This window comes from Thunnus thynnus, chromosome 1, assembly GCF_963924715.1.
Source record: "Thunnus thynnus chromosome 1, fThuThy2.1, whole genome shotgun sequence".
Lineage (NCBI taxonomy): Eukaryota > Metazoa > Chordata > Actinopteri > Scombriformes > Scombridae > Thunnus > Thunnus thynnus.
The window spans coordinates 4,890,346-5,033,791 of NC_089517.1; the positions used below are offsets into that span (position 1 = coordinate 4,890,346).

Here is a 143,446-nt window from a genome sequence, read left to right on the forward strand (position 1 = left end):
GTGGGATTGAGTCAAAATAAACTACAGTGTTTGTTTTCATGGTGATGAAGGAACACGTCACCCAGCGGCTCATTGACGTGTTTCTAATAGTTTTTGGACAACAACGGTGCACACAGGAACAAGATATATCAGGCGTTGGATATAAAAATAATGGGCAACCAGCAGGTTTGAGTCTGACAGGGCAGGAATGTCAGAAAGTGTTGAGAGACACATTTAACACATTGTTGATTTTGGTCTTCACTGACAATACAAAAAATAGAGAAAGAAGGATCACAGGCTTATTGTTACAGCTGATGTCTTTGCTAAATGGTTTTGTTATGGATACAGATGACTGGCTGTGGTCTTTACACACTTTAAACACATTTTTACATTATCTATCAAGACACTTCCCGCTAACAGATGTGATTTGGATTATTTTTCATAGTTACACATACTGGTTTACATGGAAATCAATAGATTGTTTTTGAATGACTGAAAACAATTATTTTTTTCCCTATCACTTTTATTTATTGTTTTACAATTAATATTTACAGCAACAAGATGGTTGTCACAATCAATATACTGTCTTGAGTTAATTAGAAAACAGAATAATAGATAGAATAGAATATTCTAGAAAAGAATATCTGTAATCCAACAAAAGTGAGTATCAGTTGTCTTGCCAGCAGGGTTACAAAAGCTACAGTGTGTTTCTCAGATGCTGACAGAGAGCGAGAGATCCTGAACAAAGCTGCAAACTCTTTCTCCAATAATGTCTGAAACAGTGTTAAAAATCTCTGTCCAGAAGTTATTTAACAACATATTTATTATGAATCTTTCACAAAAAATAAATAAAGTTTGTGGTACCACCAAATTATTGGAGAATGTTGTCAACAATTGATATTTAGATTTGTGTTTAGTGTATTTTATGTAATTCTAATTAAAATTCAAAGTGCTTTACTGGCATGAATGTATTCAGATACAATATTATTAATGCACTGTATGAATAATGACAACAACTTAAAATAAATTCAGAATATTTTTGAGGGGAAAGAAGAGGAAAAACAACAACACATGTACTGTATGTCTTATCTAAACATTCAGAAAATTGAGCCCAAAGTCACAACAAATGTCTTGTTTTGTCCAATGAAGATATTGAATTTACTATAATGTTACTCAAGGAAACGCAGCACAGTCTCAAAAAAAATGACAACCTAAACCCCCCAAATATAATATATTCAAAAAAATCAGAAAAATGAACAGTGCTTTAAAAAACCTAATTGCAACAGCAGATTTAACATATTTAAATATATATACATATATACCTGTTTTGAGATCTAAAAACCTAGTAATCTAATTATGTAAGCGTTGTTTTATTCATATTTGTCAAGTTGTTTATTTTATTTAACTTTTTAATTTCATGAACATACAGACATTCAGCAATGAAATCGAAATATAAATTCTTGTGCAATTTGTTGTGCAAAACATAAATTATATGTCAAGTAAATACAATTAAAGAAATATATAAAATGGAATACTATTCAACCCCAATAAGATCCTTACAATATAATCAAATAATATCCCAAACCCAATAGGTAAACCATAATAACAATAAAGGACGACATAAAATTATTTTATTTATTTTTTATTTTCCTCTTTCTCTGTATTGATCACATGAATGAACATGAGGTGCATACTTGGGAACAAAACAACACATAAGAAACAGAAAGATTCTTTATGAAAATAATAATAATATGAGAAGAGAGGTTTTTGGTGTCAAACCTACACTTATGAATATAAAATTTATAAGCTAAGCTAAGATAAGATTAATGACGTATGCTTCTCTCTCATTCAACCCAAATAGTACAATTTTATAAATAAAGCAGTCAGCCATATTTTAAATTGATAATTAATAAACTTAGCAACCTCGTGTCAGTCTTGAAGTAAAGAGCAAAATTAACACGATAATTAATATTCTTAAATCTTTTAAAAAAATGTTTATTCAATCATTTAAATTAATTTATTTAGCTCGTGTTTTTTCTTCTTCTTCTTCTTTTATGTTAATTACGTAACGGTCGACGTACGTCACGCACGCGTCAGAGGTCGAAGTTGAGAGGTGACGGAGGAGGGCTCGTGGTTGGAAGGTTCGCGGGAAACGTCTCAAAACAAACCGATTCTGATGGACACGCGAGCAGCTTCTCACCGAGTCATAAAGAGTTAATAAAACGTTAACGTCTTCTTTATAACGTACGTCTAATAACTCAACATTCCGGTGAAACGGAAAGAGCCGGTAACGTTAGCTAGCTACTTTACGGAGCTCAGGTTAGCGCTGGTCGGTTAGCAGCTCACTCGGGCTTCACACGAGAGGCAACGGACGTAACGGCTGACCGGTAACCGTTAACCGTGACGGACGGTGAAGCTAACGGACAGCAGGGTTGAAGACTCGGTGAGTGAAATGGCAGAAAGACCAGAAGACCTGAACCTTCCCAACGCGGTCATCACCCGCATCATCAAGGAGGCGGTGAGTGAGCGCTGAGAGCCTCGTTTTAATCATCTTATCTGTGTCTGAACAATCTATAAACTAACTGTAGATTTAAATAAATATAACAGCACTACTGAATGTACTGCGTTACTTTCTACCATTGGCAACGACGAGCAAATACTTGATATTTGAGCTTAAATGTTTGGATTATTTTTCAGATAATTATTAATTAGTCTATTAAAGATAGCGCTGGAGCAACAAGTTAACATGCAGAGTAAAGGACACACAGTTATTCAAGTTTAAAGCTACTTGAGGGGACATTTTAGGGATAAATATGTGCTATGTGATTGCTCTTTGTGTTAAAGGGCAGGTTCACAATTTCTAAGTCTCTTTCAAAGGACCAGTGTGTAGGATTTAGTGGCATCTAGCGGTGAGGTTGCAGATTGCAACCAACTAAATAACCTACGGTGGCCGCGAAACTCACCAAAAACAAGAAGGCCCCCTCTAGAAGCAGTGTTTGGTTTGTCCATTCTGGGCTTCTGTAGAAACACGACAGGCTCCATGGAAGAGGACCCAATGTAGGTTGGATATAAAGGGCTCATTCTAAGGTAACAAAAACTCAATGATTCTTATTTTCAGGTGATTATGCATTAATTAAAACATACTTATGAATATTATATTCCATTTCTGCAAAGTCTGGTCCGCTAGATGCCACTAAATTCTACACACTGCACCTTTAAAACAACAGTCAGGAGCCCAAATGAACAGTGAAACATGTTTTTCTTGCTGTAATCATTCGTCCTGTTCATACTGACCACTAGCAGATCCCTTCATAATGCACTTACAAAGGAAGTGATGGGGGACAAAAATGTATTTAAAAGTTTATCTGAAGCTAATATGAAGCTTCAGCGTCCAAATGAGTCAAATCAAGTAGATATCTTTCAACGTTACAGTCTTTTTTGCGCCAAAGTCCCTCTTTTTGTCACTATACTTCCACCACAGCTCAACAGGGAAACACTGTCTGAGGAAACACAAAGAGGGAATTTGATGCTAAAAATCCACTTGATATGACTAACTCAGACTGCTGAATCCTCATATAAGCTTCACATCAACTTTTAAATGACTGTGTGGACACACTGTGGATTTTGGCCTCCATCACTTACATTGAAAGCACATTTGAAGGGGATCTTTTAGCCAGTATGAACAGGAGGACTGATTATAGCGAGGGAAACCTCTTTCAATGTCCATATGGACACCTGACTGCTGTTTTAAGACACACTTGAAACATTGTGATTCTGTCCTTTTTAAGAGAAAATACAAGTGCTATAAGTATTTTCTTCTCTATGGCAAGACCTGCTTTTTAACCTTTATATAACCAGGGAAGCCTCCTTGAGATAAAAAATCTCTTAAGAAAGAACACAGAAATACCACAAAATAAGAATTAAACATAAGTGGAATTATAAAATACTTTATAAAAAAAAAAAAAAACTAAACTAAAAATACAAGCTGCAGACATCTATAATTGTATTTTGAGAAAAGGATTACTGTATATGTATCTCCCATAATCTAATATTATTTTCAGTAATTATCATCTGTGGTTTATAAGCAAACCAAAGTTCCATGTTTTTGTAATAGAAGAAAAAAGAACAGTTTGCTGTGTTTTACTCATTTATTGCTCACTGCTCTTTTTGCATTGAGTAGTTAACGTCCTTGAGGAAATAAATACTTTTTCTCAGCCTGCTTGTGTTGTGTGATGTGTGAATGTAGCTTTGAGCTAACTCCTCCGCACCGTTTGTTTTCAACAGCTCCCAGATGGGGTGAATGTGTCAAAAGAGGCAAGGAGAGCCATATCCCAAGCTGCCAGCGTGTTTGTGTTGTATGCAACGTCCTGGTAAGAATTCAAATAAAACATTTAGAAAGTCTGACAGAGACTAGAGTACCGATTCACAAAATTCTGTTCGATCCAGGACAATAAAAAGGAGTTTTCCATCAAACAATAAGGAGCATCTCAGTCATTATCAAGCTGAACCACTGAATATGATTTGTAAAACTTTCCATTATACCACATTGTTAAAAAGATGTTTTTTTCTCTCTTTGTATTTTGTCTCAGTGCAAACAACTTTGCCATGAAAGCCAAAAGAAAAACTCTGAACGCAGGAGACGTCTTGGCTGCGATGGAGGAAATGGAGTTTGAACGATTCCTGGAGCCTCTGAGAGAAGCTTTAGAAGGTCAGTTCATCAGTGAGTCTTCTCAGGCTTTAATGGGAAAGATTCACTATTTTAAAGTCTGCCCTAAATGAATAATGAGGAGCCCAAATGAATATTGAAAGAGGTTTTGCTTAATGTAATTATTCCTCTTGTTCATGCTGGCCATTAAAAGGTCCCTTTATAATGTGCTTTCAATTAAAGTAATGGAGGACAAAATCGTTTATCTGAACCTTAAACGAGGCTTCAGTTGTCCAGCTACCTAAAGATGTTCAGTTCACTATCATGTACGACAAAGAAAAGCAGCAAGTTACCCAAATTTGACAACCTAAAACCACCAGATGACTTGCATTTTTGTCGTCTTCGTCTTTGGGAAACAGTGATCGACATGTTTTACTGTTTTCTGACATTTTATTAACCAGACAACTAATCGATTAATCAAGACAATAATCAGCAGATTAATGGATAATGAAAGTAATAGTTGCAGCACTATTAACGTCTAATGTTCTCAGCTTACATTCGAGATGATAAACGTGCAGTTTAATCTGTTTCTTACACTTTTTCTCTTGATTTTTCTTGATTTTTTTTTTTTTTTTTTTTTTAAATGTTGAGGCTCTCTTACTGCAACCCCATGCAAACCACTGCCTTCCTTAGTTACGGTTGCTAAGCTCTGACTGGAGGAGCAAACGATCAAAACACAGATACTAATGTGAAATATAACGACTCTATTAAGCTTCTAATGATGCATGTTTCCTGTTAACGGTGGGCGTTTGTTTTCCTCTACAGTGTACAAGAAGGGCCAGAAGGGAAAGAAGGAGGTGTCGGAGCAGAAGCGCAAAGATAAAGAGAAGAAGACCGACTCTGAGAACGATAAGAGCAGGGAGGAGGAAGAGGAGGAGGAGGAACGCATGGAGGAGGAGCCCGAAGCGGAGAACGAAGCGGAGGAGGAGGAGGTGGAGAACTGAGGACGTTCAAACCACTGAACGACGAGATGCACTCCCGACACCTCCTCTGAGGTTATCACCGTCTGGACCAGAAGAGTCAACACGAATCGACGCTTCACGGTTTCAAAGCAGCAAACCTGTGATGAGCTCATAGGAGGTCAGGGTACGTTTTTGTAGAGTCCAGTTTTTTGTTTTTCTTTTGTTTTTTTCTGTCTTCCAACCAGACGCCCCACAACACAAAAAGCACAACGAAACCACGACGTCAGACTACATCCCGATCTTTGTCCGTTTTGTATTTTCATCATTTTATACATCCACGTTTTGATACAAACACTGTTTTTGTTTCCTCTGTAACTGGATTTCTTGACAGTAAACAATAGATTCTGTGACAGAAATACAAAGACGCTGAGCGCTGAAAGTGACTGATTCTGGCTCTAATCTGTCCTCAATCAACCAAAAACACTGCTGGTAAATAAACAGTCGACCGGTGTTTTTTTTTTTTAGATCTCTTAGTTTGACAAATATGTTTTTCTACATTGAACAAAAGAAACCAAAGTTCTTAAATGTTAAGCGTTGTCTTAACACATGTAGCCGTAGAAGAACTTTGAACAAAACTGTCTTAAAATTGGCAATACTTTGAAGAAAGATGAAAGAATTTGACCAGATGTTTGATGCCCCAGGTTTGACTTTAAGGTGTTTTGGGTTTTTTTTTATTTCTATGCACTGACACCCAACATGTTTGACAAAATACAAGAAAACCAAACTTGCAAAATGTGAGAAATAATGTTGGAATAAAGGCTGCATTTGTCAGAAGAGATAAAAAAAAAAAAAAGTAGATTACAGCTTTGTTTATAAACTGCATTACTTCATATCCAGTAAAAAGATAGTCGGCCCTTTTGTTCCTTATCTGCTGAGTTTCTGAACCATTTATACTTTTGTAGAATTGTATATGACTGGCTGAGATTTCCAATAAATATTTTGTATAAAAAGCAAAACTGCATTGAGTCATAACTGGCTGACAGCATGCATGAACACACACGAAACTAATTAAGAGCTAAATTAAATAAAACTCATATTTAAAAGAAGACAGCATTGAATAGGAAAGATGTTCCAAACTTTAGCTGCATAAACACTGAACGGTTTTGATTATTCTGTGAATCAACAGCTTGTTACCTTTCCAAACCTCACGTACTATAAAATGATAACAGATGCTATAATAGCAGAAAATTATTTATCAGGGACAAAAGAAAACATTGATCTCACACAAGAGAAAATATGTTTTGTACCAGATTTAAATACAAAGCTTCACTTGTCTTTAATTCAAACTAAAAATGAGCAAATGAAGCTTTGTTCTACACGTCTTATAATAAAGTAACTTCTTGATCTAATATTAGAGTTCAGTGTAGAGCTGCAATGATTAGTTGATTGATTAATGTCTTTGATACTGTATATAACTGAATATCTGGGTTTTGGGCTGTTGGACATGAATACGTCTCTGGCTACAGGAAAAGCATAAAAGGTATTTTTCACTATTTTCTGACGATTCATCAACTTAAAGCTTAACTTTTTAAAAATCAGCTGATTAATTGTGAAAATAATCGTCAGTAGCAGCTAACAAATTTCAAACTTGCTGGTGTAATTAAGATGATAAACGATCACATTAAGCAGCTGTCGTTACTAGATGAGACTGATGGAAGGTAATTATATGCAGTTATAGACTCGTCATAGCAGGAAAACCACAGGTGTTAATTAATCAATTAATCATGGCTGCGTTTAATTCAGGTGAGTCTGTGAATTCACTGAAACACTAAAAATGAACATCGCTGTGATTAATGTGATAACTGAAGTCTTGTTCTTTATTATGTTCAATTCTTTATTATAAATTCTTTTTATGATTCAGATATAATTCTTATCTGACAGATGACAGCAGCAGTTTTTATCTGTTCTTACTACAGTGTAGTTCTGTTTGCTCAGTTTCAGGTTTTTCTGGGAGTTTGTCTAATCTGAATGAAGGATCAAAGGATAGACTGAGTTGTACCAATTATTGACGATTATTTTCATTGTTAATTACTCTACAGACTATTTTGATTAATTGATTCGTCTGTAAAATCGAGGAAAAACATCTGACAGTTTGTCAGAGCCCACAGTGAAGTCTGTAATATCTGTCTGATCAACAATCCAAAACCTGAAGATTTAATTTACCGTCACGAAGAAACCAAATATCTTTAATATTTGTTTTTGCTTGAAAATGATTTAATCAAAATGTTTAATTTAAGTTGTTGCAGCTCTACACAAAATGGAAATATACTTTAAATTGAACTCAAGTAACCTCAAACATTAGTGCACATTAAGGAAATGACTGTTTATAACAAACTATTAGGTTTGATGGAAAAGCTCAGAATCACAGTAGTGTCAAGGAATTCTGATTTTAGTATAACTGTCAGGTTATATTGGTGCTGCACACCTGCATTAATATTATGGGATGTCAGAGCATTTAATGAGCCTGTGATTGAGACAACAGTTGATCAGCCAATACAGCACAAGTGCTCAGGCTCAGAGGATACTTTCATTTATTTCTTAAAAACCAACTGAAGTTCTAAAAACAACCTGCTGCTGAAAATTAGTTCACAGGTTTCTTTTAAATCTCAGCTCGAGATACAAAACCAGAACATCAGAACAGGTGCTCGTCCTTCATTTCAGTGTATTAATAGTTTCTGAGTAAACCAAAGGATAAAAAAAAACAAAAAACAAAGACGTTCAGATTTTTCAACATTTTATTTGCGTCCTCATTTAGTCAGATGGGCACTCGACTTTGCCGCTGTTGATGTCATCGATGACATCGTGGGGAGGACGGCCATCGATGGTGCAGCCGACAGACTGAGCGGTACCCAGAATCTCCTTGATGGTTCCTGAAGAAAAATAAATTATAAAAGTGAGCCAATGGCTGTTATCTACCACAAACAAGTGTTAACAGTCAGACATGTTCATGGGCTCATTTGTTTATTTTTAGAGCAATGTGAGAATATTTAAGGCTGGTTTGTTCCAGACTTTTCGGCACAGAGTTGTCCATTAGTTTGGGCAGCTCTGTTTCCTAAAGCTGGGTCAATCTGAGCCTCCACTGGATTATACTCAGTCACTCGGACAGACAGGCATAGTGGCGGGAGGCTGAATGGTTAATAGGTGGACAAAAGAAAACGCGGGGGGTGGGGGGGGGTAGCGTAGTCCTTGTGTTCTTACCGGACAGCTCCCTGGCGATGGAGCGAGGCCTCATGATGCGGGCGATGCCAACAATCTCGTCGAAGGTCACGCTTCCGCTGTGCTTGACTGGAAAATAAATGAAATACAGTCATTCCATTTTCTTACTTCTTTGTTTAACAAAAAAAAAAAAAAAAAAAGAAGTTTGAAATACTGATTGGTTCAAGAATGCCAAAGTCACTTACTGTTCTTGACCTTCTTCCTGTCACGAGGAGGCTCCTTCAGAGCCTTGATGATCAGAGCAGACGCAGAGGGAACCACCTCAACCTGGAAGAAAACCAAGAGTGTCATTATGAGGGCTGCAACCAGTTATTACTGTTTAACCTGCTGATTATTTTCTCAATCATTTAATCTATGAAGTGTTTTTAAATAATTGTAGGGGGTAAATGGCATTCCACAGTGATGTCTCCAGTTTGCTTGTTTTGTCTGATTAACACCTAAAATGTTAAGATATTCAATTTACTGTCATACAACAAAGAAACAGCAAACTCATTTGAGGATCTGGGCTCAAAAGTTTGGCAAACAATTGATCAATTGTCAAAGTAATTGCCATTAACTTTCTGTCCGACTAATCATTGCAGCTCTAGTAATTAAATCAATGTTCATCATCCTGACTCGACACAGCAGGCTGTGAGGAGTTACTGAAGCTCTGGCAGATGTTCAGTACGTACCGTTGCCTGTCTGTTCTGGATGGTCAGCTTCACAGTGATCCTCAGGCCCTTCCAGTCACCGGTGGCCTTGGCAATGTCGTCACCAACTTTCTTGGGAGACTGACAAGGAAAAAAAACAAGAAGTGATGAGCTTAAATCAGCTGCTACAGAAAACAGATCCCTCAAAACAAGACAACTGAACTCAGACCAAAGCTGAAACTTACAAGGTAACGTAACTTACAATTTTATTAACGCCATAATTATTGTTACATTTTACAGTAACTCAGCAGGATAACAGAGGTTCAGGATTTGTTCCAGACTTTTCGGCACAGAGTTGTCCATTAGTTTGAGCAGCCCTGTTTCCTAAAGCTGGGTCAATCTGAGCCTCCACTGGATTATACTCAGTCACTCGGACAGACAGGCATAGTGGCGGGAGGCTGCTCCGACTACAGAGAAATATATCTGAGTACTCACCAGACCCAGAGGTCCGATTTTGGGGGCCAGAGCTGAGGTGGCGCCAACTTCTCCTCCTGTGCACCTCATGTACACTGCAAGACAAGAACCAAGACTGATTATACTGTAAAACATCCTTAATATACAGGTCTGCTTCATTATGAGCACGGCACTGATGTGAACAGTGTCTACGCTCTTGGAGGAACCTTTACAAAATCCCATGTTTTGAGTTGAGATTATGTTCAAGACTTTATCTGAACAACTTCTCCCTGTAATTAACAGACTGAGTCGATCAGTGTTTCTTTAGACGAGTTTCGGCCCGTAGAGATTAACTGAATCTCTTAATATATGGGACGGGACACCAAACATTTTATGCAAACGCTATTTAATTTGAAACACCTCTATCATTACTTTTAACACTGAAACAAGAAGGTGGGATGAGTGTGAATATTAGTCAAACTATTAACTGTAGGGTGTATTTGGCACATCGCTCAGATTCAGATAAATGTACTTTTGTTTTAAAAGAAAAAAGTGCTTGTTAAAGAGCTGAGAAATGACACATTAAAATATATGCTAATATGAGTAATTTATGGAGCAGTGCTCGTACAGATGTTACGGCAGGATTAATTGTCTCAAAAGGAAGTATCAGTTTGTACGCACTCAGTGGTCATACATTATGTCTGATTTCTGTCATTAAATAATTGTAGAAATGACATTGTCTGCAGATTCATGAAGCCGTTTCCATGTTACACCATTTAAACTAAATTTGCTTTATGTGCAAAAAAGATTTAGAATCATTGACTAAATAATCCATCAATAAGTAGGTCAAATCAAAAGGAGGGCATGCATATAGTAAATCAATACATACACTAATTAAGCTAGAATAAATTAAATATTTAGTATTGGGAACTTTTAGAATACAGATATCTTAATTTAAAAATCCTGTAAATCTTTACAAACTGCTTCAGCCCTCAACAATTAACCTACTCTAATAAAGAACATTTTCTAGTTAACTTACCTTATGTAACAAGCGTTAGTTGCACTGTAGCAATTTAGTATAGTGCAAGAATATTGGCCTATTATACTCTACATTTTAATGCCGTAGGCTACACTAAAGGACGAGTTCACAATTTTTTAAATCTGTCTTAAAACAACCAGGAGCCCAAATGAACATTGAGAAGGTTTTTCATGCTGCAATCACTTACAAGTCATTTGAATGGGATCTTTCAATATCCAGTATTAACAGGAGGAATTACTACAGCAAGTCAAACCTGTGTGTTCATATGGACACCTGACTGTTTTAAGACGCTTGAAAAACTATGAAACTTTCCTTTAACTCGAGCAAGAAGAAACGTCAGCTTTCAGGTTCTGTCAACACCCGTGATGCTAAATTAGCAGCTAGCTGGATAAGCCCACGTGGAATCGACCGTGTTTCGCCCCAGACACCAGATTTCTCATTACACCACCACAAAAGTATCAAATTTCACATGCGAGAAACAAAACATTGCAGGCTAGCGACATGATTTAAGATATTTAAGCTCTCTTCTTCGCGTTTCGTGCCCCTTCTTTAGTTACCGTTTTCTCTCCGGCACGAACGACTCCATCTTGGATGTGAACAAGCTTCTTCAAGCTTTTATTACCCACTTGACAGTGAAAACATACCAACTTTAATCTCGTTGGGGTCGAATTTGGGAGGCATGTTGCTGCTGTGTAGGTTGAGCTCAGTTCAGCTTGGTTGGTGAGGGTGTCGGATGAACCCGGGCTCGGGACGACCGATTACTGTTGCACCTTCACCGCTAACGGGAGAAAGAAAGGCCGAATACCGGCTGCGGAAAGATATATATATGCGCCAAGTATCGCGAGATGTTGCGAGCGTAGAGGTTACGAGTCAGCTCTCGTGACGTAGCTTTTATTTTATTTTATTTTATTTTATTTATTTATTTATTTTTTTTAGATATTTAGATAGATAGATAGAAGAAATTAATTTTGTATTTTATGAACATTTCTAAGGTCCTGCATGGCAAAACAGAGATTGACAAAAACCATAAGGACATAACTGGAGCAGAGCCTACTCCTTCCATTGTAAGTTTTTGCAGTGGCAGTCAAGGTTATCAAACCTACTTTGATAATGTGAAGCACTGGGAATAGCGTGTATTACTTATTTTTCTCATACAAATGTAACTGACACCATTGATATGACATACATAATGGATCTAAATTTGGCATTGTGATAGTTTGGAATCGTAAAACTCAAATGAGGTATTTGTTTATTTCAGCAGGCAGCTGTAGAGAGTCCAGATGAGACTGATGTTGGGGTCACTGTTACACTGTCGCCACTGATTGAGGACAACTCTCAACACAGTGGAGTAAGTTCCTCAACTTCCCAATAAAGTCATTATAATTTGGTTTTCCCCCTCAGTTTTGAATTTCTTGAGTGTTGGTCCTGAAGCCAACAGTCTAAAAGTAACCTTAATGAATTATGTTAATATACAGTTATTGTTGTTATGTGTAGGAATGATATATCGCTTACAGACTGACACACTTTGCCTCACACTAGGATGACAATGGATCCACTAAAGCAGCAATCGATCAGCTGACGGTACCGGAAAGCCACCTGTCAAAAGATGTCATTGTGTGTGTATGTGGAAAGCTGACATAACAGAACTCAAAGTTATGACTGTTGTATCCCATACAGATGAAAAATGTAGCTGACTGAGCAGATGTCACAAATATGTTCCTGTTGTGGATGGTCATGAAAGACAGGTAGTACTTATTCTTTTGTCATTTTTTTTGCCTTCTAAATAACAAAATGACAGATGTAATTTCTAAAACTGTGGGTTCTAAAACTCTAATATGGTATTTAGTGACTTTTGCAGGAGGCTTTAGAGAGTCTGGACAGCAGTGATGTAGAGGCCACCCCTCATCCGTCAACACGGCACGAGGAAGACGTTCCAAACAGTGATGGCGATTCCTCACCCACCTCTGAAAAGGTACAACACTTTGGAATATTTTACAGCACCAAAGAACTGATATGACAGCAGACATGTGGGGTCATTGGGATGAATGCAATGTATGTAGTGGGAGGATGGAGTTAAAACAGAAAAGGTCATGAGGTCACCAAAGTTGACTAGAGTTCTTCCTCTGAGCAGCATGAATGTGCTCTCAAACCTTCATGGCAATCTATCCAATAAATAGTTCAAGACATTAAATTCAAAAGGTGAAGTAATGGGATCAATTTAGGGATTATGATTGCACTCATCAAATATCCATCCACTGTTTAGATTTAGTCATAGATCTCGTGCAAGTGGAGCATTTTGGCCACATGGTGGAGTAAGAGGAGAAGTCATGAGGTCACCCAAAATTAAATGAGTTAATTCTGTTGGCTGCATGAATGTGTTCACTAAGTGTCAGATGAATGTAATCAGATCAGTTATCAAATTAGATTATTTCATTATAGGGTGATGTTAGAGAAAAGCTGATGGTGACAATTGAACTGATGTGTTTCATTCCCTGAGAATCACAAGTAGACTCAGCAAAGTGATCTGGCTGTTACAATAGAGATGTTTGTCCTGGAGGTGGCGCTATGTAAAAGTTAATACGGCCACCACAGTCGAGAGGTGTCTTCCTGTACGGACCGTGAATGCACAAACTAGTGTCATGGCATTCAAATAATTACATTTTGCTGGGCTGTACATTAACTTTTTGTTAAATGTCCATAATAATACTTCAGACACATGTTAATCTGCAGAAATGGAGATTGTGGTGGAAGAAGTATTCAGATCATTTACTTCAGTAAAAGTTCTAATACAACAATGTAAAAATACTCCATTACAAATAAAAGTCCTACATGAAAAATCCTCCTATAGCAAAACTACATAAGTATTATGAGCTTGATGTAGTTAAAGTATTGCAGTAAAAGTACATAAGTATTATGAGCTTGATGTAGTTAAAGTATTGCAGTAAAAGTACATAAGTATTATGAGCTTGATGTAGTTAAAGTATTGCAGTAAAAGTACATAAGTATTATGAGCTTGATGTAGTTAAAGTATTGCAGTAAAAGTACATAAGTATTATGAGCTTGATGTAGTTAAAGTATTGCAGTAAAAGTAGTGGTTTGGTCCCTCTGACTGATATATTATTATATATGACATCATTAGATTATTAATAGTGAAGCATCAGTGTTAGAGCAGCATGTTACTGTTGTAGCTGCTGGAGGTGGAGCTAGTTTACACTACTTTATATACAGTTACCTAGTTTAGTCCAGTGGTTCCCAACCTAGGGCTCGGGCCCCTCCAAAGGGTCAGCAGATAAATCTGAGGGGTCGTGAGATGATTAATGGGAGAGGAAAGAAGAAAAAACAAAGTTCTTTCATGTGAACACACTCATAGCTCAGTCAAAACCCAGAGCTGACTGAGCTGGTTGTGATTCTGTTTATACTGGTTATACTGGGTATCTAGGATGGCCAGTGAAGCCAGACTAAAATGAACTTCCTCTGTGATACAGACCTCAGGGTTTTTAATACCATGGTTGACTTGCCTTGTTGTTTTTTTTAAATGTTGTGTTCAATAAAGCATTAAAAAAATACATTTTAATCTCAAGCAGCAAAATCAAAAAACAACAAAAACCCAAACAATTTTAAAACATATAAAGTTATTGACTAATGTTACTTGATTATTAATCTGTACCCTTTATTTATTTTTTCCTCCTCATATATATATATATATATTTTACTGAATGTAAAAACATTCTTGCACAATCTCCTTTACCAAATGTTTTTTATTTTTATTTTATTATGTCATAATTGAATTCCCCGACACTTTGTTTCCTCTTTTTTGTTCCTCATACTTTTTTTTTTAAATTTCACTGTTTTCAATACAGTTGAGAAAAAATGTTTTAATCTCTGCTGATTTACACATTTCTCATAATGGCAAAACATTATATAGACAAAGCCAGATTTATTAAAACTCTCCACCCATTTTCCATGTTTTTATAATTAGTTTAGATGTAAATCGAAAATCTAAATAAATATACTAACCTTTAATTCGAACACCAATTTATGTTAATTTATCTTTTTAAACTTTATTCATTGTATTATTTATGCTGTATTATTTACTATTTATATATTTTAATTGACTTCATTATTTTTAATAGTTTTATTGTGTAGTTTTGTTTTGTTTTCTCTCACTCAGACACTCATGCCCAGATTGTTAATACCACGGTTGACTTGTCTTGTTGTTTGTTAATTTACTGTTCAATAAAGCATTAAAAAGTAATATTTTAATCTAACATAGATTGGGATAAAAAAAACAAAAAAGCCTGGCTTTTACGTTATAAATACCCTTTCTAATAAGGTCAAGCTCTGTTTTTGTTCTCTACCAACTCCTGAGGGAAATATCTGGCTCTTTAGCTGCTAAATGCTCCACTATGTTCACCAGCTAGTCTACAGCTAACTGTGTCTGTTTGCTGCTGAGCAGGAAGTGTACAGCGGCTTTTTAGAGCTTTTTCACTGATAACAGCTGCCTGCTGCTGCGGCTGGAAACCAGATAGAGTCAGAGTGAAAACAATAAAGCCTCGGCGCCTTAAATAAAACAAAAAAATATCACAGAAAGACACTAAAATGTTCAGTAGAGCTGAGGGTGATAATTCTCTGCAGGTTAATCAAGACTCCCTTCTCACATTACACATAATATTTGCTTTTATCAATATATGAATCAGTGTAGCTTTAAAGATCCCCTCCAGACATTTTAAGATATATATATATATATGTATATATAATAAATATATTCAGCTTTGAATAATAATTGGTGTCTGATTTGTTTTTTTCACATAAAAGTGAGTTTAATAAAATCCTTAGAGATCCCCTCCAGACACGTTTGAGGACATATAACAAGACTCTGCTTTGACTAATAATCTGTGTCTGATATGGTTTTACCTCATAAAATTTGAATTCCTTAAAAATCCTTCAAATGGCATCTCCTCCTTCTGCCTCAATCTGTTAATATGCAAATATATTTTATTTCAGAAGTTTAACTGCTGGACATCAGATGTCTCCTCCTTCACTGTAAAGTCTCAGTGTTTATGCTCTGGAGGCTTCGAGTCTCCACATCTCACTTGTTTAAGCTGCATATTGGACCACGATTGGCTGCAAAATGAGGCATTTGAATAAATAAAAAAAAAAAATAAAATAATAGAATGAGATTTCCTGAATAAACAAAGCTTCATTTTAAGCTCAGAGAAACTTTCCACCTTCAGCAGGCGAATGTGAAAACAGCCTTCTGGTGTCAAACTCTGCACATGAATCATTCTGCACAGCGAAGCTCAAACATCAAAGTGAAGGAACAAGAAGAAAAATAGATTCTTGACTGGAGGGGGGACATTAAAATTACATCCTTCTCCCTCATTGAAAAACCCATGAATATGCAAATATTTAAGTTTGACCGTAAGATTCGAGACGTCTCCTCCTTCGCTTTAAAGTTCATTCACATGGCACTGGTTTAAGGTGCGTACCGGGGCACGATTGGCTCCGAACTAGTCATGATGTCACAAATCCTGCTCATACTGTTGGTACATGGTGCAACTTTCCTCTTTCAGCAGGTGAATGTGAAAACAAACTCTGCACAGACATCATTCTGCACTGAAGTAGACGCACTAAAGCCGGTTTACTGCTCCAGTCTGTTATATGTCGAAGGCTGTTATGAGGGATTTCGCTTGTGTTTTAATGGATTTTGAGATGCTGAGAGTTTTGTCGGTGCAGTGGAAAGTTATTTTCTGAGAGCTGGTTCGTGCACTCAGAGGAGGCCAAAAGTGCTGCATGTGGGTGCTGAGTGGATGAACATCCTCTGTAGGATAATGGGGCCTGTAGCTGCAGGTGTTTTCTGTGTTTCCAGTGTATGTTATCAGGTGAATCATCATGACTGTTGTGTTGCATGTAGAAGCTGTGTTTTTTCCCTGTTTTGATTCCTGAAGGACTTTTTTTTTTTTTTTTGACTCAGAGCTGCTCTACAGGAATAGAAACAGAACACAGTAAGTGGGTGAGAAGCAGAGATCATCACTGTTGTGCTGTTTAATATGCATCATGAAAAATCTGTGAGGATAGTCAGGAATTCACAACTCAAATTATAAAAGGACAGCCTGCTGTTTGTTTTCATTAACACTTAAAGGAAATATCACATTTAAATAATCCTGGCTTTCATGGTGAGAGGGGGTTTTAAGCTTGAATAATAATTATTATTTGTATAGAACTTTTTAAAACACCAAATGTCCTTCACGGGATACAAATAAGAGGAAACAGTAAGACTTAAACAATGAGGAAATTACAATAAGGATAAAAATCAATATAGAGATAAAATATGATTAAAATAGCAAATGGAGGGAAACTAAATAAAAGACATTAACAACAGCAGGACTTAGTTTAAGTATGTTTGATGCTTGTTTTTGCTTTAAATGCTTTTTTAAAGCTGAAATATGTTTTTCTCTGTTGCTGTCTGAGCTGCTGAAAAGCCGAATAAATGGTAAATGGACTGTATAACATTTTTCTAGTCTTTTGACCACTCAAAGCACTTTTACATGTCAACATTCGCCCTTTCACAAACACATTCACACACATTCACACACACATTCACACGCTGATGGAAGTAGCTGCCATGCAAGGTGCCAACCTGCTCATCAGGATCTATTTTAATGCCCATTCACACACCGCTGTCACAGCCATCGGGGGCAATTTGAGGTTCAGTATCTTGCCCAAGGACACATGCGGACTGGAGGAGCCGGGAATCAAACCATCGACCCTCTGATTAGTGGACGACCCGCTCCACCTCCTGAGCCACAGCCGCCTCGTTAAGTAATATTAGTGATATTAAGTTCTTATTTCTTATTTCCGTTTACTATTCCCAGTTCTTATTTCTTATTTCCGTTTACTATTCCCAGAAAATCCCAGAAAAACTTTTGACCTACACTTGTTTTCCAACTTTTACATCATTGCATCACTTTTATATTTCCTTGTTATATAATTATATTTTTATGGTGTTTTATTAAATGTTATTGTCATTTCAATTTTAATTCTGTTTTTATTTCATGTCATTGTTTTAGTATTTTTTATATGCACATCTGTTCATTTTGCACTTTTATCTGTTTTATTTTCAAACTTTGTTCTTATTCTGGCATTTTTATGCTCTTTACATGAACTTATTGATTTTATTAGCATCTTATTTGTTTAATTTTTGTGATCAAATTTTTATTTTATTACACAATAAAGTACAGAAAGGCATATGCACGTTACAGAATAGTAAAAAAAAATATATACATCATATACGTATACATACGGCAATATTCAAATACACATGAGTAATCAACTAAAATAAAGTAAAAATAGATAAATAAAGCATCTTATTTGTTTATGTTTGAACTCGTTTCATCTGTTTTATAACAGTGCTGCTTGATTTCTGTGCTCTCATGTTTCTGTTCTCTTGTACGTCATATGGAGGAGGCTCACATGGGTTTATGATTTTTTTTTTATTCCTTATATCATTTTTAATCTGGAAAACACTTTGTTTATGCTTGAAAAGTGTCATATAAATAATATTATTATCATTTTCATCTGAATGTCTTTATGTTTTTGTTTTCCTTTGTAAAAGTGCAATAACATTAATGGTGAGGATGATGATTAAATAGCTAAAAGAGAAGAAAAAAGGGAGAAAAATATCTTTTTTTTTTATTATAAGCTGCAGCTGAATGTTCTTACATCCAACAGTGGGAACGACTTGAATCAGCGATGGAGGAAACAGATGCTGGACTCACTCTCTGGTGATTTTTAGTGCGTTCGTGTGTGTGAACGACCTGGTTTGTAACATGTAAACTAGTTCAGTACAGTAATGTCATGTTACACCAGCGTGAGACATGAAGGAGTCCGGTTACGTTCCTGATGCAATTACATTTCCCTTCTCTTGTTTTTCTGTTTGTATGTGTGTGTGTGTGTGTGTGTATGAGTACAGGCGTGGAACAGTGTGGAGGGTATGGCAGCTGCTATTTCTGCATAAACAAACTGAGCCTGAAGCAGAACCTGCGAGCCAATGTTGACATAACACACACACACACACACACACGGAGTTCGACAGCTCATTTGTTAAACTCGGGGGAATGATTCGATTTCAGCAGCGTTCCTCTCCTCCCTCTCATCCTCCTGCTTGACCTTTTCCTTGTGTTTTCCAATCAGCAGCTCCTCTCCTCTTTTTCTTTGCTCTAATTTCTCTGCTTTACAATTTCCTCTATTGATTTTTGAACTACAGTCAGGGGGAATCTAGGCTAAGCAAACAGCTTGTTTGGATTCAAACGAGGGGAAGAAATTGTCTTTGGATTGTCAATCTATGAGCGAGCTCATCAATAGTTACAAACCTTCACCACCTGGTTCAGACTCATTTGGCTCTGATTGGGTTTGAGAGAAGAAGGTCGATGCACCAACTTTAATCTTCACTTCATTAAGTGCACAATCAAGCCTTGATTAAAGTCACTTAAAGAGTCTTTGTACAATCAATGAATTAAGGAAGGAAGCAGCAGACAACATGAGTACGTCTCAACCATGGCGCCCAGTGTTCATGTGAAAATGATTAATGTCTGCACTAGTGTTTCCAGGTCGTTTTAATAAGACCTCTGCCCACATTTAAACACTTGAACAACACAAAACAGCAAAATCTTCATCCTCCGTTCAGCTGGCAAACAACAGAGCTGCATCACAGCCAACATCTGGTGAGAAGGACCCAATCAGCAGATCCCTGCAGAGCGTCAGCCTGTTCGACCTCCAGTCTCCTGCTCTGTGATCACTGTGTTGTCACGCAGCCAAAGTGACGATATAGTTCGTCTCTTTTACATATTTTTCTGTTTCTGTTGTCAGACAACGGAACGAGAATGAAATTTAATGGCAGACCATAAACTCTATGAGTGATCACAGAGAAGATTTGCAGCGTTATAAGGCATCGTATATCCTGTACACACTGACACATCAAAAAACATTTTAAGATTTTCAAACTCTGGATTCAGTTTTTGGGAAAAAAAACCCCGTTTTTGGCAAGAAATATGTAATTTCAGTCTGGACAAAGAGCTGAACGTACTACAAAGGCGGCAGCATGATTCATCAGCATTTTTGGTCAGATGGTCGAACGGCTTGGGAATGTACAAGAGAAAGCCTGAGAGAGAAACTCTGCTTACTTTCTCGCCTCCACGCAGCTGCCCAGTCACTGCGTGAGGCGGGTGTGAATGTCGTATTGTTGGTTTCAGAAAGTTACAAAAGTTGTCGGACACAATCCCCCCAACTCCAAAAGGTGTTGGAGGAAGGAGTTTCTGAGGCTATTCAACCCTCCGACAAGCACTTCTGTCTTGTCAGATCATATTTTACTCAGTGATATGTTTTTCTGCACAAAATATCAATTTTAACATTTTCTAAAAGTAAATTTTATTGTGTGCAATCCCTAATCTCTTCAGTAGCAATTAACACATGACAACAATCTAATATATTTATAATGTATGTATATATATTGGTAGGGATGAACTGAAAGGAGATTGGATAAAATGGAGACAAAAAGAAAACCAAACTGGAGCAAGAAAGTAATTCTGCTGCAGACATCAGAGAAATCATACAATAAGAAGGATTTAGTACAAATGACAAGAAGCAAAATGATTGAAAACTAAAATAAATCTGAGGCTTTACTCTTGTTGTTTCAATCCCTGATAAATGCAAAAAAAACAAAAAACAACCCCCTGTGTAAAATCCCATCACATGTTGAGATCCAATATAAATAATAGGTTAAAAAATACCCCATTCTGACAAAGACAAATTGCTTTAATTAACATACAGTCATATTCATCATCATGGTTTTCACCTCTGCTGTTAACCAACCTCACAGCTCTCCTTAATCTGATTATTATTAGATTTAAGAGTTTTTTTTAAGTTGTAAAAAAGTTTGATGAATAGCTTTATTATTTTAGTTACCAGTTGGAGTATTTTTCTCTTTTTCTCTCTCAATTTGATGAATGTGGGCGTCATGAAGGTTGGAAATGTACAAATGAGTTAAAATGCGACGTCATGTAAATAGAACAAAAGATGAGATAAAAGAGAGACAGACTGGACAGACGAAGAGAACATATGAATGTCATGCACATACAAACACCCTCATCGATGTTGATCTGCCTGTTTGTTTGTCGTGCTGAGTTATGTTTACTGTTTCCCTGTTGACATGTGCTTATTCAGGTAGAAAATGCCAACAGGACGTCGCTGCCAAACCATCAGACACAAAACCTCTGTGTGCTGTGAAAACTGGTTGAACTGTCTTTAGTGGAGCTTTATCACTCAGTATGGTGCTTTAAAGATAACAAAACCTTGTACATGTTAAACTACCTGCTGAGAAATAGAAACAGTCATTTAAAAGCAAAATCCAGAAGAGATGCATATTTAGAAACAAGAGATGGTGAATTAAAGAAACAAGGTATTAGACCTGTAAGGGCATCAACAAAGAAACAGATGAGATCATTGTAGCTCCTGGTTTGGCAGCATTCCCAGATATTATCTAACTACAAGTTAGTGAAAACTACGGAGCCCCGCGAGGGTCACAGCGAGATTTTTTTTTTTTTGCATTGCCTCTCAATATTTTGCGTTCTCTTTCTTCTTCCATGCCTTCTGAGCCATATGTCTATTTCTGCTCAGCTGCTCCCAGCGCAACGCCCCAATACGGATCAGCTCATTGAAATTTACTTTGAACCGGGCATTGAGTGTGCTGATACAGTATTACTGCTCAATAGGCATGTTTATGTAATTAGTGAAAGTAAACCTAAACGAATTCTTCGATCAAGAGGTTTCTCCAGAAGGAAGCAGTACGCTAACCTGCAGGATGCTGTCGGTTTCATTCGTTACCAGTTACTATACTCAGTTAAACTGCACAGATAGAGATGGATGTATTCTAAATGTGGAGAGTTCGGCCTACGAGGAAGAAAAGAGGACGTCCGCTTGATTATGAAAGAGCTGGGTCCCAGAGGGCTTTCACTGAGGAGAAGGAGAACGTCTCCAGAGGCCGAATTACTTTTCAAAAGGACCAAATGTCATCTGGCATATTGACTCTTATGATAAACTCAAGCCTTTCTGCCTCAGGAGACGTCTCCTTTTCCTCTGTGAAGACCCTCTGGGATCCAGCTCCTCCATAATCAAGCTGATATGCTTTTTTCTTAATCGCAGAGTGGAAATAGACATATGACTCAGAAGGAATGGACTAGCATAGTAAATATTGTGAGAGAACACGAAATTTATTGCAAGGATGGAGGGTCGGAGGTCGGGCTGTGGAGGAAGACAGATCTGAATCTTTATAAGATTATAACAGGTATCATAACTTGTTTTGCTACTAGAAGCCATTTTTTTCATTTTTGTATGGTGTGAAAACCAATTTGCACAGAGTTAGAAAATTCATCAGTGTGAATATGGAGCCATCATTTAGTTTGGTCAAACTTCACCATTGTTTGATTGTGCAGAGTCGTGTTTTTTCATATCAGTGTTGCAGTACCTAATGCATAATGATTGACAGGAAGCTGGTTGGACTATTTGCTTTTTTTTCCAACTGTGTGTTCAGACAGAAACAGAAGTGAATTTTAAGGGCAGCGCCTTAACATAGAAAGTGGGAAGACGTTTTCACATTTTCAATTTGTGCATCAAAAAACCTTACCGATTAAATCATGATGTATATGAAGCATGTGACTTGCAACCATCCACATAAGATCTGTGTGCAGCGATGAGGAGACTGTAATTAATACATGAAACAAACACAAACTGTCCATATTGTGTCATCTGTCAAATTTGCGCTGATGACACAAGGTGAAAATTCGCAGTTTTCTGTCTGAACACATCTGTAGGGTGAGATGAGAAGATTTATAAAACTCTCATGTTTGTGCGTTCGATGTGGAGCTTGAGCCAGGAGGCAATTAGCTTAGCTTAGCTTAGCTTAGCTTAGCTTAGCATAAAGACTAGAAGCAGGGTGAGACAGCTAGCCTGGCTCTGTCCAAAGTTAAAAAACCTGCCTGCCAACACCTTAAAGCTCACTGCTGAACACCATCTATCTTGTTTGTTTAATCTGAATCCAAACAGAGGTTTGTGAAAACAACAATTTGCATTTTTATGTGGACTCCTGTTTTCACATTTCTGCTCCGCTCCTGCAGTGTTCAGGCTGTAAATGAGAGATGCATCAGTCTTTAAAGCATTCTGTCCTCTTTCTGCTGCATGACTCAGCTCCATTTATCTCTGACAGCTCTGGGAAATTTCAAATCACTGCTGTTCCAGAAGATCACATTTATCCCACCATGCATCTCTTCCCCAAAGATAAAGCAGTGTTGTCCAGCAGAGTAGCTCTTAACAATAAAGCTCTAATGGTCATTTAATGCTTTGAACGAAGCATGTTGCAGATTCTGTTCTGATTTTTATGTACAGAATCTATGGCGTACACTTATTCTTTCAAATAAATGGGAAGGTCTGTCCAAACTTTTGGCTGGTGATGTATGTGCAGCTGAAGAGTGGAAAGCATCCAGATTGGTAGATTGTCAAGATTGTATCTCGGCTTTTTGCCAATGATATAGTTCTGCTGGCTTCAGCAATCTGTAACCATCAGCATGCAGCAGGCGGTTTGAAGCTGAGTGTTAAGTGGTTGGAAAAATAATCTGCACCTCCAAGTCTGAGGACTCTGCTGGAGCAGGCTGCTCCTTCTGGGTTGGAACGAGTTGCTGCCCCAAAGTATCTTGGTATTCTTTGTTTCTGCAAAGTGAGGCCACGTTCAGAGCGACATTAAGCCTTCCATGAGAAAACACAGCCTCCTCATTCAGCGCCAGTAAAACACAAAGCTCGGCCAGTAGCTCTCTTTGGAACTGTCTTATCTACTGAGACAGTCTCCGATGGCAGAAAACATCTGCTGGTATTTGACGGTCAGATGTTCTTCCCTCCAACAACCACAAGGGGCAACAATGAGCCCATCCCGTACTTGAAAACAAATGTGGATGTTGTAGGAAAATAAATTAAAAACACTGACAAGTAACACAAAGGTGAGATTTATGCTTCATCAGAAATGTTTTCAAAAAGTGTTTTTCTTTTTTCACGATAAAAGACCTCAAGGATGTGGACTAACTGGTTGCTTTGGCAAATGTATGTGTGGTTAACTTTTTAATGGGAAGCATCCAAGACACATGATGAATGAGACAGTAATGGGGTCCAACTGTGGTTAGCTTTAGGCGGCAAAATCACTGGTTGGGTTACGGTGAGATTGTGGTTTCTGTTAAATGTAAATTGAAATGAACACGTCCTGTCTCGTTCATCAAGGCACTGCTGACTTATTTGTTTGTTGACATTATTTAACAATGAGACTGAAATCTTTCCCTAACCTTAACTTAGTTCTGCGAGTGCTTAAATATAACGACAAAAAACGTCATTCTTTAGTTGCTATGAGTGATTATTGTAATGGCAGAGCAGATGTTGTAGGACAACAAATTAAATACATTGACTACATCAAATACATACCTCCATCTTGGACATTTACATCACTTGTATTCCTCAAAAAGGACAGAAAATTGTCCAGGATCATGAACATCCAACTCTGTTCAAATTCCCCTTCGCTCTGGTAAAAGACTCCAAAAATCATAACGCTTTCTTAACAGTACTTGCAGTGAAACTATCTTATTATTGTACCAGATGTTCAATAACTATTGAATCTTTAATATGTTTTTTGGGTTTTTGTGTAATCTGGGTGAAGCTCCCTTTAAAGGAGCAGTCTGTAGGATTTAGTGGCATCTAGCATTGAGGTTGCAGTTTGCAACTAACTGAATACCCTTCCTCTCCCCTTCCAAGCATGTAGAAGAACCTATGGTGGCTGCAAAACTCACAAAAAATGTGAAAGGTCCTCTCTAGGGCCAATGTTTGGTTTGTCCATTCTGGGCTACTGTAGAAATATGGCGGTGCAACATGGCGGGCTCCGTGGAAGAGGACCCGCTCCATATGTAGGTATAAAGGGCTCATTCTAAGTTAACAAAAACACAATGATTCTTATTTTCATGGGATTATACGCTAATTAAAACATATTGATGAATATTATATTCCATATCTGCCAAGTCTGTTCTGCTAGAGGCCACTAAACTCTGCAGACTGCACCTTTAAAACACATTTTACAAGCAGACCCTTTGAGTTCACAGTATATATATTTTGTTTTTTTAATTTATAGCACATTGAGCTTCCTTGTAATGAAATGTGCTACATAAATAAAATTTCCATTACCACAGTAAGATGCACTCTGTTTATCCCGGACATGATGTATATCCTGGATCTGTCGAGCAGCTTGTAAGCTGAGTCGGGGGGGGGGGGGCTGAGAGGGCAGCGAGTCAATAATTGTAAAAGGACACCTGGCCTATATAATCCGATTCCTTTCTGAGGGTTTCCTCCATCTACATCCTCTCTTCATTCCATTATGAGAAACAGGAGACTTAGAGGAACGACACAAACAAAGCCTGAATGCTTAATGAAGTAAAGCTCACATCAACATTTCATATTAATGAAATACAGTTCAACAGCATTTTTAAGTGGTGACGGCCTTTGAAAGTAGACTCCCAGAGACCTGATAAGGCTGGGATTTGAGGCAGGAGTTAATTAATGAGTGTTTGAGAGGACTGTTTGTGCTGAATCAAGGGTGAATTATCAGTTGCCCTGCTCCACAGGCTCCCCTGGTGATTTGGCACAAATTGAGAGAGCAGAGCAATTCCCCAGGAGTTTGGTTTAATTTCTTCTGTCGAAGAGATTCCACTGAACCATGTTAACCTCCAGCACCATCAGGAAATTAAGTTGCAAAAGAGGCTTAAGGTTTCCAAACAAAATGAAAGGAAAGGAGGGCTGTAGTCTGCATCAGCCTGCCGTTATGAAATTCTGTGAAGAGAGAAGAATATTTCAAAATGTTAATGAGCTGCTCTGTGAACTTGTTGGGGAGATACAGCTTTAAACAGGAAGTATTTCGTCATTGACACATCTCAGTAGAGAATACGAGAGTCAAGGTCAGAGGAGCGGATAGACAAACATTTGATGTGTCCTAAATTTTGATTATGTAGTGTGTTCACACTTACAAAAGTGACAACATTCAGAATCAATCAATCAAAGCAGACAGTATGCATACTAAATAAATACTGTCAATTATTGAGTGTGCTGTACAAGCAGCAACTACCACGGCTAGATGTTGAAGTCAATGCAGAAGTACCGTAGCCTCTTAACATCCACCCTTCTTTTGGAATTCGCCCATTTGGCACACCCAAATGGAAAACCTGTAAGGCCATAGTGCATGTATTAGGCTTCATTTGAAACATCTTCTAGTTTCTGGAAATGCGCTTGTTTAGCATGTGGCTAAAACACAACCAAAACTACCTCAGTTCAGATTTGGTTCAAGAAAGTGTCAAAAAAGCCTAAACTTATGGGAGCTAGGGAGTTTTTAATTTGTGGTGTCACTGATGTCCCTGAACCTCTCCAAAACGTCTCCAAAACGTCTCCAAATGGCAAAATTGTGCCAATTGCTTTCACTCATTACTGCGTGATGCTAAGCCGCTTACAACTGGCTTAAGCGGGTCGCCAGCGACCCGGTGGATGTTAAGAGGCTAAAGTGCCACCGACAGCTGCTAGAAGCTCCAACTGACTCTCAGTCAAAAAGCCTCAACTTCTCTCTGGAAATAGTAAGTCAATCATTTTTTTCAATGAGTCATTATGGTCTCAATCTCTAATAAGTGTGCTGGTGGTCATTTTGGAAATTATTGCTCCGTTAATAAGATTTGAAGACTTATAGTAGCTTTGATGTCTGCAGTGTGGGTGTTGATTGACAGCTGTGATTGACAGTTGACTCACCTGCGGCTCTCCCCAAAAAGCAGGAAAAAAACAACAGAAGGCAAAATGGCAGCGTCTCCCAGAGGTAACAGATGATAGGTTATCACAGGAGGTTTTATATTGTTTTAGTATTTAGTTCATTTGTTCTACACTAACTGCAAAAACAGTGTACTGTGATGAGTGGTAGGTACAGTAGTATATACTGTATATAATTAGTATGTAGTGTGGATTTGGGACAAAGAAATAAATTATCTGCATGAACTTTGATTTTTTAAACACAGCTGGACTCAACTACATGATCTTTGAATTATCACATAGTATGATATACAGACAGGCGACAAATTAAAGGAAAAACCAGTCCAGGTCTAAATGCTTGACCCCTACAGTGAGGGGGTCTGGTGGCTCTGTTATGCTGTGGGGGGCCATTTTGCTGACACAGTTTGGGTCCACTTGTCCCCTTAGAGGTAAGGGTCACTGCAAATCAATACAAAGTTGTTCTGATTGATCACCTTTGTCCTATGATGAAACATTTCTATCCTGATGGGAGCAGTCTCTTCCAGGATGACAATGCCCCCATCCAGAGGACACGAGGGGTCACTGAACGGTTTAATGAGTATGAAAATGATGTGAATCATATGCTATGACCTTCACGGTCACCAGATCTCAACCCAGCTGAACACTTACGGGAGATTTTGTGTTAGACAGCGCTCTCCACCACCATCATCAAAACACCAAATGAGGGAATATCTTTTGGAAGAATGTTGTTCATCCCTCCAGTAGAGTCCAGAGACTGTAACATCAGTGCCAAGGCACATTGAAGCTGTTCTGGCAGCATGTGGTGGCCCAATACCTTACAGAGACACTTTATGTTGGTTTTTCCTTTAATTTGTCACCTGTCTGTATCTCAAGCCAGATTTCCATCCAAAATTCAAGAATATCTGCAAAAGAAGATTCAAATTAATGCTTGCTTCCATCCACTATCGTTTTGCTAATATTAGGAGTTGGTTCATCAAGATAAACGATCAGTGGGACTAATTCTCCAGTTGGGGCCATTAAACCATTGCAGAAGAAGAGGACACAATGAGATGACGTCATTAAAAGAGCAGCAGTCAAAGCTCAAACGATGTAGAACAATCTGGAAAATGTGATGGAAATATGACATTTCTGTTTGTTTCATGTATTAATTTGAGGAAGGTTACAGTCTCCTCATCACTCCACACAGATCTGATGTTTTCAGCTCTTGAGTGACATTTAAGAGGAAACTTTGGTATTTTTCAACCTGGACCCTATTTTCCATCTTTTTGTGTCTAAGTGACTCATGGGGAGAACAGATTATGAAACTGGTTCAGTATTGACTGAGAGCACTTCAGCCAGCAGATGCAAAACAGGCTGTAAAGTAATCCAATGGGGCAATCTAAATGTACATCCACTTAAAGTGTTTTTGCCACTGACAGGCTCAGATTATTATTATAAGTGTCTGACAACATTATGGAAAGGACCAAACAGAGAAATAAGATGTTTTTCTTTACCTTTGATCCGGTCTGTTTGTTATTGTGTTAGACCAAATCTCTCTCAAGGAGAAGTCTTGTTCCGAAATGTCACGAGAGTTGAATTGTCGGAGGAGTTCGTCGTGTTGGATGACAGAAAACGTAGCTCAGTGTTTATCTAAAAGATTTTCAAAGTCATGGCTGAATATTCCAGCCTGGTCGCCAGAAGAAAATGTCGGCATTGTACGTTTCTGCAAACCACAGAAACATTGAATATCTACGTTTCAACACGTGAAATTCGTAGCATATTAACATTTCAACAATACGTATCATCTCAACATTTCTAAAGTGACGTAGTTCACATGTGATCTATATGAGTTGATCTTTCCTATGCAGGAGGAGGAGGGGCAGTTGGACGGTTAGTAAGTTTGTTGGCAGCAAGTTGGAAATCAGCAGAGAACACGGTTCGAGACCACCTCGAAACCAAAACCAATGTCTGCTTCCCGTTTCAACCGGCAAAAGCGGGTGTTTTTTGCGAGACGTCAGGACATTTGCAGCTGTTTTTCTGGCGAGAAAACTGGCTTTTTTAGTGAGACATCGGCCGTTTTTATTTTATTTTTTATTTTTATTTTAACCCAAACCATGATCTTTCCCTAACCCTAACCAAATGGTCTTTGTGCCTAAACCTAACGAGACCTTAAGCACAGCATTGTCACACCATAAAACATCATTATTCAACAGGTAGAAATGTTAATAGGATACGTATTTCACGTGTTGAAACATATATATTCAATGTTTCTGCGGTTTTCAGAAACGTTCAATGCCAACGTTTTCTTCTGGCGACTGGGTTGAATATTCATCCTTTATACTGATGACATCACTATGACATCACACTCCAGAGAACCATTATGCAGCTGTTTTCACAGGCTGAGTCCTCAACATGTGTAGAATCGGTACTGCCCCTTTAATACTGGATGATATTTATGTATGAAGTCTGGTTTGCACTAGAAACAATTTCTCAGTTTATTTTATTGAGTGATTTTTTTCCCCCATTAAAAACTGAATTTCCTGTCTCATAATAAATCTGGAGACTCATCCGGGTGGCTGTTCAGTATCGTCTGTCGGTGTTTGAATCCTCAGACCTGTTCCAGCAGCGGAGCGGACGCTTACATTCCTGATTGATTGTTTTCAGTAAATTTCCCAGCATGCTCCTGTAGCCCTGTTGCGTCCCAGCATGCTCTCTAGTTTGCCTCCCTCCTGCTTGTGGATTATCATGTAATCCTTGATATTCATCAGCCTAGGAGGTCAGAGGTCGTCTTATCACAATTCCACAACATCACTCTGATCTTGGTGTAGATGAACTAGATTGTTCTGGTTTGTTGGATTTAAAGACGAGACATGAGGATGACGACTCTGATCATCTCCCCTCTCTCAGCGCTGCGGTCTGCCACAGATGTCGTCCACCTCAAAAATGTATTTAAAAGTTTATCTGAAGCTAATATGAAGCTTCAGCCATTAAAATGAGTCAAATCAAGTAGATATCTTTCAATGTTACAGTCTTTTTAGTGCCAAAGTCCCTCTTTTTATTACTATACATCTAGACTCACGACTGCAGACAATCAGAGATCTCACCGCCTACCGATCATCTGGGGATTTCTAAATAAACGGTAGCTGCGAGAACGGCGGCGAGAACGGCAGCTAACGCCCCTTGCATTTAGTCAAGGACACGCCTTACTGGAAATGATGCTCTCGCCCCCATTCTCCTCCGTGGTGAACTGCATGTCACCGCCCCAATATGAAGGGCCGCCCTGAAGACCTTGGATTGGTTCTGGTTCTGCAGGGGTTTTTTTTTTTTTTTTTTAACTCTCTAATTGTTTCCACTCAGTTTTAGCAAGTAAACTGAAAGATTGTCCTCACAAAGAGGAAATATGATGCTAAAAAGACTGTAAATGTGGCAGATATCCACTTGATATGACTAACTCAGACTGATGAAGCCTCATACAAGCACCAGATAATGATGATAACATTTTTAATGCATTTTTGCACAAAATTGTGCTGTGTGGACACACTATGGGTTTTTTCCTCCATCACTCCCATTGTAAATGCATTATGAAGGGATCTTCTAATGAAGGAATAATTACAGCCAGAAAAACATGTTTCAGTGTTCATTTGGGCTCCTGACTGTTGTTTTAAGACAGACTGTGAACCTTCATTCTCAGCATTGGTCTCATATGTTACATCATCATGTCTTGTCGGGTATTATGTCTGACATAATCCATCATAAGTCTTGAAATCAACATCAACATCAAATGTTTCTTCATTTTCAAATAGCCCTGATTATCCTTAAGAACAAAAGCTGCAGCACATCCCTATTTAAAGCCTATAAAAAACTCACTGCATGCTGAATACATGTAAATTGCAGTTGCAAAGTTTACATGCAAAAACACTGACAGGCTCACTTATAAGGCCCAATCAGGTGCACAAATAGCAACACACAACAAAAACCATAATGCATTGAAGAAGTAAAAAATGATTGTGCTGGTGAGTTTTTGAAAAAACCCTAAAAGGGCTTATAAGGACATCTCGCCAAAATGAAAAAACAAAACAACAACATCATAAATTTAAGTAAAAAAGAGAGTACATTAACAAACCATAAAATAAACACAAAATGAATAGATGCTAACTGCTGATAACAAGCATGTACAACTGATAAGATAAAGGAGAAAAAGGCCACAACATACTAAATTCAAGTAGTTTGTCTCACCAAATAAGCCCTTAACCTACATCAGCTTCCATGGTAACTTCTACTTCAGTTAATCAAAGTAAACAAGAAGACACCAAGTTGTGTGTGATTCATCCTCCATGCACGCTACAAAATATAAACAGGACATAAATCCTCAGACGAAACCTCATTTCATAAACATTTATTTCCACAGAAGTCACATTTAAAGAGCAAGGATGTCACCTTCACTGCGACTGATGTTCTGGTTATTAGATCTGAACCAAAACAACCACCTGCTTCTTGTAAAGCAGCGATGCAAATCATGAGTGACATAATAGTGTGTGTGTGTGTGTGTGTGTGTGCGTGACAGGCTGTGTTTTATCTTCTGTCCTTTGTATTAATCCTCTCTGTTTGGATGTCTGCCTGCACAAACTGTCAATCTGGATTTAGCTGCATTCAAACAAAGGCTTCACAGTGGAGTTCAGTTTATACTGAAGAGTCATGATCAAGTAGACTCGCAGCTTTACACTGTAAAAAACACTGTTTATTTATTGTTTATTGTTTGTGTGCATAACTGCAGATGGAAAGTAACTACTGTATATCTGGTACAGAGCTTCTTTTCTCTTGGCTTAAGAAAAGAAAAAAATGTTTAAAAGGTCAAACTGATTCATCCTTAACTCACTGTACAGCTACTTATCTGCCTCACACTGTAACATATGATCACAACTTCAAGATTATGAATTAAAAGAACATTTATGATTATTTAAGATCATATAACAATAGCAACAAGTTCTATAAACCAAATGACAAAATACACTGTTTCATCCAAATGTAACTCAATGGAAAATGTGAATTAATGCACCGGAGATAAACAGCAGGTGACGCTAATTCTCCAGTCGGTGCCATTAAACCGCTGCAGAAGAAGATGACGTCATTAAAAGAGCGGCAATCAAAGCTCAAACGATGGAAAACCATGTGGAAAATGTGATGAAATATGTTTGTTCATGTATTAATTAGAGGAACGTTACAGTCGCCTCATCGCTCCACACAGATCTGATGTTTTCATCTCTTCAGTGGAAACTTCAGTGACGTTTAAATCACATGCATGCTCATGGTTAAAAGAAACCAACGCTGTTAGTCTGTAGGAAACAGTAAAGAAATACAAGTCTTCTGTGACAAATTCATAAATGACAGTCATAATTTCCATGATCACTTGTTCCCTGTCAGATAAACATAAACAAGAGTCCTTTTGGGCATTTGAACAACAAAAAAACACGTCAGCAAAACCTCTAAGGAAGAGTGCAAAGCTGGACGTTTAATGCAATCCAGACAGAACAGGACATGCAGCTCTGATATATTATCATCAGTGAATTGTTATGGTGAATGTGTTAGCAAACAAGTGTCTGTTTATCCAGCTGAGACAGAACAAAGCTAACATCTCACTGGAGCTGAGTTTCTGTCCAGCTGATGAATTGAAGTTCAATATCACTGACTGCGACGTCACTCTCCTTTTAGCTCAGATTTGGTCTCCACCAACTTCTGAGAAAAAACATTCAGATCTTTAGCCGCTAAATTTTCATCTTTCTTCACCAGCGAGTCGCTAACTTTGTCTTGTTGCTGTTTGGTGCTGAGCAGGTGGTTTACAGTGGATTTATCAAGGATTGTTTGCTGAAAACAGGCTTAAATTAATAGTTAGATATTTTGGGAAGTACGTTTATTCACTTTCTTGTCAAGCGTTAGAAGAGAAGTTTGATACCACTCTCATGTTTATGTGTTAAATACAGAGCTGGAGTCAGGAGGCGATTAGCTTAACTTAGCATAAACACTGGAAGCAGTTAGCCTGGATCATCACAGTTCAAAAATGATCGAACAAACATTATATCTTGTTTTAAACCTGCATTTTATGGTTTTTGAACAACAGCCCTGAGCATTTTTGTCAGCATGATGTTGCCAGGCAACCAGTGGTGATTCTGTATGGAAGTACTGGTTATTAATGCTGTGTTTACGTGATATCTGAGTTATTGTAAATACAAGATTCTGACTTGTTAATAGCATTCACATCAATTTATAAGCTGTAAGTACGACTTTTTTGAAAGCTCTGATACATTCGACATGATGTTTCATAATACGGATATGTTCATGTTGATTAAACCCAGATTTAATGGATATAGTGTTTTGTTGTTATGTCAGTTATGCTGACTTGTTTGATGACATCAACGCTCACGTGTTTCTCTAATATCCATCACGTATAACATTAATGTCTCAAACAAGCTGATTGGTTGCCTTTAATATACGAAAACAAAACATAAACATCTTACATACACGTACAAAAGAAAAAAAAGAAAAAGCCATACCGTGCATGATTTGGGGAGGCCTAATTCCAGCTTTAAGAAATAGTTACACAATAGAAATGTGCCACTGAACTAAAACTACGAGCTAAAAGAAACTCAAAAGCTGTGTGGGTTCATCATATGACACATAGTTGATGTAAAAACTGATTACAGGAAGTTTAAACTTCTTGGACCAGTTTTCCCATCCAGCATCCAGATCTTGTGATTTTGCTTCAGAACAGCAGTGACAGCACAAAAGTATCTGTTTGATCAGTGGAAACCTGGACGGGGAGTTTAATGTCCCTGCTTTCAGTCCGGACCTGAACAATCCAATATGAGACACATATTGACTGAAGAGGAAGAGGAGCAGACAGCTCAGACACGACTCCAACTTTACAAAGTGTTGACGATAAAGTTTCCTTAACTTTTACTGAAACACGTCGTCGCCCACATCTCTAACATACGTTACATTTCACCAGCTGTGGAATCGATCAAAGTACTTTTACTCAAATCTTGTACTTAAATATAATTGTGAAATATCTTACAGAGTATTTTCACTTTATGTTTCTCTATCTTACTTACATTTCATATGCAAATATTATTTGACAACCAGATTATGCAGACAAAAACAAAAGATTAGTTTGTAAAATGCTGCTGGATGTGCAACGAGGCAACAAGTTCAAAAGCTTAAAAGTTCAACAGCTTGTTTCTGATGAAAACAAGTGGACAAAAAATCACTTAATGAAGGTTTAAGTTCTCCTTATTTAGCATTTATGAGCAGTATAGCTCTATAAACATTTAATAAATGATTAATAACAAACTTATAAACAGATATAATGTTATTTTCTAAGTGTTAATTTATATACAGTATTTGTAACTTCTCCTATGAAGACATATTTTGTACTATCACAACTCTGTGTTTTACTATATTTTATTTATCTGTTTAGTAGTTTGAGGAGTTATAATTTTTGACAAATACATTAATAAACACTTATCTGCTAACAACTTAGCAGACTTAAAGTTTTTCAAATTTTTTCCCTCATTGATTTTTATTTGTCTTTGTTTTTTAATCTATTTGATTTAAATTTCTAATCTAACTTTTATAACCGTTCAAACTTTAATATTATTATAGTTTTAAAAAATATCTAGTTTTATTACATTTTCATTTCTCACGTGCATTAATCTCAAATTGTTTTACTGTCTACATATGTTCTGTTTCATTATCAGCTTGTCAAGCACTTTGAATGACACTAACCTGTATGAAAGCTGCTTTACAAATAAAGTCTGATTAATTGATTGTTACCAATACATGAATGTATATTTAATAATATTTAACTGATATGGGATATTTGGCTACATAAGTGCTATAATTTATGATAAATTAAGTATATTCTGCTTATAATACTTCTCAGGGTAATAATTTATGTTTATGTTTATTTAAGAAGGAAAAATCACATTAACATGAGAACTTTCCATCATGTTAATCTGTCAGATTTAACCACACAGGCTCATTTTCATCTGATCACATAGCACAGACAAATAAAACAATGACGTAAGCACCACTCCAAATTATGACAGCATGTTTGAATGAATCATTTAAATATCTTTTACTTGTCAGTGAGTATTTTTACTTAATTAAAGAATGAATACTTCTTCCGTCTGACTGCGTTTCACCTTTACTGACTTGCATTGCCTTCGTGTCTTTTTTACAGTGTAGAAAACAGTGAGAGCTGTGGATGGGAGGGAGGGGAGGAGGGTGAAGAGAGGAGGAAGAGGAGGAGGAGGAGGAGGAGGAGGAGGGTGGTCCTGCTGTCAGATGAAAATACAGCAGCAGAAGCAGCAGCAGCAGGTTTCAGGAGGACACCGCCGTTAGATAATCGCATTTCTTCTCTCCTCGGAAGCAGCGGGGGGTCAATGGAGACGGAGCGACGAGCCGAGGAACAAATCATATCAATTTAATTCCCTCCAACTCCGAGGAAGCCGGAGAGGCGACGTCTCTCCGGAGCTGCTGATGCTGCACAGACTCACAGCGAGCTGCAAACTTCAGAGTGGATTTATAAACTGAGAGAGTGAGAATGATCTCTGGGCTTATAACTGCTGATGTGCGACTCAGTCAGCGCAATTATGCGGGCGGTTTGGTCTGAGTCTTAATTAGTGAGAAACGCCTTCATTATAGACATGACAGAGCTGAGGCAGCACGCCTGCAGCCTTTAAAGGTGAGTGTGAGACTGAACTTTTTGTTCCGCTTTTATTATTTCATTCACGGCTGAATAGTCTGATAACTTTAACACGTTATTGTCAATTAAGACGTATTTTTGCTGAATGAACTCGATGCTGTTCTCGTTTGTTTCCACTTCTGTCAACGTAAAGACTTAACATCAGTGATGAAAAGTAACATAAGTACATTTACTCAAGTACTGTACTTACGTACAATTTTGAGGTACTTGTGCTTAACTTGAGTATTTCTATGTGATGCTACTTTATACTTCCACTCCACTACATTTCAGAGGGAAATATTGTACTTTCTACTCCACTACATTTATTTGACAGCTTTAATTACTGTTCAGATGAAGATTTGACACAATGGATAATATAACAAGCTTTTAAAATACAACACATTGTTAAAGATGAAACCAGTGGTTTCCAACCTTTTTGGCTTTTTGACGTCTTACAAAAAGCAGTGTGTAGTCTGGGTCACATTTCACATGTCTATGAGTTGTTAACAGCTCCACCAAATAGTGATTTTTCCCTCTAAACTTCTCACATGCTTTCATTTCAATAAATGTTCAAATGATCCAATATTTCAGCAAAAATCAAAGATTAGAGAAAAAGTCCAGAAACTGAAAACAGATTTGTGTATCAGAACTTTGTTTTTTCTTCTTTCCTCTCCCATTAATCATCTCACGACCCCTCAGATTTATCTGCTGACCCTTTGGAGGGGCCCCGACCCCTAGGTTGGGAACCACTGGACTAAACTAGCTAACTGTATATAAAGTAGTGTAAACTAGCTCCACCTCCAGCAGCTACAACAGTAACATGCTGCTCTAACACTGATGCTTCACTATTAATAATCTAATGATGTCATATATAATAATATATCAGTCAGAGGGACCAAACCACTACTTTTACTGCAATACTTTAACTACATCAAGCTCATAATACTTATGTACTTTTACTGTAATACTTTACTACATCAAGCTCATAAAACTTATGTACTTTTACTGCAATACTTTAACTACATCAAGCTCATAATACTTATGTACTTTTACTGCAGTAGGATTTTTCATGTAGGACTTTAACTTGTAATGGAGTATTTTTACATTGTTGTAATGGTACTTTTACTGAAGTAAAGGATCTGAATACTTCCTCCACCACTGCTTTACTGCCCAAAGCTGATCGTCCTTTAACTGGATCTTCTTCGGATAAATAAAACCTGATTTGTGGTGATGAACAAAAACCTTGCTATTTTATCTGTTTGTTTTATCAGTTCAGTGCAGTTGGATGATTTAACATGAGGTTGGAGTGTTTTATCTGGCATGCAGCTCTAGTCCTGAGCATCAAAGACTGGACATCCAGCTGGAACATTTACTTGTTATTATATATTTAATATAGTTGTATAATATATGAGTCATCCCAATAATAGCAGGTTATAATTTCTTAAAAGTTGGTTTCGGGACAGATATTGGCCTTAAAATCATGGCAGAAATACAGTATATTTGTTTGTTTGTTTGCACAATATCAAATAGAAGATAAAATATAAAAAGCAACTAATTACATTTACTCAAGTACTGTACTGTACTGTACTTAAGTACAATTTTGAGGTACTTTACTTGGAGTATTTCCATTTTATGTTGCTTTGTACTTCTACTCCACTACATTTATTTGCCAGCTGTAATTACTTTTCACATCAATATTTCATATGTACAACGGTCAGTTTATAAAATATTCATTGTTATAGATTAGACTAGCGGACTGTATAAGTTGTTAAAATAAGCTCCAACTTGACAACATTAAAATGATACTTACATGTAAATGTCAATTAATCAATTTGAAGATAAATGATATGATAAATATAACACTCTGAATGGGGCTGTTTTGCATAATGTGTACTTTTACATTTATACTTAAATTACATTTTGCTGCTAATATTTATATACTATTACTTCACTTTTTGTTAAGTACTAGATTTTAATGCAGGACTTTTGCTTGTAATTGAGTATTTTTTTCATAATTGTATTACTGCTACTGTAGTAAAAGAGCTCAGTACCTCTTCCTGCGCTGATAAAAAGCCAAAATGCTTATTGTGTAGTTCCACTAAAAGAGTATTTACTGTCATAGAGGACTAAAGAAACCAGAAATATTAACATTTAAGAAGCTGGAATCAGAGAATTTGGACTTTTTTTCTTAAAAAATGAATCAAAATGACTCATCAATTATCAAAACAGTTGCTGATTAATTTTCTGTTGATTGACTAATCGTTGCAGCTCTAGTAGAAAGCAAACAGTTGCAGGTTTGATGGGACACAAACTTCAATCTCCTACATAAAAGTCTGATGCTCTATACATCAATCTGCCACCATGACCTCCACACCTCGACTTCTCCCTTCTCTACATAAACAAACCTCCTAATCGTGAGCTGCTGAATCGTCTAATATGGACGTAAAAAGCGTACTAGGCTGAAGCTCACAATGTGTTTTTGCATGTTAGCAGATATTTTTATCCATTAAAACTTGTTTCAGGATGTAGACTGAACTGAAGTGAAGTTGTAGAGTCGAAGGAGCCTCTTTGGTTCTGTTGGCTGGTGGGTTTCAGACATTTTAACTTGGTTGATCACACTATGATGTCACACCAGAGCTGTTGACAGTTTTCAAGGTCGCACAGCGGCCGTGTGAGAGTCGTCAGAGTCACATGAATCCAGGCGTGAATTGTTGAGAAGCCAACTGAGCAGGGTGTCAGGGCTCAAACTGGAGTGTCAAGGTCTTTTCTTTTTTTTTCGGTGAATTGTCTACTTTAATGAACAATTAAAAGAACACATGGAAACTGGAACAGATACAGACACATGGAAACAGGCTGCTCAACACTATTAAATTTAGTATGCTAGATATCATTTGAGTGGATGTAATCTCTAATGTTGTTGTGTTGTCTATTAGTTCTGAAATTATTAGTTAATTAATTAATGAGCCAATCAAAAGAAAATTTGGGATTTATTGGATGCTGCAATTTTGTCCTTGTTGCCAATCACAGTATATCGTACAGTAGTAGAATAATCTTATATAATAAGGAATAGTTTACTTTACAGGGGACGGTTAGATGAGAAGATCGAAGCAACTCTCTCACCTCTGTAAGTGAATATGAAGCTACAGCCAGCAGCCGGTTAGCTTAGCTTAGCACAAAGGCAGGAACCATGTAGCCTGGCTCTGTCCAAAGGTAATAAAACCTCTGAAGCACAATAACTGACAAGTTATACCGTGTTTGTTGAACTACTTCTTGGTTGGGAACAAACTGCAGCTGACTATTTATTTATCATATCAAATAAATAGTCAAAGGCAGGCCCATACATAAACTTTGTACAAGTATAAGAAGCTTTAAATTGGATCCTAAAACCAGCTGGAGGCCAGTGCAGAGACAGTTTTGTTCTGATTTAGCTTGAGGACATTTTGGATCGGCCATAAATTGATGTAACAGGTGCATTTTTAAGGGAGTAAAGGGTCATCAGGGTCAACAGCTATATTGAGTTGGGTGTCATCTGCATAGAAATTACATTTAATACTGTATTTATGGATTATGACCTGTGGTGGTAACATATACAGACTGAACAGTTGTGGACCCAGGAAAGGGCCTTGTGGCACTCCATATGAAATGTCGGTTTGTGATGAGAAGCTTTGAAATGAGACAGAAAAGTTTAAAAACACTTCAAGTACAAAAAGAATACTTCTTTTAATTATGTAAATATATGTAGAGTATAAGAAAACAAGACGATGGTGAACAAAGGAGTAACAACTGGGCATTTGAGAGGAGTGGAGAAATAAGTTATACTCTGCATATTTTTGTAAATACTGGGTGTCTTCGGGGTACAGCACTGGGAAACAAAACTGAAGTTTGACAGGCGTTCATACGACAGGCGTTAACTCAATGTGCTTAAAAACAAAAGCAAAAAAAAAAAAGTAAAGATCATACATGACAAAAACATATAACATTACATTAACAGTACATATATAAAACATATAAGATAATCAGATAAAACATGAAATAAGGAGATGTTATGTATATAAAAACATATAAGACAACATATAAAACTAGAAGTTAAGAAGGTATCACAATAAGAGAGTAGGATAAGAAGGTGTTTTTATTATCATTATTAAAAAAATAATAATAATAATACTGATTCTAAAATGAAGGTTTTACCCATTAACCTAACTAAAAGCTTTCGAAAAAAGATATGTTTTTAGTCCGCTTTTAAAGGAAGACACAGTTGTAATAGACCTGAGTTCATGTGGTAGAGAATTCCAACGAGTAAGACCATAATGAGTGAAGGCACCATGAGCTGATTTAGAGTTTATTCTTGGTATAGTGAGGAGACCTTTATTTGATGATCTCAGGGGTCTGTCTGGTGTGTGTTCAGAGAGCATGTCAACGACGTAGGAGGGAGCTAGACCGTTCATAGCTTTAAAAACAATAAGAAGTATGAGGTTAACAACAGTGATATTCTGTAGAACCTATGAAGTAATAATGTTTTTCACAGTTATCATATGCTACCAAAACCACAGTGGTACAGTGAAAGGTGCTTTGGGGAAAATCTCAAAACTCAAGTGGAGGGGTTATTGAAGAACAACATGTATGGGTTACATTCCCAAAATGATGACAGGGGTACTTAGCAATGCTTGGGTACAGGAATTTAGTTTTGAGTAAGGAGGCTCAAAGAAAAAGGAAGCAAATCTTGGACTAATGAGGGACTTGTTGAATATTTATGGAGTACAGCAATGCACTTATACACGACTAACATATTTTTCATACATGTTCTCCATCTGAGTTTCAAGAGATTTTTCCAAAGCCTCTTTCATTGCTTACTGTACCCCTGCAGTTTTGGTAGCATAATTTAATGATGATAATTGATAATTACTTAAAAGGTTCCACAGAATAACATTGTTGTTAGCACTGTTTTGTCCAAATTCCCTTTGGTTTCCCAGTACTGCACTCTGCAGGTACCCATTATTTAGAAAAATGCTCCCTCAAATTACCTGATTGTCACTCTCTTGTTCCCTGTAGTCTTATTTTCTTCCACTGGACACACATTTAGGTACATTTAGGTACTAGTAAAGTACCTGATTCATACAACAAAATTACACTGTAAATCGCAGGTTGTATATTCAAGTGTAACCAAAAAACACAATTTCATAAGGTGTTGAGATACAAAAGACTGACTTTTTCTTTTTTTTTGTCATCACAGATTTTTCTTAATATCCTGTCAACTGGACATAAAAATATCTCTGCCATCCCGTCACACATCCAGAAGCCAGCATGCCCATCATCAGCAATGCCAACCACGACTTCAGCACCTACTCCATCAGCAGTGATGACAGCAGCCTCGATCGCTTCTTCACTGAGATCCCAGAGACTGAGACCATCAAGGGCGTGTACTTTCAGCGCGCCCAGCTGCTTCGTGACCCCAAGGCCTCGTATGTGGTCGACCACACCCTGCAGGTTCTCATCAATGTCGGGGGCAACCGCTACACTTTCCCCTGGAGCACCTTGGAGCAGTTCCCCCAGAGCCGACTGGGACGTCTGCGCTTCTGCACCACACCTGAGGAGATCGCACGCCTCTGCGACGACTACGACGAGACGTGCCAGGAGTACTTCTTCGACCGTAACCCTACAGCCTTCAGGGTCATCCTCAACTTCCTGGCTGCAGGCAAACTACGTCTGCTGCGAGAACTGTGCGCCGTGTCGCTACACGATGAGCTCGACTACTGGGGCGTGGACCCGGGCCATATGGAGCGCTGTTGCCGTCGCCGTATGATCACCCGTGTGGAGGAGGTGGCCGAGCGAGAGCGTAAGGAGGAGGAGTGGAGGCAGAAGAGGGTGATGCTGAAGAAAAACCCTGTAGAGGTTGAAAAGGGCTACCGCAGAATGATCTGGATGCTGCGAGAAGTAGTGGAAAACCCTCACTCAGGGTTGGCTGGGAAAATGTTCGCCTGCCTCTCTGTGATCATGGTGCTGGTCACTGTTATCAGCCTGTGCATCAGCACCATGCCAGACCTCCGAGACGAGGAGACCAGAGTGAGTATGAAGCCATTACACCTGTTTTACACACGTGCAGCCTTTTCTGAATGTGTTCCAGGGAGGTTTAGATGTAGTGAAGCAGTGAGAAACAGAATTCAATCACAAACTCCTAAAGTTTGTGTAACAATTGTATTTAAAGTCCCCCTCCACTGAAAATTGTAGTATTCATAGATTATTTTCAACAACAATGATAATAATAACAATAAACTTTATGTAGCACCTTTCAAAACACAGTTACAGATGTGCTTTACAATAAAAACAAAAACATTTAAAACACAGAGATTAAAACAAACTAAAAGCCATAAAAAAATAAACACATTATAAAACACAAAGGGAATAAAACACAAATTAAACATTAAAAATAATAAACATGAAATTAAAAACAAATAAAGTCAAGTAAAATAAGCTGGCAGTTCAGGTAAAATCAGGAAATGCTTTCCGATAAACAAACGTTTTAAGAAGAGACTTTTGTGTGGAAAAATCATATCAGACACAAATTATTATTCAAAGCAGAGTCTTATTTATGTGACTGAAAACGTGTCTGGAGGGAGTCTTCAATGAAGAAAACTATGGTCAAACCTTGCAGCATCTCTGTCTGTGTGTAGGGTTTGAAGATTTAGATTTGTGACTGTGGCAGCCCCTGGTGGTAACATCAGAAACACACAATAACAGACTGCAAAGTACTTATCAAAGTACAGCACCTTTCTAAATAATACAGAGCTTCACAATGAAATAATTTAGCATGAAGTATCAAACAGGCAGGACAGTAACAAACACAAGAGCAAAACATCAGTTTAGAAAAGGACATCCAAAATTTCAATTTAATTGGATCATGTAAAAGTGTACAGTGAAGACAGTAAATGCTGTCCTTCATCGTTTTAAGCCAAACATCTAGGAGACACTGGCTAGTTGACCTGAGAGACTTTAAGCTGCCTCATGGACACAATAATTCAGAAATGTATTTAGATTCTTCACCGTGTAGAGTCTGATAGGATTAAACTGTCTGCAGACGAGCTGCAGAGCTCCTCGGCTGAGGCATAAAAGCGTCGTAAATTACAATAATCTAGTTGTAAAGACACAAAAGCATGGATTCGTTTTTCAGTACTTTTCAAAAGATAAAATATTTCTGTCCTCAGAATTACTTCTTAATCGGAGAAAATGTGATTCCAGTATTATCACGTTAATATGATCAGAAAAATCCAAAGTACAACGGACAAAAACGTGTCATATGAGTAATTTAAAAGAAGCTATAATCACATTCTTCTGTATATTCTGTTCATGCAGGCTTTATGATTTTGTGTGAACTAGAAACAGAAGAAAATATATAATTGTAAAAAATGTAAAAAATAATTTATTATTGTAACTCTTCACTTCTCCTGTATGGGATCAACACAGTTTATTTTATTTTAATAAAGGTTATAATTTAAATTGTTGTTTTTGCAGCTTTTTCAAGAAAGTCCCATAAACCAGTCATGCAGAGGAATAAGCCAAGAATTAAATGAAGTTGGACTGTATAAAGTTAAAATAATAAATCAACATTTTAAAAGGAAAATTAATTATTAAAAAAAAGATAAATATAAATTCACATAAATAGATCGATGGTGAAAAAGTCATTAGAGAGAAACCTATGTGTGAGACGAGGAGCTGTTAATAAATTGTTCTCGCCAGTGTTAATGCTTGATTGTGTAACTAATTGTCAGCGTGAAGAGTCTGAACTGGGCGGATGTGATTATGTTTCTAAGCCGGAGCTAGTGGATCGATTTCTCCCTGACGGATGTTCAGCCAGTCGCACTAATCAGGACAACAGAAAATCAAAAGCAATGACTTTGTTCAGTTCAGAAGATTAAACACATGAAATTATTATTATTTTTTTTTTTTGTATGTTTCAAAGGCTCATTTTCATTTCTTCGTCTGGAAACCGGTGTTATTTTCAGCTCTGGGTCTGGCAGACTGTCTGAAGTTGAATGATGGCTAACTGGTTTAACTGGCTGTTATTTAGTTTGACGGGTAAATAAAATTAAATAAATTAGATAAATCAGAGTGTTGGCAGGCAAAGAAAGCAAATTTGAAGCTATTAAAATCCTTGGTAAGTTATAGAACAATGCATCCTTGACTTCAGACAGAAGTAGATAAAAGCAGCTTCTCATTTTTAGATGAGCGTTGTCGATTTTGCCGGCTGAAATTACATTTTATTATCTCTAGCTGAGTAACATAACACCTTGAGTTGGTTGAAATCTGTCTCAAACTGACTCTTTAATTTCCTGATATGAAAATGAGAGACCTACAAAAGAATCTTGTATACGTTTGAAGGCTACATTCATGACATAATGTTAATTCAGTGATGAGTAATGATGCAGCAAAAAGACTAAAGCTGCATCCTGCAAACAGCATCCTCACCAGCTGGTGATCTATACAGCAGACATAAAGGAGTATTATTTTATTATTCCTGGTAAAATATAGATAACTTGGACAAACAACATCAAGGTTAGATTTATTCTTTACTGTCAAATTATTTCTCTTTTGTGTAACCTTTGAATTTGGCAAAGTCATGTTGAGTAAACCACAACAAAGCAGTTACATGAGCTGAAGTTCTGCTGTAGAGTTTAGTAGCAACCGACTTGTGTTAAACCGTCTCCCGTGTTGTGTGTTGTGTGTGTGTCAGTCCAGGATATATTTGTTTGGGGGGTTTTGGCTTGTAAGCACAACACTGTTTTATCTGAGGACCCTTAAAACGAGATAACAGACTTTTCTGCCTCCTGCGGTTGTCATCCAGCTCATAAAAACTCAGCTTCAGAGTTCAGGGTTACTCACAAACCTGAATTAAATCAAAGAAAGTTTTACCCGCTCTTAATTCATCACACATCTGCACATGAAGAAGTGATGTTACAGAGGAAATGTCTTCTTCTTCTGTCGCTTCCTTCAAACTTCCAGGCTGGATGGGTTTGGCGTCCTCTACATAAGGGGAACAAGCAAAATAGCAAAAGCAAAAAGCACTAATTAAATAATCATGCACACAAATTATTAATTTGAGAGCGTACATTATTTGTTTTTCTCCGTAGTCTCTCCAAGGCTTCATACATTTCTTACTCTTTTGCTCTTATATTTTTGGTGTGAAAGGTTATAAGAGTGTTGTTATGGTTACTGATATGATGAATCGCTGTTTGGAGGGGATATATTGAACAGTATAGTTGAATAAATGTACTGACTCTGCCAGCTTCTCTTAAGCTGCCTGGTTTGAGTCGTTGGCAAACAGAAAGTTCAAATGAAGTTCACCCTGAATTCCTCCACAAATGATTCACTTATTTCCAGGAGTTGCATTTCCTCTGACGGACTCTAGATTAAAAGTGTTGATTCGAATGCTTATCAAAATCTGCCCGTCAGCCTTTTCTCATTAGTAACCATTAAGGTGCTCGTTATAAACCAGCACTTTACAAAATTATGATTTTATCTGTTTTTCTCACCCCGGTATCACCCCGACATCAGAACATCTTGTTTTCTAGTTTCCTGCCGTCATTCAGTCCGCCCTCCAAGTCGCACTGAAATGGAAATTGATTTTTTTCTTCCACTTTAATCACTGATTCTCCACATTACAACTGACACTTTTTAACATTCAGCACCAAAGAAATGTTGTATTTGCTTGCGTATTCAAACCAAAATCAATTTATTTGCTGTGTAGTTTTTTTTTAAAAAAAGAGCTTTTTCAATTGCTTACTTGGAGAGACAAACAAATAGCACTGAAATGATGTCAAGAAAAACTATAACTGACAGTTGACGATACTTTGTGGAAGGTAGGTGATTGTTTTCTGTGGCGTCTTTGTTATTTAACAGAAAAATTCTGCAATATTTAAAGCTTTGTTCAGAGCGAAATGAGTCTTTCACTGTCAGCCAACAGGCACATTGATTTGATATGAATGAGTGAATGCAGCTTGTAGCGTAAAAGCGCTTTGAGTGGTCGGAAGACTAGAAATATATATATATATATATATATATATATATATATGTGTGTGTGTGTATGTGCAGTCTGTTTACAATTTAAGTAGTTATTTGTGAGTATTGTTGAGAGGAAAAGTGGCTAAAATTGATCACATTTGGTTACCTGTTTTGGCACTTTAGTTTGACTGAAAAGTAAAACGTGTGCTAGGAAGGTTTATTTTATTTTATTTCAGTCAGCCAACTCACGCGGAGTAGATTATTATTTAAATGTAGAATATGTTCAGTATTAGTGTTTGCTGTCTAGATGAGCCTAGAGCCGATTTACAAATATAAAACCTTCATGGATTAAAAATTCATAATAGAAAGAGTCATAATGCACCTTATTTGCAGTTTGAGGTGTCCTGTCAACAGTCACAGTGAAGGGATTACGGCATGTGAGTGCCTGAACAAGCTCACAGGCGTTGCTTCATTTTCGTCTTTTTTTTTTTAATATAAATTTACTAATTTGGCATTTTAGTGGTATCTGCACATACACACATATGCATATGTGTGTGTATAAACATGCATGTTTTATACAATACGTATGTATGTATATGTTTCATGGGTATATGTATGTGTATATAGAGTATATTTGTATATATTTTGTTGGGTTTCTTATAAATTTTACTTAAATTTATACCATTTAGTGCCATCTGGAAATTTAAATAAAAAGGCCAAAATATCCTGAATTTTACTGTAGTCCTGGGTACCGTATGCATCAAGGTCCACAAATGTCCAATCCTACAATTCCCATAATGCAACTCAATAGCATTTTTCATTATGCTGCATTCATGTCATATCAGAATCATCGTAAAAACAAGATTCTGGTTTGTAAATAGTGTTCATGCCAACTTCCAAGTCATAAATTTCCAAGTTGGAAACTCTGACTTGGCACTATGATATAATACAGAAATACTACTAAAGAAAGAAGCCTCACATCAGCCAAAGTTCATTGTTCCTGCTGATTAATGGATACAGACACACATGCACATTATTTTTAACCCTCACTGGGCCAACTCTGATGACGTTAACGCCCGTGATCTTTCCATGTGTTTCCATCCGTCCCGTAGGACGTGAACACAGACTCCACCTGCCTGGTAAATGTCCACATCTTACAAACTCCATGCAGTTTGTAACGCAGGTTTTTTGTTCAGGTCATCAGGGTTATTTTCTCTGACTTTATAAAACTTCCTCTGGAGCTACAGAGGATATTAGTAGAAGTACTAACAGTGACAACTAAACTGATCTTAAAGGGAATCTTGTCTACCTATCTAAGGTTGATAATTTTAATCTGGGGCTCTACTGGAATATCTTTTCATGATTTACAGTCAAAAACTCCTTATTTATCTTATACTGGTCCTTTCTGCAGCCCCTCAGTTCAGCCTCTGTCTGAAAAAGGCTGTTTTAGCTCCTGTCTCTTTAAGGCCCCGCCTCCTGATGAGCCCGCAGCTTCGGAGGCTTCGTAAACAAACTAAAGTAGCAGGTTTTCACTTCTTTTTCATCCGTGTGTGTTGGAGCCCAAATCAGATCTGAAATGTGAGAGTGGACAACGTGAACAACACATAAAAAGACCTTAGCAACAAAGGCTGTTTATGGAGAAGGTTTAAGCCCTGGGTTTTGTCTTGCAGGGATCATTTCTACATACGTTAACCTCAAGTTGTGGAACTTTGACCATGTTTAACAAAGATATCTGACATCATGACAGTATAAAAGTAACAGAAAATCACAAAATGCATAAATATAAAGACTGTTGAAGTTCCTCTTTAAAGTTGCTCAGTGTGTTTTCATCTCCGTGTCTGCAGGGCGAGTGCTCCCAGAAGTGTCAGAGCATGTTTGTGGTGGAGTCCATCTGCGTGGCCTGGTTCACCTTGGAGTTTGTGCTGCGATTTGTCAACGCTCAGAGCAAGCTGGCCTTCGCTCGCGGTCCCCTCAACATCATCGACGCCATTGCCATCCTGCCGTACTACGTGTCCCTGGTGGTCGACGTCAGAGATCAGTCACAGGAGGACGTCATCATGGGCGCCGGCAGAGGCTATCTGGACAAACTGAGTCTTATCCTGCGCCTGCTGCGGGCCCTTCGCATCCTCTACGTGATGCGGCTGGCTCGCCACTCTCTGGGCTTGCAGACGCTGGGGCTGACCATGCAGCGCAGCATGAGGGAGTTCGGCCTGCTGCTGCTGTTCGTCTGCGTGGCCGTCACCCTCTTCTCACCTCTTGTCCATCTTGCGGAGAGCGAATTGGCGCCGTACGCCGCCACGCAACCCCACCACAGCTTCAGCAGCGTCCCGGCCTCTTACTGGTGGGCCATCATCTCTATGACTACGGTTGGATACGGCGACATGGTGCCGCGCAGCATCCCCGGACAGATAGTCGCACTGACCAGCATCCTGAGTGGGATCCTCATCATGGCGTTCCCAGCCACCTCCATCTTTCACACCTTCTCCCGCTCCTATCAGGAGCTCAAGCACGAGTACGAGAGGCTGTGGAAGGAGGAGAGAGACGAGGAAATGACCGCCGAGTCAGAGGAGAGCTGTTCCAAAGTCAACTTGTCACCAGATGAGCTCACGTCGTTGTCCAAAGAAGAAAGCGAGTGGCTGATGTCAACCAAAAGTCATCAATCCACACTTCCGTCTACAGCTTTCTAATGGACACGTTCATCCAGTAATTAAATGGTGACACTCAACTACATATTTTATCCTGTAGAAGTACATTTAGACTCAAAGGACTGTTATATTGTAGACACTATAATACACATTTTAACCTTTACGTTCCTGTGTATTCATGTTCTGGATTCATGCTTTAACTCTATCTGGTACTTATAAGGCTATTTATTATAAGCTCCTTTTAATATCAGCGAATACAGAACATGCAGCACTACAAGCTAAACCGAACCGATGAAGAACTTTTTACAGCACACAGAATACAAACTACATTTTGATGTAGTTTAGGGATTAAAGGAGGAATACGGTAAAGCACGAAGGTAGATAAATACAAAAAAAAATCAGCGTCGGAAGTAATAGAAAAACTTCATATGTTAACAACTTTGTCTGCTTATTGTTTGTCTTGTGGTTCTGATTTTTTCGATCACACGTCTCACGAACGTGATGCTGTCATGTAGCTGACTCAAATATACGATGTTAGAGTGTCCTTAAACGCACCGTCAAGGAGAGCTTTAAAAAAAAAAATAACTGTTTGCTCGCAGCTGTTGCTTTACTGAGAGACGATAATGTCAACAAACACAAAAGTAACAGTGACAAACTCTTCAGTGTGACAGATTACTCAGCACAAGCACCTGTCATGTCTTTGCAAGTTTATATTTTTTCTGACAGGAGTAGAAATGAAAGGAAAAGTAATTTAAAAACTTTCAGTACACTGTGGGAAATGATGGACAGCAGTGTTTACGATGTGTATTTCATGAGCTAAAACATGCAAAACCACCTTTAATGTACTTTAATGTGCATCGTATCTTATACTCTGACGTCTTGTAACTCCTGTTGTCTCCTCGCTGTTTATCGAACTTCCAGGTATTTTAAAACTGAAATAATAACTCTTCATCTTTCATCTTTTGCCTTCGAACCTCAGACTTCCTGAACATTAATGCTGACTGACTGTTTTGAGGAATCTTACTTGCTGCATATGATAGAGTGACAATCAGACTCTTAAATCTGTGTATAAGTTAGAAACTGCACAAGTCAAATGTGAATATTAATGCATAAATATAATATGTATAATGTACGTAGGGCTGCAGTTATTTTCATTATTGATTGATCTGTGGAATTTCTAGACGAACTGATTAATTGTTTGGTCTATAAAATGTTAAATAACAGTGAGAAATGCTGGTTATAGTTTCGTCGAGCTCATGGTGACGTCTTCAGATATATTATATTTTACAGAAAAGCTTAAAATGCTCACATTTGAAAAGCTGCAACCAGCAAATATTTGTGTAATATTTGTCATATTTTTGCTTCAAAAAATGACAGAAACAATTATTTGATCATCAAAATAGTTGCAAGATATTAGTTTGGCTTTAACAAACATGCTATGACTCATGATAGTATTTTAACTGTTTGACTGTGTTTTCATTCAGCTCGTATGAATGCCAGAAGTCTTCAGACTTTATTTTTACTCAGTGCTGGACTGTGTACTGGCAATTAATCTGTGCACACAGGTAGTTTAATTTATTGCACAGTTTAGCAATCAGAGTTCCACACATTTTTTTCTACAAGAACAGTTGTAAAATAAAAAAAAGGAACTAAGAAGTAAGATACTGCAACAACAAGAGAATAACACAGAGTTAAAAACAAGACTAAATTAAATACAGGCCTAAAAGATGATCACAAATTTTGACTTTTGGCTCTTTGTTAAGCACATTTACATTAAACCATGCGACCAAAAACATATTATTATATCAGCTGAATTAAACACTGTAAAAACTATAAAACACACAGAGGACTGACTACTGCTTTTATGAAAGTAACACAAGTACAGTATGTGCAGAGTGGTCATTTTAATTGGAGGACTGTGACCATACATAACACTACAACAAAAGATGTGTAGTGTAATTATCATAATTCATATCATGATTAAATATTACAATATTTAACAGTAATGTTAAAACTGAGAGCCTGGTTGAAAGTCTTCACAGTTCCTCCCTGAACATATCTGACTGTTTCTGTTTGAGGAACTTAAATGTAGATCAGTTTCACTCTCTGTGGTCACCGACTTTCTGTCCATTTGAAACCAAGTAAACTCTCCTCACACTGACATCTGCAGTTATCAAGTGTTTAGTGTTTCAAGACGCAGATGGAGTGTTTTGAAGAGCCTCTTTTTATCTGTACAGAACTTCTCCACACAGTGTTGTTGGCACGCTTACTTCCACTCAAACCAGAAACAATGGAAACACTGAAAAGTCCAGTAATCGATTTTTTCTCTCCAACCTGCTGTCCTCACGGAGGAGACTGTAACACAAACTGCCTGAAACATCGACGACTCTCCTTCATATGTTCAAGTGGAGGAAATGACATGATTGATTTGTGTGTCCATCATAACCTGATAAAAGGTCTAAAATGACAATCAAGGAACCAGATGTTCAACTCCAAGTAACATCATTTAACCAGCAGAGTCTAAATCATGAACAACAACGTGACATTTTTTGAACAAAATAATGTTTACTGTCATCAGATGTCTCTATTGATACATCACATGATACTCATTTGTCAAATGCATTTTGAAACATATAATACTAAATGGCAGCGGGGAGTTAAACATCAAGGTTCATGGATTTTATTCTTAATTTTAAATTTTCAACCCTGATGTTCACACACTCAAAACATTCATGACAGAAAGAGACATTAGCTCGTGTAGTATTAATAAACATACATTTAAAAAAGTCAGTAATAAACCGTAGTACCACTTGTTATTTTCTAATCTTAGACAAAACTTTGGCTGGTGTGTTTAATATTCTAGAAAGTATTTCAAGCTGTATTTTAACCAAAGTCATTAAACATGAAACTTTCAAAGGAGACGATGTCAGTTAAAAGCAGCTTTAACCTGCAAAGATACTTTTCTGTGTAATTATCATTGATTATCAATTACAACAACCAGTAAAATAGATCATTTACACGTCATTGCAGTACACAAAGGAACAGCATTCTCGCACCACATCACTATTTTTTCTTTCCACACTTGGAGCGATTGAAAGGAGCAGGTGGAGACGTCTTATCAGGGAACTTCTCAAATTCTGCCAACAGCCTCTTTGCCCATCGGAAATCAGGATCAATACAATACTGCCTATCACACACAGACGTGACTCTGTAAGAAACACACAAAACATATTGTATGTTGTTAGAGGCACAAGCATACGTTGACTTAGGTCACTTTTGTGGACATTACATAGACTTACTATCATTTCCTGGACACTTACACTAACCTTTGTACAAGTACAAGTACCTCAAAATTGTACTTAAGTGCAGTACTTGAGTAAATGAACTTAGTTACTTTCCACCACTGAATGTTTTGTATGTAAAATCTGAATCTGCACTACTGCTGTCAAACACATGTAGTGGAGTAAAATGTCAAATATTTACTTCAGAAATGAAGTGAAATAGAAATATAAAGTAGCAGAAAATAGAAATAATCAAATCCTCCTGTTTTAGACCTGAAGGTCTTCACATATAACGACTGAACAGCGCTCCCTTGTGGAGACTCTGCAACCTACTAAACATCAATTTGTAAACTGGTCATTTGCTGATTGGCATCTAACATTTCTGTATTTGTGTTTTGTTGATTATTTAGTCATAAATAGTTATTGTTATAGAGAAATACTCAAGAAATTAAGTTTTTATGTACTTTAAGTACTTTTACTCAGCATTTCCATCTTCAGAAACTTTATATTTCACTACATTTTAAAAGGAAATATTTTACTTTTAAGTCATTTATCTGACGTCTTTACCTGCACAGATACATAGATTTACATATAAAAACATATGAAACCTCATAAAATATGAGACATTGTTATAGATGAAATAACCCCTCAATACAAAGTAGTTTGATTTTTAAAGGAATATATTCCTTTTTAAGTACTTCTTTTTTAACTTTTATATTTCATTGTAGAGATTTCAGATTTCTTTACATTCAGCACTTCTCACTAAATACACTGAACTGAATATTTTCCTCAATTGTCAGTTCATTGAAATCATAAAAAACACACACAGGATACTTTTAAGGACATTTTGCTGCTAATACTATATATATTAATACTCTGTGTGCTACTATTTTTACTTAAAGCTTTTACTTTTAAAGAAGTATTTCTACCTTATTTTTACTTACTGGCAGGAAGAAAAAATTGCAGGTTTCTCTGATTTTCTTTTGATGCAAAATCATTGCATTAAAAGTACACGTAATATGTGGTAGATGATTAATATCTGTACAATCTAATGTGATCCAAAAACAAAACCTGTATACTTACACAATCACTTTGGTTGTGCAGTAACTTGGGGTCTCCGCCACATGTTTCACCTTCTGCTTAGGAATTATCATCCGATGGTGGTTCATACAGCATATGTCTGTAGACGTGAACTCTACACTGGTGACAGCTGTGAACACACACACACACACACACACACACACACACACACACACTTAATATTTAACATAACATAACACTTAGTCTGTTAAATGCAGTTTTAGTGGCATCTCAGAGAAATCAAGCAGAGTCACTGACCTGCAGAGCTGTGATGCAGGAAGCAGATCAGAGTCAGAAGGATGAAAGCCGCCAGAGTCTTCATGGTTCCTCAACAGAGACAGATGTACGGTGGCCCTGAAGTGCAGATCACAACGACAAATCAAAAAATACAACAACAAATAACAACACACGACAACAAATAACAAAACACAACAACAAATGACAAAAGACAACAACAAATAACAAAACACAACAACAAATGACAAAACACAACAACAAATGACAAAAGACAACAACAAATAACAAAACACAACAACAACAAATAAAACACAACAACAAATGACAAAAGACAACAACAAATAACAAAACACAACAACAACAAATAAAACACAACAACAAATGACAAAAGACAACAACAAATGACAAAAGACAACAACAAATGACAAAACACGACAACAAATGACAAAACACAACAACAACAAATAACAAAACACAACAACAAATAACAAAAGACAACAACAAATGACAAAACACAACAACAAATGACAAAAGACAACAACAAATAACAAAACACAACAACAAATGACAAAACACAACGACAATAAAAGAGAAAACACGACAACAAATCAGAAATCACAACCGTAAAAGTTGACAACACAGCAACACTAACTTCTACCGGAAAAGGTAGGTACCTGCTATCGACAAAGCTTGTTGCTGATTGGACGCTCTCCCATTGACAAGGATCATCGCTGATTGGACGGACGCACTGTCCGTCTTTTTAACAGGAAGGAGGCGCTGTCCGCCTTCATTTGAGGTCCGTGTAGTCTCCACCCAAAGCTGTGTTCAACTTGACTCATAACAGGATAAACAATCAATGTATTACTTTGTTTTTCTGTTTTTCGTGTGAATTAAAAAAACAACAACAAACAAACGGAAATGCACATGCGTTTCTGTTTTAGTCTGCAAATCGGCAATTGGAATAGAAAAGAAACCCAATCCAGACAACAACTTGTTTTTCGCTATAGAATATATCTATATCTATATCTGTATATCTATCTATCTATATAGATAGATAGATTGATAGATAGATAGATAGATAGATAGATAGATAGATAGATAGATAGATAGATAGACAGATAGATAGACAGACAGACAAATACAGGGACTAATTTGAGAAAAAAAATCAGAGGGAGATCTTTTCAAAAGTTTTTATTCATTCATTCGAATAAATTACAGTATTTATGTCTGTCCGAGTGGACAGATGTGCTAAATACATTTGGGCCCTAATTTAACTGATTAAGTGCAATGACAAGAGCAGCGTAGTGGGTCTTAAGCTCACAGACTGTGTGGACATCTCCGTGTGCACCTGCTATGTACGTGCAGCAGTGCAACATTCAAAAGGGATGGATGACGGTGAATATAGATCAGTGGGTGTGATGATTAACGCTCTCTCAGCCAGTCACATAGATGTGAAACAGTTGCGCAATCATAGTAAACGTGATAACGACATCTAAACAAAAAGAAGGCTTTTCTTTAGGAAATGTCTGGATGGTTCAAAGTGTTACAACATGAACACACATCATCACAAATCTGTAGAGAAGACAGATGGAGAAGTTACTTTCATCAGTGAGTTGGCCTAGTAAAAAAATAATTAATTAATCGTACACTAATGTAAAATTAATTACTAAACTATCGCATAGTTTAGTAATTAATGTAACACAACAGTGTTTGCACTTCAATGTGTTTCAAGAGTCAAATGAGACGCTACTTTTGGAAAAAAAAAAAAAAAAAGTTGGAAAAGAGGCTGATGAGCCCAGGTAAACGGACGCTCCTTCATAAAAAGCAGAATATCAGGTATAACCGACCAGTCTGCTGTGTGTAGAGGTGTGTGTGGTTATTTTGTTGCAGCCTGGTGTAATTTTCAGGCGAATTAATGAAGGTAAAGAAAGTGAACAGCTGTGCGTAATGGCACTGCGCTCTTGCGCAGAGGCAACCTCTGGTCCATTTACTGCGTCAACACATAGCCTAGACGCGGTCATCTCGACTGCCATGGGAGCGCGAGTGCTGACAGCCAGAGTCCATTTCTGATTCTATGGTTGTTTGTACTATAGAGTGTTCTCACGTTGCAGCGCTTTACCTGGATTTTTAAAAAAAAAAAAATTTTATTTTCATTTTAGATATGGTCTATGGATGAAGCAGCATAATCCCATATGAGGGGGATAAAAAAGCAAACGGGGATTCTCCCTCCAAATCACACCCTCTATCTATCTATCTATCTATCTATCTATCTATCTAGATATATATATATATGCAATAACAAAAAACAAGTTGTTTTCTGGATTGGGTTTCTTTTGTATTCCAATTGCCAATTTGCAGACTAAAACGGGAAAAGCATGTTTTGTTTTGCTTTGAATTCACACGAAAAACAGAAAAAACAAAGTCCTCACGGAGGAGACTGGAACACAAACTGCCTGAAACAACGACGACTCTCCTTCATATGTTCAAGTGGAGGAAATTACATGATTGATTTGTGTGTCCATCATAACCTGATAAAAGGTCTAAAATGACAATCAAGGAACCAGATGTTCAACTCCAAGTAACATCATTTAACCAGCAGAGTCTAAATCATGAACAACAACGTGACATTTTCTGAACAAAATAATGTTTACTGTCATCAGATGTCATCTATTGATACATCACATGATACTCATTTGTCAAATGCATTTTGAAACATATAATACTAAATGGCAGCAGGGAGTTAAACATCAAGGTTCATGCGGTAACGTTACTTCATTAACATGCACGTTACCACTCAGCTAACTTTGAAAACTATGCTAACGTTAAACAGCAGACAGACAAATGCAGTGATGAGCTTATGACACAAAAATGGAGGATTTTAGCAGCTGAAGAGACAGATGTTTTTCTGAGGAGCTGGTGGAGACCAAAAACGGAGGTAAAAAGCAACAAGTCCTCCACATTAAATGATCAAATATGTTGTTTGACAGCACGTTCTCATCCCAGGTCGTCAAATACGCTTTGTCAGCATCCTTTGGTGTCTGTATGAGACGCACCACGCGTTCAGCTAAATCCAATGTAGATCCATATGCGGCAATATTACACGTTCAGAGCTGGTTAAGATCTGGTTAGGTTTAGGGAAAGATCATGGTTTGGATTGAAATGATCATATGAAACGTTGTCATGGCAACAGTAAACACAATGACTGCAACAAAGTCCACCTTTTACCATCTAACTATTAAGTCATCCACCCAACCTGCCTCGTGCTAAGAGGGAAATTGTCACCTTGTACAGACGTCATCGGTCATCAGTCTCATGGCGTCTAATAATGACACAGATGGGTTTATATTGGAGTTAGTTGAAAGCCCGGTGCGTCTCATACAGACACCAAAGGGTGTGACAAAGTGTTGGTATTCGACGCCCTGGAAATGAGAACGGGTTTGGTTTGAGTATGTGACTCCAGAACGACACATAGGAGCGTTTTCTAATCTGGCACCTTAATCAGCAGAACAACATCATTTTTCTATGTTTCCCAAAACTGTTACACATCACTGTTAAACAATAATGATGTTTTATAATGTGACAACATTGTGATTAAGGTCTGGTTGGGGTTAAAGGTTATGGTTTGGGTTATAATGATCACTTTGTTAAGATTAGAGGAACGTGCGGTGTAAATTAAAGTTACTACTTCCTTAAAGTTGGGCCACATTCGTCGTCATGTCAGCAGTAATAACCACGGCGTTGAGGTTAGGGGATGACTCCCAACTCGACTTTCTGGAGTCACATGGTCAAACGACAGATTTGGTCGTTTACTTTGGAGGACTTGTTGGATTTTTCACAGTTATATGTTAATGGTAACACTATTATTCATAAGTAGTATGCAAATATTTAATAATAGTTTGTAACACACTATAATGTAGTTAGAAACAGACATAAGAACATATCTAAGTGTTTATTAATGTACAGTGTTTGTCAACAATTATAACTTTTCCTATGAAGACATATTTTATATTATTTCAACTGTTTTATATCTGCTTACATCTACATTATAGTGTTATAAACCATTTATATACTGCTTATAAATGCTGAATATTGGGACTTACATTTGTTATCATTATTATTACAGTAATGATGATACTTTAGCTTCAGATTTCAAATGAATTTTTTCTAATACTACATAAATTAATACTCAGTAACCTTTGTATTTCTGTCTCAACAGGTTTTATTCTTGCACACATATTTTCATGAAAGGATTTGCATTCATATAGAAGGAGTAACAGTCTTTTTTCTCCTTTTAAATAGTATAAGTACATTCAATTATTGTAGAGATGTTAAACAGCCTTTACCTCGTTGGATATATATTGCACTTAAAAAGCTAAAAACTAAGTACATAATACAAACATACAGCTTTTACACAGAAAGAGACATTAGCTCGTGTAGTATTAATAAACATACATTTTAAAAAGTCAGTAATAAACCGTAGTACCACTTGTTATTTTCTAATCTTAGACAAAACTTTGGCTGGTGTGTTTAATATTCTAGAAAGTATTTCAAGCTGTATTTTAAGCAAAGTCATTAAACATGAAACTTTCAAAGGTGACGATGTCAGTTAAAGGCAGCTTTAACCTGCAAAGATACTTTTCTGTGTAATTATCATTGATTATCAATTACAACAACCAGTAAAATAGATCATTTACACGTCATTGCAGTACACAAAGGAACAGCATTCTCACACCACATCACTCTTTTTCCTTTTCACACTTGGAGCGATTGAAAGGAGCAGGTGGAGACGTCTTATCAGGGAAATTCTCAAATACTGCCAACAGCCTCTTTGCCCATTGGGAATCTGGATCAAAACAAAACTCCTTATCACACACAGACGTGACTCTGTAAGAAACACACAAAACATATTGTATGTTGTTAGAGGCACAAGCATACGTTGACTTAGGTCACTTTTGTGGACATTACATAGACTTACATTCATTTCCTGGAGACTTACACTAACCTTTGTACAAGTACAAGTACCTCAAAATTGTACTTAAGTGCAGTACTTGAGTAAATGTACTTAGTTACTTTCCACCACTGAAAGTTTTGTATGTAAAATCTGAATCTGCACTACTGCTGTCAAACACATGTAGTGGGGTAAAATGTCAAATATTTACTTCAGAAATGAAGTGAAATAGAAATATAAAGTAGCAGAAAATAGAAATAATCAAATCCTCCTGTTTTAGACCTGAAGGTCTTCACATATAACGACTGAACAGCGCTCCCTTGTGGAGACTCTGCAACCTACTAAACATCAATTTGTAAACTGGTCATTTGCTGATTGGCATCTAACATTTCTGTATTTGCGTTTTGTTGATTATTTAGTCATAAATAGTTATTGTTATAGAGAAATACTCAAGAAATTAAGTTTTTATGGTACTTTAAGTACTTTTACTCAGCATTTCCATCTTCAGAAACTTTATATTTCACTACATTTGAAAAGGAAATATTTTACTTTTAAGTCATTTATCTGACGTCTTTACCTGCACAGATACACAGATTTACATATAAAAACATATGAAACCTCATAAAATATGAGACATTGTTATAGATGAAATAACCCCTCAATACAAAGTAGTTTGATTTTAAAAGGAATATATTCCTTTTTTAAGTACTTCTTTTTGAACTTTTATATTTCATTGTAGAGATTTCAGATTTCTTTACATTCAGCACTTCTCACTAAATACACTGAACTGAATATTTTCCTCAATTGTCAGTTCATTGAAATCATAAAAAACACACACAGGATACTTTTAAGGACATTTTGCTGCTAATACTATATATATTAATACTCTGTGTGCTACTATTTTTACTTAAAGCTTTTACTTTTAAAGAAGTATTTCTACCTTATTTTTACTTACTGGCAGGAAGAAAAAATTGCAGGTTTCTCTGATTTTCTTTTGATGCAAAATCATTGCATTAAAAGTACACGTAATATGTGGTAGATGATTAATATCTGTACAATCTAATGTGATCCAAAAACAAAACCTGTATACTTACACAATCGCTTTGGTTGTGCAGTGACTTGGAGTCTCCGCCACATGTTTCACCTTCGGCCTAGGAATCATCGTCTGAGTGTGGCTCATACAGCATCCGTCTATAGTCATGAACCTTACCATGTATGGAACTGTGAACACACACACACATACACACTAAACATAACACTTAGTCTGTTAAATGCAGTTTTAGTGGCATCTCAGAGAAATCAAGCAGAGTCACTGACATGCAGAGCTGTGATGCAGGAAGCAGATCAGAGTCAGAAGGATGAAAGTCGCCAGAGTCTTCATGGTTCCTCAACAGAGACAGATGTACGGTGGCCCTGAAGTACAGATCACAACGACAAATCAAAAAACACAACAACAAATGACAAAATACAACAACAAATAACAAAACATAACAACAAATAACAAAACACAACAACAAATAACAAAACACAACAACAAATACAAAACACGACAACAAATAACAAAACACGACAACAAATACAAAACACAACAACAAATGACAAAACACAACAACAAATAACAAAACACAACAACAAATAACAAAACACAACAAAAACAAAACACAACAACAAAAGAGAAAACACAACAACAAATAACAAAACACAACAAAAAAATTACAAAACACAATAACAACAGAAGAGAAAACACGACAACAAATAACAAAACACAACAACAACAAATGACAAAACACAACAACAACAAAAGAGAAAACACGACAACAAATGACAAAACACAACAACAACAAAAGAGAAAACACGACAACAAATAACAAAACACGACAACAAATGACAAAACACAACAACAACAAAAGAGAAAACACGACAACAAATCAGAAATCACAACCGTAAAAGTTGACAACACACCCGTAAAAGTTGACAACACAGCAACACTAACTTCTACCGGAAAAGGTAGGTACCTGCTATCGAGAAAGCTTGTTGCTGATTGGACGCTCTCCCATTGACAAGGATCATCGCTGATTGGACGGACGCACTGTCCGTCTTTTTAACAGGAAGGAGGTGCTGTCCGCCTTCATTTGAGGTCCGTGTAGTCTCCACCCAAAGCTGTGTTCAACTTGACTCATAACAGGATAAACAATCAATGTATTACTTTGTTTTTCTGTTTTTCGTGTGAACTAAAAAAAAACAAACGAAAATCCACATGCTTTTCCTGTTTTGGTCTGCAAATCGGCAATTGGAATAGAAAAGAAACCCAATCCAGACAACAACTTGTTTTTTGTTATGGAATATATCTATATCTATATCTGTATGGATAGATAGATAGATAGATAGATAGATAGATAGATAGATAGATAGATAGATAGATAGATAGACAGACAAATACAGGGATTAATTTTAGGGGAAAGAATCAGAGGGAGATCTTTTCAAAAGTTTTTATTCATTCATTCGAATAAATTACAGTATTTATGTCTGTCCACTCGGACAGATGTGCTAAATACATTTGGGCCCTAATTTAACTGATTAAATGCAATGACAAGAGCAGCGTAGTGGGTCTTAAGCTCACAGACTGTGTGGACATCTCCGTGTGCACCTGCTATGTACGTGCAGCAGTGCAACATTCAAAAGGGATGGATGACGGTGAATATAGATCAGTGGGTGTGATGATTAACGCTCTCTCAGCCAGTCACATAGATGTGAAACAGTTGCGCAATCATAGTAAACGTGATAACGACATCTAAACAAAAAGAAGGCTTTTCTTTAGGAAATGTCTGGATGGTTCAAAGTGTTACAACATGAACACACATCATCAAAAATCTGAAGAGAAGACAGATGGAGAAGTTACTTTCATCAGTGAGTTGGCCTAGTAAAAAAAAAAAATTAATTAATCGTACACTAATGTAAAATTAATTACTAAACTATCGCATAGTTTAGTAATTAATGTTACACAACAGTGTTTGCACTTCAATGTGTTTCAAGAGTAAAATGAGACGCTACTTTTGGTAAAAAGAAAGTTGGAAAAGAGGCTGATGAGCCCAGGTAAACGGACGCTCCTTCATAAAAAGCAGAATATCAGGTATAACCGACCAGTCTGCTGTGTGTAGAGGTGTCTGTGGTTATTTTGTAGCAGCCTGGTGTAATTTTCTGACGAATTAATGAAGGTAAAGAAAGTGAACAGCTGTGCGTAATGGCACTGCGCTCTTGCGCAGAAGCAACCTCTGGTCCATTTACTGCGTCAACACATAGCCTAGACGCGGTCATCTCGACTGCCATGGGAGCGCGATGCTGACAGCCAAAGTCCATTTCTGATTCTATGGTTGTTTGCACTATAGAGTGTTCTCACGTTGCAGCGCTTTACTTGGATTTTTAAAAAAAATATTTTATTTTCATTTTAGATATGGTCTATGGGTGAAGCAGCATAATCCCATATGAGGGGGATAAAAAAAGCAAACGGGGATTTTCCCTCCAAATCACACCCTCTATCTATCTATCTATCTATCTATCTATCTATCTATCTATCTATCTATCTATAAATTCATAATTATTTCATAAGTGTTACCGTTGCAGCTGCGAGAAATAGCGCAATGTGCATTAATAGTGTATATAGGCCCACTGTGATTGTGATTTATTTGAATGAATGTGTAGGAGCCATTTATGTTGATTGTTGGCATGTCATTTGTTTAGTTATAACTTGCAGCATTATTTTGGACACTGGGTGGCAGTCATTAGATGCACAGGGTTGTATATTTAGGGGCATAGGTGACAGGAAACGGAAGGCACAGGCAGGTGGAGCACATACAGTTCTTACCAGATCGGGAACAGACGCACACTACAGCTGGCAGGATAGAAACCCGGTATGTTCATGACATGTACAAAGACTTCAATAAAACAACCAACTAAACGGCAGCCAACGGACTGGAAAATCTGTTCTTGAATCTGCGTAAGATCACTCCTAACTTAACCTACCTGTGTAGTAATGGCAAACTGGAAAAACAGGAAAAGAAAGGACATCGAAAAATGAAAATTGCCATTACACCTAAGTAAGAACTCGCTCTTCGAGTGAAATTGGAGCTCGTCATTCATTCAGACGGACTGAGCATTGTCTCGCGGAACAACAAAGAGGACGCCGCCATTACCAAACCAGGTGGACATCTTCGTCACCTGCGCTTACCTGACGGTGATTGAAAACCGCAAACTGAGTGAGTACATGCAAGCATTAAGCTTTATTGGAGAAGCTATATGCAAAGCCGTATTGGAAGACGGCTATTATAATGGAGTTGGTTGACTGAAGACTGAAAGCTACGATCGCACATCGATCAGCTGTTTGAAACATTGTGCCGGCAGCATACAGCTTTCGTCAACAACTCTTAAAGGGACAGTGAACAAATATGTCTGTTGTTAAGTCTGATGCTCAGTCACAAGATGACGATGTTGAAAAGGAAAAAAGAGTTATCAAACACACTGCCAAAGGCTTGGAATTGCTCATTGCAAATTGTCAGAAGACACGAAACAGGAAATGTAAACAAGCTAACAAGTTGATGGAAATGCTGAAAGAGCTCATGAAATCAAAGGAAAATGCAAGAGAAGTACAATCTAATTTGTTTCAATTAATCAAGCTCTGTGATGAAGCCCAGGAAAACCATGAATCACTGGTGAATTTACCACTGCCTGAAGATGAACTTGAAAAGCAAAATCAGTGGTTTCAACGAAAAATGGAAATCTTTAAAGGGTTTATACAAGATGTAAAGGTGTGGTTACCTGAGGCTGGACAGCAAATTGCACACTCCATTGCTGAAAGTGTCATACTACAAAGTGTAGTAAATTCAGATGACATTGGACCTGATGACAGCGTTTCAAATGCCTCAAAACCTAAATCAAAGCACAAATCCAGTTCTTCATCACATGCATCTTCAACATCCTCTGCTCGCATTAAAGCTCAGGCAGAAAAGGCTGCTCTCATGGAACGTGTTGCTGCCCTGAAGAAAAAACATGAGCTTGAGGCACAAGAAGAACAATTGAAAAGAAAGAAAGAGCAACTGGAACTAGAAACTGAACTGGCAGCAACCAATGCAAAAATCAACATACTTGAGGCTCTGGGATCAAGAAGCAGCTCTAGAGTTTCTGATGGCATGAACTCTTATTTGAGAAAAGGAACTGCTCAAAATGAAACATCAGCTAAATTAAATCAACACGCAAATGAATATTTACCAGATCAAGTGCAGCAAAGACAGAATGTGTTGATTGAAACTAACTCTTCTTCCCAGCAACAGGTTGTTAGACCAAAAGAAACAGCTCACGGACCATCTGTTCGACCTCATGATACAACCCATCTAATACAATATTCTCCTCAAAGGCAAAATGTACAGAGTCGTATGCAGGGGTATGTTCGCACTACACCCCCTGTATTGAATGATGGCAATCAAGTTGATATGTGTAACCTAATACAGAGGCAAAATGACATCACTGCTCTCCTGGCTCAACAAAGTCTCTCTTCTACTTTACCACCAAGAGTCATTCCTGTTTATGATGGTGATCCTTTACAGTACGAAGTTTTCCGCAGGGCATTTGAGAGAGGAGTTGAAAAAAAGTGTGATGACTACAGTGACTGCTTGCATTTCCTAGAGCAATATACAAGAGGGCATCCAAAAGACTTAGTCCGCAGCTGTCAACATCTGCCCCCAGCCCAGGGCTATCAAAGAGCAAAAGATCTGCTCAAAGAACATTTTGGTAACGAACATAAGATTGCCACTGCATATATGGACAAAGCATTTGCCTGGTCAGTGATCAAATCAGAGGATGTGGAAGCATTGCAAGCATTCTCACTGTTCCTTAGAGGTTGTTGCACTGCAATGGAACATCTCACCTATATGGAGGAAATGAATGTTGCTTCCAATATGAAGACCATCCTTCTGAAACTGCCTTACAGGCTCAGAGACAAGTGGAGAAGTAGAGCATGTCAGTTACAGGAGCAGCGTGGACATCGAGCTAGATTTTCTGACCTGGTAGACTTCATAGAGAGACAAGTGAAAATACTATCAGATCCACTTTTTGGAAACATTCAGGATGCTAAGCCAGCTGCAACTGTCAAAAGCTCTACTAAAATAAGAGAAAAGTCAAGACCTAGAGGAAGCAGTTTTGCAACAGCTGTAACACCTGTAAAAACATCAGTACAAGAAAATTTGACAACAAATGGAATGAAAGGAAATGTACCTACTACCAATTTTCAAAGTTCTTGTTTGTTCTGCAACAAGAGTGGTCACACATTGGGGCGGTGTCCACAGATCAGGAAGAAGATGCACAGAGAAAAAATAGACTTCTTAAAGGAGAAGGGAGTCTGTTTTGGATGTTTAAAAATAGGACACATGAGCAAAGACTGCAAGAGTCGTTTGACTTGTGATGTGTGCAACCAAACTCATCCTGAAATACTCCACATTGAACAAAAGGACAAAGGAAAAAAAACAGAACATACAGAACAGAGTGAAAAAGCAACTGGGAGTAATGCTGTTCTCTCACCTCATACATGTGGGCATATTGGGGCCGGTGATGAAAACTGTACCTTTTCCATTGTACCAGTACAAGTAAAGAGCCAAAAGGGGGACACAGTGTTGAAAACATATGCATTTTTGGATCATGGAAGTACATCTACCTTTTGCACAGAAAGCTTGATGAGAAGGCTGAACATAACAGGGCAAAGGACCAATATTCTTTTACGTACCATGAACCAAGTGAAGCCTGTGACCAGTCATCATATCTCAGGTTTGGAAATATCTAGTCTGGACAAAGACTATTTCATTCAAATATCTGATGTGTTCACACATAAAACATGCCTGTTTCCCAGCTCAACATTCCCAGACAAGAAGATCTGACACAATGGCCTTACTTGAAGGATATCAAGATTCATGAAATAGACTCTGGCATTGACCTACTCATCGGGACAAATGCTTCAAAGGTATTGGAACCTTGGGAGCTGGTCAACAGCCAAGGGGAAGGACCATATGCTGTGAGGACCCTACTGGGGTGGGTCATCTATGGTCCCCTGAGAGGAGACAAAAGCATAAGGGATGAAAATGGCTGCCCTGCTGCTGCTGTCAATCGAATATCCATTGTAAACTTGGAGGAGCTACTGGTCAAACAGTACAATCATGACTTCAGTGAAGGAATCAGCAAGGAAACAGAGGAAATGTCTAGGGAAGATGTAAAATTCTTGGACATTGTGAATCGCTCAGCAAAAGTGACAGATGGACACTACTGCCTAGATTTACCTTTCACACAAGAAAAGCCCAGCATGCCAAAGAACCGTTGCATTGCAGTGCAGCGCATCCAAAGCCTGAAACGCAAGTTTGCCAAGAATAAGAAATTTCATGATGAATATACATCTTTCCTCACAGAAATGATTGTTAATGGTTATGCTGAAATGGTACCAGTCGACCAGCTGAATCGAAGCGATGGAGAACTCTGGTACATCCCACATCACGGAGTGTATCACTCAAAGAAAGGAACCTTAAGGGTAGTGTTTGACTGTGGTGCAGTCTTTAAAGGAACATCACTTAACTGCCAATTGCTGCAGGGTCCAGACCTTACCAACTCACTCATTGGAGTTCTCATCAGATTCAGACAAGAGCCGGTTGCTTTGATGGCTGACATCAAAGCAATGTTTCATCAAGTCAGAGTATCAGAAAAGCATGTTGACTATCTGCGATTCCTGTGGTGGCCCGATGGTGATGTGCAGCAAGATCTTGTTGAATACCGGATGAAAGTACATCTCTTTGGAGCCGTGTCGTCACCAAGTTGTGCAAACTTTGCATTAAGGAAGACTGCTGATGACAACAAAGGTCACTTTCCATCAGAGGTAACAAACACAGTAAAGAACAACTTCTATGTAGATGATTGTTTGAAATCCCTGCCTTCGGAACAGGAAGCAGTTCAAATGGTAAGAGACCTGACTGCTCTCTGCAAAATGGGAGGATTCATGCTGTCAAAGTGGATCAGCAACAGCCGTGTTGTATTGGCATCCATTCCCCAAGAAAACCGAACCAAAGAGACTAAGGAGTTGGACTTGGACAAAGACAATCTGCCAATGGAAAGAGCCCTGGGATTGCACTGGTGCGTTGAAACAGATGTCTTCAAGTTCAAAATTGCTGCACAGGAACGACCATACACCAGACGTGGCATCTTGTCCGTAGTCGGCTCTATATACGATCCTTTAGGATTTGTGGCACCATTTACTCTGCCAGCCAAACTGATTATGCAGGAGCTCTGTAAGAGAAAACTTGGATGGGATGAAAACATACCCCAAACCTTCTTGCATCGGTGGACAGGATGGCTAGCAGACCTTAACAAGATGGCAGAGTTTAAAGTAGACCGGTGCATGAAGCCCACAAGCTTTGGTCAAATCAGATTTGCACAGCTACACCACTTTTCAGACGCCAGTGAAAGTGGCTATGGTACTGCCTCATATATAAGACTGGAAAACTATAACAGAGAAGCGCATGTTGCATTCATAATAGGAAAATCCAGAGTGGCACCATTGAAACAAATAACGATTCCCCGAATGGAGCTCACAGCTGCAGTCCTAGCTGTCAAAGTTGACACAATGCTGCGAAGGGAATTACAGCTTCAACTGGACAAATCCATCTTCTGGACCGATAGCACAACGGTGCTTAAATACATCAACAACGAAACCAAACGCTTCCAAACATTTGTAGCAAACAGGACCTCTTTTATAAGGGATGCTACTGATGTATCACAATGGAGATATGTTAACACAAAGGAAAATCCTGCAGATGAAGCCTCTAGGGGACTAACAGCAGACCGCTTCTTGAGCTGCAAAAGATGGATCCAGGGACCAGATTTTCTCTGTAAGCCAGACAGAGAATGGCCAAAACCTCACTTGGAATCTGCAATCTCTGCTAATGATCCAATGGATCTGGAAGCACTCACACCAAACCATCTTCTTCTGTTGAAGTCTAAGCCAATACTACCACCTGGACTCTTTGTAAAAGAAGACTTGTACATCAAACGCAGATGGAGACAAGTGCAATACATGGCAGATCTCTTTTGGAAACGGTGGACACAGGAATACTTACCTCTTATCCAAGAACGACAACGGTGGTCAAAGGTAAAAAGAAGCTTTGCTCCAGGTGACATTGTTGTGGTGGTTGATTCTACTGCACCACGAGGCTCATGGCTAATGGGCACAATACTGGAAACTAAACCAGATGCACAAGGACTTGTGCGCACAGTTCGACTCCAGACGAAGAGCAGCATCTTGGAAAGACCAATAACAAAGATATGTCTGCTCCAAGAAGCCGAGACCTAAACGGCAAGAAAAAAAAAGGAAAGGAAAAAGAAGACTGAAGAATCAGTAAAGAAGATTAATGCCAACACATAGTAGATGCATTTTTTGAAAATTGTATATGTAATGTATAATGGATATGGCACCTTTTTTATTTATTGGTAATTGTTTTGTTATATACTTAAAACAATTAGGGGCCGGTATGTAGGAGCCATTTATGTTGATTGTTGGCATGTCATTTGTTTAGTTATAACTTGCAGCATTATTTTGGACACTGGGTGGCAGTCATTAGATGCACAGGGTTGTATATTTAGGGGCATAGGTGACAGGAAACGGAAGGCACAGGCAGGTGGAGCACATACAGTTCTTACCAGATCGGGAACAGACGCACACTACAGCTGGCAGGATAGAAACCCGGTATGTTCATGACATGTACAAAGACTTCAATAAAACAACCAACTAAACGGCAGCCAACGGACTGGAAAATCTGTTCTTGAATCTGCGTAAGATCACTCCTAACTTAACCTACCTGTGTAGTAATGGCAAACTGGAAAAACAGGAAAAGAAAGGACATCGAAAAATGAAAATTGCCATTACAGAATGATTAAAAACGTTTTGAAAAGATCTCGCTCTGATTTTTTCTCAAATTACTCCCTGTATATATGCATCTATGTATATATGTATCTATCTATCTATCTATCTATCTAGATATATATATGCTATAGCAAAAAACAAGTTGTTTTCTGGATTGGGTTTCTTTTGTATTCCAATTGCCAATTTGCAGTCTAAAACAGGAAAAGCATGTTTTGTTTTGTTTTGAATTCACACGAAAAACAGAAAAAACAAAGTCCTTACGGAGGAGACTGTAACACAAACTGCCTGAAACATCGACGACTCTCCTTCATATGTTCAAGTGGAGGAAATGACATGATTGATTTGTGTGTCCATCATAACCTGATAAAAGGTCTAAAATGACAATCAAGGAACCAGATGTTCAACTCCAAGTAACATCATTTAACCAGCAGAGTCTAAATCATGAACAACAACGTGACATTTTCTGAACAAAATAATGTTTACTGTCATCAGATGTCATCTATTGATACATCACGATACTCATTTGTCAAATGCAGTTTGAAACATATTGTAGCGACCCTGTTAATGTTCTTGTACTGTTAAGCGTTTGTTGGTAGCCACATGTTAAGAGGGCGTGAGTAGGGGAGGGGCAGGGATGTGAGTGTGTGTGTGCGCGTGCGCGAGGGAGTGAGAGAGCGAGAGGCGCGAGTGACAGCAGCTACAGTTCTGTGAGTTCGAGTTACATTATTGTTGTTTTTTTTTGCGTGGTTACGGCCAACAGTAACCCATCCTGTTCAGCTAAATAAACGGTACAGTGCCGATCAGTTGCCTGTTATTTGAACACGTCCTGGCGGACGCTACAATATAATACTAAATGGCAGCAGGGAGTTAAACATCAAGGTTCATGCGGTAACGTTACTTCATTAACATGCACGTTACCACTCAGCTAACTTTGAAAACTATGCTAACGTTAAACAGCAGACAGACAAATGCAGTGATGAGCTTGTGACACAAAAGTGGAGGATTTTAGCAGCTGAAGAGACAGATGTTTTTCTGAGGAGCTGGTGGAGACCAAAAACAGAGGTAAAAAGCAACAAGTCCTCCACATTAAATGATCAAATATGTTGTTTGACAGCCCGTTCTCATCCCAGGTCGTCAAATACGCTTTGTCAGCATCCTTTGGCGTCTGTATGAGACGCACCACGCGTTCAGCTAAATCCAATGTAGATCCATATGCGGCAATATTACGCGCTCAGAGCTGGTTAAGATCTGGTTAGGTTTAGGGAAAGATCATGGTTTGAATCGAAATGATCATATGAAACGTTGTCATGGCAACAGTAAACACAATGACTGCAACAAAGTTCACATTTTACCATCTAACTATTAAGTCATCCACCCAGCATGCCTCGTGCTGAGAGGGAAATTGTCACCTTGTATCTTGTATAGACGTCATCGGTCATCAGTCTCATGGCGTCTAATAATGACACAGATGGGTTTACATTGGAGTTAGTTGAAAGCCCGGTGCGTCTCATACAGACGCCAAAGGGTGTGACAAAGTGTTGGTATTCGACGCCCTGGAAATGAGAACGGGCTTGGTTTGACCATGTGACTCCAGAACGACACATAGGAGCGTTTTCTAATCTGGCACCTTAATCAGCAGAACAACATCATTTTTCTATGTTTCCCAAAACTGTTACACATCACTGTTAAACAATAATGATGTTTTATAATGTGACAACATTGTGATTAAGGTCTGGTTAGGGTTAAAGGTCATGGTTTGGGTTATAATGATCACTTTGTTAAGATTAGAGGAACATGCGGTGTAAATTAAAGTTACTACTTCCTTAAAGTTGGGCCACATTCGTCGTCATGTCAGCAGTAATAACCACGGCGTTGAGGTTAGGGGATGACTCCCGACTCGACTTTCTGGAGTCACATGGTCAAACGACAGATTTGGTCGTTTTATTTGGAGGACTTGTTGGATTTTTCACAGTTATATGTTAATGGTAACACTGTTATTCACAAGTAGTATGCAAATATTTAATAGTTTGTAACACTCTAAAATGTAGTTAGAAACAGACAAAAGAACTTATCTAAGTGTTCATTAATGTACAGTGTTTGTCAACAACTATAACTTTTCCTATGAAGACATATTTTATATATTTCAACTGTTTTATATCTGCTTACATCTACATTATAGTGTTATAAACCATTTATATACTGCTTATAAATGCTGAATATTGGGACTTACATTTGTTATCATTATTATTACAGTAATGATGATACTTTAGCTTCAGATTTCAAATGAATTTTTTCTAATACTACATAAATTAATACTCAGTAACCTTTGTATTTCTGTCTCAACAGGTTTTATTCTTGGAAATCAACACAGTTCACATCAACTTCTAACTAATTATTTCCATAATAATTAGAAATTAATTATTTCCATAATTATGGAAATTTCAAAAATTTGCACACATATTTTCATGAAAGGATTTGCATTCATATAGAAGGAGTAAGTCTTTTTTCTCCTTTTAAATAGTATAAGTACATTAAATTATTGTAGAGATGTTAAACAGCCTTTACCTCGTTGGATATATATTGCACTTAAAAAGCTAAAAACTAAGTACATAATACAAACATACAGCTTTTACACAGAAAGAGACATTAGCTCGTGTAGTATTAATAAACATACATTTAAAAGAGTCAGTAATAAACCGTAGTACCACTTGTTATTTTCTAATCTTAGACAAAACTTTGGCTGGTGTGTTTAATATTCTAGAAAGTATTTCAAGCTGTATTTTAACCAAAGTCATTAAACATGAAACTTTCAAAGGTGACGATGTCAGTTAAAGGCAGCTTTAACCTACAAAGATACTTTTCTGTGTAATTATCATTGATTATCAATTACAACAACCAGTAAAATAGATCATTTACACGTCATTGCAGTACACAAAGGAACAGCATTCTCGCACCACATCACTATTTTTTCTTTCCACACTTGGAGAGATTGAAAGGAGCAGGTGGAGACATCTTATCAGGGAAATTCTCAAATTCTGCCAACAGCCTCTTTGCCCATGGGAAATCAGGATCAATACAAAACACCTTATCACACACAGACGTGACTCTGTAAGAAACACACAACACATATTGTATGTTGTTAGAGGCACAAGCATACATTGACTTAGGTCACTTTTGTGGACATTACATAGACTTACATTCATTTCCTGGAGACTTACACTAACCTTTGTACAAGTACAAGTACCTCAAAATTGTACTTAAGTGCAGTACTTGAGTAAATGTACTTAGTTACTTTCCACCACTGAATGTTTTGTATGTAAAATCTGAATCTGCACTACTGCTGTCAAACAAATGTAGTGGAGTAAAATGTCAAATATTTACTTCAGAAATGAAGTGAAATAGAAATATAAAGTAGCAGAAAATAGAAATAATCAAATCCTCCTGTTTTAGACCTGAAGGTCTTCACATATAACGACTGAACAGCGCTCCCTTGTGGAGACTCTGCAACCTACTAAACATCAATTTGTAAACTGGTCATTTGCTGATTGGCATCTAACATTTCTGTATTTGTGTTTTGTTGATTATTTAGTCATAAATAGTTATTGTTATAGAGAAATACTTAAGAAATTAAGTTTTTATGTACTTTAAGTACTTTTACTCAGCATTTCCATCTTCAGAAACTTTATATTTCACTACATTTTAAAAGGAAATATTTTACTTTTAAGTCATTTATCTGACGTCTTTACCTGCACAGATACATAGATTTACATATAAAAACATATGAAACCTCATAAAATATGAGACATTGTTATAGATGAAATAACCCCTCAATACAAAGCAGTTTGATTTTAAAAGGAATATATTCCTTTTTTAAGTACTTCTTTTTGAACTTTTATATTTCATTGTAGAGATTTCAGATTTCTTTACATTCAGCACTTCTCACTAAATACACTGAACTGAATATTTTCCTCAATTGTCAGTTCATTGAAATCATAAAAAACACACACAGGATACTTTTAAGGACATTTTGCTGCTAATACTATATATATTAATACTCTGTTTGCTACTATTTTTACTTAAAGCTTTTACTTTTAAAGAAGTATTTCTACCTTATTTTTACTTACTGGCAGGAAGAAAAATTTGCAGGTTTCTCTCATTTTCTTTTGATGCAAAATCATTGCATTAAAAGTACACATAATATGTGTTAGATGATTAATATCTGTACAATCTAATGTGATCCAAAAACCAAACCTGTATACTTACACAATCGCTTTGGTTGTGCAGCCACGTGGGGTCTCCACCACATGTTTCACCTTCGGCTTAGGAATTATCATCCGAGTGTGGTTCATACAGCATCCGTCTGTAGTCCTGAACCCTGTACTGGCGGGACCTGTGAACACACACATACACACTTAACATAACATAACACTTAGTCTGTTAAATGCAGTTTTAGTGGCATCTCAGAGAAATCAAGCAGAGTCACTGACCTGCAGAGCTGTGATGCAGGAAGCAGATCAGAGTCAGAAGGATGAAAGTCGCCAGAGTCTTCATGGTTCCTCAACAGAGACAGATGTACGGTGGCCCTGAAGTGCAGATCACAACGACAAAAAACACAACAACAAATGACAAAATACAACAACAAATGACAAAACACAACAACAACAAATAACAAAAGACAACAACAACAAAAGAGAAAACACAACAACAAATGACAAAAGACAACAACAACAAATGACAAAACACAACAACAACAAATAACAAAAGACAACAACAACAAATAACAAAACACGACAACAAATGACAAAACACAAATGACAAAACACAACAACAAATAACAAAACACGACAACAAATGACAAAACACAACAAATGACAAAACACAACAACAATAAAAGAGAAAACACGACAACAAATCAGAAATCACAACCGTAAAAGTTGACAACACACCCGTAAAAGTTGACAACACAGCAACACTAACTTCTACCGGAAAAGGTAGGTACCTGCTATCGACAAAGCTTGTTGCTGATTGGACGCTCTCCCATTGACAAGGATCATCGCTGATTGGACGGACGCACTGTCCGTCTTTTTAACAGGAAGGAGGCGCTGTCCGCCTTCATTTGAGGTCCGTGTAGTCTCCACCCAAAGCTGTGTTCAACTTGACTCATAACAGGATAAACAATCAATGTATTACTTTGTTTTTCTGTTTTTCGTGTGAATTAAAAAAACAACAACAAACAAACGGAAATGCACATGCTTTTCTGTTTTGGTCTGCAAATCGGCAATTGGAATAGAAAAGAAACCCAATCCAGACAACAACTTGTTTTTTGCTATAGAATATATCTATATCTATATCTGTATATCTATCTATCTATCTATCTATATAGATATAGAAATTACAGTATTTATGTCTGTCCACTCGGACAGATGTGCTAAATACATTTGGGCCCTAATTTAACTGATTAAGTGCAATGACAAGAGCAGCGTAGTGGGTCTTAAGCTCACAGACTGTGTGGACATCTCCGTGTGCACCTGCTATGTACGTGCAGCAGTGCAACATTCAAAAGGGATGGATGACGGTGAATATAGATCAGTGGGTGTGATGATTAACGCTCTCTCAGCCAGTCACATAGATGTAAAACAGTTGCGCAATCATAGTAAACGTGATAACGACATCTAAACAAAAAGAAGGCTTTTCTTTAGGAAATGTCTGGATGGTTCAAAGTGTTACAACATCAACACACATCATCAAAAATCTGAAGAGAAGACAGATGGAGAAGTTACTTTCATCAGTGAGTTGGCCTAGTAAAAAAATAATTAATTAATTGTACACTAATGTAAAATTAATTACTAAACTATCGCATAGTTTAGTAATTAATGTTACACAACAGTGTTTGCACTTCAATGTGTTTCAAGAGTAAAATGGTAAAAAGAAAGTTGGAAAAGAGGCTGATGAGCCCAGGTAAACGGACGCTCCTTCATAAAAAGCAGAATATCAGGTATAACCGACCAGTCTGCTGTGTGTAGAGGTGTGTGTGGTTATTTTGTTGCAGCCTGGTGTAATTTTCAGGCGAATTAATGAAGGTAAAGAAAGTGAACAGCTGTGCGTAATGGCACTGCGCTCTTGCGCAGAGGCAACCTCTGGTCCATTTACTGCGTCAACACATAGCCTAGACGCGGTCATCTCGACTGCCATGGGAGCGCGAGTGCTGACAGCCAAAGTCCATTTCTGATTCTATGGTTGTTTGCACTATAGAGTGTTCTCACGTTGCAGCGCTTTACTTGGATTTTTTTAAAAATATTTTATTTTCATTTTAGATATGGTCTATGGGTGAAGCAGCATGACCCCATATGAGGGGGTTAAAAAAGCAAACGGGGATTCTCCCTCCAAATCACACCCTCTATCTATCTATCTATCTATCTATCTATCTATCTATCTATCTAGATATATATATATATATGCAATAAAAAAAACAAGTTGTTTTCTGGATTAGGTTTCTTTTGTATCCCAATTGCCAATTTGCAGACTAAAACAGGAAAAATATGTTTTGTTTTGCTTTGAATTCACACGAAAAACAGAAAAAACAAAGTCCTCACGGAGGAGACTGTAACACAAACTGCCTGAAACATCGACGACTCTCCTTCATATGTTCAAGTGGAGGAAATTACATGGTTGATTTGTGTGTCCATCATAACCTGATAAAAGGTCTAAAATGACAATCAAGGAACCAGATGTTCAACTCCAAGTAACATAATTTAACCAGCAGAGTCTAAATCATGAACAACAACGTGACATTTTCTGAACAAAATAATGTTTACTGTCATCAGATGTCATCTATTGATACATCACATGATGCTCATTTGCCAAATGCAGTTTGAAACATATAATACTAAATGGCAGCAGGGAGTTAAACATCAAGGTTCATGCGGTAACGTTACTTCATTAACATGCACGTTACCACTCAGCTAACTTTCAAAACTACGCTAACGTTAAACAGTAGACAGACAAATGCAGTGATGAGCTTGTGACACAAAAGTGGAGGATTTTAGCAGCTGAAGAGACAGATGTTTTTCTGAGGAGCTGGTGGAGACCAAAAACGGAGCTAAAAAGCAACAAGTCCTCCACATTAAATGATCAAATATGTTGTTTGACAGCACGTTCTCATCCCAGGTCGTCAAATACGCTTTGTCAGCATCTTTTGGCGTCTGTATGAGACGCACCACGCGTTCAGCTAAATCCAATGTAGATCCATATGCAGCAATATTACACGTTCAGAGCTGGTTAAGATCTGGTTAGGTTTAGGGAAAGATCATGGTTTGGATTGAAATGATCATATGAAACGTTGTCATGGCAACAGTAAACACAATGACTGCAACAAAGTCCACCTTTTGCCATCTAACTATTAAGTCATCCACCCAGCATGCCTCGTGCTGAGAGGGAAATTGTCACCTTGTATAGACGTCATCGGTCATCAGTCTCATGGCGTCTAATAATGACACAGATGGGTTTACATTGGAGTTAGTTGAAAGCCCGGTGCGTCTCATACAGACGCCAAAGGGTGTGACAAAGTGTTGGTATTCGACGCCCTGGAAATGAGAACGGGCTTGGTTTGACCATGTGACTCCAGAACGACACATAGGAGCGTTTTCTAATCTGGCACCTTAATCAGCAGAACAACATCATTTTTCTGTGTTTCCCAAAACTGTTACACATCACTGTTAAACAATAATGATGTTTTATGATGTGACAACATTGTGGTCAAGGTCTGGTTAGGGTTAAAGGTCATGGTTTGGGTTATAATGATCACTTTGTTAAGATTAGAGGAACATGCGGTGTAAATTAAAGTTACTACTTCCTTAAAGTTGGGCCACGTTCGTCGTCATGTCAGCAGTAATAACCACGGCGTTGAGGTTAGGGGATGACTCCCAACTCGACTTTCTGGAGTCACATGGTCAAACGACAGATTTGGTCGTTTACTTTGGAGGACTTGTTGGATTTTTCACAGTTATATGTTAATGGTAACACTATTATTCATGAGTAGTATGCAAATATTTAATAATTGTTTGTAACACACTATAATGTAGTTAGAAACAGACATAAGAACATATCTAAGTGTTTATTAATGTACAGTTTTTGTCAACAATTATAACTTTTCCTATGAAGACATATTTTATATTATTTCAACTGTTTTATATCCGCTTACATCTACATTGTAGTGTTATAAACCATTTATATACTGCTTATAAATGCTGAATATTGGGATTTACATTTGTTATCATTATTATTACAGTAATGATGATACTTAAGCTTCAGATTTCAAATGATTTTTTTCTAATACTACATAAATTAATACTCAGTAACCTTTGTATTTCTGTCTCAACAGGTTTTATTCTTGGAAATCAACACAGAAGTTCACATCAACATTTACATAATTATGGAAATTTCAAAAATTTGCACACATATTTTCATGAAAGGATTTGCATTTATATAGAAGGAGTAACAGTCTTTTTTCTCCTTTTAAATAATATAAGTACATTCAATTATTGTAGAGATGTTAAACAGCCTTTACCTCGTTGGATATATATTGCACTTAAAAAGCTAAAAACTAAGTACATGATACAAACATACAGCTTTAACACAGAAAGAGACATTAGCTCGTGTAGTATTAATAAACATACATTTAAAAGAGTCAGTAATAAACCGTAGTACCACTTGTTATTTTCTAATCTTAGACAAAACTTTGGCTGGTGTGTTTAATATTCTAGAAAGTATTTCAAGCTGTATTTTAACCAAAGTCATTAAACATGAAACTTTCAAAGGTGACGATGTCAGTTAAAGGCAGCTTTAACCTGCAAAGATACTTTTCTGTGTAATTATCATTGATTATCAATAACGACAACCAGTAAAATAGATCATTTACACGTCATTGCAGTACACAAAGGAACAGCATTCTCGCACCACATCACCATTTTTTCTTTCCACACTTGGAGAGATTGAAAGGAGCAGGTGGAGACGTCTTATCAGGGAAATTCTCAAATTCTGCCAACAGCCACTTTGCCCATCGGGAATCGGGATCAATACAAAACTTCTTATCACACACAGACGTGACTCTGTAAGAAACACACAAAACATATTGTATGTTGTTAGAGGCACAAGCATACGTTGACTTAGGTCACTTTTGTGGACATTACATAGACTTACATTCATTTCCTGGAGACTTACACTAACCTTTGTACAAGTACAAGTACCTCAAAATTGTACTTAAGTGCAGTACTTGAGTAAATGTACTTAGTTACTTTCCACCACTGAATATTTTGTATGTAAAATCTGAATCTGCACTACTGCTGTCAAACAAATGTAGTGGAGTAAAATGTCAAATATTTACTTCAGAAATGAAGTGAAATAGAAATATAAAGTAGCAGAAAATAGAAATAATCAAATCCTCCTGTTTTAGACCTGAAGGTCTTCACATATAACGACTGAACAGCGCTCCCTTGTGGAGACTCTGCAACCTACTAAACATCAATTTGTAAACTGGTCATTTGCTGATTGGCATCTAACATTTCTGTATTTGTGTTTTGTTGATTATTTAGTCATAAATAGTTATTGTTATAGAGAAATACTCAAGAAATTAAGTTTTTATGGTACTTTAAGTACTTTTACTCAGCATTTCCATCTTCAGAAACTTTATATTTCACTACATTTTAAAAGGAAATATTTTACTTTTAAGTCATTTATCTGACGTCTTTACCTGCACAGATACATAGATTTACATATAAAAACATATGAAACCTCATAAAATATGAGACATTGTTATAGATGAAATAACCCTTCAATACAAAGTAGTTTGATTTTAAAAGGAATATATTCCTTTTTTAAGTACTTCTTTTTTAACTTTTATATTTCATTGTAGAGATTTCAGATTTCTTTACATTCAGCACTTCTCACTAAATACACTGAACTGAATATTTTCCTCAATTGTCAGTTCATTGAAATCATAAAAAACACACACAGGATACTTTTAAGGACATTTTGCTGCTAATACTATATATATTAATACTCTGTGTGCTACTATTTTTACTTAAAGCTTTTACTTTTAAAGAAGTATTTCTACCTTATTTTTACTTACTGGCAGGAAGAAAAATTTGCAGGTTTCTCTGATTTTCTTTTGATGCAAAATCATTGCATTAAAAGTACACGTAATATGTGTTAGATGATTAATATCTGAACAATCTAATGTGATCCAAAAACAAAACCTGTATACTTACATAATCGCTTTGGTTTCGCAGTGACTTGGAGTCTCCGCCACATGTTTCACCTTCGGCCTAGGAATTATATCCCGAGTGTGGCTCATACAGCATCCGCCTTTAGTCACGAACTCTGTACTGGAGGGACCTGTGAACACACACATACACACTTAATACTTAACATAACATAACACTTAGTCTGTTAAATGCAGTTTTAGTGGCATCTCAGAGAAATCAAGCAGAGTCACTGACCTGCAGAGCTGTGATGCAGGAAGCAGATCAGAGTCAGAAGGATGAAAGTCGCCAGAGTCTTCATGGTTCCTCAACAGAGACAGATGTACGGTGGCCCTGAAGTGCAGATCACAACGACAAATCAAAAAACACAACAACAAATAACAATACACGACAACAAATAACAAAACACAACAACAAATAACAAAACACGACAACAAATAACAAAACACGACAACAAATGACAAAACACAACAACAAATGACAAAACACAACAACAAAAACAAAACAGAACAACAAAAGAGAAAACACAACAACAAATAACAAAACACAACAAAAAAATGACAAAACACAATAACAACAAAAGAGAAAACACGACAACAAATAACAAAACACAACAACAAATAACAAAACATGACAACAAATAACAAAACACAACAACAAATGACAAAACACAACAACAAATAACAAAACACGACAACAAAAGAGAAAACACAACAACAAATGACAAAACACGACAACAAATAACAAAACACGACAACAAATAACAAAACACGACAACAAATAACAAAACACAACAAATGACAAAACACGACAACAAATAACAAAACACGACAAAAAATGACAAAACACAACAACAAATGACAAAACACAACAACAAAAACAAAACACAACAACAAAAGAGAAAACACAACAACAAATAACAAAACACAACAAAAAAATGACAAAACACAATAACAACAAAAGAGAAAACACGACAACAAATCAGAAATCACAACCGTAAAAGTTGACAACACATCCGTAAAAGTTGACAACACAGCAACACTAACTTCTACCGGAAAAGGTAGGTACCTGCTATCGACAAAGCTTGTTGCTGATTGGACGCTCTCCCATTGACAAGGATCATCGCTGATTGGACGGACGCACTGTCCGTCTTTTTAACAGGAAGGAGGCGCTGTCCGCCTTCATTTGAGGTCCGTGTAGTCTCCACCCAAAGCTGTGTTCAACTTGACTCATAACAGGATAAACGATCAATGTATTACTTTGTTTTTCTGTTTTTCGTGTGAATTAAAAAAAACAACAACAAACAAACGGAAATGCACGTGCTTTTCTGTTTTGGTCTGCAAATCGGCAATTGGAATAGAAAAGAAACCCAATCCAGACAACAACTTGTTTTTTGCTATAGAATATTGTGATGTGAATTGGCAAAGATACCTTGATTGGACTGACAAGTGATGGACTAATGAGTGTCAGGTGTGGCTGATTGCGCAGCTGTGGGACTCTGAAAAAGGGGAAGGGAAGAGCAGGCATTCGTGTGTGTGGAGGTCGGGAGAGCGTGCTGTTCTGCGGTGTGGCTGCGTTCATTCCGGGAGCGGGAGGGTGTCGTTCGCTGCCGTTTAGGGCTGCCGGCGACGAAGACAGGTACGATAGGGGGTTAGTGAGTTCCTGTGTTAGGAGGGGAGGTCTGCTGCCTCCTTTAGTTAGTTAGGGCTGGGGCTGTAGGAGCGCAAGCCGCCGCCGCTGCTCTTCAACCTCGCTGCTGCCTCCGGCACGCCGCCGTTCCCTGCCTGTGCACCTGCTGCGCCGTCCGACGGAGCCGTGGTTCCCCGGGGAGTTGGACGGTGCCACAAGCTCAGACCCCGGGGGGGGGGGGGGGGGGTCTCGTCGACCACGCAAGTTTAGTATATATTTTAACTTGTATGTATTGTGTATTTGTTGTTGTATTTTATTGCCGTGGGGACAGGAGAGAAGCTGGGTGGGATTGAGTTGGGTTCCGGGTGGGGGGAGGTCTTGTATTGGCCCCACCCTCTTTCCTAAAGTAGACGTGCGACTCCACTGTATGCAGTGTGGTGTGCTCCCAGGCATTTCCTGAAGTTGTGGTGATGTGCTCTTATCCTTGTAGTGTCTTGCATCTTTGGATGGTGGTGTGAAATTTTATTGTGTGGCCAGCCCTGACTCCCCCTCAAGTGGCACAACTATCCTATTTAGTGAAACTCCGAAGCCCCTTCTTTTTATTGGTGTTTACTTAATAAAGATTTCTATTTTTCTTGATACTCTGATGGTCTGGTGTCGATTATTCTGAGGTCTCTGTCATTTATCCCATATAAATTCTGGTTTCTGTCTGAACTCAGATTTATTACAATATATCTATCCTATCTATATCTGTATAGATAGATAGATAGATAGATAGATAGATAGATAGATAGATAGATAGATAGATAGACAGACAGACTAATTTGAGGGAAAAAAATCAGAGGGAGATCTTTTCAAAAGTTTTTATTCATTCTAATAATGTACATGTGCACCTGCTATGTACGTGCAGCAGTGCAACATTCAAAAGGGATGGATGACGGTGAATATAGATCAGTGGGTGTGATGATTAACGCTCTCTCAGCCAGTCACATAGATGTAAAACAGTTGCGCAATCATAGTAAACGTGATAACGACATCTAAACAAAAAGAAGGCTTTTCTTTAGGAAATGTCTGGATGGTTCAAAGTGTTACAACATGAACACGCATCATCAAAAATCTGAAGACAAGACAGATGGAGAAGTTACTTTCATCAGTGAGTTGGCCTAGTAAAAATAATTAATCGTACACTAATGTAAAATTAATTACAAAACTATCGCATAGTTTAGTAATTAATGTTACACAACAGTGTTTGCACTTCAATGTGTTTCAAGAGTAAAATGAGACGCTACTTTTGGTAAAAAGAAAGTTGGAAAAGAGGCTGATGAGCCCAGGTAAACGGACGCTCCTTCATAAAAAGCAGAATATCAGGTATAACCGACCAGTCTGCTGTGTGTAGAGGTGTGTGTGGTTATTTTGTAGCAGCCTGGTGTAATTTTCAGGCGAATTAATGAAGGTAAAGAAAGTGAACAGCTGTGCGTAATGGCACTGCGCTCTTGCGCAGAGGCAACCTCTGGTCCATTTACTGCGTCAACACATAGCCTATACGCGGTCATCTCGACTGCCATGGGAGCGCGAGTGCTGACAGCCAAAGTCCATTTCTGATTCTATGGTTGTTTGCACTATAGAGTGTTCTCACGTTGCAGCGCTTTACTTGGATTTTTAAAAAAATATTTTATTTTCATTTTAGATATGGTCTATGGGTGAAGCAGCATAATCCCATATGAGGGGGATAAAAAAGCAAACGGGGATCCTCCCTCCAAATCACACCCTCTATCTATCTATCTATCTATCTATCTATCTATCTATCTATCTATTTATCTATCTATCTAGATATATATATGTTATAGCAAAAAACAAGTTGTTTTCTGGATTGGGTTTCTTTTGTATTCCAATTGCCAATTTGCAGACTAAAACGGGAAAAGCATGTTTTGTTTTGCTTTGAATTCACACGAAAAACAGAAAAAACAAAGTCCTCACGGAGGAGACTGTAACACAAACTGCCTGAAACATCGACGACTCTCCTTCATATGTTCAAGTGGAGGAAATGACATGATTGATTTGTGTGTCCATCATAACCTGATAAAAGGTCTAAAATGACAATCGAGGAACCAGATGTTCAACTCCAAGTAACATCATTTAACCAGCAGAGTCTAAATCATGAACAACAACGTGACATTTTCTGAACAAAATAATGTTTACTGTCATCAGATGTCATCTATTGATACATCACATGATACTCATTTGTCAAATGCAGTTTGAAACATATAATACTAAATGGCAGCAGGGAGTTAAACATCAAGGTTCATGCGGTAACGTTACTTCATTAAAATGCACGTTACCACTCAGCTAACTTTCAAAACTACGCTAACGTTAAACAGCAGACAGACAAATGCAGTGATGAGCTTGTGACACAAAAGTGGAGGATTTTAGCAGCTGAAGAGACAGATGTTTTTCTGAGGAGCTGGTGGAGACCAAAAACAGAGGTAGAAACGCAACAAGTCCTCCACATTAAATGATCAAATATGTTGTTTGACAGCACGTTCTCATCCCAGGTCGTCAAATACGCTTTGTCAGCATCCTTTGGTGTCTGTATGAGACGCACCACGCGTTCAGCTAAATCCAATGTAGATCCATATGCAGCAATATTACGCGTTCAGAGCTGGTTAAGATCTGGTTAGGTTTAGGGAAAGCTCATGGTTTGAATTGAAATGATCATATGAAACGTTGTCATGGCAACAGTAAACACAATGACTGCAACAAAGTCCACCTTTTATCATCTAACTATTAAGTCATCCGCCCAACCTGCCTCGTGCTAAGAGGGAAATTGTCACCTTGTATAGACGTCATCGGTCATCAGTCTCATGGCGTCTAATAATGACACAGATGGGTTTACATTGGAGTTAGTTGAAAGCCCGGTGCGTCTCATACAGACGCCAAAGGGTGTGACAAAGTGTTGGTATTCGACGCCCTGGAAATGAGAACGGGCTTGGTTTGACCATGTGACTCCAGAACGACACATAGGAGCGTTTTCTAATCTGGCACCTTAATCAGCAGAACAACATCATTTTTCTGTTTCCCAAAACTGTTACACATCACTGTTAAACAATAATGATGTTTTATGATGTGACAACATTGTGGTCAAGGTCTGGTTGGGGTTAAAGGTCATGGTTTGGGTTATAATGATCACTTTGTTAAGATTAGAGGAACATGCGGTGTAAATTAAAGTTACTACTTCCTTAAAGTTGGGCCACATTCGTCGTCATGTCAGCAGTAATAACCACGGCGTTGAGGTTAGGGGATGACTCCCGACTCGACTTTCTGGAGTCACATGGTCAAACGACAGATTTGGTCGTTTACTTTGGAGGACTTGTTGGATTTTTCACAGTTATATGTTAATGGTAACACTATTATTCATAAGTAGTATGCAAATATTTAATAATTGTTTGTAACATACTATAATGTAGTTAGAAACAGACATAAGAACATATCTAAGTGTTTATTAATGTACAGTGTTTGTCAACAATTATAACTTTTCCTATGAAGACATATTTTATATTATTTCAACTGTTTTATATCTGCTTACATCTACATTATAGTGTTATAAACCATTTATATACTGCTTATAAATGCTGAATATTGGGACTTACATTTGTTATCATTATTATTACAGTAATGATGATACTTTAGCTTCAGATTTCAAATGAATTTTTTCTAATACTACATAAATTGATACTCAGTAACCTTTGTATTTCTGTCTCAACAGGTTTTATTCTTGGAAATCAACACAGAAGTTCACATCAACATTTACATAATTATGGAAATTTCAAAAATTTGCACACATATTTTCATGAAAGGATTTGCATTCATATAGAAGGAGTAACAGTCTTTTTTCTCCTTTTAAATAGTACAAGTACATTCAATTATTGTAGAGATGTTAAACAGCCTTTACCTCGTTGGATATATATTGCACTTAAAAAGCTAAAAACTAAGTACATAATACAAACATACAGCTTTTACACAGAAAGAGACATTAGCTCGTGTACTATTAATAAACATACATTTAAAAGAGTCAGTAATAAACCGTAGTACCACTTGTTATTTTCTAATCTTAGACAAAACTTTGGCTGGTGTGTTTAATATTCTAGAAAGTATTTCAAGCTGTATTTTAATCAAAGTCATTAAACATGAAACTTTCAAAGGTGAAGATGTCAGTTAGAGGCAGCTTTAACCTGCAAAGATACTTTTCTGTGTAATTATCATTGATTATCAATTACAACAACCAGTAAAATAGATAATTTACACGTCATTGCAGTACACAAAGGAACAGCATCATCGCACCACATCACTATTTTTTCTTTCCACACTTGGAGAGATTGAAAGGAGCAGGTAGAGACGTCTTATCAGGGAAATTCTCAAATTCTGCCAACAGCTTCTTTGCCCATCGGAAATCAGGATCAATACAATACTCCTTATCACACACAGACGTGATTCTGTAAGAAACACACAAAACATATTGTATGTTGTTAGAGGCACAAGCATACGTTGACTTAGGTCACTTTTGTGGACATTACATAGACTTACATTCATTTCCTGGAGACTTACACTAACCTTTGTACAAGTACAAGTACCTCAAAATTGTACTTAAGTGCAGTACTTGAGTAAATGTACTTAGTTACTTTCCACCACTGAATGTTTTGTATGTAAAATCTGAATCTGCACTACTGCTGTCAAACAAATGTAGTGGAGTAAAATGTCAAATATTTACTTCAGAAATGAAGTGAAATAGAAATATAAAGTAGCAGAAAATAGAAATAATCAAATCCTCCTGTTTTAGACCTGAAGGTCTTCACATATAACGACTGAACAGCGCTCCCTTGTGGAGACTCTGCAACCTACTAAACATCAATTTGTAAACTGGTCATTTGCTGATTGGCATCTAACATTTCTGTATTTGTGTTTTGTTGATTATTTAGTCATAAATAGTTATTGTTATAGAGAAATACTCAAGAAATTAAGTTTTTATGGTACTTTAAGTACTTTTACTCAGCATTTCCATCTTCAGAAACTTTATATTTCACTACATTTTAAAAGGAAATATTTTACTTTTAAGTCATTTATCTGACGTCTTTACCTGCACAGATACATAGATTTACATATAAAAACATATGAAACCTCATAAAATATGAGACATTGTTATAGATGAAATAACCCCTCAATACAAAGTAGTTTGATTTTAAAAGGAATATATTCCTTTTTTAAGTACTTCTTTTTTTAACTTTTATATTTCATTGTAGAGATTTCAGATTTCTTTACATTCAGCACTTCTCACTAAATACACTGAACTGAATATTTTCCTCAATTGTCAGTTCATTGAAATCATAAAAAACACACACAGGATACTTTTAAGGACATTTTGCTGCTAATACTATATATATTAATACTCTGTGTGCTACTATTTTTACTTAAAGCTTTTACTTTTAAAGAAGTATTTCTACCTTATTTTTACTTACTGGCAGGAAGAAAAAATTGCAGGTTTCTCTGATTTTCTTTTGATGCAAAATCATTGCATTAAAAGTACACGTAATATGTGTTAGATGATTAATATCTGAACAATCTAATGTGATCCAAAAACAAAACCTGTATACTTACACAATCACTTTGGTTGTGCAGTGACTTGGGGTCTCCGCCACATGTTTCACCTTCGGCCTAGGAATTATCATCTGAGTGTGGCTCATACAGCATCCGCCTTTAGTCACGAACTCTGTACTGGAGGGACCTGTGAACACACACATACACACTTAATACTTAACATAACATAACACTTAGTCTGTTAAATGCAGTTTTAGTGGCATCTCAGAGAAATCAAGCAGAGTCACTGACCTGCAGAGCTGTGATGCAGGAAGCAGATCAGAGTCAGAAGGATGAAAGCCGCCAGAGTCTTCATGGTTCCTCAACAGAGACAGATGTGCTGCTGTTTGGATGAAAGCCTTCGATCTTCAGGGATGATCTGATGCTGAAGACCTGCTCTGGACTCCCTTTATATACTAATGATCTCTCCATTGCTTAATTATATTCTAAGAAAGCACCCGGTGGTTTCCCCTGTCCTTCCTCTTCTCTATTCTCTGTTAAGTGCTATATTCCGCAATACAGAGAAAACATGAACGTGATAATGTCATATGTGCAGTTTATTCCATTTCAAAAGGTGCAGAGTACATGAAACCAGTTCTGCCAAAATGAGTGTTAGGTTGTTATTGGATAATGTAGTTATAAGATTTAAATGAGAGAAGAGATGTGAGGTAGTTTGGAAGCTTTAGCAGTGGAGCTTTATAGATAGCCATAGATAGACAAAGGAGGGGAGACCACACATGAGTTGTAACTAAAATGGATTTATTGTATATAACTAAAAGATAAATGAAACTAAACACAACCAAAAACCAACATGGAAGCCAGAGGAGAGAGGGCAAATGACTGACTGCCTCCAGCTTATATAGAAGCTGGGCAGTCCTGTTACATCTATCAGGGGTCCCAAGAGACTCTCCATAACCTGTTGTTCCCATTCTCCTTTCCACAAAGTTAGGTTGTAAAAAAAAGGGAATAAATGAAAAGTGGAAAGCAAGAATCACCTTTGAAGTTCTTCTACATGTTACATGGTGTGCTGTCTCTGTGTTATGGGTGTATAAATAGGTAGAATGATCCAACAAGACTCAACTGAAAACCAGACCTTAAGTACAAACTTACCTAATCAGACAACGAGGAACAGTTGACAAGACACAGAGGCAGGCTGGGAAGACACTGAGATAAGGCCAACGAGGACGAATGCAGGGCAGGTGTAAGGACGAGTGAAGGAATAGTTTACCTTGTTCTTTTCTGCATTTAAAAGAAGTCTGAAATTCTTAAAAGCACATTTAGTCCCTCGAAATCTAGAGATATATACAGTACTGTGTAAAAGATTTAAGCACTTTATCAATTTCATTTATCATTTATCAACTTGATACAAAATTCAGTAAGCAGAAGAAACCTAAATGTGAGCAGCTTTGTCTTTAAATCAGCAGCAGTTCTCCTCAGTTCACCTGCACACAGTGTTTCAGGTACTCGGCAGGTCGGTTGTTCCTGCCTGACTCCATGATGTTGAGATCAGAGACCATCTGTTGCAGGACTCCTTGTTCTTCTTGTTGCTGAAGATATTTCTTTATGACTCTGGCTGGATGTTTGGGCTTGTTGTCGTGCTGCAGAATACATTTGGGAAGATCAGACACCTCCCTCGTGGTGTTGCATTATGGAGAAGAATCGCTCGTAAGTTGCACACTGGACCAAACTTTCTTCCTTCAGAAGATGACTTTGAAAACTTTGCACATACATCATTCTGCAGTGAGAATAAAAACAACATCCAAGTGAGGGAACAATAAATAAAACACATTTTTGAGTGCAGGGGGACTTGATGTGGGACTAGACTCAAAACCAGCTTAATTGGAATGCATACTCCTTTTTTTTAATAAGCAGTGCTTTTTGTTTCATTGATTTAGTTGACTGAAGTAGTAGTAGTAGAAATTGCAGTGGTATAATTATTGCTTTTAGTGGTAGTAGCTGTAGGTTGAGACTTTCAATAGCAGTAATAATAGCAAAAACAGGAAGAATAGTAGCAGTTCCTCTATATTATTAGCAGTCCTCTAATATTAGCAGTATAAGCAGCAATAGTGGTTTTGTGTCATGTACACAAAGTGTTGAACCCTCGTGAGTTTACAAGACACCAACAGTACAGATGCAGTAGTCAAACATTTCATCACAAAATTACAGATTATTTTACAGCTCGGTGTTTAACAAAATATTCTGCTTTCTCTCCCAAACTTGGCAAATAAAAACTGCTTCAAAAAAGGTGCACTTCCTGAAGCAAGTTTTTCATTATCATCCAGCCCAAAGAAATCAACATCAATGGAGGACATTTTTACTAAAAATTACATCCTTTACATCCTCATAGACAAGACAGTAAAACAAAAAATGAACCTCATTCTCAGTTTCAGCGAACACACTCAACAAACAGTTTGTTCTCCTCTTGAGAGACATTAAACCTGCCGGTCTCTAAGGCTGATGGTAAAGTTACTGAATGTGCACATAGGGATCTTTGTCTTTTGTTTAAATTATACTTCACATAAGGTTCTACACTATAGCTATTCTTTATGAGAGAATAAGTTCATTATTTTTGTTTATACCATATATATATACATATACATATATTACTCCTAATCTCCTGAATATCACAAAGTGACCTGTTCTGGAAAATGAATGACAAATTGTTCAAATAAAATAAGGATTTCAAATCATTTCCCTAGAGATGATTGTGAAAAATATCCCAATTAAATACTAGTAGTACTAGTAGTAATAGTAGCTAAAGCATTAGTAGTACAATGTGAACAGTAGCAGTATTACTAATATTTGCAGTATAAGAAGTAGTGGCTGTTGTAACATTAATATAATATATATAATATAATATAATGATGTGAAACGACGGCATGGTCGACACTGTAATTTTCACTTCCTCAACTCTTTCTGAGAACCAAAAGTTTTCTACACAGAAAAAAAGCGAATAGATTTTTACTTCATTATTCTAGTTATAACACAATATAATTATACAAGGAAATAGTGAGAAGTTGATTTGTTTATTTCTGTGAACTTCAGTACAGTAGCAAAAGAAAATGAAAGTGTGAAATTATACACGATTAAACACCGACAGTTACCAGAATAAAAAACTAGAAGTCAGGCAAGTTGGTTCTCTACTGTAAAAAACATAACTGTATTTTAATAGGAGCAAGAAATACTACATGATACTCTTTGGGACACATTATTTACAGATTAAAAACACACTCAAACTACAACTGAGCCTTGCTGCTATGCAAATTTCTGCTTAATTCATTATCTCTAAGGGTCTGAACATTTCTATGGTTGTGGTGACTGATGTTGCTCTCTCTGATCATTCCTGTGTTTTCTTTGAGAGTGTTATCTCCATGCACACAAATGTTCAAACAGAGGTAATCACAACACGGTATATCACTGAAAACACCAGTGAAATATTTATTCAGGCCTTCTCTGTTATACCTGCCCTCTCTTGGGTCAAGGTCAATGAGCTTGTAGATGCTTTCAGTTCTAAAATTACAAATGTTATTGATGCCATTGCACCTACTAAGGTGAAGGCTGCCTCGGATAAGAAAAGATCTCCGTGGAGAAATGCCTCGCTGGTCAGAATGGAAAAAAGAGAGTGTCGAAAAGCTGAGCGCAGGTGGTGAAAAACAAATCTCCAGGTTCATTATAACATCTATAAAGAGAGAATTCACATTTATAATTTGGAACTGAGAAATGCAAGGCGGTCCTTCTTCTCTGACATCATTGCCAATAATAATAATAATAATAATAATGCACGTGCCTTATTTGCTACCGTCGACAGGCTAACAAACCCTCCTGTGTCAGTAGCCCCTGAACTTCTATCCACCAAGGCCTGCGATGAATCTGCCTCATTCTTCACCGACAAAATTCAGAAAATTAGACAAGCAGTCAGTGCCTCCATATCAGGTGCAGGATATGTGTTGTCCCTGTGTCCACTTAAAATCAATTTGAGTAGTATGACACAATTCCATCCGATCAACCATAAAACCTGGAGGACATTATACAACATCTGAAATCTTCCTCTTGCTGCCTTGATATTCTGCCTACAGGCTTTTTCAAAATTGTTTCAAACTGCACATCTCTTCTCTCAGGTGTCTTCCCACAGGCCCTGAAAACTGCCGTCATCAAGCCACTCTTAAAAAAGAACACTCTAGACACTTCACTAATGAGCAACTATAGGCCCATATTAAGCCTCCCGTTTTTAAGCAAGATCATTGAAAAAGCTGTTTTTCAACAGCTGAACAACTTTTTGGCACTAAACCTTCCAGTCAGGATTTCGACCACACCACAGCACTGAGACTGCTCTTGTTAAAGTCTTCGATGACATACACTTAAACAATGACAGTGGCAGGATTACAGTATTAGCATTACTAGATCTCAGTGTGGCATTTGACACAGTCGATCACAGACTGGAAAACTGGTTGGGACTTTCTGGCACAGTGCTAAACTGGTTTGAATCCTACTTAAAGGACAGGAGCTACTTTGTGTCTATGGGTGACTACACATCACAGTGGACAAAAATGACATGCGGAGTTCCCCAAAGCTCCATTCTGAGGCTTCTTCTGTTCAACATCTACATGCTCCCACTGGCTCAGATTATGGAAAACAACAAAATATGCTTCCACAGTTATGCAGATGACACACAAATTACCGTATCACCAGGGGACTGTGGTCCAATACAAGCACTGAGTAAGTGCATTGAACAAATCAATGATTGGATGTGCCAGACTGAAGTAATTGTATTTGGAGCTAAGGAAGAGCGTTTAAAAGCTTCAATCAATAATGTTAAAAACCACAAACCAAGCCAGAGATCTTGGTGTAGTCATGGACTCAGACCTGAATTTCAACAGCCAAATTAAGACAATTACAAAGTCAGGCTGCTATCACCTGAAGAATATATCAAGAATTAAAGGATTTATGTCTCAGCAGGATTTGTAAAAACTTGTCCTGCATTTATCTTCAGTAGACTCAACTACTGTAACGCTGTCTTCACAGGACTCCCTAAACAATCAGACGCTGCTGCTCGAGTCCTCACTAAGACCAAGAAAGTGGATCATATCACTCCAGTTCTCAGATCTTTACGCTGGCTTCCTGTCTGTCAAAGAATTGACTTTAAGATACTGCTGTTGGTTTATAAAGCACTGAATGGTTTAGGGCTAAAATACATCTCTGATCTGCTGCTACATTATGAACCATCCAGACCTCTCAGGTGGTCTGGATCAGGTCTACTTTCTGTCCCCAGAGTAAAAACTAAACATGGAGAAGCAGCGTTCAGTTTTTATGCTCCACATATCTGGAACAAAATCCCAGAAAACTGTAGGTCCGCTGCAACTCTCAGTTCATTTAAATCGCAGCTGAAGACTTTTCTGTTTGCCGCCGGCATTGATTGACAGCTGTGATTGACAGTTGGCTCACCTGCTGCTCTCCCCGGCTCCGGGACTCATACTGAGTCGGACTGTTGTCACAATATGTCACTGAGTTTAATGTTACTTGATTATGACACCTGCCCTGTTAGTACAATTTAGCTAAAGTAGCTAATGTTAGCCCAAGTGTGCAGCACTCGGTATTCCCAGTAAGCTAGCATTAGCTTGGGTCTGGGGTAGCGGGGCATGTTACCAGAGCGTGAAAGGCAACACCCCGCACTCCTGGCTCCAAACGGAAAAGATGCAACTCTGGGCTTCAAACCGGCTCCAGTGCCAACGAGATGACGTCACACCTCGCTACGTTCATCTTTATATACAGATTGTGGTGAAATCTGATAAATTGAGTCAGTGTCGGTTGGAGCTGAAGACTACAAGTTTGAAAATTTAAAAAAATCTGGGAGTGTGGAGTTAGACAGAAGTGGGTTTACCAGACCAAGCATTGATTTTGATCCTTTTTTTTCAAAAACTCTGAGTCTGACAGTGTCACAGGGACCGATAATTCGGTGGTAGTTGGTTAAATAGAAAAATAAAATTCTGTTTGGAGTAAATCACACCACCATTGGGGGAAAAGAAGAAGAAGATTAATTTGTTGTCGGCTTAAAGCACACAAGAAGAGTATTTATATACAGAGCAGAGGTCTTTCATATACAAAATAATAGTTGACTCAGTATGATTCCCTGCGGCACTCCAAAACATTTACAAATACTTGTACTTTACTGGGATATTATTTGGTACTTCTACCTCTACAAGTCAGAGGAAACATCCAACTTTTTAACCTGCCCCACATTTATTTCTCCGCTAAAGCTGCTACATTGCTTTTACTTACAAATGATATAATAAGTTTATAATAAGATGGTGCATTATTGTAGATTAAAGGCCCTGCAAACAAGCACAGCTGTACCCGATTAGACTAACCTAATAGGAACTATAAGGTTTGTACATTATACTGCAGAATAACCAACATGACACCCCCTGAAGCCCCAAAAAGTTATATATATTTTTTTATCTAACAAAATAAACACTCGTACAGACAAATTATTATCTTGTACACATAAGATAAAAAATATCAACTTTTGGGACGTTTGGGGCTCCATAATTTAACACTGAAAGGGACAATTTTTTGATACTTTAAGTACATTTTGCTAGTAATACTTATGTACTTTTACTCAAGTAGAATTTTAATGCAGGATGTTTAACTTTTGGCAACAAAAGATATTTTGTTTTTTAATGTGTTTAATGAAATAAAGGATCTGAATACCTCTTCAACCTCTTCCCCAAAGTCACAGGATTGAAAAAAATCAATAAAAAAATTGCACAGATAGCAGAATAAATGTGTGAGAATGTAACAAAAATTTCATCTGAACTATGAATCAGGGAAATTCTGTTTGTTTACTACCAAGTAGAGGATATTCGTAGAACGACCTTTGCAGATGCAGAAGTAAAAATAGGAAAAGAAAACTACTGAGCCAGACAATTTTACAGTCTTTGGACTTGTGATAGATTATTGTTTCTTTGTGAGCAGCAAAAACACCCTGAACACCATTATTTTAACCTGAAATGTTATGATTCTTCCTTTGAATCAGTGTGATTGCAAATGTTTTTTTCTCCATAAACAAATATTGTAAAACCTAAAGAATACTCTCTGAAAGCTTCAGTAAAAGATAGATTCGCAATTTTTCCCATGTGTCTTAAAACAACAGTCAGGTGTCCATATGAACAGTGAAAGAGGTTTTCCTCGCTGTAATCATTCCTCCTGTTCATACTGGATATTAAAAGATCCTTCAAATGTGCTTTCAATGGTAGTGATGGAGGTCAAAATCCACAATGTGTCCACACAGTCATTTAGTGCAATAATTCATTTTTATATTCAGCTTCAGCAGTCTGAGTTAGTCATATCAAGTGGATATATGCCACATTTACAGTCTTTTTAGCATCAAATTCCCTCTTTGTGTTTCCCTGTTGAGCTGTGGTGTAAGTATAGTAACAAAAAGAGGAACTTTGACACTAAAAAGACTGTAACATTAAAAGATATCTACTTGATTTGACTCATTTGGACGCTGAAGCTTCATATTAGCTTCAGATTAACTTTTAAATACATTTTTGCACAGAAGGAGGACTGTGGATTTTGTCCTCCATCACTTCCATTGTAAATGCATTATGAAGGGATCTTCTAATGGTCAGTATGAACAGGAGGAATGATTACAGCAAGAAAAATATGTTTCAATGTTCATTTGGGCTCCTGACTGTTGTTTTAAGACAGACTTTGTTTTGTGAACTCATCCTCTAAATCACTCATTTATGAATGACTGATGAGATATTTATGAATAAAAAACAAAAGATGTGGTACAGAGACTAATTATAAGGGGATACTGTGAAGGGTCAGAATATTAACAGTATTTCAGGGTAAAGAAATTATCTCAGTACTTCTTCCATCACTGGTATCGACTTCTTCCAACGTTTAATTGAAGCTATATGATGTTTACAGCGAGCGAAATATTCAAACCCAAGACCTCGTGTGTTTATGGCTGCACCATCACATCAAATGGAAATATGCCTTGTGCATCATTTTACACACACAGCCTGACATACAGTGTGTGTCAATAGCATTAATTTAAGTATTGTTCATTTTACAGTTGATTTTAATAGATCATTACTTCTTCTTACATTTACTGAAGTACTGGACTTAACAAGTCTGAGGTACTTCTGCTTTACTTGAGTATTTTTATTTTATACTTTGTACTTCTATCCCACTACATATAATTACAAGTTTTTGCATAAAATATTTCAATATTCTGTTGTTTAAATTGTCTTTTCTTTTAAAAATTTGTTATGCACTTTGTGTGAAAGGTGCTATATAGTGTATTATTATTAGTTAAAAAACATGATACTCATATAATATGATGCAGTGCTGTTACTATTAATCTACCCAAAGTAGCTAAAATTGGCTTCACAGCAATAAACTACAACATTAAAATGCTCTTACATGTATTTGTTAGTTTAACACTCCAAGCCAGACTGCATAGTGAACACAATGAATACTTATATACATTCAATACATTTTCGCTGATCATACTTCTGCTTTTGTTGACTGAGTCATAACCACAGACGAAAGGCCACTGACAGATGTTGCATTATTTTCGTGGGTGTTGTCAGTGTTCGTTGGAACTAACTAAAAAAGTTCTTACAGATAATGACATATTATAGTGACATCGGCGAATTATCAAGAATAACCAAGATGCTGATTCAGAAAGGACATGTTGTTGTTGTGGCTGTTGACAAAGCTGTGAGCAGCACAAATGAATTTCAGTTCTCCTCCATTGTTTTTGAGTAGAGGCAGAAATGTAAGAGACAAGAGATCTGAAAAACTGGACAAATAAAACTAAAACAATTTGAATGGAAAGATTATTAGATTAGCTTTTAAAATACAACCAGTGGTTTCCAACCTTTTTGGCTTTTGACGTCTTACAAAAAGCAGTGTGTAGTCAGGGTCACATTTCACATGTCTATGAGTTGTTAACAGCTCCACCAAATAGTGATTTTTCCCTCTAAACTTCTCACATGGAGAGTTTGATTACAGTGAGGAAAACCTTTTTTTAGTCTTCATATGGGCAGCTGACTGTTGTTTTAGGACAGACTTGAAAAATTTTGAACCTGTCCTTTAATGTGACCTTGGAGATGACAGGATATATGGAGATGAGGATATATGCACATATATAACAAGTCCCATCATGATTGAGAAGCTGAAACCAGAGATTGTTTGCTTGATAAATAACCTAAAATATTTTTTTGATTATAAGATTGTTTAATTGATCATTTCAGCACTAATCAAGTCAAAGCATTTTAATCTTGTAGGGGGGTTGCAAGGTGCACCCAAATGCAGACACAGACGAAAGTGACAGTGAATGAAATAAGGCTTTATTGCCAGGGAAGTGAGGGCATGGAGGTGGATGGAGTGGAGATGAAGCGGGCTGAGGCAGAGGACTGGAGGGCTGAGAGGAGTGAGAGAGGATGGCGAGGGCTGGCAGAAGGGAGCAGGTGGTGATGGGCCGGAGAGCGGGCAAGCGGGCAGACGATGCACGCCTGGATGGAGGGCCGCCTCAGTGACGACATCGTAGCCGAGCAGCGCAAAGTAGAAGAGGCTGAACTCATCATCTTCCAGGTCAGAGGTCACTCACATCTCTTGTTTGTTGTTATTATGTGCTGAACAAGCGGCAACTACCACGACGGCACATAATATTCAAATAATACTTTCCAAAACAAGGAATACAGATTCAATAAATTATGGGATAAGCAAAGACAAAAAGGAAAAGAATTTACTTAAATAATTTAAATAAAAACAATAAAGTAAATGCATTAAGTGGATTGTTGTGTCTCTTTCTGCAGTTTCCTTTGTACTGGTTCAGTGTGCCGGCCATCATGAAGGGCTGGATGGACAGAGTGCTAGCACAAGGCTTCGCTTTCTCCCTGGAAAAGATGTACGATAACGGCATTTTCAAGGTCTGTCTCAGGTGGACAATTACAGTGGATCTACTGATCCAACATGAGACAAACAAAATGCTGATGATGATAAAATGAAATATCATAACTTTGAGGTATTTGTACTTAACTTGAGTATTTCCATGTGATGCTACTTTATACTTCCACTCCACTACATTTCAGAGGGAATATTAACAAGCTTTTAAAATACAACACATTGTTAAAGATGAAACCAGTGGTTTCCAACCTTTTTGGCTTTTGGCGTCTTACAAAAAGCAGTGTGTAGTCGGGGTCACATTTCACATGTCTATGAGTTGTTAACAGCTCCACCAAATAGTGATTTTTCCCTCTAAACTTCTCACATGCTTTCATTCAATAAATGATCCAAGACCAAATATTTGGACAACATGAACTAAATGTTTGTGTTTAGTCTTCCGTCTTTGGTGTACGAGTATTTTATTGTGTGCATCTTTTTTCTTCTCCCGGCTCCTTTTCAATCATGGATTGTGTATTTTGTTGATGTTGTAGTTTATGTGGACAGTGAAGAATAAAAAGTTGCACATGTTGAAGCTGATCAAACTCAGTTAAAATAAATATTGTGCAAATATTCAAAATAATAATAATAAAAAAAAAACGGACCCAGTTTAACTTTAATATTTTTATTGGTTAGGTCATCCAGCTACCTTACCTTCAAATAATTAAATTAAAATTCTTTTAAATATTGTCTTCAAAGAAGAAAGCATAACTAAAAGCAAAACTCATTCACACATATCGTTTCAAAGGTGGAAAAAAAAAAAGCTAAAAACACTCAAATCACAACATCAAAACAAATAATAATAATAATAATAATTGAAATTGAACACACTATACACAACTTAATCTATGACTCTATGAAGAACTGGTGCAACATGGGCCAGAACAAAACACACCGGTGCACTCGTTTATTTCTATCCAGTCAGGTGAGCAGTCAGTCAATCATTCTGTTGCATTCATGTCACTGAATCTCTCTGGGGCTTCCCACGGGTTTCTCCAGGGGCCGAGTCGGGGCTGTGATTAGATGCGGGAGGGGTGTCGGTGTGGCCGAGCGGCGCCGCAGGTAAGGCCGGGGTCACGATCATCGGCTTTTTTTCTTTTTAAAAACCGAAGGTGTTTTCACCGCTGTAAGCCACGTATAAAAAGCCGTCCTCGTCCTTCTCTTTCTCGTACAGCTGCCCCATCGTGATGCTGCAACGGGAAGGAAGACGCAGAGTTAACGACTGCTGCGAGCACACGCGAGAGGAAACACATGATGATGATGTCAACACTTTCATAATGAGTGAGAGCCAAACTGGGGATACTGGTTTCACTGGTAAGCAGAGAGGAAACAGAGAAACCAGCTGCATCCTCTTTCAATATGTATGGAATCTATATGACAATATAGTACATTTAAAGAGACAGGAGCAGACAGGAATGTCTGACTTTGGTTAATCAAGCAAATTAAGAGTTGCAACTATTAGTTGATTAATTGATTAGTTGTCAACTATAAATTAATTGCCACATATTTTGATAATCGATTAATCCTTTTAAGTAATTTGTTAAGAAAAAAGTCCAAATTCTCTGATTCCAGCGTCTTAGTGTTAGCGTGTTAGTACCTATTATAGGACCGCATTACTCATAAACACCTGCTACTTCCTGTGACAGGGAGGATATTTTTATTATTGTTGTTATTATCATTATTATTATTTTTATCATCATACAGATAGTTGCTAGCTATTGACTGTCGATTAGTTGCCAGCTATTAAATTAATCGTTTGGAGTCAAGAAAAATCTGATTCCAGCCTCAATTGTGAATATTTTCTGGTGTCTTTTGTCGTCTATGACAGAATAAACTGAACATCTTTGGGTTGTGGACTGTTGGTCGGGACAAAACAAGACATTTGAGGACGTCACAATGGTCACTGAGAAACTGTAACGGGCGTAGACAAACCCATTTATCGAGAATATAACCCGCAGATTACCTGATAATGAAAACAGTCTTGTGTATTTAGTATTTAATAAGATATCGTTTGATTAACTGTTGCTGAGGACATTTAGGTGATATCGCCCTGCCCTGCTAGTAAAACCTGAGAAGAAACTGGGACTTAACAGCAGATGGGTAAGTGTGAAATTGTAACTGTATTTAGTTTTCTGGTTGTTTTTTCACACAGTTATTTCTTCACTGGACCTTCATGATGACACAAGACATGGCCTTTTAAACAGAAAACATGCTTAGAAGTCTCGCTGGAATCCCCCCAGAGGCCACTTTCCACTTTCCTTTCCTCTGACTCATGCTGTAATCCTTCCTGCCTGTTGCTCTCCCTGACAGAGCTAAAAATACTGGCTGTAAGTGCTGAGTAATGACAATGAGGAATGTCTGAGCGTTTGGTGCTCATAGGTGCGACTACTGCTCACTCTGGGTGTCGTTCTATAGTTAATAATTTCCAGGTGTCAACTTTATTTAAAAAAAAGGGGGGGGCGCGTGTCAGCACTTCTGCACCCAGCCATAAAAATATAGACGTTAAAAGGCGACAGTGTCTCTTCATCCAGACTGTGGTGATAAAACTAAACAGAGTTCCTGTTGATAAAAGTCATAAATGTGACTTCGACTGATGGTTTAATCTTAACTACCTTATATGACCATGAAGGCATTTGTGTGTCAACAGGTCAGATCATTACAGAGCCAATTACAGGCATAAAAAAAAACAAAACATAAGGTGACTTATAAACGTCCTGCTGTTTAACCTGCCATCATTTTTTTGGCCTGGTTCAATTCTAGTTCAGCAGGTTTCTGAAGCCCCCCTGCCCCCCCACAACTGAATCTGACAGTCTGACATTTACACCCACTTCTCTGTTTGGCCGGGCATGCAGAGGTGAGAAAAGAGCTTGATTTAAACTTTCTTCATTCAACTATTTCTGTCACTGTTCATGTGCAACACTACCACTGCCTTCCAGGAGAGACTCTAATTAAACTAATGGCTGCAAATAACAATTATTTTTATTATTGATTGATCTGTTGATTATTTTCTTGATCATAGTCTTCAAATGCTTTTTCTTTTTTTTGCGACCAACAGTTTAAAACCAGAAGATATTCAGTTTACTATCAAACAGAACAAAGAAAAACAGCAAATCGTCAAAATTAAGAAACTGAGAACAATGAATCTTTAGTATTTCTGCTGGCGTGATTAGCAGCCACACGGTTCTCCGTTCTCTATTTCTCTGTTTAGTGTCGTCAGGTTAGGCTAACCCCATTGTTGCTAACTCTGAAGCTAACCTCCTTTCAGTTTCAGTTGTGGGAAACAACAGACGTGACTTTTCTTGGTCTTGAGAAGCTGCAGCGTTTATTTACGGACACACTGTAATCTGTTCTGTACATTTACAACTTACCAACTAAAGACCACTACGGCTGCAACTTACAATTATTTTCATTATCAATTTAACTGTTGATTGTTTTCTCGATTAGTTAATTATTTGTTTGGTCTGTAAAATGTTTGACAAACAGTGAAAAATGCCCATCACATAGTCTTCAAATGTATTGTTTTTTTGGCGACCAACAGTCTAAAACCAGAAGATAATCAGTTTTACATCACATAGGACGAAGAAAACCAGCAAATCGTCACAATTAAGAAACCAGGAACAATGAATCTTTAGCAGTTTTGCTTGAAAAAAAAAAGATTTAAACGATTATCAAAATAGTTGCCAATTACTTTTCTGTTGTTCGACTAATCAATTAGTAACATCAGTTGTTTCAGCTCTAATTTAAACCATATTTTGTCCTCCCCCTCTGTATTTAATTATGATTATTTATTCAATTTAAAAATGACAAATAAGTAATATTCAGATTCTGCTGAAAGGAAGTGATGGTGGTCTGGTTACCTCACATACTGCTGTTGTGGACATGACGGGGAGCAAAATGCACCAAGTTCAAGGTAATTTCTGCAAAACTAGCCTATCACGTTAACTAATTATCTTCCTTGCAGCCTGGCGCCCGGTACCAGCAGGTCGGGAACCTCTGAAGTAAAACATAAAACCGAACCCCTCCTCCTGTCTCCCGGCCCTCACCTTGACTGAGGCACCGTCTTGTCCACAAACAGGAAGATGGCCTTCTCTGAGGGCAGCTGGATGCGTTTCCTGATGATCCACATGAACTGAGCCACTGTGATGTCGGAGGGGACCAGGTACTTCCTCTTGTCGATGTCCACAATCTGTGATCCAGACACTTTCTCCACGATCACCTGACAAACCACACAGAGGCACCAGCAGACGTGATTACAGCCAACATGCATCACACGCCGAACGACCTTCTTTAAGTCAGCGGTGATGGTTTTTACTCACCGGGACCCTGTCAGGGTACTTGTTGCGGATTTTGGCTGACTCTATGCATCGATGTTCTGCAGGACAAAAAAACAAACATTTGTGTTACTGAGGTTGATGTTAAGTGACGACAGAAACCTTTTAGGTAACACTTCCTCTTCACCGGACGGACACAGATCGATATTTGACGGCTGAGGTAAGAGATTCACAGACAGCTGCAGTGGATTTAAACTCACCGAGACCAGTTAAACCTGTCACTCCTGTCACTGTTAGCTTCTACAAAACTTTATTAACCATATTAACTCTGTACTGTCTATGGCAGACTGGCAGCTTCTACACTGAAGTCCAGCTCAAAGTATTAATTGAATATTTTACATTTTCTGGCATTTGCTAAAAAGTAAAGTTCCCTATTTTCATAATTAACAACTAACTAGGCTTCTTTTAAATGAGTATTTTTTATTATGAATGAAAGGGTTGTTTTGTCTATAAAACATCAGAATCACATTTTTGCTTAAAAAATATTTTTGATAATTAATCAATTGCCAAAACACTTGCAGATTAATCTTCTTTTAACTGATTGATTAACTGATCGTTGCGGCTTTAATTTGACAACAAAAACAATTTTTAGTCAGCTTTTTACTGGTGTTGAAATTTGTTGAATAACTGATTAGCTTTTTGACAGTAAAAAAAACACGACTTTGATAATCAATTAATTATTTTAAAAAATAAACAGGACCTTTTTTTTTTGCTTTATATGACTGTAAATTAATCATTTTGGACTGTTGGTCGGACAAAAAAAAATCTGATGGCGTCATCTTGGGGAAACTTATGAGAATTTTTCACAATTTATTACTAAATTACTAAACAATTGATTGGTTAATCAAAAAATCAAAAGATTAACTGATCATTAACCCTAGCCTCTACACTCTACTTTGCATTTATGTATTTTATAATTTCCTGTTAGTATAAAGGGATATTATGTTGATCTGTTTGTATATCAACTACAAAAACAGTATACTGACAATAACAATACAGTTTAGGGCTGAAACTACTGTTTATTTTCATTATCAATAAATCTGTCTATTATTCTCTCAAATCAAGTAATCATTTGTCCTTAAAATGTCATAAAATGGTGAAAAATGTCAATCACTGTTTCTCAAAGCCCAAAGATGTCGCCTAAAATGTTTTCTATTGACTCTGAATAATTAATTCAATAACTGGCAACTAATCAACAGTCAATAGCTAGTAACTGTCTGTATCGTAATAATAATAATAATAATAATAATAATATCCTCCCTTTCACAGGAAGTAGTGGGTGTTTATGGGTAATGTGGTCCTATAACGGGCACTAACAATAACACTGAGGTGGGACATAAGCCAAATATTTCTGACATGTACTTGTTTGTTTTTACACTTGTAATGTTGTGAAGTGCTGCACCTTTAAAAACCACATTATTTCTCAGCAGCAACGTTTCGTCTGTTCTCACAAATATGTGAATTGCATCATTAAGCCTTTTTTTTTTTTTTTTTTAAAGTCTGTAAACACTCTACTTCTCATTATCAGCTAGTCTGTCAACAGGAAGTTAAAATATCAGACATGTCAGTTGAGTATTTCCATTTGATGCTACTTTATGCTTCCACTACATCTACTTCACAGCTGTAGTTTCCTTTCAGATCAATATTTTTATGGAAAACATACGATCTGATCACTTTTATTCAAAAAACCCAATAAAATATATATTTCTATAGATTAGACCACCCACCACTAAACACTGTTAAAATTCTGCTTATATGTACATTATCAATATTTCAATATATTGTTTCAGATTAAGATTTAGCACGAAGGATAAATATGTAAATTTGATCATTAAAGCCCCTTTTTTTAAAGCTTGTAAACATTCTACTTGTCATTATCAGCTAGTCTGTCAACAGGAAGTTAATTTCAATTATGAATTAATGGTTAAAACATCAAACATGTTAACAGAATTGTCTACTTTGATTATAACTAATTTTATCATGAATAAATGTTTTTTGTGTTCATTTCTTTTGTTGTAAAGCACTTAAAGCTGCATTTTTTGTATGAAAGATGCTGTACATATAAGGTTATTATTATTATTATTATACATTTTAGTATGAATACTCTTTGTATCTCTCTTGTAAATTATGAGGATTTTTATCTTAATTGTGAATGAAAGTGTTGCATAAATCAAGAGTTACATATTTTATTACATATTATTAAAGACCAAAGATATCTGATGTTTTGGCTGCTAGTAAAAGACAATTCTGAGGCATCACTTTGAGGTCTGGTTACTTATAACTAGCATTATCATGACATCAGGTTATTTCTTAATTTCATATTCCAAATGATTAAATGAAAAGCTGATAATTGATTATATGAACGTGTGAAACACTGTGGGACGCTTTGAGTGGTTGATAAGACTAGAAAAACGCTATATAAATGCTGTCAGTTTAATTTTCGCCACCAGGGGTCTCTCAATCAAAACAATAACAAAAGACAGAGTTTGAGGATGTCGTGAAGGAGCGTGGGATCATGGGAGTTGTTGTCTTCATTGATGAAAATTGATCTGATGTGACTCAGACAGAAGAAAAGAAGAGAGGCTAAATCATATTCATGGATGAAGTAATGTATTAAATTTATATTCATGTTATGTCATTTCATTCTAATGAACTAGCGGCAAGTAATGTTAGCTAACGTTGGCTTTACGTGGACAGCTTCGGCGACGGAATGAGCAGCAAACGGTAAAAAATAATCTTGTGCTCCATAATGAGTGAGCAATATAAACAATAGTAAACAACAGAGTGGCTAGCTAGCTAGTTTGTCAAGTTCCTTTCTGATTCCCTGACGTATTATCTGGTCTTTCCCCGTTATGGCGAGTAGAGGAGGTAAAGGGGATATGACGCCACTGACAGGAGACCAAATGAAACGGACCGTTACCGTCATTAAATTACTAATTTCTCTGGGTTTGAACCAAGCCTCCAGGAAGAGCGCCGGGCTTTGAAGCCAATTTGACATAGTAACCAAACTGTGGAATTACAACTTCCTGTCTAACAGGGGCCCAAAGAGCGTCTTTTTGGCTCCCAATCGTGAGAAAAGGAGCGTCTGTAAAACAGTGGAATATAAAAATATATAAATAGGTCTAGTCATTTTTAGACATTTTAATGTGGAAAAGTTACATGTGTCTCTAAAGAGCAAATGATTAGTCAGTTTATTGACAATAATCATGACTTTGCATCAACAGAAGTCATTATGTAAAACACTAGAAGGGATGCAAAAGAAGCCTGCAGGCCTCCTCAATGTTCAGCCAAAACAACTTTTTTCCCCTCTTGGTGACGCCTCTCAGGCCTCCAGTTTATGGCAGGTGGGGAAACAGAAAAATATCATGTTTAACTACATATATAGACACTCAAAAATCTTTAATATCCAGCTGCAAACAGTCAGCTCACAGCAGAATGGAGGCTTAGCAGCTTAATGTGTCAATATCCTCCATCAATCAGCCTGAAAGCAGGTCGTCGTTCCGGGGTGGAAATGAGAACAATGACACGATGATTTGTTGACACACACAAACCCAAAACGTCTATTTTAAAGTGGAGACATGCGAATTGGCTTTTACATGAGCTGACATTAATATTTACAGCTGTATTTAGCGTGTATGTACAAACCAAAGCCTCCTCTAAACAAAAAGCCTAACCGACAGGCCACTCTGCACGACCGACGCAGTTTAAAGTGACGTTTTCTACACGTTTAACTCCAAAAAAAATGTTCCCACAGCGCAACATAATAGATATTCTTATTATGATTTCTCTGGGTTTTTATTTCACATTTTAATCACTCTTGTAAACCACAATAACAGCTCCCTCCTCCCTTACCCAAGGAGTGATCCTCTTTGAACATCCATTTCATGTTTGCCGTTTCCGGGCTCTCTCTTTCCGCTCGATGCAGTTGATTATAAACACGACTCAAGGTTAATTTGGGGGTTTAAATGTCTTTCTTTTTTCCTAGTATCCTTTAAATGAGTAACTCTTAAATCGGTATTGGAGCAGGGCAGCGGCTCGCTTTCTCTCTCTCGCTCAACACTTCAGCAAAACAACAAACAACAACCTCCTCTTGACGATCAGCCTGCAGAATGGAACAGTCCGGGAGTGACGTCACCGTCAGCACTAACTGCGCTGCCCCGGCGGTGACGGACTGTTCCATTCAGCCGCACACAGGGGGGGGGGGGGGGGGGGGGGGGGGGCGACAGTATTATCCCTACTATTAACATCTTTTTTTAAAAATTTAATATAAGTATATATATTATATATGTATATACATATTTAAAATTAAAACACACCTTCTTGTTATAAAAAAAAACTTGACTTGAAATGAACACATTCAAATTTTTTTGTTAAATAAATTAAAAATGTCTCCAGATCAATAACAGTATGACAAAACAGTTTTATCAGGGGTGGAAAGTAACTAAGTACATTTGTGATGTACTTGTACTTTACTTGAGTATTTCCATGTGATGCCACTTTATACTTCCACTCCACTACATTTCAGAGGGAAATATTGTACTTTCTACTCCACTACATTTATTTGACAGCTTTAGTTACTTTTCAAATGAAGATTTGACACAATGGATAATATAACAAGCTTTTTAAATACAACACATTGTTAAAGATGAAACCAGTGGTTTCCAACCTTTTTGGCTTTTGATGTCTTACAAAAAGCAGTGTGTAGTCGGGGTCACATTTCACATGTCTATGAGTTGTTAACAGCTCCACCAAATAGTGATTTTTCCCTCTAAACTTCTCACATGGAGAGTTTGATTACAGTGAGGAAAACCTTTTTTTAGTCTTCATGTGGGCAGCTGACTGTTGTTTTAGGACAGACTTGAAAAATTTTGAACCTGTCCTTTAATGTGACCTTGGAGATGAGAGGATATATAGAGATGAGGATATATGCACATATATAACCAGTCCCATCATGATTCACTTGACTATTCGCTTGATAAATAACCTAAAATATTTTTTTGATTATAAGATTGTTTAATTGATCATTTCAGCACCAATCAAGTCAAAGCATTTTAATCTTGTAGGGGGGTTGCAAGGTGCACCCAAATGCAGACACAGACGAAAGTGACAGTGAGTGAAATAAGGCTTTATTGCCAGGGAAGTGGGGGCATGGAGGTGGATGGAGTGGAGATGAAGCAGGCTGAGGCAGAGGACTGGAGGGCTGAGAGGAGTGAGGGAGGATGGCGAGGGCTGGCAGAAGGGCGCAGGTGGTGATGGGCCGGAGAACGGGCAAGCGGGCAGGCAGGCAGGCAGGCAGGCAGGCAGGCAGGCGAGTGAGCGATGGTCCAGGAGCATTAGAGAGAGAGACAGCAGTTAGCAAAAAATCCAAACTTGGAGAAATCACGATATCTAAGCAAGAGGCCTGAAGCATACGCTACCACTTGAGTAGAAACAACAATCTGGCGATGAGTGGCTGAAGAGCCCGGGTATATATACACACACTGCAAGCTGATGAACTGATGAGAGTCAGGTGAGCAGACTGGGAGAGGTGATGAGCTGATTGTAGACAGGAGTGTAGAGCTGGAAGCACCCACACAAACAAACACAGAGAGAGAGAGAGACAGACAGGGGAACACTGGAAACACAGGGAAATACTAGCGAATCTTCAGGTACCATAACAAATCTATATAGTCCAAAAACATCTGTACAAACCCTCTGTTCTTAGAGCTTCGGTTCATGGAAGGAAACTTCAAAAAATTCTTAAATGTAGAAAAAAACGGAGAAATCTCAGTAAGATCAACAGAGGAAAGACCCTTTTCCAGAATAGAAAGACATAGATGTTCTTTGTACACAGTACACAGAAATAACCAGTAAATAGTAACGAAAATAAGTACACACAGTGAACATTTGTCCTGTATTATCAGCAAAATATACTCCACTTGATTATTTATTGATTATAAGTGCCTCAAAATTGTACTTCAGAGATGAATAAATGCACTTACTGTTTACTTTCCATCACTGTGTAAATGCAAATGAAAAACATGTCATGCATCTAAAATAAAAATAAGTTCAAGTCATTGTTCTAAATGGTTTTATTTCAGCTTCAGTAAACACTGTCTCACTTACTGCTGGAATATTTATTAGATCACAACGTTTCAGCGGCATCAACACACTTCCATACACATATATATATATAGAGAGAGAGTACATAGGAGCTGCCTCAATCATCCAATCAGGGGACTATAAACATTAGTTTGACTGATGAGAACGTTGAACTAACACAACAAATATCCTGTCACCGTCGCAAAAGCATTGAAAAGATTAGAAGAATACAAAATGACAGAATATAACAACACCAATAAATCTTAAGTAATATCTATGTGACCCCGAAGATCAAAAATAGAAAACAAGTGACTTAAGATCAAACATATTAAGGACATTAGTCTCAATTCGTCCAAAAACTTTTTCAATATTTCAGCAGTAAGTGAGACAGTGTGCAGTTTTTTCATTGTCATACAGTATTTTGGTATTAAAGTAATCTTGTCACATACAGTATATAGATGGTTTAAAGGCACATTCATGAGTGAGGAGAAGGTTCTAGTTCCTGCAGGATGGTTTCACACTATTCTCATCGGTGGGTTGAACTTTGGTTTGGTTGTCAGGCGGCAGCGGTTTCCCTAAATGGTGTCCCGTGGTGATACCGAAGGGCTGCGACTCTTGTTCCTCCTTCACCTTGGGCCGCAGCATGAACCCCCCTTGAAAGCTGAGGTCAAACATCTCGCAGGGGGCAAAGGTCAAACACTTTTCAGCCAGCAGTCCTTTTAGTCGGGCCCGCCACCCTTCTAGCATCGCGGTTCGCACGGCGGGGGGACAGTGAGCCGGACTCCAGAATATCTGAGGAGCCAGAACCTGAAATCCACAGAAGTGCAGAGTCCCGTTCTGAAAGAAAGGAGGGAGACAGAAACAAGAGAGAAGCAGGTTAAAGACCATCCGCCACCAATAACAATATATTTATATACATATTATTATATAACTGGACATGTGTACATTGTATTTTGTCTTTTTCTACTTGTGTATTTGCATGTTGTTACTTGAACTGTTTCTGTTTTTGTTACCTGCCTATAGGGAACACGGATATAAATTAGCATTTTTTTGCTAACTCCAGAGTGTTTACATCTTGTATTTTATACTGATGTTCATTAATGTGCTCTGTCCCTATCAAGTAAACAAATAAATAAAATAAATATAGCACGTATCAAAATCAGCAATTACAAAGTGCTTTACGAGGGCAGACATAAAAAGAATAAAAAGGTAAATTAATAAATAAAGATTATAAAAAAGCTTTATGATAAAAGTGAGTAAAAAAGCTTCAGAATGACTGATGGAATATCTTTGGTTATTTATGATTGAAAACAAATTTTCTTTTTGCAGGATCCCCCCAATTACAGGCACAAATTTATTGATTTATATATATATATAATATAGTTTGGTTCTTAAAATTTAATTTGACATTTTATATGCAAATAAAAAAAATGAATCTAAATAAAATAAAGTACAAGTCGTTATTATCTACATTGATGTATTTCAGTTTAAATAAAGCATAATGCTTTATGCTTATATTCATGCACTATATATCACCTAATATCTGGTGAATAATTGATTTATTCTATTTATTTAACCTTTATTTGTACAGAGTAGGTTGGCTGAGCGTACATGCTGTTAACAGTAACATTAAATTACAAAAAATAAAGTAACAAGAACGACAATTTAATTCTGCTTAAACAGGCTGTTCAGACTCACCTGTAGAGGCCACAGTGAGATGTTGATGTCTCCGTTGATGCCATCAGGGCGGAACATAGTCTGTGTCGCTCCGGTCGAGAAGGACAACATCGCTTTCTTTTTCTTTAGAGAAACATCAAAAATACAGTTTTTAAAGAGTGTGATGAGAGGAACTGTACTAAAGTATAATTACTAGTATAGGTGCTGATCTGTGAGGAAAACACAGTAACTGCATGTTTGTGGGAGAAGTTGATTAAACTTCAGGAGTGAATTCAAACAGCTTCTTTTTTCTAAAATTTGACAATAATGTAGCATTTTTATTGTATTATATCTGATGGAATAACAGTATCATTGTGCATTGTTTTTGTGACCTATAAATGTATATTATATTATATTATAATCTGCAGTGGTGGAAGAAGTATTCAGACCCTTTACTTAAGTATAAGTTCAACAATGTAAAAATACTCCATTGCAAGTAAAACTCATGCATGAAAAATCCTACTACAGTAAAAATACATAAGTATTATGAGCTTGATGTAGTTAAAGTATTGCAGTAAAAGTACATAAGTATTATGAGCTTGATGTAGTTAAAGTATTGCAGTAAAAGTAGTGGTTTGGTCCCTCTGACTGATATATTATTATATATGACATCATTAGATTATTAATAGTGAAGCATCAGTGTTAGAGCAGCATGTTACTGTTGTAGCTGCTGGAGGTGGAGCTAGTTTACACTACTTTATATACAGTTAGCTAGTTTAGTCCAGTGGTTCCCAACCTAGGGGTCGGGCCCCTCCAAAGGGTCAGCAGATAAATCTGAGGGGTCATGAGATGATTAATGGGAGAGGAAAGAAGAAAAAACAAAGTTCTGATACACAAATCTGTTTTCAGTTTCTGGACTTTTTCTCTAATCTTTGATTTTTGCTGAAATATTGGACCATTTGAACAGTTATTGAAATGAAATCATGTGAGAAGTTTAGAGGGAAAAATCACTATTTGGTGGAGCTGTTAACAACTCATAGACATGTGAAATGTGACCCCGACTACACACTGCTTTTTGTAAGACGTCAAAAGACAAAAAGGTTGGAAACCACTGGTTTCATCTTTAACAATGTGTTGTATTTTAAAAGCTTGTTAATATTATCCATTGTGTCAAATCTTCATCTGAAAAGTAACTAAAGCTGTCAAATAAATGTAGTGGAGTAGAAAGTACAATATTTCCCTCTGAAATGTAGTGGAGTGGAAGTATAAAGTAGCGTCACATGGAAATACTCAAGTTAAGTTCAAATACCTCAAAGTTATGATATTTCATTTTATCATTATCAGCATTTTGTTTGTCTCATGTTGGGTCAGTAGATCTACTGTAATTGTCCACCTGAGACAGACCTTGAAAATGCCGTTATCGTACATCTTTTCCAGGGAGAAAGCAAAGCCTTGTGCCAGCACTCTGTCCATCCAGCCCTTCATGATGGCCGGCACACTGAACCAGTACAAAGGAAACTGCAGAAAGAGACACAACAATCCACTTAATGCATTTACTTTATTGTTTTTTTTTTTTTAAAGTAAATTCTTTTCCTTTTTGTCATTGCTTATCCCATAATTTATTGAATCTGTATTCCTTGTTTTGGAAAGTATTATTTGAATATTATGTGCCGTCGTGGTAGTTGCTGCTTGTTCAGCACATAATAACAACAAACAGGAGATATGAGTGACCTCTGACCTGGAAGATGATGAGTTCAGACTCTTCTACTTTGCGCTGCTCGGCTACGATGTCGTCACTGAGGCGGCCCTCCATCCAGGCGTGCATCGTCTCGTCTCCGTACTGGAAAAGCTCCGGGTTCTTCAGATCACCTGGACACGACACGCGCTGTCAGAGCTTAGAGGATAAATCTGATGATATTCTATGTTTCTCTTGCTGGCGATAAATCCCACGAAAAGCTTGATTTATCTTACACACACACTGTAGTTTATTTATTCAATCTAACACACACCGTCCTGCTGGCAGAAATACTCACTAGAGCAACAAACGTGGATTCATCCGCCGATGAAAATAGTCCCCAACAAATGCAATTTCCTCCTGTTTTAGTAACGTTTGTTAAACATTTCAGTGCCCAGCTGTTTTAGGAAAGTACTGAGTCTATTTTTAACAGGAAAATATATATTTGTGAGCTGTTTTTAAAGATTTATGTCAGTAGGAGCCGATGCGCTCGGGGCAGAAAGAATCGATCAACAAACTAACGCATTGTCGGTTTTGGCATTTTCATGCGATTTGTCGGCAATAAAATATAGAATAACACAAGCTTTATCCTTTAATTATGTATTGTGACCTTAATATCCCTCGTTTGCTCTCAAGTGTTCCAGAAAAAAAAGAGCAAAGCAGATCTTGCAGGCCGCTCAGGGTTTGACTTTGTTTTGTGCTCGCTCGGTAATTTAGTCAGTGACAGACAGGGATTACCGATGATGTCGTCCTGGGTGGCGTTAGCTTTGAAGTTCATGGCGTACAGGTCAGACACGACGACCCTGTAGCCCTGCTCCGTCAGCTCCTGCACCGCCACGTCTCGAACCGCCGCGTTGAACGAGCCGGTGCTCTGGTGGGCGTAAACGATCAGAGCCGTCTTCTGAGCTGTCAAACACACACAGATAGACAAACACATTTACGTAGCAATTTACATCAGTACAAAAAATATATGAAAATATATGTAATGACAGTTTTTTATCATCTTTTTTGTATTATTAAGTTTTACATTACGGAAAAAAATGCAAATGTTCAAGAAAAAGTCAAAGGATCATTGCTAACTTTTAGCAATGTTGGCTATTTTTTAATATTATATGATCTATTTAGGCTTTATTTATTTTGTGTAAAACCTTTCCTAAAATATTTTACATTCAGTTACTTAATTGCACTTTTTTAGCATAGCGCTGGTCTACTAATCTGCTTCTTTTTATTGAGTTTTTAACTGTTCTTATGTGTTTCTAGGACTGTTAGTAGATTTTTGCACCCTGTTCCTGAAAAACGCATATCCGTCCTACTGTATGCGTATTTCTATATGGATGTGGTTGGAATGACAAATACGTTTGAACTTGAACTTAAAACTTATAAGCCATGCCGCTAAAAATAATTTACTAATGCTTCTTAGATCAGTTATAATCCATTAATAAGAACAACTGCTGGGTTACACGGTTGTGAAACGTTCCTTTGGCTGTTGTTTCTCCTCCTCATTAAGTTTTACACAGTTATAAATGTTAGTAGGTCATTAATAAAGTGTAAAGAGCAAAACTTTCATGCAAAGAGCAAATAAATCAATGATTCTGCTCGTTAATAAAGTGTGGTGAGGTGTTTTACAACAGTCCATCAGGTCTGCAGGTGTAAAGGTTGAGAAACATTTATCATAACGGATCTATATGGCATTAATTAACCTTGATAAAGTTATTTGATACAACTTGTAATGGGTGCCTTATGAGAGATCTTTTTTTATTCTCCATAATATTCTAAAATCCAAACTTTACAGCAACAAACGACATCTCTTGAAAGAGAAAACAAGCTCTGAAATTCTCTAAGTAAGCCACACGTCTGCAGAAAAACCAGACAGTTGGCATTACGTTAAGATAATCAGTGGTTTGATCTTTTACTAGATGCACACAGAAAATATAGCAGACAGATAAACCTAAACAGGAACTGTTGCGTCCCTCCGTCGCTGGACCTGAAACACAGCTGAATGACAAATAATGACATTAAAGGAGCTGTGAAACGTGTCTGACGAGGCAGACGCGCCGGGCGTCAGCAGCAGTTTTAATTGTGACACAATAAAGCAGGATGAGTAGGTGTTAAATTAAAGGCGTTGGCGCTGTGCGAGCGTTCGGAGACTGTCTTTAACACAGTCTGCTGATCTGTGATCACTGCTTTTAAAACAAGGGATTCCTCTGTGTGTTGGAACAGAGAAACCACGATCTGAATGTTCCTCGAGGCAAAAGACAGAAAAGAAACAGAGCTGCACCAGTAACACAACAGGTTCATTGTACGTAATAAAGCTTCTGATGTCACTGTGCTCACACCAGCTTTGTCAGTCTCTAACTTTGTGTGTCTGCTGTGTGATACTGGACAGGTAATGTACTGTGGAGGGTTTATCACTGAAAACATCTGCCTGCATCTGGAAACAAGGGGTGATGAGAGTTAGAGTCATAGTGAGCCAGAACAGTGAAGTTTTAGGGCGTAAAAAAAAAACTGTTAAAACTGCAGAGTTGGTCTTTGTGGGTTTGTAAGTACGAGTGAGCACTTTACATTTTGCACGGTCATGTGACACATACAAAAATACTGTTTGAAGTTACTCAGATCTGTGTATTATAACCTGATGATTTGGTTTTATGAATAATAATGTAAAGTTTGATAACTCATGAACTAATCTATCATGTAATTGTTGCAGCTTTTAATGTTTTGCTGGCAGCTACATTTAGACCAGTTCTTACAGCTTTTTCTCTGAAAACAGCAGCTACAAACGACACTATGAGAGCTGCTGAGACTGAACCAAAACAGTGAAGTTGCAGCCGGACAGATAAACAACGAGCTGAAACTCACTATAAAGCTCCGAGAGGAGCTGCAGATAATTCTCTGTAGGTTCATCACTACGAGCCACGATCGACACACTGACAGATCAGACTGTGATATAATGATAAATATCGATTAAAGCTGCTTTACTTTAGTTCAGAGAAGATCATGTGACACATTTGAGACATATGTAGGAACAAGCCTCTATTGTCTCACTTCATGCAGCTTAGAAAGAAGGACAATTTTAACCTAAATAAATAAGTTAACAGTGTTGTTGGACATTTAGTGAACTCATCATTTTAAGCTACAAGACTGAACTCATGACTTTTCTGACCTGATTTAAAACTGACAATCTTATCTAATGTAATCATACTGAGTTAATAATAAACATGAGTACTGATTTAACACAATGGATCATTTTGTAGGTTTTACGGTGTACCGTGTTATATTATATTATATTATTTTATATGAATGTGAAAATGACACAAACGATCAAACCAAGGTCATTGTCTTCTGATAGAAATATGGAGTTTTTACAGTCCTGAGGGTGTTACACAGATTGACAATTTAGATCTACATAATGATTTTTTTTGTGAATATTTTAACATATGTGAATTGTAAACAGCTGTGAGCGAATGCAGCAAAAACTCGTCGATAATCTAACCAGACTTTGTTTGTACAGAGAAGCTTTGCATATCAGAGCAGCAGTAGCAGCAGACAAGCAGGTTTATAGGAGGTGTTGTCAGTAAATCAGAGCGGAGACTCACCCATGCTGCGTGTGTGTCTGTGTGTCGGATCCGTCTGCACTGTAGACCAGGTTCCTGGTGGCACCGTGGCTCTTATAGACCCTGTGGCTTTCTGTGCGTGAGAAACATGGTTAAGATTGGATATCAGATGGAGCAAGATATTTCTCGAGGTTACAACTACACACCAGAGGAACCGAGAAGAAAAAAAAAGAAAAAAAAAAAAAGTCTGCTGTCAAAACTGCAGGACCGGTTTAGTTCAGTGTTTTGAAAAGGAGGAGGCGTGTGTGTGTGAGTCAGTCAGGCTGCGGATTCACTGGTGCAGTTGAATGAGATTGGTTTCATTTGGCCTGGAAAAGAATGTTTGGGTCACTTTCAAGGGATTATCCGACAGGGTCATGAGGCTTAATAAACGCTTTAATCCGACTTAATTTCACCTCGTTAGAAGAGAAGTGGAGGAAGGCGTCGGTTTAGTAAAAGCCCGAGCTGTTCAGTCAAGTCCCCGTGTTTAATGTCACCTGTCACCACTTTCTTTGCAAACAGGCTTTTATGACCGACTTGGATTTCACTCTGAGTCTGTCAGCGTGACAAAAGCTGGTCGAGTAGGTGAGAAAACTTCTCACAAAAAGGGATTATAATAATTCTAATATGATATATTAATATTAATAATGTTTTGAGGGAAATGGAGGGCAAGATGGCCTAACACTAAAAGATAAAACCCCTTTTCACCATTCATTAGTTTATTAGTAGCTGTTCTGGAGCTTTTAAGAGTTGATCTTCCTCATCAGGTGAAGTTTGCCCACATGTTGCCTCGATAGAAATGTTTTTCTACATGTGATAAATTCATATCTCCCTGAGCCATAACAGTACTAGTTTCTCAATGTTTTAATTAATTAAAGTCACATCTGTCTGTTATATTTATACAGGTATTGGCCTTGTAGACCCTACTGTTCCTGCTCTGGTTTATCTGTTTTCTTTATTTTATGTCTGAATCTGGTAAAAGATCATGCCATTGATTATTTTAATGCCAAATGTCAGGATTTTATGCAGACATTTCTGCTTATTTGGACTTCAAAGACTTATTAAAGCATATTGCAGCATTTCTGATTAATTTATGTGACATATACTGTAAGGTAGCACAATCCATGCAATAAAGTATTTCTTGTTCTAATGGAATCTTGGTTTATGCAAAATAAATGAATAAATACAAAATACCTGCATAGACAATAGCGATACATATTGTGATGCTACCTGTTGCTTTGTTTTCTTTACAGAGCTTTATATCAAGTTTCAGCTCATTGTTTAACTGTCCGGCTGCAACTTTACTGTTTTGGTTCACTCTCAGCGCTCTCATAGCGTCGTTTTCAGAGAAAAATCTCTAAAAAGCCACTGTACACTACCTGCTCAGCACCAAACGGCAAGCAGACGCAGTTAGCTGTAGACTAGCTGGTGAACATAGTGGAGCATTTAGCAGCTAAAGAGTCAGATATTTCCCTCAGGAGTTGGTAGAGAGCAAAAAACAGAAGCTAAAAGAGAGTGAATATTGGACTTAAACTCACCAGGTGGACAGAAACACGACTCCAAATGAATGATAATGTTGCTACGTGACTGCTGGATGTGGACACACATAACATAAAAGGTCATGATAGGTCACTGTTGCGTTCACTACTTGTTTCCACTGAAAACAAGAGGAGAAGAAATCAGTTAATGTAGGTTTAACTAGCCTATGTGGTTGTTATTGTAAGCATGACTACTTATTTGGTACTTAAAACATCATCTTTTCCTAAACATAACCAAACTGTAACCATAACATTGTTATGTAGTGTTGTAATGAAGTGTCTTTCCGTTGACCACCCTGATACACTTATCTAATCTTCTGTTTCAGACTTTCTGACAATTTCGGTTGTAATAATAAAATCAACAGGATGTAGGCGTTTGATAAAAGCCATATCATAAAAGCTGACGTCTTAACACAGCTTTCCACTAGATTACATATTTTTTAATGTTTCCACGCTACCTGACGTGCTCCCACAGTCACCCTGAGGCGGAGTTATCCCGCAGTGGATCAGACACGCCTTCGGCATGTGCGTTGCGTGTCAGGCTTGACAGACTGGAATGCGACAGGAATGTTACCTGGACGCTTCTGTCACCTGCTGATCACCTGGGTGAGACTCTGCAATGAGACCTGCTCAGATTACCTGTCTGAGGGTAAATATTTCAGTGCAAGAGTCACAGTGCATTAGCAGGTCAGTCAAATGCAAGGCACGGCAACTTTATTGACTTTATTGGCTATTTCAAAGTTCCAGTGCAAAATTAACTTTACACTCCTTAATGTTTAACCACTACGGATACAGAAGCTCAAACAGAACATAATAAATCTAGTTGCACATTACTTTGTTCAAGTGATGGACTAGATGCTTTTCCAAGAGTTACGGTGAGATGTTCACGAAACCTTTTCAAAGCCCAAAAGATAAAAACCGACATTGTGTTACCAGGATAAAAACAAAACTATACCTCAGTGTTGACAGTTGGGAGACAGTTGGGCTCTATGGATTTCAACGTTGGTCGGTCACTCCACCACTTTGGTCCCGAATAAAATATCTCAACAACTAAAGATTTGGTACAGATACCTGAATATTGCTCTAGCGCCACCAGCAGGTCAAAGTTTACACTTATCCTCTGAAATAACTCAACATCTACGAGATGGATTGGCATCAAGTTTCTTACAGACGTTCATGGTTCTCAGAGGATGAATCCTAATAACTTTGATGATCCCCTCTACTGCCACCATGAGGACACAAATAGAATATGTTCAACACTTTGGTTTATGACTAAATACCAGTAAATATAATAGAGTTTCAAAGAGCTATTTCCAATGGTTCCATAGACAGTGTTAGTGACTCACAATTTGATCGACATGAAACTCTCCCGGTTAAATCATCAGCACAGAAGATGAACAACTGCGTTAGAAAACATCTGATTCTTTGATAAAAACTTAGAGTTAAAGACTGTGTACATAGAAACTTAGAGGCAGAAGTTAGCTACAGCTCCCAAGGTGCTTTTTTTTTTGCAAGAAACCTCCAATCACAGCGCTTAAGATTCAGTCTTGTGCACCGCTAACCGCAGGTGGAAACTTGATTTTTCTCCGCAACGTGAATCAGTTCAGTTTTAATTTCACTTTTGAGTGAATTCAGCGACTATGGTGACCCGTTTTGTTTACAATGACGAAGCTCATGGGTACTGTAGTATTTAGAGACATCATAATACAGTCCATCACTGTAGGGAACTGGAGAAATACAATTTACTGAGCTTTGACAATTTTAGATTATTCTCAAATTTGTGCCTTGTTTATAAAATTTTAAATGGTTTGGCTTCCTCCACTATGTGACTTTTTGTTCACTCGCTCAGTAAGTTCTATTAGATCCTCCAGAATATCCTCCATACAAGATTGTACCATTTCATTTGGACAGTCAGCCATCACTCAGTGGAACGTCCTACCTGGTGATATGAAGAACTGTAGTTCAATCAATACATTCAAGGCCAAACTAAAAAAAATACTCAAGACCAATCAGCTGTGTGACCACTGAGTCTAGTTTACATTATTAATTTCTAATTGACATTGTGGTTTTATGTGATGTGCTGTTGTGTGTAGCTTTGTATTTTGTATGGTGTGTTCTGTGTGGTGTTTTTGTTTTTGGTTTTTTTTGCTTTGTGCTGTTTGTTGTTGTGCTGTTGTATATTTTGATTGTTGGGGACTACGAATGCATCGAGTTTACATCGAGTTTACTCCAGTACAGTGGATCTTTAATGTTTAAAACTGCACACTGTCCCAATCAATAAATCAAATCAAATGACGATATTAAGTTGAAATCACTGAAATGGTGATCATAATATAAACCTATGTGATTGTTATATTATCCAGGAGAGTCTTGTCTTTCTATATTAACTTATAATGAAGATACTGTTTAAAAGATAAATGCAACATGGAATATGGAATGAGAAAAAACACTTTCAGTACCAGCGGCCCCTCACGCTTCACATCTCTCTTCCCATCAGGCTCAGCTGTACTTTGTGTTGAGTGCTAAGTAGAAAAATGTTAGCATGCTAACACATGATGAAAAGATGGTAGTTTGGGTTATAATTATAACTTTGTTAAGGTGAGAGAATGACGGCAGTCATGGTTAAAAGAAACACTGACTATCTGTAGGAAACGTAGCCTCCCATGTATAGTTTTGTTGACCTTCAGGTTGCTAGAGAGCTTTTCATTTGAACAGAAAAATATGTTGTTATGGGGCAGATCTGATTTTCTCACAACAGTTTCACACAAAGACCTAATCTGGTGTACTCGCACTTGACTAATTATGTACCAATAAAACTGTTTTTAAAAGTCAAAACAACTTAGACTCAGGCTGAATTTGTCCGTCCTTCCAGCCTGTTTCCAGTTCATGCCCCTTGGTTGTAACACTTTTGTTTTTCAGTGTGCCCTGCAGGCCCAGCTGGTAATCCAGACGTGCAGCGGCCTGAGAGGCACGCTGGACGGATTAAGACACATTTATCACAGCAGAAAGTCTGATCCTGTCGTGTTACTGGATGTCATTATTTCCCTCTAACATCATTAGCTTTTATTCAAAGTCAAATCGGTGCCAGCGTCACAGTCAGTGTGTTTCTCAGAACCTCTGTCACCTGTCGCGGTAAAACATGTTTCTGGTTGGCTGAATCATAAAGAAAGAAAGGAAATAAAACATATATTTCATTGAAAATTGTCACAAAACAACTGTAGAGAAACATCCCTGCTTCCCGGTGACCTGTCTGAAATTAAAGACTCTATCAAAACCTAACTCTCATGCTGTAGTGGGTTTCAACTTGTAGCATCTCAAAGCAAAATAGATGTAATGAAGGCTTCAGTTTTGCTCTATATAGTACCAATTAAACATCATTAAAGTGAGGACTTCAAAAGTTGCCTTTGATGCAATTCCACCTTTTAGTGTCTTTGAAAATGTATTAAAGCAAACCTATTATGCTTTTTGTGTTTTTCTGTTCCTTATAAACTGTTATGATGTTGGATATCTCTGCTAAACATGGTTAAAGTTCCCAAACTTGAGGTGAACGTATGTAGAAAATGAAATGTTGCCTGCAAGTCAAAAGTCAGGGCTTAAAACTGCTCTAAAGACTTTATTTGGGACCGTTTTTCTACCTTGACGATGAGTTGATGTGCGTGCTCATGAACGGCCGTCCGTTCCGTAACCTTTGTTGCTAAGGTTTTACATTTTGAGTGAAATCCTACTGGGCCTACAATAGTTTGTTTGTTTCATGGTTTGTTGACGTAGCCTCTCATGTGCCTGAAGGTCTGCTGAAGCTGACCAATCAGAACAGAGTGGGCTCATCAGGAGGCGGGGCCTTAAAGAGACAGGAGCTAAAACAGCCTGTTTCAGACAGAGGCTGAACTGAGGGGCTGCATAAAGGGTCTGTATAAGATAAATAAGGAGTTTTTAACTGTAAATCATGCAAAGATATTCCAGTAGAGCCCCAGAATATATAAAAATAGAGGAGGAAATGTGCAGAATATGTCTCCTTTAATATCCGGTCACACCAGCATTTAAAATGGCAAAATTTTACAGCAAAATCAAGTCATTCCAATAGAGTCACTGCAATTTGTGGATTTACTTGAAGGGGAGAATTAAATCTGTACAAATTATTTGCTTCAAGTTCAATTTTGCTGAACTTTTACACACAAATTTGCGCCACTGACTTCACCCTCATTTTCTCATCTGGTGTACATCCTCACTATGGATCACTTCAATTCAATTTCAGTTCAATTCAATTTTATTTACACAGCGCCAAATCACAACAAAAGTCATCTCAGGGCACTTTTCACGTAGAGCAGGTCTAGACTGTACTCTTTAGTACTCACTTGGATTTAATAAGGTTTTATTTTGATCTTGGACTGAGACATGTGGATATACTTTAAGCACAACACTTATCTCTGACATCCCTTATAATATTCTGTAGATAACAGACTTTTGTAGATGTCATCCAATTCATAAAAACTTCTGGATATACAGTACCAGTTAAAAGTTTGGACACACTTTCTCAGGGAAACAGGGAACAGGAAAAATGTCTTCTTCATCGCTTTCAAATTTCCGGCTGACTGATTGCATTTGATGCCTCTACAACAGGCGAATTTGTTAAATTGAGAGCACAAATCATTAATCTGAGAGCACAAATTAGTTTTTTTTTTTTTCTCCGTGGCTCTGTGAGCACATATAAACTCTCTTGCTTACGAAGTGCTCTATAAATAAATATTATTTTATCATGAGGAAAATCTGGCACTTATAACAATAACAGTGTATCACATCACTGTGTTTTGATGCAAATCTGGATCCAGATGCAAAAAAACCAAAACATTTACTATTACTAAAATAACAAATATAAAGGACTATGTGGCTTTCTAGTTACACTTTTATTGTAAATAAAATCACAAACCTTCTGAAATTGTTTTCTTGGGTAACAGCTGGAGGCAGATTTACATAATCTATCTATATATATGTATTTTTGGATGTAGCAATTCCCTTCACACCAAGCTTTCAGGTGTGAAGAATTTAATTTCATGTGACTTTAATATTTACCCAGACTATACATGACTATACAGAAATAAGCCTGCAGTACAGGCCTGTCAGACTTTCTCCTTGTATTAATACACAAATCAACTCCAACTTCACTCTTCAAGTTCGGCTGCCAGAGAGAGAAGAGAGTTCCTAATGATGGGAAAAAACGCCACCTGCTGGCAAGGAAGTACAAAGAGCAACTTACTAAAACTAAAGCTGCTGGCTTGTTACAGGAGGCCTTAACAAATGCATTTTGTAGACACTGGGCATCCCTCCTTTAAGGGCAGTTTTGAGTACTTTAAACTACTTGATATTGTCCAGAAATGTGTGTTTAGGTGTGATGTGTGTATGTGTTTGTTAGGAGAGGAAAGGGGGAAATGGTTTAGAAGTAGAAGTTAGATTCAAATTCATGAGAGCACTCAATGAAGCCATATGAACAATGTCATGAAAGCTTTTTTTATCATTTATTTCAGTTCATTTATAGTTCAGTTCATTTATTTAACCAAAAGGCCCACTCTTTAATTTTTGACCATATAAAGTAAAAACTTTATGTGTTTCTCAGTTTATTCAAAACAGTGAATGTTCCTCTTTTACTACTGTTTACTTGTGCCACATCATTATTTTCATCATCTAAGAACAAAACCACACAAACACACACACAAAAAATAACCAATAACCTGAAATGTCACAGTTTCTTAAAAATGCATAAAACACATCATTCAGACTGTCTGACATGAGCATGAAATATTGTTGTATTCATTAAATTTATGATGAACAGTCCAACCTGGACATAGGAAAATACATGTGCCATTAATCTTGTAATGCAACAATAAACAACTTGAATGAGTCCAACCTGATCATATGAATGATGTATTGTGCTCTAATTTACTTCACAGTCACACAATAACATTCAATAGTGCAACTGGATCTGTGCTGGTTCCTGCTCCCTCCTCCTCCTCGTCCTTCATGTTCTCCCCTTGTTGTTCAGAGCCATGTTCACCTGTTTGTTTAGATTGCTGTTAAGCTGGTTATGAATCAGCAGAGTAGTAGAACAGAGCAGGTGAAGGAGTAGATGCAGTGCCCAACCCGATCGTCAGAACAAAACTGGACGTTTCTGCAAACCATGGATACGTTGAATGTCTACGTTTCCATGTTGGCCATCATCTGTTGAAAAATGATGTTTTATGATGTGACAACGCTGTGGTTAAGGTCTGGTTAGGTTTAGGCACAAAGACTATTTGATTAGGGTTAGGGAAAGATCATGGTTTGGGTTAAAATAAAATAAAAACGTCTGCACATGTCCCGACGCCTCATTAAAAACACCCACTTTTGTTGGTTGAAACGGGAAGCGGGCATTGGTTTCGAGGTGGTCTTGAACCACCTTCTCTGCTGATTTCCAACTTTCTGCCAAGAAACTTCCTAACCGTCCACCGACCCTTCCTCCTCCTAAGTCAGCTCATATAGATATTCAACACTTCTGTGGTTTGCAGAAACATACAATGCCAACGTTTTGTTCTGGTGACCCGGTTGCAGTGCCGGAGTCAGTGGCAGCAGGACTGAGAGAAAAACAGAGAAACAAGGGAAGTCAGGGAACGGAGAGCGGAGCAAAAAACAACTAACAAACAGGCAAAAGTAAAGCTGGGGTGTAGTAACACCATCTGGTCAATGAGATCATGAGCTGGCAGTATGGAGAGAGAAGTGCTGAGTGATAGTAGAGATCTTGAATACAGTCATGAGGTGTAGCTGGAGGCTTTGTCATGACTGCAAACAATCACACCCACACAGAAAGGGAAAGGGAGAGGGGGCGGGGGACTGCTCCAAAGGGGACAGCTGGTTACTGAGTCACTGGGGCAAATATAAAAATTGCAGAGTAAGTATTTAACAAATCATTTTTATTGCTAGGCTGGCTATCAAATATTATACGCCTTATAGGCTGTAATGCGAAAAAGAATGGGTGAGTCGTCTAAAAGAAAATGATCAAATTCACATGTTTAATGTTCCCATTTACAGTTGAAGTTGATGACCATTATTTAAAGACTTAAGTGAAATTTGTCTGACTATCTGCAGCGAGACTCTAAGCACTGAAACCCAAAGGTTAACAAAAACATTTTGGTCTTTAGTTAGTTCATTTAGCTTTAGTTCGTAGGTATGTAAGCATGACAAAGCATCTGCTCCCTGATGTTTCTGCCTCTGTGCGAAACGACTAATTAGAGATGAATGAACGAAAGTCTAGTACTTTTTCTAATAAATAATGGAGCAGCCCATGTCCCAGACTGCAGCAGTATATTTATGCCCAGCACAGAATTAGATCATCAATTTAAAAAATAAAATCATGTGTGCAGATCTGTCACTGTCTGCGTTAAATATATTAAACATATTAACAACCTGTATGAAAAATATTTATCTGGTATTACTATTAAAATATCTATATCTGTTATCTATAGAAGGATGTATTTTTTAGATGTAAATATTGGCATTGACATTTGTTCATATGTTTCTCTTTCTATGCACGTTTTGGCAACGAGAGTTAGATACTTACCTGCTATGACGGATTGTTCAACCCTCAGCTGCAGCTAAAATACTGGAATATTTTGAATATCAGTATGTAAACTGTATTATGCTGGGTTCAGAAAAAAAGAGAACAGCTATGACAAGGCAGGCTCTCTGGAAAAATTCCTGAACTTCTTGATGAATAGTCTGTGCCTACTTTGTATCATTTTGTTCTTTTTTCTCCATGGACCACCCTTCTTTGTTTTTTTTTGCTTTGTTTTTCCACACTTCCTGTTTTATCTCTGTCTTATAGGTCAAAGCTATGATTCATTGGAACTCAAGTTTCCTCAGAACTCAAAAAATCACCCAACACATAAAAAAAAAACAAGCAAAAGTTTGCGTCACACCTGTTCTATGATTAAACTCTGTCAGTAACTATGGTGAACTCAACTCTGCAGTAATAATATGGCTGCAGAGGGTGCTATTGTCAACATTGTCAATGCCGTTTTATTACAGTAAAATACCACAGAATAGACTCCACAGGTTTATTGTGTATTACATAATCATGCTTCTTGATCTACAGTTAAACTAAACTGCACAAAGGAGAACCTGAAGAGAGCTAAACCAGAGATGGGAAATGACACTGACTCAGACATGCTGTTATCAGGTTACCATGTTAATACAGAGGGTAACTGTGGGCTGCAGTTGTTGATATTTTCATTTTTGCAGTCAGGGCCACCAGAGGTCTGTATAAGGAAGTAAGTCCAGTTTCCCAATCAGAGCTTCAAAACTGCCCGGCACTGTAAAAGTAGCCCAATTTGGGAGTTTTTTGTTCAAAAAAAGGTCTGAAGAAGGAAAGAAATGAATCTCTAATGACATCAATCTGAGTGAAATAAGGCTGCAACTAGCAATTATTTTCATCACTGATTAATCTGTTGATTTTCTGTCAGTGTATAAAATATCAGAAAATGGTGAAAAACGTTAATCATCGTTTCCCAAAGCCCACGATACAAACTAAAATGTTTTGTTTTGTCCCGTCCAACAGTCCACGACTCAAACTTATTCCGTTTACTGTCATAGAAGAATAAAGAAACCAGAAATATTCACATTTGAGAAGCTGGTTGAAGATTTTTTTTTTCTTCAAACTGACTCAAAATGATTAATTGATTATCAAAATAGTTGGTGATTAATTTTCTGGTGAACGAGTAAGCGTTGTAGCTCTAGACTCGTTGTTCCCCGGGCTGCACGTTGGCAAACATGCTCGGGGATTGATTGAAGATGTTCATGCAGCAATTTATTTTATACTTGAACAAAACGTTTGTTTTCGTCTCCGTTTTGGATCCGACTCCCAACAGCGATTGAATCCAGCAACCAACTTGCTTGATGCACATGTCTGTATTACACTTTGAGATTTGGAGCCGCTGCAAGCCCACAACATAACGCATAACACCCTTCCAAGTGAAGGTTCCCAGAAACGTTTACGAGTTTCTTCAGAGAACCATAATTTTAGCTTGAGAGGTTTTGTTTATAATTTACAGAGCTAACTAACAGTATGTGAACTTTTTCATCTGTTTGAAAAACAATGTAATACTCTAAAAGTCACCTCATGTTACCCTGAGCTGCAGAGATGGACAAAGGCTGTAAAGTGTATCTACACTGTCAGGAATCCTGTCAGATATAAATTAACCTTGATTAATATGCAGCTATAATTATCCTTCATTATTCTGTTAGTGTGTAACTGTCTCTCTGCTTGTTGGTGATCTTGTTTTACAAAGCTGGCGATTTTCTTATTGTCAATGAATCTCATGTGTGCTCTCATGAGCCATGTCGTGGATATTGTCTGAAAACACTAAACACACATATGAAATAATACACAAAACACTGCTGGGTTGAAGATTAAAAATTATTATTGTACAATAAGGAGACAGAACACAAAGATTTGTATCAGTTCGTCTCAGCGAGCAAAAAGCAAACCCTAATCTTTTATAGTTACAGAAGGAACAAAAGAAATGATCTGTGATTGGTCAAATCATACAAACTTATTACATATATATCTATGGATTAAAGCCAATGGCAAACAGCCACAAGATATACATTTATATTCACAGGTATGTTAGATAAGAGCCACATCACCTAAAGACACAAATCAGAGAAGAGCCCCAAGCCATATGTGGCCTTTGACCTCTTAACATGTCCTGTTTACTCCAGGACCCAGAATATTACCTTCTTGAGCGTGAAACAGAATGGAGAAGGTCAGTGGAGCCTTTCAACAATAACTAAAAAACATGTCTGTCCAAAGGCAAACACACAGAGAGTCACAGAGAAAATATAATGATCTCACTCATGATCGGTGTTTCCAGAAGAAAGGTCAAAAATCCCCAACACACCTAAATCTTGTGAAAAGCCTTCAGAGAGTTGAAGCTATTATCGCTACAAAGGGTGGACTGATATATTAAACCCTATTGATTAAGAATGGTATGAAACTTAAGTTCATCTGCGCGTCAAGGAAGGTGAGTCAATACTTTTGGCAATATAGTGTACATATCCTGGATATCTATTTATCTCTCTGCTAGGCAGCCCTCTCAAGGACCCTCGGTGGTCTTCGGATCCCAGTTTGGAAACTACTCTTCTAAACAACTCGATAACCAAACTACAAAGTGGAAAATGTAGGGATGTCACAAGAATCAATACATAGATACTATAGATACCAAATCAATACCAGCATTTAGTTATAGGTAGTAGCAACGGCTCACTCTATAACTCCTTATTCTTCTAATATAACCAGAGTGTGTTTGTTTAAATGCTTAAACACTTAAAGTTTCAATTATACTTACAAGATTGCAAACCAAAATGATAGCACACAAAGACACAGCTGTATTTGTTGTAACAACATATTCCCAGGCCCACCCATCCAGGAATCAGTTTCAATCAGTTTTCGTCTTGGGACATTTAAGCAAGGCCCCAGGAACAGCAGCGGGCTGTGAAGTCAATTTGACATAGCTGCCAAATGGCGTAATTGTGATGAGTTAAAACAATGATACACTAAAGGCCTATACAAGCTTAAAAAGACAGTGCACTTAAAATGCTGTGATAAGGTTAAAAAGATCAAACAGTCATGAGAAACAATTTATAAGATGTGTTTAAAAAAAAGTAGAAATTCATTATGTTGAAAGAGGTTAAAATTTTAAAAGGTCTTTAATTAATTCATTGTTTATTTCATTCTTTATCACTCTTGTGATTATTTCTCCCCGTTTCAAGGGTGTAACATAATTACAACATCACATGATGTTATTGGGATTTTTTCCCATAGACTTGCAAGAAACATCTGTAAATCAGCGGATGTATTTTATTGAGCATCACAACCTCTATGAAATGACTCATCTCACTATCAGAATTTGATCGGTTAAGTCCGATCACATTTCGAAAGTCTAGAAGAGCCGCATGATTTAATTGTTTTGTCCCCTTTCAAGTTATCCGGAGTGCGCTTGCTCTACGGGCCCAACAGATGTGGAAGAAGTTTAACTTTTTTGGCTTCATGCGCCACTGAACAACTTTCATAGGAATGAACGGGGCCCCGCCTCTGATGCTGTTCTCTTTATACATCCATGCATTTAAGTCATATGTTTACTGTACGTCAGTATTTATTCACTAAATCTGTTTCCATCGCACTTAGTTGAATTTTGCTTTTATTTATGCATCAACTTTTCTACCTCATCCAAGCAAAAGAACATATTTTGAGATATCTGAACTTTTTCAAATTTCCACCGTTTCCACTCACGTGTTTTTTTTATGCACAAATTGACAAACTCTATAACAAAAGGGTGGACAGAAACCCACCTAGTAATGGCCTGGGTAAAAAAAGGATCTAATATTTTTGAGAGCGATAGCAATGGACAGGGATTTTAAACCAACAGTGAATGCCAACACATTTAAAAACTTATATAATCAGATAGTCACAGATAAAAGAAACAGATATACCGGTAGTACATTTGAGAATTTATCAAAACCATATAACCTACCAAAATCCAACTTTTGTCATTACTTACAAATGAGACGTTACCTTGCAAAAGAGACAGGACAAAATAAAACAATAAATCAGAATCAGAAACAGGAGTCGTGCACTGAGAAAAACAAACAGATCTTTGACTATTTCACTTCTTTTGAACGTTATTGCGTTCTTTTTTTTAAAACGGCCAACAAATTCTTTCGCAGATGCGTGGCCTACTTCTGTGTTTCTATCAAAAATTTGTATCGCTCGCTGCCAATGTGAACAGTTTTGATGTGTACTATTGGCAGGCGATTATTTCGCATTTTCGTGTAATGTATTCATCACGCCCCCAGTGTGTAAAGGCCTTTAGTGGCATAACGCCTGGAAATGGTGTTATTCAGTCATTTTCAAGTTAATTCATGAACTGAAAAACTTAACAAATAGGGGGAAGATGACATGAGAACAAATCATATAATGAAATGGTCTTTAATTGATTTACAATCCTAAATTTTGATAATTTTACTCATGGTAAACTGATTTTCAGTCTTATAGCTATTTCTGCCCATTTGTGTTCCTACCTGTTCAGTGTTAAAAGTCTCAAGAAACCAATACTCCAGTACGACAGGGGACATCACAGGGTATCATAATCCTGAGTTTTATTCATTTTTATGGTAGCATTTTTATCTTATTGATCTCGAAACCTTTATTCTATTTGTGAAGATACAAAAAAGGGAGATTCCACTGCTTTTTTTTCCACATTCGGACCACATCAGATAAAGTCCAGATCAAAAACCACTACAGCATAGGGCGAGTCATGACCTCGCCATCCTAGGAGAAAGAAATTGGCGACCGGCTGCTGCCTGCACACCAGGGTGTAATTCCCCCATCCGAACACAACGTGGGTTGCAATGGCAGAGTGGCGCTGTCCGTATTTTGGCTCGTTGACGTGGCAGTAAAGACTGCAGAAACAGCGATTCTAACGTCGCTGAAAGTTTAACTAAAATATGAGATATTCGTGTCTTTTTATGTTTGTGGTCAATGAAACTTGCAAGACTTTTCTTCGTTTGAGCTGACATTTCTCTGCTGGTCTTCAGTTAGTTTGTTCCTGACATCTATCTCCGCTGTGGTGCCGGATGAGCGGTAAGTGATAGTGATGTTGTCATTTTCTTAAAGTAACGTTATTGATAATCTCTCCATGCGATAACATTGGTAATAAAAATTGGTGATAACAACAACGAGCAACAACAAATGACCGTACTGCTCTGTCTCTTGTGTTAGTGACTGACAGTAAACCACTGTATCATTATTGTCTCTGATGGAGTCTGTTGTACATGTAAAATTGAGATTATTGAATGCTAGTCCGCTAGTCCACTAGGTGGCACTGTAATATTGACAAAGTGGCCAGTTAAGAGTCAGGCACATAGAAGAAGAAACTAGTTTGTGCCGTGCCAGGTAAATGTTGCACACTTCCTTTGCCAGGAGTGAAATAAAACAAAAGAAGCTTCCTGTAAGTTACTATAGAGACAGACAGATAAACTGAGTCAGATAAACGAAGCCACGCGAGCTTTGTCAGATAAAAGGATAAAAGATAAAGTTAGACAGGGGTGAGCACAATGTAACTCAGTAAAAAAATGATAATGTAACTCAGTAATATTTGAAGTGTCAGTTATATAAATGACTTGTCTGAGCTGAGGTCCATTCAGCTGCTGACAAACTCTTAGGCACCATGTGGAGCAGCAGGACTGATAGATATGTTTGTGAATCTGTGAATATATATTTATGAATATATATGTGAATATATATCATCACCTCTGACCTCAGCAGTGGCCTTCACTGGTGCCTCTACTCCTCCATGTCTGATGGCTCCAGGATGAGGATAGCAGATTGAGTGAGCACATGGCTTCAGTTCAGTGTCATGCTTTTTCCACAGCTGCTCTGTATCAAGGGGTGCCAGTAACCTCACTTGGTTGTGCATATTTTCCTTACAGTCAGCAGACACCCAGCCTGATCTGAGCTGTAAGCTACTCTGTGACACCATCGGGAGATCTGGATCAATGGACCTGATTCTGCTTGTCACGTAAATAGGCACATGTGTTTATTTCATAATGGAAACAGGACTTGTCTGTGTTTTGTCTCGGCTGTTAGCAGTGCTGACTGTGAAAGAGGATCCTCTGAAATGAACAATAGAATAACATCACTGCGGACACAACTACAAAACAACTTTGGTTGGGCCTCCTTTGGACCAGGAAAAATATGTCAAAACATAGATGCTTACAAAAAGGTCATCCAAAAAGAAACCAAAGCCACCAGAGCTCACAGTACAAATCAATTCGAGAGTTATTTTGAGGTGAGTCATTTTTTCCTGCTGCACCGCGACACCTAATTTTAGGGTTTTCCCTCCTGCCAAATCCCACTTAAACCCCTTGATTTACTCAAAACAACTGCTTACCTCAGGCTTGTCTTAGAAAATACCAGAACATATTTAACAAGGTTCTTTTCTCGAGGCTACGAACATTTTGATCGCTACGTTACAGCCCCATACGACACTACACATTATGACAAAGAAATAAAGAAATAGAAATACTGAAAAAAGAAATACTGGGTTATTTAAGAGCTTTACTCCAAATGAACCAAGCATGTTGTGTTATTTATCAAATTAATATGTCAGAAGGGACTTCCAAAAAAGCAATCATAAAGAATCAGGATCTAGCCTGGATCCAGAAGCTCTTAAATACACACCAATATGGAAAAATCCGTATTTCCTTCTATACAAAAAACCCCCACTGAATTTCACCACTTGGAAAGACAAAGGCATCACACAACTTCAACACATAATCCAAAACTCAGATCACACAAGATCAACTGAAAACAAGGCAAGGTAAATTTATTTGTATAGCACATTTCAACAACAAGGCAATTCAAAGTGCTTTACATAGAGCATAAAAGGCATCAAGACAGAATATGAAAGTAACACAAATAATTTAAATACAATTAAAAAATGTTAAATTTGGAAATAAAAAGAAGCTAAAAAGGAATAAGACAAATGAAACAGGAGAGTAAAAGTTACAGTGCAGTGTAAAAAATTAACCCTCAAATTTGGATTAATAAAAGGCAAACAGGAAAGTCTTCAGCTGTGATTCAAAAGAACAGAGAGTTGCAGCAGACCTGCAGTTTTCTGGGAGTTTGTTCCAGATACAGTTGTGCTCATAAGATTACATACTCTGGTAGAATTTGTGAAATATTGGCCATATTTTGGAAAAAAATGACTGATCATGCTGTAAACTTTTGTTTTATTTAATTGTGGCGATACGAGTGGCTGATACGGTTATGGGTAAAGATTTAAGCTCATGAAATTTGAAAAGAAAACCGACAACGCCACCCTGGGAATTTCACCCAGGGAATTTTAAATCAATATAAATGGTAATGGAGAGGCACGCAGGTAAAAGTAATACAAGGAAGGGCAGGAGACGTGGTTCAATGTTTAACAAATATTTAACAAATTTATTTAGTTGGTCACAATATATTAAAAATGACTGAAAAGAGAACTAAAGTGCTAACACACTGCTCTAGGGCTGAAACTCAAATAGAAAATCATACTGCTACAATCCCCCCCTTTTCGTCGTCGACCCGAAGATGCGCTGGAAAAGTGTAGGCGTTAGTGCCAGGGTCTGAAGAAAGGAGAAACAACATTTGACTGGGCGGGTGGGGACCTCGCATGAGCCATGTCATTGGCAGGCGTGGGAAGGCAATGGGGGTTTGAATGACGGCCAGCCATGGATCGGGCTGTCCACCGCATGACCTGACTGTGGCTTGGTATCAACAGAACTCTTCATTTTCCTCTTCTTTATCAGAGCTTGAACACTACTGATTGGCATTTTCAAATCTTTTGATATCTTTTTATATCCTTTTACTGGTTTATAAAGTTTAACTCCCTTTTCTCGTAGGTCCTTTGACAGTTCTTTTGCTTTCCTCGTGGCTCAGTATCCAGTACAGTCAGAGCAGCCCTGGATGAAATGTGCAGGGGTCTCTCAAGAGCTGAGAAACTCATTGACTATTTATACACAGACACTAATTACAATCAAACAAGTCACAGGTGTGGAAACTTACCCTTCACAGCCATTTAAACCTGTGTGTGTCAACTTGTGTGTTTATTATCAGGTCAAACATTCAAGGGTATGTTCAGTTATAATTATGATGTAAAAAGGGCTTCATCTGACCACTATCATTATAAAACAAAAGTTTTCAGCATGATCAGTCATTTTTTTCCAAAATATGGCTGATATTTCACAAATTCTACCAGGTTATGGTAGATGCTCCACAACTGTATGTGGAGCATAAAAACTGAACGCTGCTTCTCCATGTTTAGTTTTTACTCTGGGGACAGAAAGCAGACCTGTCCCAGACGACCTGAGAGGTCTAGATGGTTCATAATGTAGCAGCAGATCAGAAATGTATTTTGGCCCTACACCTTTCAGTGCTTTATAAACCAACAGCAATATTTTAAAATCAATTCTTTGACAGACAGGAAGCCAGTGTAAAGATCTTAGAACTCTCACTGTGCTCTCACTGTGGCCAAAAAGATCACCCTCCTCAACTGGAAAAGCAGAAACATCTAAATACCTCAGTATTGATACACCTCCACATAGAACACATAACCATGGAAAAAACTACCTGCATCTTAAAATACATCAGTGATGTCTAGACAGCATGGGAACTTCTTTTGTTCATATTCACAGGTGAATAGTTCATATTTCATTACTTCCTGAGTGACATAGTCAGCACAACACCCATCTACACCCCTGATAATGTCATTCATCAGACCTAAATTTGACCCCCTAAACATGCTCAAAAACTCACCAAATTTGGCACGCACATCAAGTCTGGTGAAATATTTGATAAAATGTAAAAATTAATCCACAAAGTGCCAAAATGTGCTCTCTAGCGCCACCTATGTAACTAAAATGGCCGCCACGGCCCGTAGGAATGTAGTAGCAAGATCAAACCAAAACCGATTTATTTGTCTCATCAAGACCTACAAATCATACACTGACACCCCTGACCTAAATCCAACAGGAAGTCCGCAATCAGCCTGTCAATATAAGACTTTGCCTCAATTTTTGCCCCAGAACAAACACTTTCTCCTGCAAGGGTGTTAATGGTATCGATTTCAAATTTTAATACATGACTTATGACACTGTGCTGGAAAACAAAACTTTGTAATAAGTCAAACGGTTTGGATTTCATAAGCCCTGAAAGTTGCAGTGCCACATCACCCTTACAGTGTAAAGCAATGGGGAGGCATGAACTTTGTGTCAAACAGAGGCGTCTGATGTCTAGACTATAAGTCTGACCACTTTCAAACCTGTCTCAATGGATTGGCAATGAGATTTCCTACAAAAAATATGATTTTTAATGTAAGATTTGGCCAAAGTAATGGGATTTATGAGGAGTTTTCTCAAGAAGTGTACTTTAACATTCTCCTCTCCAACTGAGAGGGAGAGAGAGAGGAGGGAAGAAAGGAGGGGTGAGGGGTGTGTACCACACACAGTCGAGGCTGGTCCATAGAGGCAGAGGAGGTTGATCCTCTATTTTTTTTAGAGGCAAGAGGGAGATCAAAATATAAAAAAGAATATTTGGTCCAACAATTTCATCACTGCACAGAGCTGACTCACAAGCAAAGAATTAACCGCGTGGCTTCATCCAATCTGCAGTCATCGCTTCACCCTCTTTGATGTTCATCTTGCTCTATGTTGACATTTCTTATTTTGTTTACGCTTATTAGAAACTTTTGTTTCTAATAAGCGTAAACAATGTGTTTTCATGGCACCCCGATTTCCAACTGTCTTTGATTGTTTTAAACAGGAAGGTGTCAAATGCAGACACGGCAGAAGGGTAAAGTGAGAAGGAGTTTTAATAAAGAAATCCAAAAAGACAGTCTTATAGTTTGGCAACTGGATGCGGTCCAAAACAGGTGAACAATTTTAAAGGGGGTTGACAAGCAGGCAGCATTAGGATGGCTGGGATGTGTCCGTTGAAGTGGTGGGTGTGCAAAACAAGAAATAAAATCTGGGGGCGTCTGGTGGAAAGGTGGAGAATGGGAAGGACAAGGAAGAGGGGTGTTTGGCAGAGGACAGAGGCAGAAATCTTAAGGGGGAAAACACGTGACTGAGGCAGGAAAATATTACATGCAGTAGTTGCAATAACGAAAGACTGATGAACTCTGAGTTTCCTCCCCTTGGCTCGCTATTTGGCAGATTTTCATGAATTCACTCATCACAATTGACACAGCAAATGGGGGCGTTTGCTGAGTCAAAAGGTGACTCGTGAGAGGTTTCTCCGTTTGTAATGACGTATACAGGAAAACACACAATAACACCCCTCGTCCTGCAGCACAACATCTGTCGTGCTCTGGGTGACTACACTGGGCCCACACCTTAGCAACTGTGATGCCTGTTTTTAGTTTTCCTAGTGATGTAGTTCACTATCAGTTGTGACCTTTATAGATAGATGGATATTACTTTAATGATCCCTAAGAAGAAATTCAACATTTCTTTTTAGAAACACATGAAGGCTTTCTTAAGAAAGAATAGTGGGCTCTAATCCAGAGACTGAAGGAGAAAAACAAGTGTGATTCACAGACATTTTATAGTACTTTCACTGATGAAGATACCAGAGTTCCTTGCTTAAAAGGCCTTAGAGCAGACAACCTCCCTCCAAAATATGACATTGACATCAGTTTTCATGCAAACATCATGCAACATCCTTGTAAAAAAAACAAAACACATTGTACAACAGGTAGTTGACCAAGCAATCTGATTGGTCAACTAGACATTTAGAACGTGCTTAACTAGTGTTTTTGGTTTGTTTTGTTTTGTGGGGATCAGTGGTAAAACCCAGAGCAGACTTTTGAGTCGTCTTTCTTTCATGTTTGTGAAACTGGATTGAACTGAACTGATTTTGGGTCATGGGGAAAACAAAACGGACTCTTCGAACCCTTCTCCACTCTTTATGGTTACCTGGCACCCCCGTACACAGCAAAACTCTAAACTATGCAAAAGCTGGTGACGCCTGTGAGCTCAATTCATACATCCATGGCTCAATTGTGCACGTGCAGTATTCAAGTCTAACAGCAAGAGGCAGCAGCGTGTAGCCTGCTGAAAAGCAATAGAAGAAGAACAGTTAGACCAATCATAGCACCGGATTAATTCCTCCAGCCTTCACCTAAATATCAGCGGGAATGGTTGTAATTGACAAATGCGTAATGTCATTTCAAGTGACTGCAAATCGACAGCAACGTGACACTGATTTTATCCCTCTTGACCCCCCCTTCTCACTCCAGCTGGCTATGTCATCAAGTGAGGATGCTACTTTCAACTCCTTTGTAAACCTAAACGGACTGGGGTGGATGTGGAAAGTTGAAATTGTTAATGCTGACCTGCCAACTTTGGGAAAATATTTAACGTTGATAATGTTAGCCTAACGTTACGTAATTTGCAAGCTAGCTTGCCTGTTCACCAGGCATTTAAGGTGGCAAAGTAACGTTAGCATATATTGTCTGTGTCTTTTCATAGTGTGTATCCATAATTATTGTTGCAGCCAAACCCGTAACCATGAGAGGAACAGTGGCACGAAAAAAGTGAGTTAATGTGCAACAGAAACAACGTTACCTAGAAAGTTACCATGAGGTATGTGTGCACATGTTTGTGTAAAAGGCAGAATGGGCCTGTGGCCTGCTCTGTGTGTGTGTGTGTGTGTGTTGGCACTGTAGTCTGTAACTTTGCTTACTCTAGGAAAATTTCAAGGAAACATCCCCTCACTGTTCTACAATATGTGAGGAAGGATATGATGATATGATTCAGTAATCTGGTAAGCTGTGTTTAGGCAGGTGAAAGACAATGGACAAACAGGCATAAATGACCAACTAACAGTGTTGGCATCTGCACATATTTTTGTAAACAAATCTTTCTTTATTATTACGGGACATCACACCTAAATTTGACCCCCTAAACATGCTCAAAAACTCACCAAATTTGGCACGTACATCAGGTCTGGTGAAAAATTTGATAAAATGTAAAAATTAACCCCTAAAGTGCCAAAATGTGCTCTCTAGCGCCACCTATATAACTAAAATGGTAGGAATGTTGTAGAGAGATCAAACCAAAACTCAATTATTCGTCTCAAGACCTACAAGTCATGCGCTGACACCCCTGACCTAGATCCAACAGGAAGTCCGCAATTAGCCTTTCAAGCCTTTCATAAGACTTTGCCCCAATTTTGGCCCCCAAACAAACGCCATCACTTCTGAGGGTGTTAATAGTATCGGCTTCAAACTTTAATAGGTGACTTATGGCACTATGCTGAAAAAAGTTGTTAAAAAGTTTGTAATAACTCAAACGGTTTGGATTTTATAAGCCCTGAAAGTTGCAGTGCCACATCACCCTTACAATTTAAAACAATGGGGAGGCAATCTCTGGGCATGGACTTTGTGTCAAACAGAGGCGTCTGACGTCTAAACTATAAGTCTGACCACTTTTAAACCTGTATCAATGGATTCACAACGAAATTTCCTACCAAAAAATATAATTTTTAATGTAAGCTTTGGCCAGAGTCATGGGATTCATGAAGATATTTCACAAAAAGTGTACTCTAAAATCCTCGTCTCCAACTGCTCCTGGTGATGTCGCTCCCTCAGTGCTGTGAAACATTCCACAACACACACTCATTATTAAATCACAGGAGGAACAATAAAAGACTTTAAAACTCACACTCTAATATCTCAAAAACAGTAAAAGATAATAAACACATGTAACAAGCAAAACATGCAAGTTTTGCCAACTGATGAATGTGTCTGCTGATTTCTAAAAGCAGTACTTGAAGCTCTACTGTGGGAAACTGTTGTTTTTACTCTTTGGAAACATTTCTGTAAATGAAACTTGCCCACAAATGGAACTGAACAGGTCACCTTATATGGACATTTTTAGAGATGTTGATTAAGATAAAGATCAGATCTCACAAAGGTTCACTGACTCATGAACAAGTGACATTCATCAGGCTAAAACAAGCAATTTACAACAAGTTCAAGCAGTAGTGTTAAACAAACAGTCAGGAGCCCAAATGATCAGTGAAACATGTTTTTCTTGCTGTAATCATTCCTCCTGTTCATACTGAACACTAGAAGATCCCTTCATAATGCACTTACAATGTAAGTGATGGGGGACAAAATCCACAGTCCTCCTTCTGTGCAAAAATGTATTTAAAAGTTTATCTGAAGCTAATATGAAGCTTCAGCGTCCAAATGAGTCAAATCAAATAGAGATCTTTCAATGTTAGTCTTTTTAGTGCCAAAGTCTCTCTTTTTGTTACTATACTTCCACTGCAGTTCAACAGGGAAACCCCTTTCGAGGAAGCACAAAGAGGGAATTTGATAATAAGATATGACTAACTCAGACTGCTGACGCCTCTTATAAAAATGTGACTGTGTGGACACACTGTGGATTTTGGCCTCCATCACTTACATTGAAAGCACATTTGAAGGATCTTTTAATATCCAGTATGAAGAGGAGGAATGATTACAACAAGGGAAACCTCTTTCACTGTTCATATGGACATCTGACTGCTGTTTTAAGACACACTTGAAAAACTGTGAACCTGTCCTTTTAAAAGAGTTTAATTCAACTTGCAACACTTGTATGTACAGACCTCACAAAAGAGAGTTTTAGGAGAAGAAATTGTCTAACCCATATGATTTGAGGATACTTTTGACACTCAGTGGCATCTGCCTTAACGAGTATTATTAATAAAAACATGTCCACCTCCCTGCTTTTGTTAAATGATGACACAGGTTTAGAAGCACCTGTCAATCATCTGGATTATGTTAGCTGGTTTAACCGCTGCCAAAAAACTTGTTGCCACCAGATGGAAGCAACTTCAATCTATCCATATGTCACAGTGGTGTCTGTCACTCTGGGACATACTGTGCTTCAAAAGTCCCATTGATACATCTGATAATGCCAAATAGGATCATATTTCTTTCTAGAAAGTGATAGAGACCAGATCAGATCTTTGATTCCTTAATTGGTTTAATACTTGTTTTGTGTGAGACTGGTTATCTTCATTCTGATGAGAGCTAATTGACCTCATATAGATTATTTAGTATTCATTACTTTGAGTATTAAACAAAGAGGGAATAGGACTCTCACTTATATGCTAAACGTGAACTGTGAGACACATGCAGAGGTATGTAGATACTGTATGTATGTACAGTATATTAGTACGTAGTTGTGTGATTTGACTGTATGCACCTGGTGGAGATCTGTGCTCTAGTAGTCTAATTTTTAATTAATTTTTTGTAATGTGTGTGTGCAAACAGTGTTAATGTTTCCAGTGTGGGCCAGGCAGGTGCTGGCTGGATCTTACCCTCAACATTGTGGATGTAAGTTTGAATCCAGTTGCTGAATCCGTTTTTTAAAGTCCTGTTAGGATAGCAAATGTTAACTTTGTAATTAACATTAATGTCAATGTTAGTGCTACTAAAGCTGTCAGATGACATACCAAATCATTGGTTTGTGCAACCATAAAAAAGTAACTAATGTTATATGTTTTCGTGCTCAACCTGCATCATTGTTACAGTAATGTGACAGCGAAGCAGCTTGTTGTGTGCAGAACTCAATTCAAAAATGCTGAGATTTAATATTGCTGATCTTTTCTGAAAGCAGGCTGCTTATATAAAACCTGCCAGTTTGACTCTTCATATCGCTGTGAATGTGACAGTTTAACAACCGCAGGATTAAAATCAGAGTTTTTATTAAGTTTTTATGAAGTGTTGAGTGAATCAGGCTTTATTTACAGGCTGTCTGCCATGATACATCAGCTGGTTTTCTTTCATTTCTTAGAAAGGATCCCTGATTAACTTCCACACAGCTCCGTAGATATAGATTATATTGATTGCATGCTGTTTTGCACGTTTTCTCACTCACCTTGCTTTTCATTTTTTCCCATACTACATACCTTTGATATGAATATAACAAAATATGGTTATTTATAGTGGAGGGAGGGTCATGCATTTTTTAACAGTCAGTCAGGGAGGCTCAAAGGAAAACGTGGTTTCTGTGGTTCTGAGGATGGTCAAGGGAAAAAAATTGATGTCACACCCCAGCCATGTGACCATCTTCCCATTTTTGCACAGGTTTTATTTGATAGCTTCCCACACTGAGCATGATGTCAGTCTGGACAGGAAGACCTGCCCAAAAGCAATAGGGAAAAGGATAATGAAAGGTGAAGAGATTAAGATAAACAAATGACATTAGGCTAAATAAAAAAAATATATGCAGAAATAAATGAACAAATGTGAAAATATATGAAAATGCTTGAAATTATTCTTTTATAGTTTGTTAGTTGTCTTTATATTTCCACATTTTTATTTACTTATTTATTTTCTTTGTATTTCCACATTTATTTTCTTGTTCTTTTACAGATTTATTCTTTTTTATGGCACTCCTATGACTCCATACTTCTAACAGTGCTTTCAGACCTGTGCTTTTTTATTCCCGGTTGAATCGGACTCTGGTTGGTTCTCCTCCTTGGTGTGACTCGATTAGGCAGATCTGAACGCGGCAATCATACTCAGACCAAAACAACCATACTGATACCTTTTGAGGATGTGGTCGCGTCCCAAACAAACTCTGGAGCGGTTCATTTGAGGTGGGAACGTGATCCGACCTCGATCCGACCCAACTGGATACAATGCTACTGCTCAGCCTTGCAATCACTTATTCCCGGTGGTCACTCACGGTGGCCCAAACAGCATTGTCCCCATAGACTGCCATTGTAAAACAGGCATTTATAAAACTGTTGACAGGACACCTCCAACTGCAAACAAGGTCAATTATGACTCTTTCTATTATGAATTTTCGATCCATTGGAGGTTTTATATTTGTAAAACTTTAAAGATCTGTGACGTCATCACAATGTAAAGTCGATGGGCCAAGCGGGAACACGTGGGCGGGGCCACCAGGAGAAACACCACTGAACATATTCAGTGGGCCGCACAACATGGAAGTCAACTCGGAAGCTAGAAACTTTTTTGGCATATATGTCAGGCTTATTGGACTGAATAGGGACCGTTTTCGGTCCGGTATCCAGCTCTTATATAATATTTATATAATGATATTATAATACATCCGTGCAGTGAAGTCATCGAGGCGAAATGAAGAACGTTGTATTTAGCCAGAGGACCGTCTGGTGTGTAGATTCATGACATTAAATCATCTGAATACTGATTGGTCTGTTGAAAAAACAAAAAAAGAACAACAAATAAAACCACTCTATTTCCTGCCTGCATTATATAGCCTATCAATCCCCTTCGTATTTCCCTGAAGTCTTAATCAGCAATGATTTAAAACTCCATCCCTGCCCCGCTTCATGTACTATAGCTCTTAGTGTCTCCCGCTCTGTATTATATGTACAACAGTGTAAAATAATGTGTTCTACATCTTCCAGAATGTTTCACCACTGACACAGATGTGATGGACTTTTCTCCATTAAATATAAGATCGAGTGAAAACCTGCATGCCCAAACCTTAACTGTGTAATGATCACCGCCTTTCTGCATTTATGTCATTCTCCTTTACATCGTTTGGCATTAACTGACGTCTGTATCCTATAATAACGTTCTCCCTTGATTGTCTGTATCCCAGTCCGTCTGCTCAGTGTTAATTATGGCTGTACCAATGATCGCCAGAGGACCTTCTTCCAGTGTTTATGTTCTTGCTCCCTCCAAAAAAGAGCCATAAGAATCGTAAATAAAAACCAGTTACAGAGAACCAACAAACCCACTCTTCATCAAACTAAATACGCTAAAATTTAAGAATTTGGTTGACCTCAAGACTATTAAAATCATGTAATGATTGTGCAATTTTCTACTACTAAATTCAGATAAAACTGAAGTTATTGTGCTTGGCCCTAAACACCTTAGAAACACATTATCTAATGATATAGCTACTCTGGATGGCCCACTAGAGCACTGCGCTCCCAGTATGCAGGCTTACTGGAGGTTCCTACAGTCTCTAAAAGTAGAATGGGAGGCAGAACCTTCAGCTATCAGGCTCCTCTTCTATGGAACCATCTACCAGATTCGGTCCGGGGTGCAGACACCCTCTCTATGTTTAAGAGTAGGCTTAAAACTTTCCTTTTTGATAAAGCTTATAGTTAGGGCTGACCAGGCTCGCCTTGGATCAGCCCTCAGTTATGCTGCTATAGGTCTAGACTGCTGGGGGACTTCCCATGATGCACTGAGCTCCTCTCTCCTCCTCCTCTCCATCTGTATGTATTCATGTAACATCAATGCATGTCAATAACTTTGCTTCTTCCCCGGACTTTGTTGTGCTTTCTCATCTCACAGGAAACCCTGGGTTCTCGGCCGAGCCTTCGCGGTCCTTCACAGTCCTGATGGCATCCTTCCCTGGCTATTGATACTTATACTTATTGTTGTTGTTATGATTGTTGTTCTTTTGTCCCCCCCTCCCCCTTTCCCTCTCTCTTTCTCTCTTTCAATCCAACCGGTCAAAGCAGATGGCCGCCCACCAAGAGCCGGGTTCTGCTTGAGGTTTATACCCATTAAAGGGGAGTTTTTCCTTACCGCTGTCACCAAGTGCTTGCTCATGGGGGAATTCCTGGGTCTCTGTAAATTAAAGAGTACGGTCTTGACCTGCTCTATGTGAAAAGTGCCTTGAGATGACTTTTGTTGTGATATGGCGCTATATAAATAAAAATTGATTGAATTGATTGATTGATTGATGTACGGAGTAAAAAATCAGCAGTTACCAAACAGTATCCAAAGGTTGTTTCAAATGAGGGAAAGTAAATATGATTTCAGAGGAATATGGATCACAACAAAGGGAATTAATCTATGGAAGTGAAGAAATGAAAACATATAGAATGTTAAGTAAACAGATCTTTAAAATGAACAGATATAGAATGAATGAACAAAGAGGTGGAACAATCTGATTTGGTACAGAGTGTGTTGTTAACTTGTGTTGTTTTTGTTTGTTGTTATTGTTTCTATGCAAGTTATATTTATTCTCTCGTGTTGTTTTGAATGTTTTTTTGGCTTTGATTTGATCAATAAAGTATAAAAAAAAAAAGTGTTGGACTAAAAAAGTTCTTTACTTCATCCTATGCCATTTTCAAACATTGAAAGGTTATTTGCTTACTGAAAGTTTGCTGTTATTTGGGGGGGTTTATGAAAGGAAACCGCATCAGTTAGACCCACTTATCCACTGACTCAGACCAGATTAGAAGATTAGGTTAATAAAACATCATGACCGCCAGGTTTACCGTACAAATATGAATGTAATGTCAGAAACACGCACTGTGGAAAGAAACTGGGAGGGTTGTCCGAAACGGAAAGAAGTAAAAGGAAATCCCTCAGATCCTCCAAAAACACCATTGTTATATTTTTTTCCTTTCCTTTGCTTTCAGATTTCAGAGAGAAAGGAGGAAAGACAATTAGAACAAGCTTGTATTTGACCATTAGAATTAATAACTACTTATTCATGTGATGTAATATATACACAGCTGTTTTAAGAACAATGAGATGGAAGGATGCCAAAAATCATGACGTTAACATTTATCTTTTTGAAGTTAACACAAAGAAAAACCACTTCTAATCTCATGCAGCTTACTTACACCTGAAACAAGGATATCAGTAACTGAACTGACGTTTCTGTTGTGTTCATGGATTTGCCCGGCGATGGAAAATCCCTTCCTTTCATTTCATTCGCAGTGCAGAGTCCAACTACTTCCATATCACTGCTTCAAAGATAGAGAGATATACTGATTGTTATCACTTTCTTACTTTTTTAAAAGTTACTCTGCTTTATTTTGGAGATATATTAGTCTTTTGGGTGAAAAATATGTGGATAATCAACATTCTTGGGTCCAGGTCCTTCAGCTAATCTTGCTTTTCTGCGAGAGCTTGTAAAAACATACCTTCACACAAAGCCACAAGGTCCGGTTTCTGAAAGGTCAGGCATGATAACACTCTGACACATTAATTCTGTCATTATTATTGTTAATACTGGCTGCTAACTTGTTCCATGTTTTCTGCCCATTGCCAGGCTTGGCTATGTGTTACACATCTACTACTTTGTTAAAGGGGAAATATCACGCTCATTTACAGTTTTGTATTTATATTCTGGGGCTCTAGAAGATGCAAGATTTACAGTTATTTATCTTATACCGGCTGTTTATGCAGCCCCTCAGTTCAGCCTCTGTCTGAAACAGGCCGTTTTAGCTGCTGTCTCTTTAAGCCCCCCCCCCCCCCCCCCCCCGATGAGCCCACTCTGTTCTGATTGGCCAGCTTCGGGAGGCTTCCTCTGGCTCTTGAGGCTATGCAAACAAACAGTAGTAACAGGATTTCACTTCTTTTTTTTTTGTTGTTATTTACTCAAAAGGGCAACTTCTCAAATATATCCGTGCATGTTTGAGCCAAAAACCGATCCGAAATATGCAAGCGGAAAACATGAACAACCTTACGGTGCGTTCACACCCAGGAAGTAGTCTGCAGTCTCTGGCGTCTCATGAATCTGTAGTTCTGTGTGTGTGTGTGTGTGTGTGTGTGTGTGTGTGTGTGTGTGTGTTGTGTTGAGCATTTAATTTTCATCCTCTGCTCCGACTGGACTGTTGTTTTCTGATGTATGTACCCACCGCACTAATGAACCAACCATGTCAGCTATTTGTTTCCGCACATCATCGTTCTTTTAAGGTCCGGAGACCACGGCGATCGGCTTTTCCTCCGTTTTGTTTAAAGCAGCCATCGCTGTCCCAGCTTTTGAGTCTGTATGTGTGAACGCCCCGTCAGAAACAACCTTTGCCACAGAACAAACTGCATGTGTAAACAATCTGACATCATCACAAAGAGGAAGTAGAGATAACTTTCAGAGCAGGCTGATGCCCTGGATTTTTACTTATTACTATTTTTACTTGCAACATTTTTACATCTGTTCACTGCAATTTTTGGAACTTTGAGCACTTTGTTTAACATCATAAAGTATAAAAATGGCTTATGTGTTAGGTGTGTGATATTACCTTTTTACTAGCTTGTAACTGCATCTCATAACATTTTATCAATATTAACTTTATGATTATCATATTTAATTTATGTCTTATTGCCTATTGTTGCTCTGCATGTGTCAAAAAAGGTTATAATAAGTATTGTTGTGTTTTTTTTTGCCTTGTCTTGCTTGCATGGCTACATGTACTGAATAGTGCATAATGTTGCTGTATCGTTGTACTACTGTTTTTCTGTTTCCTGTTGCTTGTCTTGATAACGCTTATCTTGTTGCTGTTGTCTTTATGGCATCTTGTTCTCTCCTGTACTGTAATCTTTAACCGGCACTTCACTGGTAAGTTAGTCAACTGGCTAACACCGGATCATTTACAGAAATGTTAATTTATATGCCTTGTCTTTGTAATTAAATGAATAAAAAGAACATGTATGCTGAATGTTTGTTAAAGACAGGGCCTGAATCCCATCAGGTGATATGACTGAAAACAATGACTTGTCACAGAAACTTGAGTCAAAGCCAGCTCTGTCAATGAGCTCATACTGTGCGTCTAAATGCAGGCAACAGACATTTATACCAAGAGGGCGGAGATTACTGTGACATTGCATCACCCCACAGCATGATTGACATTTGCACCAAGAAGTACTGTGAGGAATTTCTGCTATGTTAGCAACAGCAATTTGATCAAGGTCCATTTAACTCATGCAATGTTCATGCTCAGTAAAGATTTGTTTTCAGATGTGAATTCCCTGATAGATAATTAACTGACACTTCTCGAAACATCAGATTTCCTCGGCTCACATTAAAGGTAGAGAGGCATGAATCTGCATAGTAATCTCATTCTTATCAGTGAGGTCAGTAGAAATAAAACATCTCCACTGATGATACTTAGCAGGAAGATGCTGCCTCAACAGATGTCGGAGAGCAACACGGAATGTCCAAAGAAATTTGTCGCCTCGGCAGAACATTTGAAGAAGTTTCCAGAAGTTGCTGCACCCTGTTTGACTTGTGTTTTATAGCTCATTTTCATCTGCAGTCCCTTCAGCAGGTCACAACTACAACATACTGTCACAAACCAGCTCAGTGCATGTGACAAAGAGGGGAGACGAGTCAGGTTAAAGTGAGAGTTTTATTGGAAATAAAAAAACATAACTATTTACAAAAGGCACGAGGCGTGGAGAGTAACACATTAGTAGTGAATGTAATGTATAGATGAGTGAAATGTGTATGCTACTGTTGAACGCAAGGAAAAACCGTCAAAACAAACCCAAAATCTGAAGAGATGTGGAGCCAAGGAGAGAGAGAGAGAGAGAGAGACAATGACACCAAACTCGTAGTTGTAGCCTTGGTGGAGGCTTACACAGGTGTCACCACATTACCTTAATAACCCTCCCTGACCGCTAGCTCCTGCAGGAAGTGGCAAGTTGAACCATTGCAGGCAGAAAATCCAACTTTCTAGTGAAAATGCAACATGCTTACAAATCCAAAATGTTGAATAAAGATATATTTGAATATCACAACATGATGTCTTGTCCATTACTGTCCATTGTCTATTCTTACACACATTGTCACCTGTTTTAATACACACACACAAACACACACGGTCAAAATCTTTTTTTTGTTTGTTTTTTTTTATTTTGAGACTACATGTTAAGCCACACAAACGCTATGTCGGATGGATTAGAGGGATCAGAAAGATTCACATGACTTTTTTTAATTTGTCTGTTGTCTCGTTGACGC

At 37.7% G+C, this 143,446-nt stretch overlaps 8 protein-coding genes, 1 long non-coding RNA gene and 2 other non-coding genes across 20 annotated transcripts; 3 read left to right on the plus strand and 8 right to left on the minus strand.

Moving 5' to 3' along the window:
- The first annotated feature begins 2,071 nt into the window (after positions 1-2,071).
- pole3 (polymerase (DNA directed), epsilon 3 (p17 subunit)) lies at positions 2,072-6,602 on the plus strand. The gene is made up of 4 exons (XM_067604334.1): positions 2,072-2,497; positions 4,264-4,349; positions 4,569-4,687; positions 5,450-6,602. The coding sequence occupies exons 1-4, from the start codon at positions 2,432-2,434 to the stop codon at positions 5,626-5,628; spliced, it is 450 nt and encodes a 149-aa protein (XP_067460435.1). The 5' UTR covers positions 2,072-2,431; the 3' UTR covers positions 5,629-6,602.
- Positions 6,603-8,363: 1,761 nt separating this feature from the next.
- rpl12 (ribosomal protein L12) lies at positions 8,364-11,787 on the minus strand. 2 transcript variants are annotated; one of them, XM_067604138.1, is made up of 6 exons: positions 11,628-11,787; positions 9,987-10,060; positions 9,534-9,632; positions 9,048-9,129; positions 8,845-8,931; positions 8,364-8,516 (listed from the first exon to the last, which is right to left on the minus strand). In XM_067604138.1, the coding sequence occupies exons 1-6, from the start codon at positions 11,662-11,664 to the stop codon at positions 8,398-8,400; spliced, it is 498 nt and encodes a 165-aa protein (XP_067460239.1). In that variant the 5' UTR covers positions 11,665-11,787; the 3' UTR covers positions 8,364-8,397. The 2 variants fall into 2 exon arrangements, with proteins under 2 accessions (XP_067460239.1, XP_067460322.1); XM_067604221.1 differs by having other exon boundaries at positions 11,541-11,782.
- LOC137189742 (small nucleolar RNA SNORA65) lies at positions 8,643-8,769 on the minus strand. The gene has a single exon (XR_010929729.1). It is a non-coding gene; the product is annotated as a small nucleolar RNA SNORA65 (small nucleolar RNA).
- On the minus strand, positions 9,820-9,946 carry LOC137189749 (small nucleolar RNA SNORA65). The gene has a single exon (XR_010929732.1). It is a non-coding gene; the product is annotated as a small nucleolar RNA SNORA65 (small nucleolar RNA).
- Positions 11,788-35,154: 23,367 nt separating the features above from the next.
- kcng4b (potassium voltage-gated channel, subfamily G, member 4b) lies at positions 35,155-50,017 on the plus strand. Its single transcript, XM_067604461.1, has 3 exons — positions 35,155-35,584; positions 40,815-41,644; positions 47,422-50,017. Exons 2-3 carry the CDS (start codon positions 40,886-40,888, stop codon positions 48,262-48,264), a joined length of 1,602 nt encoding a protein of 533 aa, XP_067460562.1. The 5' UTR covers positions 35,155-35,584; positions 40,815-40,885; the 3' UTR covers positions 48,265-50,017.
- Positions 50,018-50,474: 457 nt separating this feature from the next.
- Positions 50,475-82,578, minus strand: LOC137193551 (C-C motif chemokine 18-like). 6 transcript variants are annotated; one of them, XM_067605042.1, is made up of 5 exons: positions 82,431-82,526; positions 79,039-79,193; positions 78,208-78,303; positions 77,977-78,103; positions 50,475-51,430 (listed from the first exon to the last, which is right to left on the minus strand). In XM_067605042.1, the coding sequence occupies exons 3-5, from the start codon at positions 78,269-78,271 to the stop codon at positions 51,286-51,288; spliced, it is 336 nt and encodes a 111-aa protein (XP_067461143.1). In that variant the 5' UTR covers positions 78,272-78,303; positions 79,039-79,193; positions 82,431-82,526; the 3' UTR covers positions 50,475-51,285. The 6 variants fall into 6 exon arrangements, 4 of the variants coding, with proteins under 4 accessions (XP_067461143.1, XP_067461064.1, XP_067460899.1 ...); XR_010930894.1 differs by lacking the exons at positions 77,977-78,103; positions 78,208-78,303; positions 79,039-79,193; positions 82,431-82,526 and adding exons at positions 52,587-52,713; positions 52,842-52,937; positions 53,495-53,649; positions 56,103-56,197 and having other exon boundaries at positions 51,418-51,430; XM_067604963.1 differs by lacking the exon at positions 50,475-51,430 and adding an exon at positions 70,186-70,817 and having other exon boundaries at positions 82,431-82,578.
- LOC137193238 (C-C motif chemokine 22-like) lies at positions 57,242-72,899 on the minus strand. Of its 4 annotated transcripts, none has more exons than XM_067604701.1 (4): positions 72,658-72,899; positions 72,199-72,294; positions 58,863-58,989; positions 57,242-57,704 (listed from the first exon to the last, which is right to left on the minus strand). In XM_067604701.1, exons 2-4 carry the CDS (start codon positions 72,260-72,262, stop codon positions 57,557-57,559), a joined length of 339 nt encoding a protein of 112 aa, XP_067460802.1. In that variant the 5' UTR covers positions 72,263-72,294; positions 72,658-72,899; the 3' UTR covers positions 57,242-57,556. The 4 variants fall into 4 exon arrangements, with proteins under 4 accessions (XP_067460802.1, XP_067460751.1, XP_067460679.1 ...); XM_067604650.1 differs by lacking the exon at positions 58,863-58,989 and adding an exon at positions 71,975-72,101 and having other exon boundaries at positions 72,711-72,882; XM_067604578.1 differs by lacking the exon at positions 58,863-58,989 and adding an exon at positions 71,975-72,101 and having other exon boundaries at positions 72,658-72,880.
- A 711-nt stretch (positions 82,579-83,289) lies between the features above and the next one.
- On the minus strand, positions 83,290-85,618 carry LOC137193817 (C-C motif chemokine 18-like). Its single transcript, XM_067605247.1, has 3 exons — positions 85,480-85,618; positions 85,249-85,375; positions 83,290-84,089 (listed from the first exon to the last, which is right to left on the minus strand). The coding sequence occupies exons 1-3, from the start codon at positions 85,541-85,543 to the stop codon at positions 83,945-83,947; spliced, it is 336 nt and encodes a 111-aa protein (XP_067461348.1). The 5' UTR covers positions 85,544-85,618; the 3' UTR covers positions 83,290-83,944.
- A 9,126-nt stretch (positions 85,619-94,744) lies between these two features.
- LOC137193969 (uncharacterized) lies at positions 94,745-96,018 on the plus strand. The gene is made up of 2 exons (XR_010930904.1): positions 94,745-94,836; positions 95,061-96,018. It is a non-coding gene; the product is annotated as an uncharacterized lncRNA (long non-coding RNA).
- On the minus strand, positions 95,797-103,631 carry LOC137193896 (gamma-aminobutyric acid receptor-associated protein-like 2). Its single transcript, XM_067605372.1, has 4 exons — positions 103,371-103,631; positions 99,504-99,559; positions 99,231-99,403; positions 95,797-96,377 (listed from the first exon to the last, which is right to left on the minus strand). The coding sequence occupies exons 1-4, from the start codon at positions 103,402-103,404 to the stop codon at positions 96,287-96,289; spliced, it is 354 nt and encodes a 117-aa protein (XP_067461473.1). The 5' UTR covers positions 103,405-103,631; the 3' UTR covers positions 95,797-96,286.
- Positions 103,632-104,627: 996 nt separating this feature from the next.
- On the minus strand, positions 104,628-113,197 carry nqo1 (NAD(P)H dehydrogenase, quinone 1). Its single transcript, XM_067605573.1, has 6 exons — positions 112,584-113,197; positions 109,729-109,896; positions 108,994-109,124; positions 108,660-108,773; positions 107,298-107,399; positions 104,628-106,436 (listed from the first exon to the last, which is right to left on the minus strand). Exons 1-6 carry the CDS (start codon positions 112,585-112,587, stop codon positions 106,095-106,097), a joined length of 861 nt encoding a protein of 286 aa, XP_067461674.1. The 5' UTR covers positions 112,588-113,197; the 3' UTR covers positions 104,628-106,094.
- Positions 113,198-143,446: the final 30,249 nt, after the last annotated feature.

Bases quoted from the DNA above. Each gene is read 5' to 3' on its own strand.
- LOC137193896 (XM_067605372.1), bottom strand. From the start codon at position 103,404: ATGAAATGGATGTTCAAAGAGGATCACTCCTTGG. The intron at 99,560-103,370 runs GTAAGGGAGGAG...TTTGTCCTGCAG, and splicing joins CAAAGAGGATCACTCCTTGG to AACATCGATGCATAGAGTCA. The intron at 96,378-99,230 runs GTGAGGGCCGGG...TTCCCGTTGCAG, and splicing joins AAGACGGTGCCTCAGTCAAG to CATCACGATGGGGCAGCTGT.
- nqo1 (XM_067605573.1), bottom strand. The intron at 109,125-109,728 runs GTAATCCCTGTC...TGTCGTGTCCAG, and splicing joins CACCCAGGACGACATCATCG to GTGATCTGAAGAACCCGGAG. The intron at 107,400-108,659 runs GTCTGTCTCAGG...GTTTCTCTAAAG, and splicing joins ACGATAACGGCATTTTCAAG to AAAAAGAAAGCGATGTTGTC.
- LOC137193817 (XM_067605247.1), bottom strand. From the start codon at position 85,543: ATGAAGACTCTGGCGGCTTTCATCCTTCTGACTCTGATCTGCTTCCTG. The intron at 85,376-85,479 runs GTCAGTGACTCT...GTGTGTTCACAG, and splicing joins CCTGCATCACAGCTCTGCAG to GTCCCTCCAGTACAGAGTTC. The intron at 84,090-85,248 runs GTAAGTATACAG...TGTTTCTTACAG, and splicing joins TGCACAACCAAAGTGATTGT to AATCACGTCTGTGTGTGATA.
- LOC137193238 (XM_067604701.1), bottom strand. From the start codon at position 72,262: ATGAAGACTCTGGCGACTTTCATCCTTCTGACTCTGATCTGCTTCCTG. The intron at 58,990-72,198 runs GTCAGTGACTCT...GTGTGTTCACAG, and splicing joins CCTGCATCACAGCTCTGCAG to TTCCATACATGGTAAGGTTC. The intron at 57,705-58,862 runs GTAAGTATACAG...TGTTTCTTACAG, and splicing joins TGCACAACCAAAGCGATTGT to AGTCACGTCTGTGTGTGATA.
- pole3 (XM_067604334.1), top strand. From the start codon at position 2,432: ATGGCAGAAAGACCAGAAGACCTGAACCTTCCCAACGCGGTCATCACC. The intron at 4,350-4,568 runs GTAAGAATTCAA...ATTTTGTCTCAG, and splicing joins GTGTTGTATGCAACGTCCTG to TGCAAACAACTTTGCCATGA. The intron at 4,688-5,449 runs GTCAGTTCATCA...TTTCCTCTACAG, and splicing joins TCTGAGAGAAGCTTTAGAAG to TGTACAAGAAGGGCCAGAAG.
- kcng4b (XM_067604461.1), top strand. From the start codon at position 40,886: ATGCCCATCATCAGCAATGCCAACCACGACTTCAGCACCTACTCCATC. The intron at 41,645-47,421 runs GTGAGTATGAAG...CCGTGTCTGCAG, and splicing joins TCCGAGACGAGGAGACCAGA to GGCGAGTGCTCCCAGAAGTG.
- LOC137193551 (XM_067604798.1), bottom strand. From the start codon at position 78,271: ATGAAGACTCTGGCGACTTTCATCCTTCTGACTCTGATCTGCTTCCTG. The intron at 78,104-78,207 runs GTCAGTGACTCT...GTGTGTTCACAG, and splicing joins CCTGCATCACAGCTCTGCAG to GTCCCTCCAGTACAGAGTTC. The intron at 76,819-77,976 runs GTAAGTATACAG...TGTTTCTTACAG, and splicing joins TGCGAAACCAAAGCGATTAT to AGTCACGTCTGTGTGTGATA.
- rpl12 (XM_067604138.1), bottom strand. From the start codon at position 11,664: ATGCCTCCCAAATTCGACCCCAACGAGATTAAAGTTG. The intron at 10,061-11,627 runs GTATGTTTTCAC...CTTGTCTTGCAG, and splicing joins CCCCAACGAGATTAAAGTTG to TGTACATGAGGTGCACAGGA. The intron at 9,130-9,533 runs GTACGTACTGAA...GTTTTCTTCCAG, and splicing joins TCCAGAACAGACAGGCAACG to GTTGAGGTGGTTCCCTCTGC.